Source organism: Vigna angularis, chromosome 3 (genome assembly GCF_016808095.1).
Source record: "Vigna angularis cultivar LongXiaoDou No.4 chromosome 3, ASM1680809v1, whole genome shotgun sequence".
NCBI lineage: Eukaryota > Viridiplantae > Streptophyta > Magnoliopsida > Fabales > Fabaceae > Vigna > Vigna angularis.
This window is the reverse complement of record NC_068972.1, coordinates 3,336,642-3,477,073: the sequence shown is the minus strand read 5'-3', so window position 1 is coordinate 3,477,073 and position 140,432 is coordinate 3,336,642. Positions and strand designations below refer to the sequence as shown.

At 31.8% G+C, this 140,432-nt stretch overlaps 18 protein-coding genes and 1 non-coding gene across 40 annotated transcripts in view; 6 read left to right on the top strand and 13 right to left on the bottom strand.

The window, feature by feature from the left end:
• LOC108322567 (stress enhanced protein 1, chloroplastic) overlaps positions 1-1,437 on the top strand; it is a 2,348-nt gene extending 911 nt beyond the window's left edge. For both annotated transcript variants that reach the window (XM_017554702.2, XM_052874861.1), the window contains exons 3-4: positions 381-556; positions 1,097-1,437. In XM_017554702.2, coding sequence (XP_017410191.1) covers positions 381-556; positions 1,097-1,201 — 281 coding nt within the window. In that variant the 3' untranslated portion in view covers positions 1,202-1,437. The remainder of the gene's footprint in view (positions 1-380; positions 557-1,096) is intronic.
• A 2,113-nt stretch (positions 1,438-3,550) lies between these two features.
• Positions 3,551-5,589, bottom strand: LOC108322571 (uncharacterized). The gene is made up of 5 exons (XM_052874860.1): positions 5,434-5,589; positions 5,284-5,336; positions 5,033-5,082; positions 4,065-4,213; positions 3,551-3,971 (listed from the first exon to the last, which is right to left on the bottom strand). Exons 1-5 carry the CDS (start codon positions 5,445-5,447, stop codon positions 3,773-3,775), a joined length of 465 nt encoding a protein of 154 aa, XP_052730820.1. The 5' UTR covers positions 5,448-5,589; the 3' UTR covers positions 3,551-3,772.
• Positions 5,590-13,112: 7,523 nt separating this feature from the next.
• LOC108322569 (putative receptor-like protein kinase At3g47110) lies at positions 13,113-14,985 on the bottom strand. Its single transcript, XM_017554704.2, has one exon. The coding sequence runs from the start codon at positions 14,421-14,423 to the stop codon at positions 13,221-13,223; it is 1,203 nt and encodes a 400-aa protein (XP_017410193.2). The 5' UTR covers positions 14,424-14,985; the 3' UTR covers positions 13,113-13,220.
• Positions 14,986-23,076: 8,091 nt separating this feature from the next.
• Positions 23,077-23,622, top strand: LOC108322063 (thionin-like protein 2). Its single transcript, XM_017554019.2, has 2 exons — positions 23,077-23,395; positions 23,496-23,622. Exons 1-2 carry the CDS (start codon positions 23,122-23,124, stop codon positions 23,555-23,557), a joined length of 336 nt encoding a protein of 111 aa, XP_017409508.1. The 5' UTR covers positions 23,077-23,121; the 3' UTR covers positions 23,558-23,622.
• Positions 23,623-25,790: 2,168 nt separating this feature from the next.
• On the top strand, positions 25,791-30,957 carry LOC108322040 (cyclase-like protein 2). The gene is made up of 7 exons (XM_017553986.2): positions 25,791-26,280; positions 26,503-26,547; positions 27,153-27,225; positions 28,199-28,296; positions 29,573-29,643; positions 30,499-30,670; positions 30,750-30,957. The coding sequence occupies exons 1-6, from the start codon at positions 25,860-25,862 to the stop codon at positions 30,622-30,624; spliced, it is 834 nt and encodes a 277-aa protein (XP_017409475.1). The 5' UTR covers positions 25,791-25,859; the 3' UTR covers positions 30,625-30,670; positions 30,750-30,957.
• Positions 30,958-32,349: 1,392 nt separating this feature from the next.
• On the top strand, positions 32,350-36,466 carry LOC108322043 (cyclase-like protein 2). 3 transcript variants are annotated; one of them, XM_017553991.2, is made up of 7 exons: positions 32,350-32,813; positions 33,217-33,261; positions 33,386-33,458; positions 33,981-34,078; positions 34,429-34,499; positions 35,516-35,645; positions 36,132-36,466. In XM_017553991.2, exons 1-6 carry the CDS (start codon positions 32,435-32,437, stop codon positions 35,642-35,644), a joined length of 795 nt encoding a protein of 264 aa, XP_017409480.2. In that variant the 5' UTR covers positions 32,350-32,434; the 3' UTR covers position 35,645; positions 36,132-36,466. The 3 variants fall into 3 exon arrangements, with proteins under 3 accessions (XP_017409480.2, XP_017409479.2, XP_017409481.2); XM_017553990.2 differs by having other exon boundaries at positions 36,011-36,466; XM_017553992.2 differs by lacking the exon at positions 33,217-33,261 and having other exon boundaries at positions 36,011-36,466.
• Positions 36,467-48,363: 11,897 nt separating this feature from the next.
• LOC108322039 (cyclin-D3-1) lies at positions 48,364-50,589 on the bottom strand. Its single transcript, XM_017553985.2, has 4 exons — positions 49,792-50,589; positions 49,489-49,690; positions 49,198-49,328; positions 48,364-49,012 (listed from the first exon to the last, which is right to left on the bottom strand). Exons 1-4 carry the CDS (start codon positions 50,359-50,361, stop codon positions 48,725-48,727), a joined length of 1,191 nt encoding a protein of 396 aa, XP_017409474.1. The 5' UTR covers positions 50,362-50,589; the 3' UTR covers positions 48,364-48,724.
• A 3,933-nt stretch (positions 50,590-54,522) lies between these two features.
• Positions 54,523-62,292, bottom strand: LOC108322071 (phosphatidylinositol 3,4,5-trisphosphate 3-phosphatase and protein-tyrosine-phosphatase PTEN2A). The gene is made up of 13 exons (XM_017554036.2): positions 62,087-62,292; positions 61,017-61,557; positions 60,370-60,471; positions 60,231-60,287; positions 57,395-57,460; positions 56,886-57,062; positions 56,691-56,777; positions 56,501-56,565; positions 56,354-56,430; positions 55,797-55,843; positions 55,526-55,656; positions 55,365-55,434; positions 54,523-55,232 (listed from the first exon to the last, which is right to left on the bottom strand). The coding sequence occupies exons 2-13, from the start codon at positions 61,464-61,466 to the stop codon at positions 54,687-54,689; spliced, it is 1,875 nt and encodes a 624-aa protein (XP_017409525.1). The 5' UTR covers positions 61,467-61,557; positions 62,087-62,292; the 3' UTR covers positions 54,523-54,686.
• A 1,776-nt stretch (positions 62,293-64,068) lies between these two features.
• On the bottom strand, positions 64,069-67,913 carry LOC108322037 (multicopper oxidase LPR2). The gene is made up of 3 exons (XM_017553982.2): positions 67,553-67,913; positions 64,519-65,976; positions 64,069-64,324 (listed from the first exon to the last, which is right to left on the bottom strand). Exons 1-3 carry the CDS (start codon positions 67,754-67,756, stop codon positions 64,271-64,273), a joined length of 1,716 nt encoding a protein of 571 aa, XP_017409471.1. The 5' UTR covers positions 67,757-67,913; the 3' UTR covers positions 64,069-64,270.
• A 5,630-nt stretch (positions 67,914-73,543) lies between these two features.
• LOC108322048 (actin-interacting protein 1-2) lies at positions 73,544-80,371 on the top strand. 2 transcript variants are annotated; one of them, XR_008247800.1, is made up of 7 exons: positions 73,544-74,130; positions 75,751-75,912; positions 76,386-76,572; positions 76,913-77,338; positions 78,599-79,006; positions 79,638-80,100; positions 80,175-80,371. XR_008247800.1 is itself a non-coding variant. In XM_017553998.2 (6 exons), the coding sequence occupies exons 1-6, from the start codon at positions 73,739-73,741 to the stop codon at positions 79,893-79,895; spliced, it is 1,833 nt and encodes a 610-aa protein (XP_017409487.2). In that variant the 5' UTR covers positions 73,544-73,738; the 3' UTR covers positions 79,896-80,371. The 2 variants fall into 2 exon arrangements, 1 of the variants encoding a protein (XP_017409487.2); XM_017553998.2 differs by having other exon boundaries at positions 79,638-80,371.
• Positions 80,372-83,386: 3,015 nt separating this feature from the next.
• Positions 83,387-85,816, bottom strand: LOC108322041 (heavy metal-associated isoprenylated plant protein 37). Its single transcript, XM_017553987.2, has 3 exons — positions 85,584-85,816; positions 85,330-85,405; positions 83,387-84,803 (listed from the first exon to the last, which is right to left on the bottom strand). Exons 1-3 carry the CDS (start codon positions 85,620-85,622, stop codon positions 83,704-83,706), a joined length of 1,215 nt encoding a protein of 404 aa, XP_017409476.1. The 5' UTR covers positions 85,623-85,816; the 3' UTR covers positions 83,387-83,703.
• Positions 85,817-94,537: 8,721 nt separating this feature from the next.
• Positions 94,538-98,287, bottom strand: LOC108322056 (heavy metal-associated isoprenylated plant protein 20). Of its 3 annotated transcripts, XM_052874859.1 has the most exons (6): positions 98,214-98,277; positions 97,777-97,956; positions 97,201-97,426; positions 96,119-96,230; positions 95,439-95,514; positions 94,538-95,080 (listed from the first exon to the last, which is right to left on the bottom strand). In XM_052874859.1, exons 4-6 carry the CDS (start codon positions 96,140-96,142, stop codon positions 94,794-94,796), a joined length of 387 nt encoding a protein of 128 aa, XP_052730819.1. In that variant the 5' UTR covers positions 96,143-96,230; positions 97,201-97,426; positions 97,777-97,956; positions 98,214-98,277; the 3' UTR covers positions 94,538-94,793. The 3 variants fall into 3 exon arrangements, with proteins under 3 accessions (XP_052730819.1, XP_017409497.1, XP_017409496.1); XM_017554008.2 differs by lacking the exon at positions 97,777-97,956 and having other exon boundaries at positions 98,214-98,287; XM_017554007.2 differs by lacking the exons at positions 96,119-96,230; positions 97,201-97,426; positions 97,777-97,956; positions 98,214-98,277 and adding an exon at positions 95,619-95,812.
• A 3,464-nt stretch (positions 98,288-101,751) lies between these two features.
• LOC108322080 (uncharacterized) lies at positions 101,752-108,049 on the top strand. Of its 2 annotated transcripts, XM_052874858.1 has the most exons (12): positions 101,763-101,933; positions 102,272-102,402; positions 102,789-102,852; positions 102,930-103,307; positions 103,992-104,195; positions 104,281-104,451; positions 104,611-104,985; positions 105,886-105,965; positions 106,237-106,594; positions 106,945-107,157; positions 107,541-107,616; positions 107,717-108,049. In XM_052874858.1, exons 3-12 carry the CDS (start codon positions 102,817-102,819, stop codon positions 107,725-107,727), a joined length of 1,902 nt encoding a protein of 633 aa, XP_052730818.1. In that variant the 5' UTR covers positions 101,763-101,933; positions 102,272-102,402; positions 102,789-102,816; the 3' UTR covers positions 107,728-108,049. The 2 variants fall into 2 exon arrangements, with proteins under 2 accessions (XP_017409535.1, XP_052730818.1); XM_017554046.2 differs by having other exon boundaries at positions 101,752-101,933; positions 107,541-108,049.
• Positions 108,050-109,178: 1,129 nt separating this feature from the next.
• LOC108322031 (mediator of RNA polymerase II transcription subunit 21) lies at positions 109,179-112,763 on the bottom strand. Of its 2 annotated transcripts, none has more exons than XM_017553977.2 (5): positions 112,493-112,763; positions 111,470-111,718; positions 110,003-110,080; positions 109,835-109,886; positions 109,179-109,506 (listed from the first exon to the last, which is right to left on the bottom strand). In XM_017553977.2, the coding sequence occupies exons 2-5, from the start codon at positions 111,674-111,676 to the stop codon at positions 109,424-109,426; spliced, it is 420 nt and encodes a 139-aa protein (XP_017409466.1). In that variant the 5' UTR covers positions 111,677-111,718; positions 112,493-112,763; the 3' UTR covers positions 109,179-109,423. The 2 variants fall into 2 exon arrangements, with proteins under 2 accessions (XP_017409466.1, XP_017409467.1); XM_017553978.2 differs by having other exon boundaries at positions 111,470-111,712; positions 112,493-112,762.
• Positions 112,764-113,605: 842 nt separating this feature from the next.
• Positions 113,606-113,722, bottom strand: LOC128196048 (U5 spliceosomal RNA). Its single transcript, XR_008248148.1, has one exon. It is a non-coding gene; the product is annotated as a U5 spliceosomal RNA (small nuclear RNA).
• A 5,789-nt stretch (positions 113,723-119,511) lies between these two features.
• Positions 119,512-124,423, bottom strand: LOC108322070 (mediator of RNA polymerase II transcription subunit 21-like). 7 transcript variants are annotated; one of them, XM_052874855.1, is made up of 9 exons: positions 124,402-124,421; positions 123,656-123,727; positions 123,546-123,555; positions 123,257-123,322; positions 123,010-123,124; positions 121,193-121,416; positions 120,274-120,351; positions 120,097-120,148; positions 119,512-119,823 (listed from the first exon to the last, which is right to left on the bottom strand). In XM_052874855.1, the coding sequence occupies exons 2-9, from the start codon at positions 123,664-123,666 to the stop codon at positions 119,741-119,743; spliced, it is 639 nt and encodes a 212-aa protein (XP_052730815.1). In that variant the 5' UTR covers positions 123,667-123,727; positions 124,402-124,421; the 3' UTR covers positions 119,512-119,740. The 7 variants fall into 7 exon arrangements, with proteins under 7 accessions (XP_052730815.1, XP_017409520.2, XP_017409521.2 ...); XM_017554031.2 differs by lacking the exon at positions 124,402-124,421 and adding an exon at positions 123,822-123,892; XM_017554032.2 differs by lacking the exon at positions 124,402-124,421 and adding an exon at positions 123,822-123,892 and having other exon boundaries at positions 121,193-121,410.
• LOC108322069 (probable splicing factor 3A subunit 1) lies at positions 122,894-127,633 on the bottom strand. Of its 8 annotated transcripts, none has more exons than XR_008247798.1 (7): positions 127,554-127,613; positions 127,395-127,437; positions 124,806-127,051; positions 124,402-124,691; positions 123,656-123,727; positions 123,546-123,555; positions 122,894-123,322 (listed from the first exon to the last, which is right to left on the bottom strand). XR_008247798.1 is itself a non-coding variant. In XM_052874854.1 (4 exons), the coding sequence occupies exons 3-4, from the start codon at positions 126,969-126,971 to the stop codon at positions 124,422-124,424; spliced, it is 2,436 nt and encodes an 811-aa protein (XP_052730814.1). In that variant the 5' UTR covers positions 126,972-127,051; positions 127,395-127,437; positions 127,559-127,633; the 3' UTR covers positions 124,223-124,421. The 8 variants fall into 8 exon arrangements, 3 of the variants coding, with proteins under 3 accessions (XP_052730814.1, XP_052730812.1, XP_052730813.1); XR_008247799.1 differs by having other exon boundaries at positions 122,894-123,314; XR_008247796.1 differs by lacking the exon at positions 122,894-123,322 and adding an exon at positions 123,822-124,231 and having other exon boundaries at positions 123,383-123,555.
• Positions 127,634-129,235: 1,602 nt separating this feature from the next.
• On the bottom strand, positions 129,236-131,325 carry LOC108322046 (pentatricopeptide repeat-containing protein At1g71060, mitochondrial). The gene has a single exon (XM_017553995.2). It carries the CDS (start codon positions 131,276-131,278, stop codon positions 129,671-129,673), a length of 1,608 nt encoding a protein of 535 aa, XP_017409484.1. The 5' UTR covers positions 131,279-131,325; the 3' UTR covers positions 129,236-129,670.
• Positions 131,326-131,810: 485 nt separating this feature from the next.
• Positions 131,811-136,864, bottom strand: LOC108322029 (beta-glucuronosyltransferase GlcAT14A). The gene is made up of 4 exons (XM_017553973.2): positions 135,940-136,864; positions 133,039-133,114; positions 132,842-132,957; positions 131,811-132,743 (listed from the first exon to the last, which is right to left on the bottom strand). The coding sequence occupies exons 1-4, from the start codon at positions 136,421-136,423 to the stop codon at positions 132,229-132,231; spliced, it is 1,191 nt and encodes a 396-aa protein (XP_017409462.1). The 5' UTR covers positions 136,424-136,864; the 3' UTR covers positions 131,811-132,228.
• Between the last annotated feature and the right edge of the window lie 3,568 nt (positions 136,865-140,432).

Here is a 140,432-nt window from a genome sequence, read left to right as displayed (position 1 = left end):
TGCAACATTGTTTCACATCTGTAAAGCTTCTTATTTTAGATAGACTGTATGAGTTAAGCCTGTGAACTAGCTTATTTGAAGCAGCTGTAAAAGATGGTAGTGGTACAAATGCTATGTGAAACTGTTGATGCATTCGTTGAGGATTGTTGCCTTTATTTTCCTTTTGGTTTTGCCACTTTCTTATGGTCAGTTCTTAAATTGTCCTAAAACTCTTTTAAAACTGGAAGCTTTTTGGATGTGTAGTTTCCTCCATGTGTTTATGACGCAAATTATGTTATTTTCTTCCTTTAATGGGTTTGGGGAGAGAATGAAACTAAAGTAACGTTGAAATAAAATAAGGTCCCTATTACATGGCTAAGTATTGTTTGACTTGCATCTAGTGATTCGAAAGAATCATGGAAGGAAGCCCACATGCAAAGCAATGCCTGTTTCGATACGATGTGAGCAAAGCACCCAGCAAGGGAACAGTTTGGATGTGTGGCTAGGCCGGCTAGCCATGGTTGGCTTTGCAGTAGCCATCACTGTTGAAATTGCCACTGGGAAGGGACTCCTAGAGGTATGATACAGTATACTCTATGTAGTAACTGGTGGATTATTACTTCAGGCATGACTTGGACCGCTAGCACTTGTCTACATATTTGAGTCATGATCCAATTTATGATTTTCATCAAATGATTAACCCTTTTTATAACCTCCACACCTGTCAAAAGTTTACTTTGATGTTCTTACTGTAATATGCCTAATTTTTATCTCTCTTTTTCTCTAAATTTATTGTATTTATGACATCCAGTAAATTCAGCTGAAGTGTTTGGAAATAAATTAATAATCTAATGTTGACAACAGTTCATGATGTTTTAAAACATTCAAGCTCACAATCATGGTTGTGAGTTCACATACATTTCTGTGAATCTTAAACGAAATAGAATTATTTAATGTTTTGAGCTTCAAAGTGAATGCAACTCACTGAAAACTTACATAAGTTTACAGAGCTCAATGCTTCTTACTCCTCTTTCTACCTCTCCACCCATTCTAAAATAATATTATGACACATCTGTTGCAAAAAGAATAAAAGTATTTTTGTACCTTGATTATGCAGAACTTTGGACTAGCAACGCCCCTTCCTACAGTTGCCCTCGCAGTAACAGCACTTGTGGGTGTCTTGACAGCAGTTTTTATCTTCCAGTCAGCCTCGAAGAATTGATCACATATTTAGACTCGTCGTACTTGTTGTAAATTATGAAGCTCAGAGGTTTCGTTTGTTGGAGATAAAATTTCATCATTCTTTTTCTGTATTATTTGATGAAAAAATTAATTGGCATTGAAGCATGAAAAGTCACAAATGTCAAAGTATGACAATCCACTTAGATGTGTCTATCAGATGAACTTTCTCACCATACATATAGATCAAAGTATAAAAATTCTCTTTCTTCAGGTCCATTTTGCTTGCACAGTTCCATCGGTAAGAACATATCCCCGACTGGCAAAGAGGTTCTTACACGAGTGTGAATGGAGGATTTAGTAGGTCTTCATTCATCTCAGGGATGAAAACAATTCCGTAGAACCTAAAAGTGGGGAAAACAAAGCTGTCAAATACGATATCTGACTTATAAAAGAGGAGTGGGAAAGATAGCAGGGTCTCCTTTAGACTTCCCTGACATTGAATACCAGTGATAATGTGTTCTGTGATGGATCAGGTTTTAATTTGTTGAGTAAAGAAAATAGAAAAGGAGCATTGAATTGATTGGCTATTCAACAATTTTTCGAACAAGGAAGCCTGACATGATCCTGGTCATATTTCCTTTAACAAATATTAACCATAGTTATGCACATTATTAACTCCCACCCACAGATGGCCTTCCTAGTTTTAAACAAACATTATCTAATACCAGAAAAGAAAATACTTTTCTGAACAATTTTTAAAATCCTCACTAGTCAAAGGTGGTGGCGAAAAATGAATTTGAAACGTTAGATGCATTAGTTATCGAGCGATAGTCCCAATCTCAATTTGAAACAGTTTTTCTCTTCTTTTTAGGAAACTTCAATATGTGAGAAGTTTCACTGTTCCTAATCCCAGAAACAAGTCACTCACCACGGTTAATTATTGGAATGTGAATTTAAGTCCCACGTTAGTTACAAATATGCAAGAGAACAACACATAAGAAAAAAAAAACTCACAAATTTATTATTTTATGATTTTAAATTGAATGTGGTACACAGTTCTTTATATGGATTTATTCATTCATTGCCAATTTTTACTTTGAAAATGTTGGTTTCGTCAAAGACTTTGAAAAGTTTGTCATCATTGGTCAAACGGTTTGTTTGTTGTTTAATCTTTAAACATTAACTTAATGTGTCTTTCACACCACAACAAATTATCTAAGTGGGAGAAAAATAGAAGTATTATGGAGATGACAATCTATATGAGAAAGATTCGTCAAAGACGTTGTGGATAGAGGCTACAAATACTGTTGTACTTTTGTTGAATAGGTTGTGAACCAGAGTTTTGAATACAAAAAACTCGATTTAAAAGTAATTTGGGTTCAAACCTTTAAATATTTGAAAATCTTTAGCTGTATTTGTTTCCTTTTTGTTCCACGGGTTAAAAGAAACAAATTTGACAAACAGGCTGAACCCAAAGTTTTCATTCGACATAACATCACTGCCAAAGCTTGCAGAATTTTCCAATCACATAATGCAAAACCCCTTGTAAGTAGAGATGTCAAATTCATGGAAGATAAAAAATGAAAATGGAAAGAAATAATATGGAGACAAGAAATCTCAAGGTTTCTTGATGATGATGATGACATTCCTGTCAGAGGTATAATATTTTTATCTAAGATAAACTGCAATGAGGTTATCTTAAAACATGTAGAATTTAATGAAAGTTGTGAAGGATAACAGTGAAATAAAGCTACGTAGGAAGAGCTTAAAATGATTGAAAAATGATACATGGGAGATGGTGGAAAACCCTCAACACAAACAACCTATAGGATTTAAACGGGTTTATGCAAATGTTTCTATAAACAATATAAGGCACAGTCAAAGGATTTGCTCAAGTGTTTGGGATAGATTCTTTAGAAACATTTTCTCCTGTTACAAACCTTGATACAATCAGAATGTTGTTTCTTTTGCACGCACAAAAATGATGGAATATCTACGTTTAAATGCAAAGTGTAAATGGTTATTTGTAGGAAGAGATATTTGTAAAGCAACCGGAAGGATTTACAGTTAATGAACAAGAAGACAGTGTGTGAACATCGATGCCTCTTATTCTCTGAAGTTTAAACTTCATGAATACTTTCATAGTGGCTAGGCAAGTTGTGTTAATGACATGAGAAACACTTGTGGTTGTTGTTTTTCTTTTGGTTTTCGAGTTTTTTCTTTATGTCCTAGGTAGAAAGATGTTATAGCTCAATCAAGTATAAAAACAAAATATGTAGTTGTTGCTACTACTGCAGTGAATCAGACTTTTTGAATAAAAAATCATGTCAGATTGACATATGAAACAAGAAGATAGTAAACAAATTTTCGTGGATAATCAAGCTGCAACTTCAATTGTCAATGATCCCGTATTTCATGAAAAAATTAAACATTTTAAGATAGAACCTTTTGTCCTAAGAGAATTTCAAAAATAAGAAGTGAAATTACTATACTGCAAAAACAAATAATCAAAGTACTAACAGATAATTCGAGTACTTGATGTTTTACATAAGTAATATGATTATGGAAAGACCTTCCCAAAAAGCAGATAATTATAGCAGCCACACAAGGACTAAATTTCCATAGATTGTAGTCCAGTTGAAGCCTTTGATTTCTTCTTCTTCTTGGATCCATTTTTGTTCACTTTTTTCTTAGGCTGTTCCTCTACAACTGGTTGTGTCTTCTGTAAGTAATGCTGAATGGCGGACAGGGGATCTGCTTGAAAGCTAGGATCCTTAAGAACTGCAGAAACTCGATCTCTTTCCCTCAACCTAATGAGCAAGCACAATGGGTTACAAATACAATTATACATATCAAATGAGAAGTTGGCAATACAATATTGAATGATGATGAGAAACACTCACACCAACGTCTGTCTTGATTTACAATTAAGTTTGGAGTCATTCTCACGACCTGGTTTCTTTGATGCCCTCACTTCAGGAAGGGACTCTAAAAGTGAAGATAGGTTATATGCCTTCAATTTATTTTGCCGTCTTTGTTGTTTGCTCTTTTTCTGATAGAAGACCACAATATTTCATAAAATCAACAACATTAATAAAATCTATAAAAGTACTGGAGCATGTATCTCTCAAAAAACATGATTCAGTTGGTACAACAGCGCAGCAATCATATCTTCAGAACATAAGAGATGAATCATTAGTTCAAGATAGTTCAAAAAAGATATATCATAAGAGATATCACCTTGGAACATAGAAGTGTATAAAGTCTTCTTTTAAACAGAGAAAACATGAAAAATATTATGCTTTTATAAAATTCTATTGATATCAAATATAAACAGTGCCTTGTAAATCAATATTAGACATGTAACCAATGCATTCAGTGCCTTGTAAAACAACATTATCACCACATACTTTCAAAGAGTACAAATGATTTCTAAAAAATGAAACTAAGAAACTCCTGTTACTAATTGTTAGTTATATTAGTTGATATTACTCAGTTGGTTTCCATTACACTCTTAGCAATACATATAGTGCCCTCCTGTTTCATCATTTTTTATTTTAATCAACATTACAAGCAACGTATGGAACTCCTCTCAATGTTATTTGAGTTCTGTGACTTCTTGTCAAATCACATAGGTGTTAACTGCACACCAAACAATATTTTGATATCCTCTGAATATTTCTTTCAGCAAAATTAAAAGAATACTTAATTATGAGTGACAGAGAGAGGAAAGAGTGTCCAGTTATTTGTACAGCACAATACAGTTATTAAGCCATTACATTAAAACCTATAACAAAGCAATTGAAGTCCTTCCACTGTTCAATCAATCCAACTTGAGACCATAATAATAGAGTTGAAATAAAATTCTCACCTTCAAAATAGACTTTTGGGCACTCAAGGAGGCAACAGCATCTTTCACCTCTGCAATAACAAATGGGATTCGATCAGAAAGAGTTGAAACTTAGAACAGAAATTGACACCTAACAACAGCAAAGAAAACAGATACAACAATACCCAGCATTTTATTTAATTTTCTCAATAAACTTATTAAATAGTTTTTGCTGTATTGTTAAAAAAAAAAAAAAGTAGAAAAAGCATTCAGAAATTAATCCGGGAACATACTGGAATAAAATTGAAGCTTCTTCTCGAAGCTGTGGTCGGACTTTGAATCAGACCTGTACATGGGAGAACAGTTATTAGAAACTGAAACTGAAAAAAAGGGGGGGGGGGAGAGAGAACTGGAAGAAAGGGACGAAGAGGAAAGGTACTAACTTTTTCTTGCCCATTGCAAAACAGATAAGACGGTGTAGTTTTGGCGTTTAGGGTCTCTCTCCGGTGAATGATCTCAACTCAACTCTTCCCTAGAGGCCCCAAATGATCTCACCACTGCAAAATGCACTTCAAATAGCAATTACTTCAGCATTACTATCCTATGGAAACCGGGTCGGGTCGAGTCAGATGCTATTCATTACCTGACTAAAAAAAGTTTAATCTGTTACTCGTGTAGGATCTATATTTAAAAAATATGCAAATTTTAAAAACTTCTAGATATTGATAAAAAATATATATAATTTTAAAATAAAATTAAAAATATATAAAATAAAATTTGAACAAAATTTTAATGTTAATTTAATAAAATATAATTAAATTTTAATTTCATTTAATTCAATAAAATATAAATTAAATTTTAATTAAAATAATAAATATTTACCTATAATACTCATATCAATTCAATTTATAATATTAAAATATTTGTTATATGTCACAGTAGGTATTTACATATATCAACCATTTTATGATAAATTTTATTGAGCAATATTAAATATGAACATTTTTGTTATCAATCATTGAGTGTTAAAAAAATTGCATAATCAGCATCAAACCATTTATATAAAGCCAGCATATTTACATATACACCTTATTGGTACTTACACCAATTTGATGAATCCAACTGCACAATTATTACTGAGTGGTGAAATTTCTAGTGCTTAGTTTAACTGTTGTTTAATTGGAGTGTGATTTGGAAATAGGACATAATTTTCTGCATTCTTAGTTTTCTTAGGCTGCATCTAATGAATGACACAAACAAATAAAAAGTAGAGAAAAATGAAATCAGGATTATGTTGTAGTCTTGGTTGGTTAGGATACTCGGCTCTCACCCGAGAGACCCGGGTTCAAGTCCCGGCAATGGAATTTAATTTTTTGCACTCTTTTGACAGTAACTTACTTTTGGCTTTTTATTTACATTCTAGTTTTATATAAAATTTTAAATCATATCTTTTATTGTTTTAGTAATGTTACTTATGATATAAAACATAAGCTATTTCATGAAAATAAAAACAAATTATACTTTATTGTAAAATAGATATTGCTTCTATTTTTTTTAAATGTTAAAATTATCATGATATTATTACAAAGAGATTAAAAATTATAAAGTTAATATTTTTATTAATGTATGTACTTGTTAAGAAACATAACAATATTTAAATTCCTCTATCCTTCTGTTACTGTTACTGTGGGATAAATGTATATTAACATCATATTTATTTTATGAAGTGTTAGTTCACCTCTATGACAAAAAAAAATTATAAAGATCAATAGATAATTAGATGTTTTATGTAAGACAGGCAAATAAATAATAAAAAAGAAATAGGTTATGAATATAACGATTTTCAAATTTAAGAATGAAATTGGGAGTGAATTGTAAGTGGACCAATTTTTTGCTTTCTAAATAATTATACATTACTCTAACAATATTTGTGCCAGTATTTTTAAACACATTAAAATGCATTATTAGTTGAAATATAGTTTAGATTTAATCTCTTAGATCTTGAGTTTTTTTTTCTCCTCTATATATTGAGCATTTATTTCAGAGATCTTTGTTTTGAAAATTTGAGTTTCTTGATTTGAAAAAAAAATTATGTAAAATATTTTTAATTTGTATAAACTGATTGCATAAGAATTTTTACACCATCAAATTTCTACAAATTATCCAATTTTAATGAAATTTTACATTAAGACTTAAAAAATCATATGAATAACTATTCTTTCTGTAATGATTGCACAGATTATACATGTAAAAAAAAAAGTATAAGATAAAATGTATTTCGCTGTGTCTATAATGTGTTATAATTCCCTGCTATAGGGTAAACAACTATAGGTTTAAATAGGGTAATAGTAATATATAGTGTGAATTTAAGAATAATTGTTGTATAAATAAAAATAAATATAATTACTTTTTTTAGATACATTTAGTTAGTTAGTAAATTGTAATTCCGCTCTCCATCTATGTGATAAAGGTAAATTGGTAACTAATTATATATTTTTTAAAATGTTAAATAATAAAAATAGTTACGTAAATTTTGTTTTATAAATTTGACTCAGAAAATTCACTTATAAAATAATTTATTTATTTATATAATTTAAATTTATTTTATATTTATTTATATAATTTAAATTTATTTTACTTTTAGTAAGCATAGTATCGTGGAATGTCATGTTCTATTTTAGTCCATCTTATATTAGACTTGCAAAAAATATAATAGAATTGATTCATTTATATGAAAAATAAGAATTAATCTTTTTGGCTTGTCATCTAACATTTGATCCGATTAGTATAATAAATTATTTGTTTTATAATTTTTTTTTTGTAAAATATTATGACAAAGAATTATAATAACATCATTTTTATTTAACTAAATTAGTAGAAATAATTAAATTTATAAGTTTATTTCGTAAAATAAGTAGTATTTTTAATTTCATAATTTTTACAAGTTTGTTGATAATAAAAATGACTTTGAACTATACTAAGAAATAAACATACATGATAGAGTTATTCTTTTATTAACTAAAAGTGAATGAATAAACTATTTTTTAATAGATTGAAGAAAAAGGTGAATGAACAAGTTACTTAGAAGAAATTAATGCAATAGATTATGCTAGTATTGTTGCATTTTAGGAATTTAAGTTAATAGCAATCATGTGAACCAAATGCAAAATAGTTTATTATTGACTTCTATAGGATACAAGTTATGTGTGATGCGTCAAAGGTTTATCAAATTAAAATACTCAGTTTCTTTCTCACACTTTTTTCTTGCAAGTATGCAAGTTTGCCCGACTTTACATTATCATCTTTGATTTTTAATGACATATCTTTTCATCACTCATATAAATATATAATGTGTAATTAAGCATAGATGATGGTTAAATATAAATTCAATAACAAATGACATTAAAATAAGTTTTAAATGACTATATAAACTTTAAACATAATTCAATTTACAAACTGAATTTTGTCATTTAATTTATATACTCTAAATATACTTGTTTATAAAAATTTGCCATGCCTAATTTAAAATATTGACATATTTGTCTAATCTACTATTATAAATAATAATCTATTAAAATTTAGGGTTTAGTCCTATTTAAAACTTTGATGGTTTTTAGTCCTTCTAGTTTTAAAACTCTTAATATTAGTCCTTAAAATTGGACGGCGTTAACTTTTAGTAGATGTGGCAAACGGCGAGGCCACGTCTTATGTCAGCTTACCTCTTTATTCTTTGCCACGTTGCTTGTGTCGTTCGTCTTCTCTGGCATAGCAGAGCCTCCATCGGACCAGCCGCTCAGTCCAAGGCATCAACGGCGACACCAATCACCACCCGGGACCATTGCCGGTCGCAGCGTCGATTTCTCCCTCCTTGTCGTTTCTCTGCGCGCGAGAGAAGCTCTCTCGTTCCTCCGCCAATAGCCGCCTGAGAGAGCCCAGCCTCCGCGAGCCACAAACTTTAATCTTTAATCTGTACTTCCTTTTCTCTGTTTTCTTCCCTCTTTGTCACACATATATCACGACCTAAAATTCACACATAAGGCAGCTAACAAACCCTTTATCACATCCCCAAACCCCAACTCACTCCTTCATTACAGAGCAAAAATCCAAACCCACTTAAACACCACACCCCATCAACACAGCGCAGGAACAAAATTGGAAAATTTTCACCACAAAACAAAACCCCAATTAAATATTCACCCTAAAATTCAAAAGGGTAAACCAGAAAAAGACAGAGAGAGACATACAGGGGTGTAACGGAACTTCCTCCTAGGAGGCTCATAGGTGGCGACAGCGTCATCGTCGGTGGTTGGGGTCCATCGGCGTAGGAGGAGAAGAGAGGAAGCGTTGGAATTGGCAGGAGCGTGAGCGTTGTTGTTGGTGTTGGTGTTACTGGGTGAGGAAGAGGGAGTGACGTGGACCCACTTCTTCTTCCACTTCCTGACGGGGCCGGTGAAGACGGTGGTGGAACCCTAACGAAAGGAGGCGCGACTCTCTCAGGCGGCGATTGACGGAGGAACCAGAGAGCTTCTCCCGCGTGCGGAGAAACGGTAAGGAGGGAGAAATCAACGCCGCGGCCGGCAATGGTCCCGGGTGGCGATTGGTGTCGTCGGCGACGCCTTGGACTGAGCGGCTGGTCCGATGGAGGCTCTGCTCTGCCGGAGAAGACGAACAACACAAGCAACGTGACAAAGAGTGAAGAGGCAAGCTGGCATAAGACGTGACCTCGCCGTTTGCCACATCTACTAAAATTTAACGCCGTCCAATTTTAAGGACTAATATTAAGAGTTTTAAAATTATGAAAACTAAAAACCATGAAAGTTTCGAGTAAGGACTAAACTCAAAATCGTGTGATACTTAAGGAACGAAAAACATATTTAATCCTAAAATTTATTGATTTGTACACCGAATGAATAGTTTTAGTTCTTAATTAAAAAGAACAGTTATTTTTATATATTTTTGAAAACTTCATTTAAGTCAATGAAATTAATTTTTTTTCTAGCCTCAAAAGCTTAGTGATGGCAATAACATGTTTTCATAGACTAAACTATAAAGATACACTAACTGTATAAACTTAAATAAAAAGAAATAAAAAATTAAACTTAATTATATTGTGTTAGTTTCATACATTAGGTCTATTTAATAAAAAAAAAAATACAAGGACAGTTAAATACTTGACAAAGAATGAAATCAAATATAAATTGAAATCGCTCATTTGGTATAGATAAAAAAATGATTAATATATGGTAAAAAAATTTATAAACACACGACCAGACAGGAATATCTAGCCTAAACAAAATACACCGTAATGAATATACGATGTTAAATATTTAAATTATAATGAATTTTTTTATGAATGGGCATTATAATATATAGTAATGGATGGAGCCAATGGGATAAATACATACTTTACACATCGTAAAAGAAATTTATCCCGTCATAAATTTATAAACTTGATAAATGCGTTGCTACAATAATAATTCCAATTGATAATATAGTGTAATATGTAATATATACAAATTAAAAGCTAATGCGTTAAAAAATATTGATGTCGGTATCATCATTAGAGTTTTCATCCTAATTTTTTCATTATTATTAGCTATAAACTTCTTTAGGAGTCAAATTCGAAATACGTAATCTAAATTGAGATAAATTGAATTTAAATATACTAATTTCAAACAAACATACTTAATATATATATATATATATATATATATATATATATATATATATAATTGGATAATTTAATAAAAGGAATAGCAGTTATTAAAAATTTCACTCAATAGTGGGTATTTAGAGTTATATATTTATGATATAAGCATGAATTATATTTAATTTTATATGGTTTCTTTTAAGTTTTATTTGTAATTTCCTTATTAGCCTAAACCAATCATCAATCAATCAGTATAAAGCATACCTTATAAGGCCTTATGATATGATTATCATCTTTTTTATGCAAAGAAAATAAACAACTCCTACTAACTAGGACATTATTATTGTTTAGTTCAAACTTAAACATCTATAAGTATTGGTTTGAAATCTTATCCTTAACATCATCATCATTCCCTTGTCAATTTCATAACTGTTGCCACCCAACTATTATTTAAATCGTGAAACAAATCAAAAGAAAAACAATAAGTGTTTAACATTCCATAACTGTGACTGAGAAACAAGCTCCTACATGTTGGAGGACATTACAAAATTATTCTCCAGATTTTATTGTAATGAAACCTTGAAATTTTCACAGTTTTTAGGAATATATATATTGCTAGTGAGCAAGGTAGCATTTTTTTTTATTGTGGTGTTAAACAGTGTTTGTTCTCAACAAATTACGTTATTTATTAAAAAAATTATGATACCAGACTAAACTTATATTGGTACTAAAAATATTATACACCTAATAATGCCAAAAAAAAAGTAGAATAAAAGCAAAGAGAAACGCTAGATCCAAACAACACTTATATGCATTAGTTAAAAATATATTAGAGTCATGTAAACAGAACTACATATTTAATTGAAGTCAAAGATACAAATACAATCTCATTTAAAAATATAATCCTAGTCGTGTATGCTAGCTAGTACAATAAATTAATGTACATAAAATGCGTGTTTTAAAAAATGATTTTTTCAGCATGTTTTAGAAAAATATTTTAAAATAATTGAAACACGAGATTTTTCACATGTGTTTTCAAACTTAAATTACTCATAAGCTAATTTTAAAAATTTATTTTCTTATGTAATTTTAGTGAAAATTTTCCCTCACTCACAAATATCCCAAAGACCAAAACTTCTTAAATAACTCTTACTACACATAAACTTAGGTTATCTATATGAACACACTTTTATATAATTAATAAATAAAAAAATTACTCTATAAACAATTTTTTTAAAATAAATTTGTTGTTTTTAATATAAAGAATTTTAAGATGTACTCATATCTTCAAGATGAAAAATGTATTATAATCATAGGAAGAAGATATTCGAGTTTTAAAGAAATTTTTTTTAGAGATTAATGTTTATATAAAATAAAATCCATTTAAATGAAATTATATTTATAACTTTGACATTTTAATAATAAAACTTAAAATAATTTTCTACTCTTAACATAAGTCTAAGACTTCACATATATCAATGATAACATTTTTTTTTATGAGAAACACTGATAAGATTTGCTACTAGAAAATGATGAACAAAACTATATAAGATATTAAACATCATTTTTAATTCAAAAACCTTAAAACATTAAGATTGTGGATCTTCTAGTGGTATATTTTACTTAATATAAAACTTCAAATTCTCGTTAAATTCTTAACAATTAGAATTAAAATTTTATATAAAACATAAAAATAATAATAAATAAATTAAAATACTTAAAAATAATTTATAAAATATTTGTTGGTTAAACTAATTTATAAATTAGTTAAATAATTTAACAGGTGGTTTATTACGCTTTGAAAAACACATTCCTAATCATTTCAAACAGTTTTTTTTTTCTCGGACACAAACATTTTCCTTACACTAATATTAACTATTTAATCCTATAACCAAACTTAAAATATTAAAATTAAAAAATAACTAATAGTCACAAAATAGTTCAAAAATGAAACGAGCATTAATATTTTGTAATTGCACATAATAAATCCAGGTAACTCTATAAGAATAATATAACATATATAATAGCTAAGATGTGAAGAGGTCACAAAGTAGATCTCACTCTCAAGTACGAGTTGATTTGAATCAAATTTCAATTAACCAAAATAAGATTATGCATTAATACATGACTTTTCTTAAAACACGTGTGATAAGAAAGTGAATAAAGGGAGGGAGTGTCATTATTTATAGTTTTGTTTTTGGTTCATTAGATCATATGTATACAAGAAGACTTTTTGAGGGCTAGTCGGTGGAAGGAGCTTCCTTCAACTCCACAACAGATATGGGTCTCTCATGGTGGATGCTGCTGGGCCCATCACAAACTTCATATCTAAACCTTTCAAACTAAATCAATACACAGCACTATATCAGACACATGTGTTCTCATTTGTGTGGGATAGCTGTAATCTAAATTATTTAAAAATTCAAAATGTCAATGTCATCTTTAGCAAGAACAGGGAAAGTATGAACACTATTGCATTTCTACCATCATCTTTTATTCAGTAGTAACCCACTTCAACAATATACCTTTTTAAAAAAACAGGTACAAACCTATCTATTTATATTTAATTTTTAATTTATTTTAACCGACAACAGGTATCGATGTTGGTCTACCACTGTAGGCTCGCTTGCAAACTGAGATTGGTTTCTGCGCGGGCGAGCACAGCTGCGACGAGGTTGGGCACTCCTGCAGACAATTGTCCCCCAGACTTCCGGTAACCTCCGTGCCGGAGGCGACAAGCCCGGGTGGCGGCTTTCCGAAGAGGAAGTTTCCGTCGAGGAAGAGCCTCCTTATGGACTTGATTTGGCCGTACTCCAGAGGGATCGTGCCACGTAAGGCGTTGTACCGAAGCGACAGGAATGACAGTGTGGGAAACGAGGCGAGATTCGCGGGTGCGTAGCCTTGGATTCTGTTAAACCCAAGGTCGAGTGCGACGAGGTTGTTGCGGCTGGTGATTCCCCCACGGTCCGGGTGTGGTCCTGAGATCTGCGCTGCTGTGAAGGTGTTGTTGGCCAAATTTACCTGCTGCAGGGACGGTAGAGAGAAGAACCACGATTCCACGGTACCGGTGAGGGCGTTATCGCTTAGCTCCACCACTTCTAACTGGTTCATCCCTTCAAAGCTCTGTTTTTGGAGAGACCCAGATAGAGAATTGGCTTTGATCGCAAGTTCGAGCAAGTTGGGTGGGAGTTTTGGGATTGAACCCGTTAGATTGTTGAAGCTGAGATCGAGTCTACGGAGTTTGGCGAGGGAGTTCATGGAGTTTTGTAGATACCCAGAAAGAGAATTGTGTGAAAAGTCGAGAGATTGGAGTGATTTGAGGGTAGTTATGGAGGAAGGGATTGGGCCTGAGAAGAAATTGGATCGGAGGGTTAAGGTTTGGAGGTTGGAGAGGGAGGAGATTGAAGAGGGGATTGAGCCGAAGAAGTTGTTGTCTGAGAGGTCAAGTGTGGTGAGTTGTGTGAGTCGAGAGATTAGGGGGGTGAGTGTGCCTGAGTACCCTGCAGGGTCGAGAGTGATTTGGTTGATTGTTTTAGAATCAGGGGTGCAGGTGAGGCCGCAGATGAAGCTGGTGCGGCGAGGGAGTGAGCAGGGGTCGGTGGTGAAGTTCCATGAGGCAAGGCAAGACCAGGGTGCGATGGATGATGGTTTGATGGAGGCCTTGAAGGCTCCGAGGGCTGCAATGTCTGAGGGTGAGGTGAGGGCTTGGACTAGGACGATGGTGTTTGTGTTGTGAAAGAGAAGGAGAGAGATCGAAATGATGGCGAGGTAGAGGATTTGCATATTGGATTGAGTGCGTGGTGTCTGACAAAGAGATGGTTAAGATGTGGTGGTTTGATGTTAATTTTTGAGGAGTTGGTTTGTGTTGTGTTGTGGTGGGGTTGATGTGTGGTTGTGTTTTTGAATGATTGGGGAAATTTAGGAGGGAAGGGCCATGGTTGAGGTACAATGTCTGTTGTTTTCAGTGCTCAAGAAAAGTAAAAGTAGATGCCGCAGATGGACATGAAAGGAGGGAAAGACAGTGAGAGGGGAGAAAGGTGCCATCTTCCAGAACGGGAGGTTTAAGAGGAGATATATATATATATATATATATATATATATATATATATATATATATATATATATATATAAAGAAGAGAAATGGTGCTTTTTTACATCTATTCATAACTCTTTTATAATAATACACTAATAATAACATCTCAATCAATTAATAATGTTATGACAATTAATCAGATAAATAATTTTATAAATACATGGAATATGTGTAAGGGTGTTTTTTTTTTATGATGATAAAAATAATAAAATTTTAGTTGTAAACATAAATATAAATATTTTTTAGAAAAAAAATACTTTCTACTTATTTTGTAAGTAATATTTTTATTGTAAATAATCATTTTAGTTTAAAAGATGGTTAAATTCAATAAAAGCGATCAAATTAACAATAAAATTCTGTTAAATTTAAAAGAAGTCGCTTTCAAGGGTATGATTTGTGAGATGATTATCTTAGTTAAAAAAATATTATTTATTAAAGGATGAAATTAAAAAAAATGTATACATAAAAATATAAAATAATGGTATAAAATAAAATAAAAACACTTGGAATTGAAAAAATATGTGAAAATAAAAAAAAAGTAACTTTCTTTATATAATAACTAAGAGTACACGTACCTTATCCGTCAGGTATAAATTTTTAAATATTTTGTTAGTATAATTTTTTCAAATTCATTAATTTGTGCAACTAAAATGAGATGTTAAAAATTGTATAGCATAGACAGTTTGATTGGTGCATTTTCAAAGGAATCGATCGATCAACTTTCACTAAAAATATTCTAAATTTCGTTGGTCGAGCAATTTTCGCTGGAACTGGTACTTTGTATATTAAAATCACTAACATAAACTAAAAATGATTAACAATATAAAGTGTACTTAAGAGACATTAAGTCGTAATTTGGTCAATTTTAATTAAAAACTCATTTTGTAATGTATAAATACAGAGATAAAATAAAGAGATTGGTGATTACATTTAAGATAATGATACTTTGACAATATTTTAACACCATGTATGTGTCATTCTATGATTGATCTAAAATTACTTCACAATCAATAATAATAATCATAAACACAAATATGGATCAATCACAGAATGACACATAGATGATGTTAAAATATTGTCAAAAACATGTTGTCAAAATATGATTATCCTTACATTTATTAGACATTTAACTTCATTGTAATAACTGATCAGTATAATCAACTAATTTGAACACTGTCTTTGACAAGTACCGGATTTGAAGAGTAAAAGGTGTGAAGAAATAACTCTTAACCCACTATCCGAAACAAAAATATTTAAAATAATAAATAATTAATGAAATTATTAAAAAAATACAAAATTTTGGAATTATAAAATTATAAGTACAAAACAATGTACATTAAATTTTTTAAATTAATAAAAGTAACTAAATTATTTGTAAGTTACGTAAACATTATCAAATAAAATATAAATAAATTTTAATAAATATTTTAACTTAAATTTAAAAGTACAGCAAACAATAAAGTATTACTAAATAAAATATAAATAATTTTTAGTAAAATTTTTAATCTAAATTTTAAAATATAACAAACTGCAAAATATTACCAAATAATATATAAGTAATATTTAGTAAAAGAGTTAATCCAAATTTAAAATATAACACCATGTATGTGTCATTTTATGATTGACCTAAAATTACTTCACAATCAATAATAATAATCATAAACACTAATATAGATCAGTCACAGAATAACATGATGTTAAAATGTTGTCAAAAAAAATATTGCCAAAAGTATGATTATCCTTACATTTATTAGACATTTAACTTCATTGTAATAACCGATCAGTATAATCAACTAATTTGAACATTATCTTTGACAAGTACCGGATTTGAAGAGTAAAAGATGTGAAGAAATAACTCTTGACCCACTGTCCGAAACAAAAATATTTTAGAATAATAAATAATTAATAAAATTATTAAAAAAAAATACAAAATTTTGGAATTATAAAATTATAACCACAAAACAATGTACATTAAATTTTTTAAATTAATAAAAGTAACTAAATTATTTGTAAGTTACGTAAATATTATCAAATAAAATATAAATAAATTTTAATAAATATTTTAACTTAATTTTAAAAGTACAGCAAACAATAAAGTATTACTAAATAAAATATAAATAATTTCTAGTAAAATTTTTAATCTAAATTTTAAAATATAACAAACTGCAAAATATTACCAAATAATATATAAGTAATATTTAGTAAAAATGTTAATCCAAATTTAAAATATAACACCATTGATCTAAAATTACTTCATAATCAATAATAATAATCATAAACACTAATATGGATCAATCACAGAATGACACATAGATGATGTTAAAATGTTGTGAAAAGAATGTTGTCAAAGTATGATTATCCTTACATTTATTAGACATTTAACTTCATTGTAATAACCGATCAGTATAATCAACTAATTTGAACATTGTCTTTGACAAGTACCGGATTTGAAGAGTAAAAGGTGTGAAGAAATAACTCTTGACCCACTGTCCAAAACAAAAATATTTTAAAATAATAAATAATTAATGAAATTATTAAAAAAAATACAAAATTTTGGAATTATAAAATTATAAGCACAAAACAATGTACATTAAATTTTTTAAATTAATAAAAGTAGCTAAATTATTTGTAAGTTACGTAAATATTATCAAATAAAATATAAATAAATTTTAATAAATATTTTAACTTAAATTTAAAAGTACAGCAAACAATAAAGTATTACTAAATAAAATATAAATAATTTTTAGTAAAATTTGTAATCTAAATTTTAAAATATAACAAACTGCAAAATATTACCAAATAATATATAAGTAATATTTAGTAAAAAAAGTTAATCCAAATTTAAAATATAAAAATCAATTGAATAAATTGATAAAAAAGAATAAAATTAAAACTAATGACAGTTGTATACATTGTCTAATAACTATATTATTAAAAATGAAATAGAAAAAAGTAAAAATATACACTAAAAATATGTATCTTCTTGTAGGTATAGAAATATATTTTTTATAATAATACAGAGAATAACATCTAAATCAATTAATAATGTTTTAATAATTAATAAGATAAATCATTTTCAACAAATTATGCAATTAATATTGATTATCAATGTATCCTTGCATTTTTAGTAACTTTTAATATACTTAAGATAGGCAGTTTTTTTTATAAAAATAACCTTAACATTTATTAACAGTTAACTCATTACTAATAATATATATAAGAAAACTATACTAAATAAAAAAAAAATATTTTTTTGTTGATCTCACGTAATATACAATCATCCCAGTTAAAAACAATATACAAAGGATGTAAAACAGTATATGATAATGTTTTAAAATTTCACCAAAAAAAAATTGTATATATCAAATCATATACACATATTCTAAAAATTCATATATTCTCCCATAGACACATCTAATTCATTCATAAAATATGTAGAAAAATCAAGTAAAAACCCTTAATTCATTTATTACATTTCATGTTAGAAGTTTGTTACATTATTATCACATATAATTAACTGTATTTTTTTTTAAAGACAACATGTTGAATTATAACAAAACACATTTTACATTACCTCGTTTATTAAAGTGACTCACAAAATACAATATATTTATATAGCACGAATACATCGACATGTCCTTTATTAAAGTGACTCATAAAATACAATAAATTTACATAATACGAATACATTCACATGTGTAATAAAGTAAATTCCAATGAATTATTAAGCATACATGACATATTCACACACTTAAAACTAAATTACATAGACTCTTTTTTACTCTCAGGATCTCATATTTTTCTTTGTGACTTTAATATTAGTAGATTTAAAATATGTCTTCCAAAATATCAAATTCAATATATAACATAAATATTTAATACAATATTTTCTTATTCGCCTATAACACATTGTGTTGCAACTAATTAACATCATATATTTATCTTTATATACATTTTGATTCAATTTAAATATCAAATTTCAATTTATTATTTCACCACATTAGAATTCTGTTCAAATATAATATATTGATAAAATATAAAAAAATAACAAAAAATAAACATTTTTAGCATTTTAGAGATATTTTAAAAACATATTTTTTAAAGTTTATAAAACATTTTGTTTGATCACCGTTATGTTTGCTTAGTGAATTAAATACATGTCTAAATTTATTTATTACAGTTTCTCTCACTCAACCAAAGGTTATGCTCATCCAGAAAGCAAAATAATCATTTAACTAATAAATATTTCACTTCTTCACTTAATGAATTTGGCCTAAAAAATTGTCAATATTCTCAAATAAAACACAATCACTACGCAAAATTTTTTGATCACGTTCGTCCATAGTCCAAATCTTATATCCTAATCATAATATAGTATCAAAATTATAACTAGCTTTATTAATCTTTATAACTTAATCAATTTTAAACTTTCAACTTCACTTATAAAATATTTTTATCAACAATCTAAACACATAATGACGTATTTTGTACTAACAAATATTTATCTTTATATATAAACTTCACACAAAAATATTTAATTTTAGACATGCATCATTTTTCATAAAAGTACCTAAGAAGATAAAAGAAAAAGAAAAATTAAAAAAACATCTTATAGACTAAATAAAAGTATTTTACTTTTCACCATGTGAACTAAAATTTATGATATGATGAATAATTATTTGAAAATATAAAAAAAAAGACAGAAAATACTATTTTGGAAAGATGACGATTTTATAGTATAAAGTTTGAATAATTTTTTGTTTATTTATAAGCTTTTTAACTTAAGTAATAAAATATTCATACTTGTCTTTTCTTAAACCATTTTTTCATATTAAACAAATTAATCTCATTCTCAAAAATATATTAATAATATTTAAATAAATGAACTATGCTTTTATAAATAATTAATCAAATTATTATCAACTGATTATTATGTAGTTAATATTAATTGTGTTTATATATTATATCAATATTTTTTGTAGAATGGGACCATTAAAGTTTAGTAAATTTACAAATCATATAAAAACAGCAAAGCTCGTGTTCTCATTACCGTTTACAAATCGCATACAAACACATAGAAGGACTCAAATAAAAGTAATTTATAAAATGAAGGTCTATTTCATTGAATCTAACGCGTGTATGAAATGTGTGCTCAGTTCCTGCCAATAGAACTAAAAGTAGTTTTTTTTTTTCAATAGACAATTCATAATGTCGGGTGCTCTAGGTGTTTAAAATTGAATAGCCTGAAAAATTAACAGAGATTCAATAAAAAAAGTGAAAACTAATCAAACCCATATGTTCTTCTATTTTCTCTATATTTACTTTTTTTTTCTAAACTAAACAATTTGATTCAGATTTCAAATTGAAATCAAGAACCGAATCTAATAGAACAAAACATTTCATTATATTTGAGTATAATAATGTTATATGATTAGAGTTAAGCGACACACATTTACGAGTGTTTGAAATTTGTTTTATGGTTTGTTTGTGTTTTGATAATATTTATACTTACTAAAACAAAATAACAAAATTGTATTAATATTATTTAATGTAAGACTATATAAGTTGTGTATAACAAAAGAAAAATAATATTAGATGAAATATTTGGTTTGGATTTGATTTTGTGGATGTAAGAGAGTTATAATATGAGCAATTAAGTGATATAAGTTTTCATATTTAAAATTATTTTAAACCAATTTATTGAGAAAATAAATATTCATTAATTTGATCATTCAAAAGGGTGTAAGCTTTTTTAAATAATACAATATATAGGTTTGATATTTATTATAGCATTGAATGACATTAGGGTAACGATAAGCGTCCTATGTTATAAATGAAATAATGTTGAAAGGTGTCAGAGTGATATTGAGTGTCCAATTATGCAAATGGTTTGCAGTTGAGTGACACTAGAGTATTGTTGAACGTCATCCTTGTATTGTAAGTCTGAAGCATTTTAACTATAGGACGCCGAGCGTCACCTTTTTGCAAGTAGTATGGTGTTGGACACCATCTCTAAGCGCGAATGTGTATGTTTGTTATTTTTTTTATGTGGTTTGACACAAATTTGGAATAGAACTGATGTATATTTTTTGTATTGTTTATTAACATATGTGGTGTTGATTATGGTTGTGGATACATGTGGTATTGTTATTCAGAGAATTTCAAAGAGAAATCTTGTATGGTGGTGATGTGTAGAGTATGCATTAACTCAGAAGAGTTCATAAAGTAGACATTATGATATATTAATAATCATTCAACTCGTGTAAAGAGGAAGTATAAGGGAGAGAATGACAAGAGATTTTAATCACTAGACTTTAGTCTTAAACACGAAGGAGACTAACCTTACGAGTAATAGAATGATAACTCACATAACATAAATACTATACAAATGCATGTCTACAGTGAAATCCTATGTCAAATACATGTAGCAGGATGATTGTGTTTAATATTATATATTTATATGAGTTGTTGTATCTCATTGATATTTATCTTATATTTGATATAATTTTATTGTTTTGGAATAACTATTTTGCACATTAAGTTACCCTTTTCTTTTTTGTGTTTATTGTATGTTTATTTGTTTCTTTTACGATGATCACTTTATTTATATGGACACATGAAAGGTAAATATAGATGCATCTATAGTAAAAGAAGGTAATGTCAGATAATGTTTTTTTTATCATATAGTAGTGATTCTTAATTTTTTTAGATTTATTTTATTATTATTATTATTTAATTTTAATAATGTATTAATGCTATATATTTATTTTATTTTATCAATTTTATAATGTCTTTTCAGTTATAACAAGCTAAAATTTGGATATGTTACAACAATTATATATAACTTTTTGCTTTTTATTATTTATACCCATGAAATTATTGTTATGTTAAAGAAAAAGATAAATTGGAAATTTCATAATTATTTTATTCAAAACAATAAGTTTATTATCGTTATGGGTGTAAAAAAGGAACAATAAAGTGTACACAAAATCCAAGAGAGCAATACATTATTTTAACGTAGTATTTAATGTAGAGTTTAATATATTGTATTTAATATAATATTTAACAGGTCCTGTTAACGAGTGTTATAATGACACTGATTAAAAATAATTAATAAATATTAAAATTAACAAATTATAGTTAATTTAATAAAAAAATTATATTAAAAATAGTTTAATATCTGAAATTATTAATTATAAAGATATAATTAAAAGGTTATTATAAAATTATTATTAACTTTAAAATAAATTATTTTTATCTTTAATTTTTTATATTATTCTATTATATTAATCAGGGACATTGAATTTTCCTTTTTAATATATATATGCATTATTGCAAATTAGATCAATTTGTGTTATGACTTCAAGGAGATGCAATATAGTTAAAACGTACATATTCACTCTTAACGCCTGTTGTTGCGTTACATATTAAATACATGTTTGAATGCATTAAAAATCGGTTACTATTTATATTATATTTACCACCTATGCCTTCTTCTTAGGCATATTTTATTATTTATATTCTATTATGTTTTGGGTATAGGTCAAACAACTTCTACAAATATTTTTATAATTTTTTTTTCAAAAATGCTCAGGTAATCATATATCTAATCCTATGTCTTAGTTCAAATCGATAATAAATAGTTGGTTCGGAGATCAGAACAATAGTCTTAAATATATAATAAATAAATACGATCACCTATCTCTTACCTTTGATCTTTATTTATAATTTTTGAAGTCAGTTTAAGATTAACATAACTTTAACCATAGTCCAAACCTCAACCCATTACATTAATTAATACTTACATTTAAACTTGCTTTTCAATGTCTCTTTGGTAAAAATGTTATTGAGGTCAGTCGTCCGACTTCTGCTCATTACAGGTTGGACGGGTCTTAAGTTTATTTTAGTTTCGTCTTGAATATCTACTAAGTTGGACCGTCCATCCATTTCTTGCTATATAAGGTTGTTCGACCATACTGTACATATTTTATTAAACCAAAATTGAATCATTATAATACTTTTTTATTATTTTACATATTATAAAAGATAAATAATTTGCTAGATAATATATAACTTAGAAATTATAAAAAATAAATGAAACTTGAGAAGAGTGAAAAAGAAAAATATTTGGAACGAAATAAAATGGGTTTATACATATTAATAATATGATATATTGAAAAGTAAACTATTTACATAAAAGTCGGCTTTAAATACTGTATATTATCTTAATACATAATTAAGTTTGACTGAAGTATTAATACAACAGAATATAATTACCATCACTTTGTGTCTATAAAAAGACGTTTTGTAATATTGTTTGGAATGTAAGAAGAAGACTTTCAACATTTATATAAAAGTGATATAGGTTGTTTAGACTTAGGGAATAAAATGAGAAAGAATGAGATGAAAAATAGGAAAATTGTGCTTATGATTACGATGATGGTTATGGTGGAATTAACAAAAGCAAGTCAGAGTCCTCCATCTAAGGCTGGTATAATCGACTGTGCTACTAAATGTGAACTAGAATGTGCACCATTGCTATTACCTCCTTCTAATGGTGTTGCTTATCTAGTATGTGTTTTTACATGTCGTGCCAAATGTCTCGGAAGTCCCCCCAGTGCTGTTGATAATTGCATCATAGCTTGTGGCTATGTCGATATTGGTAATTATTATGTTGTTACCATGATTCTGTCCTTTTTAAGGTTTTTTACAACATTTTTTATATTTAAATTAATTGTGTTTTTGTTGTCTTTATATATCAGATGTTCGAGATCTTACGAACAATGCGGTGGATTCCTGTGCCAAAGAATGTTTGAACAAGTAGTGTTTTATTGTAAATTATTAAGAAAAGTGATAATCGTAAACTATATTGCAATAAATAAATCATAAATTATGAATAATCTTTGCCCATTTGTTTTTCGTAAATCTTTTGTCTGATTATTTTTTTTCTCGTGTTTCTTTCATACAACGGTGATACTGACAAAAACTCGGGTGAGCAACGGCGAAATATAACAAATATTTCAGAAATAAATATAATGTATTTGGCAACCTATTTCTTGAAACAGAATTAATTATGATTATTTAATAGAAAAATTACCCTTGTATGAATCATGTTTAGAAACTTTTTTTTTAATTAGAGCATAAATAAATTCATTTTTATGCATAATATTAAAATGGTATATGATGATTGCAAGTGTACACTGTAAGAGTTGTTTTAGTATAATTTTGCATAAGAAATTAAAAAATAATAATTTAAGATATGTTGGGTTTTCGATTTAATCTAATTAAACATGTCCTATATATGTGATCTGTCCGAGTTAGTTTTAGATTTTTATGGAGGACGGTGTTGTGTTTAAATTAGATTGGTGAAAAATAATATTTTGGAAGGGGTGAGAAAAGTAAAAGCAAATTGGGTTGGTCTTTGATTTTTTTGAGCATGAGAATAGTTAACAATAAAATTAAAATATATAGAGAAGGGTTGTGTATAGGAAAACAGGGTGTGAAATAAGAATCTAAAACTTTTTTGTTGCGTTCCATCACTTAAACCATAGTCTTTTGTTGATATAGAAGATTCTAATCGAATAGTCAGTGCTTTGAATAGAAAATTCAACGCCAGTTTTATTGTTTTCTAAGTTATAAATCCTTTTGGCACATCAAAGTCAAATCACATGTTCCCCAGGCAACCATGAAATGATAAAGTATCAGTTTAAAGTCAGTTTATGACATGATCAACTAACAATATGTCAAAATGGTTTAATTTTAAATACTAAATAATTGTAATGTACAAATAAAAAAATCGTAACAGGTTAATCATAATTATTAACATTGTCAACATATTGAAAGTGAAATTTAATGATAATACGGTAGATAGACTTGTGAATTTGTTTTTCTTCAAGCAGTTTGATTTTAATTCATACTAGGTAAAACTAGAAAAATTTACAAGAACAAAAAGTCTTTTATTGAAAAAGTTTATTAAGGTTAAAATATTCATAAAAATTTGATAAATCATGCCAACTCATGAAATTTTTTTAGAAAAAATATTTATTTTGAATAAAAAATATATAATTAAATGAAAAAATATAATTATTTTTAATTTATCAAAAGATTATAAATAAACATTTTAATGAAATTAACATAAATTCGATAATTTTTTTAATAAACTTATATAAAAAATTATGTATAAAACTTTGAAATCATATTAAATATATATATATTTCTTTATTAGCTAAGCATATTTTTAAAATATTTAAAATAGTTATTTAATTTTATGAAGAATTCATCTAAAATTAAAATTAAATGAGATATTTTCTATTTGAAAGTTTAAGATAATAAATTTACTAAAAATAAGTTTATGGATTTTTTATTATATATTTTTTTAATGTATGACTTAAATTTTTACTTAAATTATACCAATTTTTTAATAATTCATATATATAATAAATATATATTTAATAATTATAAAAAAAATTATCGCAAATTTTATTAAAAAAAATTATATAATATTTTCATATTTTTTATTAGATTTCATGTTTTTTATGTAAAACTTTATCAACATATTGTTTTATTAAATGATATAATTTTTTTTCTGGTAAATTGATAAAATTAATAAATAAATTATAATTAATAACTATATTAAATTATATGTTATAGATTTTATTTAATAACATAATAAATATAATATAATAAAATTACACCATATTAAATTATTTAATAAAATATATAATTATATATATATATATAAATGAAATTATTTTTAAAATTAATTAAAATTTTATAATAGAGTTAAATTCACCAAAAACTTACTTTAATCACTAAAAAAAAGGTTTTAAGAGAATGATTTTTTTTTAATCTCACTTAAGAAAACCTCCTAAGAAAGAGATTTTAAGAAAACCTAAGACTGAATTAGGACTGACAGATGAAAAGAACAGTAATGATTTTCACCAATAGATTACCATTCACTACTTTCTTTTTTCTTGTAGTCAAAATCAAGAAAGAAAATAAAATGATTTTGTTGTTGTCATGAAAAAATAAAATAAAATAGTTTTGTCAAAAATGGGGACTATAATGGAAGAAATACAGGCACCGATTGCAAGATGATTCATTAGTTCAATTCAACACACTGAACCATGAACTCTCTATCACTCTTTGCCTTCCTCTGCGTAATTTCGGCGCACTCCATCACCATCTCTGCGAACTTCGCTGCGTATCCTCCCATCCCCGGCGTGAACGCCAAAGAAGGGTGCCCCCTCCGAGGCGGGGGCGGCGACGCTCTGACTCCTCTGCGGCGAGAAGTGTATGACAATGGGAAAATCTTCGACATCAGCCACAGGTACGCGCCTGAGTTGCCGGTTTGGGAATCGTCGGAGGGGCTCGGGCAAGACTTTCTGTGGCTTACAACTAGCATTAAGAATGGGTCGCGCGCTAACAACTCCGAATTCAAGCTCGGTGCTCACACCGGCACTCATGTGGACGCGCCCGGTCACTTTTACGACAATTACTATGACGCCGGCTTTGATGTTGACTCGCTCGACCTAAAACTTCTCAACGGTAGCGTATCGATCCTCTCTCTCCATGGAACTTTTATCATTTTTCAATTTCTTTAACTCAATTTCATATTCACAAAATTTAATAATTTTTTGCTTCATGTTATTGTATCGTTAATTTGCTGTTGTTCTCCTTTGGTTGGTTTCGTTTTTTAAATACTGTGTTTGTTGATTACCTATAAGTTTTAGACGCGGACAACTGATACAGTGCTTGTTCTGTTAATAGGTCTTGCACTTTTGGTTGATACTCCACGGGATAAAAACATAACGGGTAAATGTTACTAATGATTCATTTTGTTTTTTCTGCCTTTTGTTCTGTTTTTTTTTTTTTTGTTTTATTGAACTCCTGCATCCTGCGTTCTGTGTATTGAATGGGTGGGATATTCTTTTTTTCTTATTAACTCGCAATTTGTTGTACACACGAAATCTTGTTTTTATAAACTTTTTCATAAACATCTGTGGGCGCCAAATATAAACTAGTAAAACAACAAACATTGAAATTTTTTCATGCTGAAATAAACTTATGCACCTTAGTTCCTGGAGAAGCTAGATGAAAAAGCTTTTATAAATTTTACACGCATAAGTTTTTTGCTCAGTTCATTCATCTTCTTTTTTTATTCTTATAAATATTTGTGAAGAAGTCTATTCAAACAAAGTCTTAACGCCAGACCTTCCTACACAGTAAATTTGTTGGAAAGTTGTACTTTTCTTAGCCTTGCTATTCTAAAGCCTGAAGTCGGGTTAGCCTGAAGTCATACTGTTTTTTGAGTTTTTATTTATTTATTTATTTTGAATACCTGTTATGAAATGCAAGCTTGTTCTTGTCATCAATTGTGACGTTTAATTGAAGCATTACAAAATTTCTCCTTTTTCTAGCTGAGGTTATGAAGTCCTTGAATATCCCTAAAGGTGTGCGTCGTGTGCTTTTCAGAACTTCAAATACCGACAGGTGAGTTCTACATGTTTCATGACTACTGCGAGAGGATTTTCTTTTTGTTAATTTAATGAAGTTTCTTCAGACTTGCTTTTTAAAGTGTTTCTCTGACGCGGCTTCATAGCTGTCGCATATACATGAAATACCGTGCTTTGTGCGTCGTTTTTTTATAGATTATTGCAATATTTATGTTGGAAATTACCTCTGTGATTTTAACTTGCAATGTTATGGAAAACGAGTTCTAATTTAATCCTGAAGTTACATTGTCGCTGATAGTTTTGAAAATGGAGGGAACAACAATTTTATTTTACAAGTTGCACTGCAATCATTTACGACTTCAGTCTTTTGGTACCTTTTTCATGTTCAAATTCAATTTTGGGTTGCTCCTTTATCGTCATTGTTGGATGGCCCTGGATCTAATATGTTAACCTGTACACAGGTATTTCCTTAATTGTAGTTTCCTTCAATTTATGTGTATGGTCTGTTATGAATAGGGTATTAGTATTTAGAGAATGGAGAGGAAGTGGCCGGTAGCTGGAAGTAATAAGAATGGTTAATTACCTATGATGCATAATGATTTATTGACCTAATGGGAATTTGAAAAACTGTAAAGTGAAAACGGATTTCATGGCTATTTATGTTAAAAGAATATTTGTAAGTTACTATGAACTGTAAATAAGAATTACGAAAGAACACCATTTTAACAGCTTTTGTATGGTTTTTATGGAGGACTATGGAGGAAATGCAAGGCATGAGAAGGTTTTTAATAATATGATTATAATAAAAAGGTTTATAGTGCCTGCCTTCCCCTTCCCTATACCCAAACACATTTAAGTTTTTTTTTTGTTTATTTGATCATGTATCTTAATCTTATTGATTAATAAATAATGTAATTTTAGCCTGCAATTTTAACATTTTGCTTAAACTATATACTGATTTGTAGCTCTTAATTAGAAACTACATGAGTTAATCACTGCTGAATTGTTAGGCGACTCATGTTTAAGAAAGAATTTGATACAAGCTATGTGGGATTCAAGGAGGATGGTGCAAAATGGCTAATACAGAACACTGACATCAAACTTGTAGGTGAGATATTGATGACTTCTTAAGATTTAGGCTACTTATTTCCTGCCTAAAGCATTTCCTCTGACTCTTGCTCCACTCATGACTGGTCCCAAGTCTGCATTTTTATTTTCCTCTTATAAATCAATATTCTAATTGCTTCTAATAAAGTGGAGTCATTTAGTTATATAGGTTTCCTTGTCACATTTTTTTAACTTACTTTTTGTTCTAGTCATTTCATTTGTCTGGACTATATCTTACTTTTTGTCAACTCAGATAACGTCCTTTTTAAGCATACATTTTATCTTTTTACTGTCTTTACGAGTGCATGGTAGTTATTAGTATTTATTTGCAATTTAGGAATGAATCAAGATGAGTTGATGTCACTCTATTCCATTCTTTGTGGTTATGAATTAATAAATAGCTGAAGACGCCCAAGGTTCAAAGTGCATGTGATTATTTTGTATTTGTCATCACTCACTTCTTTAAATTTCACATGTGAACTTTTTATTCGATCAGGTTTTTTCATGAGACCAATCTATTATAAATTCATTGCGCTTAATTGGTTAGTTCAGCTGTCAGTGTACTTGTATTCCTCATATCAAGCTAGTGACAGAAAACATTCTTTGTTGTGGTATCATCACTTTGTCCATAACTTGGCCAACAAAGAGCCCTTTTTTTCATAGAGAAGTTATTTCTTTCTGATCTATTCAACTTGTGAATTACCTTGAACTGTATTATTCATTGAGGTTACATTATGTACATAACCGGTTTTTGTCCTACTGAACTAAATATTGGATCTGGTTGGTTTGAGAAAACATTTTCTGTTTTCATTTTTAGAAGACGCCACCTTATTTTTCACTGTATTCATATTTACAAAAGTTATATCAAAACCACTGAAAACAACTTATTTTATTTATATTTTCTGTTTTCGTATTCCTATACAGACTGACCAGTAAAAAAAAATAAAAATCACGGTTAAATTTGATAATGGCAGCACATCTTTTCTTCATTATCTTGCTCTCTCTCTCTCTCTCTCTCTCTCTCTCTCTATATATATATATATATATATATATATATATATATATATATATATCTCCCTGCCCTTATTTCAGGATATAAAAATTGCAAATTGGCATGCACTTTTGAAATCCATTACATATTTTTGAATTCAATGGGAATATCTTGGATAAGGGAACAACTTCAGTGTTTGTTCCAATTTATAGTAGTTATATGCCTTTTTTTTTTCTTGTGAAAGTTGTTACTGCACAATTCAATTCCCTTTTTATGCAAATGGCAGGAATTGATTACTTATCTGCTGCTGCTTATGATCACTCGGTTCAATCTCATCTTGCTTTTCTGGAAAGCAGGGTAAGAAATTCTCCGCCTTATGGTTGAAATTTATGCGCTTATTACTCCTTATTAATAACAAGCTACTTATTCTCCTCACTATCGTGTTGAAAAACTAGAAAACTACAAATAAGATCTAGACTCTAAATATGTTGATTAGTGCCTGACATTGGGATCATTTTCCTCGTTAAATTTTTGTACTTGTTTTGGTAACGGTGTGTTGGATTGGATGTCTAAACTCTGATTTTGATACTCTTGGTGTCAGTGAATCTCACTTAGATTTAGTTTTTTCCAGCAAGTTTATGGCAATATTAATTTATCTGCATCATTTGATGACTTATTCAGGGAAAATAACTATTTCTATTGGATTGCTTCTTTAATTGTATTTCTCAAATTAGTGTACCTTTTATTTCTAACTAGATTTTTCGATTCTGTATAAACTTTAAGAATCACTTGATCACTATCACTACTGCTAAATTCTTCTACTCATTATTCTTAGTATAAATTTAAAGCTGGTCGGGTTTATCACTCTAGCGGAGAACTTTTAGTTTCCACTGCTTAATCTGTCCTTTCTGTTAATCCATAATGGTTACTTTAGCTGATTCATCTTTACATAATGTTCCAGCTTTACGTTATCCAATTTTATGGTGCATTAGCATTCATATCTTTGAGGCTCTTACCTCTAGATAAAAATCTTTAGTTTATTTGGAAAGATATTTGTAGCTTAATATGTGGAAGATGCAGTTGTGTAAACAAAAGAAATTGTTAGGATGTGTCTTGACTTCCTTCTTTGAAAGAAAAGTTAAAAATTGTGTGATTTGTGACTTGGATTAGAGCAAGCATAAGCAATACACTGACAAATTTCAAATGCATCAGGAGATCATTCTCGTGGAAGGCCTGAAACTTGATGATGTCCCAGCAGGAGTATATTCACTCAGTTGCTTGCCTCTTAGATTGGTTCACTCTGAGGCATCACCAATACGATGCATTCTGATCACATGATGGGGTTCATGCAAGTTTGTGGTCAAACCTGGTTTTCAATTGCACGGTATTATTATATTACGAGAATGTGCCATATTTTCCATATTGTTTCTGTGCATTATCCTTATCCTTATTGTTTTGTCAAGATGCTGATGCTGAAGGGTGAAGCTGACGCAACCTAGCCCGAATACACTTAGGTCCACAAAAAGCAGTTCGATGATAGTAGTACGTTGAATTGTCTAGTTTTTACTACGTCAATTATTGTGATTAAACTTGGGTTGCGGACTGTAATAATAAACTTATGTTTTTAATATTTACCTAGGTTCCTTAAAATAAACTTATGCGTTTCACAAACTCCATTCTCGATCTATTTTGCTTCTCTTAAACAATTTTCAAATTACACTATTATCAAGCAAACGTTTTTTTCTTGTTCTCTCAAAAACAGTTTTTCTTGACCATTTTTAGAAACTAAAATAAAACAAATCAAACATGTTTTTTATTCTTTTTCTTTTCATTTCTTTGTAATGTAAAACTTCTCTTTTTCTAAAAATGTTGTGGTTAAACATCATTAAAAATCTTTAAAATGGAAAAATTAACTCAAGAAGAATGTTAACAAGTGATCCTAATGGTTAAGGAATTATATCAAAACTTTTTTTTTAAGTTTACGTTGATTAGAAATAAAATTAATTTAAAATATATATATTAATGTTACAAGCTAATCTGATAAAAAATATTTATATTTAAAATTAACATAAAAACTATCAAAACTATAAATTAAATCTATATGTTAAATTCAATTTATTTAAAGCATCAACCAATTTTAAATTTATAAAAAAAATGTAGACTTCATGTATTTAATATAAATTATTATATTTAAATCTCAAATTATTAAAATTTAATATACATTAATTGTGTAATTCTCTTTAATTCCTTTAAGAATTTTTAACTTTTTATTGACACGAATTATTTTTATCACACTAATTGGAGTATATATTACATTATCATTTAATCATTGATTCTAAAATTATAACTTTTGTAATTATTATTTTAAAATTTTTCGTTACACTTTACACCAAACATATATAAAAAATAAAGTAATTTATTTTTATGGTGAAATATCTTTAAATTATATGCATCTCTTACTTTTTTTCGTCTCTAAACTTTAACGTATATAAATATGAGAGGTTTTTGGTTGAGGATTTTTTTTTATTATTGAAATTGAGAGAAAATATTTCTCACGTTTGATTTACCTTTAAAATACAATATTTAGAAAATACGATTTGGATGAAATGATTTTTAGCCAAATTTTCTACAGAAGTATTTGCTCAAAAATAAGCAAGAAACTATCTTTCCTGAAAAAATGAAAAAAATTACTATAAAATTATTACTTTATTAAATTATAATCCTTTAATGTGGTAATTGACTAAACATGTATTTTCAGGAGTATATATTACCAAGTAAACAAAATTTAGTCATGCAATTATAATTATTAGGATTCATAATTCCGAGATATCATGATTTTAACGAGTATAAAGTATTTTTTCCCTCTACAAAACTTCCTCTATAAGTTTCTCTCCCAAAGTAAAAAGAAAAAAAAATGAAATATTCTTATTACACTGTTTTTTAATAATAAATTATACATACAGTAAAGGAAAAATAATTCTTTTTGTGCAATAATAACTAATTTAAAAATAATATTTAAACGATTTTCCATCTATCAATAAAATACAAGCTCTTCCCTCTGAAAGTAAAATCTGTGGAAGAAAAAAAATCTCATAGAAGTTAAAGAGGATAGGACATGAACTGATACTGTTGGCGTGACTGTATCTTTATGGCCACATTGAGAACAAATCTGACGATGAAGTGTGTAGCCTTGCTCTCAGTGGTTGCGTGCGCCTTCACGGTGGCGATTTGGGCGGCGAACGGTGATGACATCTTGGTCCCACCGCGCCGGGAAGTTTACGGCAATGGCCGAATATTCGATATCAGTCACCAGTACCACCCCGAGATGCCGGAATTTGAATCGAAGGACGGCATAGGGCAGTTCCTGTGGCTTCCGAAGAGCATGAAGAACGGCTCCATCGCTAACAACTCCGAAATGAAGCTCCCAACCCACACCGGCACGCACGTCGACGCTCCCGGTCATGTCTTCGACCACTACTTCGACGCTGGCTTCGACGTCGACACGCTCGACTTGGACATCCTCAACGGTCACTTTTCTTTTATCATTCTTTCTTTTTCGTATTCTTTTGTTTGATCACATATAATCAAAGAAGTGTCACGTTATCATGACTGGATTGGTTGTGGAGTCTAAGAGTGAAATGGAATGGATTCAAATATAATAGAATGAGATGAATAAGAATGGATTGGAATAAAACTTGTTATCATTCTACTCTTTGGATATCCTATAACGAAGGAAATATTTTATTACACTCTTTTCCTTAACCCAGCACTTTAGACCAAATACTCTTTTTAAGGACAAAATTGTGAGGTTTCTGGTTCCAAATGGACAATACCTGAAATGTGTAGATCCTAATTGTGCAATAGACTTAAGTTTAGAATACATGTAATATTCTTACCATCATTTTGTCTAAATGCATTGTTTGTGTGCAGGACCTGCTCTATTAGTAGATGTTCCACGAGATAGTAATATAACTGGTATTCATTTTTTTTTCTTCATGTGGCGTATGAGGATTGGACGACATTGGCAAATTTATGGTTTTAGAATTATTTTTGCTCCTGTAATGCTATTATCCAATGGAAATGTGTTGTCCTTTTTCAGCTGAAGTTATGAAGTCGTTACATATTCCAAGAGGTGTAATACGCGTTCTCTTCCGAACTTTAAATACAGACAGGTAACGTCTAAAGACTAAGCAAGTATTACAATGATTTGTTAACACTTGGCTATTCAAAAGTGCTGCTATGGTGGTACTTAAAGATTATTGGATTTGAGGAAACAACTTTGAAATATAACTAGTGGTGTTCTTGGAGTTATGTTATGTGTTTACCTCAAATATGTTTTCGAAGTCTGTGTAACTTTAAATTTTCGTTTGAGGGAACTTATTATTTTATATACTTCCTCAGTATAATAATAGTTTTTTTTAATGCTTTGACAACAATTTGTTATCTTTTTTTTTTAATTTCTGTATGAGGGAGACTTGAGTGCAGCTATTTATATTTTTATTTGTTGTACTTGTGTCAATGACTATATTCTCCATGATTAAAAAAGTAGAGGTGGATAATAAACAAAAGAAATATTTAACTATGATTTACATGTTTGCATAAGATTTGTCCAAGCTATGTTATCTTTTTCACAATTTTTGAATTTCATTGCTCATTTGAAATCAAATGTTGAACTAAGCATTTTGAATTATTAGGCGGCTTATGTTTCAGAAGGAATTTGACCCAAGCTATGTAGGATTCGCAGTGGATGGAGCAAAATGGCTTGTGGAGAACACTGATATCAAACTTGTAGGTAGGTATATGGGCGGTTTTACTTTTTTAATATTTTGCTGCAATTTCCCATGGTCATTTTTCCTGTCATTTGTCTCAGGCCTAATAGCTGGGTCTAGTTTTGTACATGTTATGTTTGTAATCGATAAGTACGACGAAGTATTCTTACTTTCCTTTGTTTGTCTTTTCTTGTCATCTCTGAAAAATCCAAACCCACTTCTGGATTGCTAACTGTGATTCACTGTTTTTTTTTTCATTGCATGTTTTTAGCTAAGCATATCTCCCCCAACCTTTCTTTCTTGTTCAACTCTTCCGCATTTTTTCCCTACTCAATTATGTTGCCTGACATTTATTTTCTGTGGTGTAATGCAGGAATTGATTACCTATCTGTTGCTTCTTATGATTACTTGATTCCATCTCACCTTGTTTTTTTAAAAGATCGGGTAAGAAAAATTTCCTTTTGTGGCGAGAGTTTGTGTTTATTATGTTTCAACATTGTTTACTAATTATACCCTGCCCTTTTTGAATGAGAGTGAATCTTATCTTGGGGATTATAGGGTCAAAGTACCACTAAGTATTTTTCTATCTCTGTATTTGTTTGTTGTGGCTGAAGTGGAATCTTTGACTTTTATTACTTGTGATTAACTATGAACATCATTTAGTCTTTCTACCCCTATTAGTATATCATAATACCAGTTAATCTTTCTCTCTATGTTATAGCTATAATGTGCACTTGTCAAATTGTTAACTGGCAAGTATTTGGCTTTGAAATCTGACCTCTTAAAGATTGTTGGAAGTTTGAGTCATCAGTGTTGATATTCTCTTTGCTGTAATTTTATCAATACGTATAATAAAAATTTCAAAGATAGTGCCACATGGAAATTTATCAGGGCTTTGTTTCATTCTAAAACTAATAATTACCTTACTGTAATTTTACTGCAAAACTAATGATTTATTTGGATGACTTTCTAGACTCTTTCCAGGTAATGTTTTAGTTAGTTTAAAACTTATCAGGCTTATTTGCATTCTGACTCTAATATTTGGATATACCAGTATAGGTTCCTGGAAAAGGACATCCTAATAAGTATAGTTTTACATAGTACATGTCGATGAGGGCTCTAAACAGTTACTTAAGTCGTCTTTAATTTTGAAGCATTTTATAGCAGCTAACTCATAGTATCTTTAGTATTTTATCGATGTAACATCTTAGCTTGTTCAATGTCTCCATCCGTGTCAGTCCCAATTTGAAATTTGATTTGAAGTACGCCCATGTTAAAATATTTTACTATTTAGTTTGAAAGATAGTTGCCAACAAGTCAGTAAAAATGTATTTTGACATGGGACTGGTAGTTGTGTCTTCAGATTCCTCTGTAGGAACCAGATTGTATATGTTTCATTTGTTGCTTTCATATGAAATAGAATCAATGTTAACAGGTCCTAACAACTGAATATGCTTCAGGAAGTCATTCTCGTTGAGGGCTTGAAGCTTGATGATGTTCCTGCAGGATTTTATTCAGTCCATTGCTTACCTCTTAGGTTGTCTGGTGCCGAGGGATCACCAATTCGGTGCATTCTGATTAAGAATTAAGGTACGTGTGAGAGAATGGGATGTACAAACTTTGGTTTGCATCTTTATTTCATTAGGGGAGAGGGGTTTGAAAAGGGCATCTAATAACTATTGCTTGCTCTCTGGGTTTTGATTGAATTCTCACAACAATGATATATAGATAACTTCATAATACAAACACCAATTTGACACTTTTTATTTCTCTTAATCCTTTTCTTCTTATCACCTCATTCACTTATTAAATTTACATTTCTTTCTCTTATATTTTTTTTCTTTCTAGGTGTCAAATAGTGTTTGGGTGTTCTATTATATATTTTTTTTCTTGTACACAAAAAATTGAATATTCAGAGAATAAATAGCAAATAGAGCATGTTGAAATTGCTGCAGGAAACAGTGTTGTCTCAAGTGCAGGGGGAGGTGCAAATCATCATGGGTTTATCATGTGAAATGTGAGACGGATGCAACAATCTTAGCGTTATGTTGAATTTGGTGTTCTTTTGTCTGTTAGGCTGGAACTGATAAATTCACAGTGGTGCGGTTATGGAGCAAGATAGTAATGTCCGTGTTGTACATCGAGTTTTGTGGCTTAGGTTCACAGTTACTAGATACACGCATAAGACGTTATATTTAGATAATAGCATTATGCTTAAAATGGTTTTCTCTTGTCCCGTATGTTGGAACAGAATAAATTGGCACAGTGGTGTGCATCTTTATACAGCAAGATGGTATCAATAATATTTTTGAACTCTAGGGACTAATGTATACATTTGTAACCATGGACAAGTACTGCAATTTGACAGATCTTTTTGAAAAAGAAAAGAAAAGATCATTTAGGCAGAGCAATACTTGGTCTCAGATTGTTATTGGCAATGGCTGTTTGTGGCTCAAATTCAAGTAAAGGCTACTGTATGTTGATGATGAACTCATATATTTGGCTAGAGCAGGGTATCCACTCGATTGAAAGCATGTTGCTGGAATTGGTCCATAGCCAGATTATGTTCACCGTGATACTTATTGTTGCAGGATTCAACTACCATGGCTACCTATGCGTAATTCATATCAATTAATTCCCACCCCCATCATCTCTCAGATGTTTCTGTTAGAGTTAATGTTATTTCGGACAAACGATGTTTTTTTCCTTGGGTATTCCTTCCTACACCCTATCAAATTTCTTCCCACACCCTGTCACTTCTGGAAAACAATCACTCCTCCCTGTCATACGGAAAAAAAAATTCCGATAGCTTTTCGATGGGGTGAGGCAGAAATTTGATAGGGTGTAGGAAGCAATACCCTTTTTTTCTTTTATGATTTGGGTTTGATCTACTGTTGTACATCTAGTGTTTTTCCTTTTTTTGAAGCTGATCACTCCGCGATAGTGAGATGAAACATTGAGCCCAATGATTCTAAAAAACTGTTTTTATTTCTCTACAGAAGATTCTGCAATTATGGCCTCCTATGAATTTACAGGAGATTTTGTATAGATTGATGTGGAGAGTAGCAACATAACCAAGATCTCTCAAGATTTGAACAAATGGATGTTAAAAGTAATAGATGAAAAGAAAAGAAAAAATAGATTGAATTCTAAGTTCTGACAAAGCCTTAGTCAAATAGAGGAAGGATCACTTGATGTTAGTAATTCATTCTAGCTGTGATTCAGGATGCTGTGCCTACTGTTCAGGATTAGCTTGTGTTTTCCTATCTCACTGCAGTCACCTTAGGTGTCATCATTTCTCAATCTTGAAAACTTGACATTCCATGTGGGAAGCTAGAATTGAACAAAAAATTCTGTCACACTTCAGCTTATACAGAAAAGGTTGACGTTATATCATCAACAATTCTCAAGTTACAAAATCAGAAATTAAGCATAAGGTGCAAATTAACAACTCGAAATATAAAAGAAAGCGGACCTAACTCTTGATATTATCATCTTCATATGATTTTCACATTCATCATGGTCAAGTTGTCTATGTAAAAATCTTTGATGTCAAATAAACTATGTATAAACAATCTAATCATTATCAGGTGAAAGATCCTGGTTATACTCTAAAGTAATCTACCATATTACAGCAATGTTTTACTTGATATCTTTAAGTTTTCACAGCAGCAAAAGTTACCATATTCACAGTGAAGTGCAAATTAGAGGAACGAAGAAGTCAGTCTGGAGAGCAAAACAGGAACAGCAGAACAAGCGAATATAAAAGGTTGATCATGAACTTGAATTCCAGAGTAAAGAATCTATTCCCTGTAACAAAGGATTCCTTCTCATGCGTTTGGGACGAGACACTGAAGAACAGAAGTTGACAAAATTCTATCATATAAAATGGATAACTAGTAAAATAAAGTGCATGTTCTTTCAGTTTCCAGGTTTAGTTCTTCTATGATTTTCAGCTTTTAAATGATTTACGAAACTAACTAATGAATTTTTTTTTCTAAACTTCAGAAATTTCAGGTTTAGTTTCTAATAATTTCCGGCAGCGCAATGTTGAGAAGATAAATTAATGACCTTTTGCACTTATCAACAAATTAAGGTTCACTATAGTCACTCTATTAATTTCCTAGACCAAAGCTTTTTATACATAGGCTTGGTGGGGTACATCACAAAGTAAACCCACTGACATTGGACTTGACTCCTAACAAGCACACTTATTGTTTGAATAGTTGGTACAGAGCACCATATTTTTGAAAGTTGATTAACCGAATATCACGGCAAAGATTTTTTTAAATTTTTTTATCAGCAACTATGACTATCTTCCGATTTAAACATTTTTAAAGAAAAACAAAATAATTTAGTTTAGGGAATATGAATGAAGTGCTTATGCTAACCTTAATTTGTCGGTAAGAGCAAAAGGTAACTAGTTTATTAAATGGGTTGATCTTCTATTCAGGGAATCAATAGCCAACAAAATATGTTGAAATTACTACAAGGAAATAGTGTTGTCTGTCATGTTTATGTATGTGCAAAGCATGAGGGATTCAGTCTTAGAATTGCATTGAATTTGGTTCTCTTTTGTCTGCCAGGCATGGAACTGATAAATTGACAACTATGAAGATGGGTATGATACGGTACAGAGAGGAGGATAAATATGCAGATTTTTACCATTGACAAAAGTTAGGTTAAGTCTTGCTTTTGAGAGAATACATTATTGGTTTAATACCTATTTTGGTCCCTCTTTTTGTAGGGTCTGTTCAAAGTTGTCCTCCTTTTTAAAAGTTTACTAACATCCTACTTTTCACAAAAACAGTTTAAGTGGATCCTTTTTGCTTACGACGTTAAAAAACTAACGACAAAGTTGCTCTGCTGGCCAAAATTAAATGACATGTCCAATTAGTCCAATTAGTTGGCAAATTCAGCTAATAAGAGACTGCCACGTGGCAGTCCCCTTTCCACTCAAACCCTAATTCCCTTTTCCCCTCTGCTCTACTACGCTGCGCCCTATCACCCTCCCTTCCGCACTCAACAAACAAACAGTTTAGAAATACAGTGCAGGGAGGGGCGACAAATCCCTCCTGCGGCTCCCCACCCTGTTGTTGCCCAAAAGCAGATTGAAGACTGCTTCAACTGCAAGAGACATTGATTTGGATTTTGAGTGATCACATTGGGGTGAAGCAGGACCTTGATGATAGCTTTGGATCTCTTAAACAATCAATTTTGTCTAAATTCCATGGAATCTCACTTGATGTTGCAGGAACTCAGTTACAATCTCCAACTGGAATCCAAATGCGTTCAAATATGAACCAGCAGCTGGGGGGCTATTCCTCGGGCCTTTCCACCTCAAACATGGTTGGATCAAGATCTTTCAGGGTTGATCCATCTATTGAAGGAGCCTCGGTGGCTTTGAATCCAAGAGTTGCTGCTTTTGCTAAGCGTAGCCATAGCTTTACTTTCACTAACTGGGGCTCACCTGATGGAAAACTTGATTGGACCATAAATGGAGATGAGCTGAATAAGCAATGAATCCTTTGGCTTTCAGGATGAATAAGCAATTCAATTTAACACGTCAACCAAAACTGTACAACTTATCAGTTTTTTTCCAGCTGGACAGCTGTGCCGTTAGTCTTTTTAACGCCGTAACCAAAAAGGACTAACGTGCATCGTTTTTGCGAGAAGTAGGATGTTAATGAACTTTTGTGAAAAAAAGGAAGACAACTTTGAACAGATCCTACAAAAAGAGGGACCAAAATAGGTATTAAACCTACATTATTTTGTAAAATAGAAGATGACACTATACAATTGAAATTTGTAAGTATGGGTATTTCATGGTAATCATGTACTAATAAAATTATGACTCAAATGATATTGCTAATAGATTTAAGTTTATCTCAACAAAATTATTTTATAAACTTAAATCTTTCAATCTTTCTTCCTAGATTTCAATTTTTTTTCATGTGAATCATCCCATATTTGTTTCTTCCATTAAAAGTTAGATCCTTCATTTTCATCTTAAACTCGTATCAAGATAAACTATGGACTCTCTCTTTTCAATCTCTCACTGAGACACTTCACTCTAATGTCAATTTATAAAACATAAGATGATACACACACTATAATTGAACTTTGTAATTGTGTGTATTTCATTAATATATATCATAGTCCTTAAGTAGCCAAATAATAGTAATCCTAATGTTTTTAAAGCATAAAATCATTAATAATAACATAATCAAATCATAATAACAAATTCAATCATTGCAACAATAATTAAAAAACACGGTAATCATGTATTAAATAAATTATGACTCAAATAAAATTACTAATAAATCCTTTATATTTAAGTTTATCCAATAGATATAACCATGGAGGATATAAGTGTTTGTTACTATTTTAACCCCTATGAATTCAATTTTTTTAATCCAATTGTATTCCAATGACATGAAATGTGTTCCTTATAATGAGGTATCTTAGTAGATAAATAAATAAATAAAAAGTTATATATCTGTAAGATACACTTATAACGAAGAACTTAAATTCAATTGAGTTATTTTGAAAAAGAAAAGAACTTTGTATATAAATCATTTGCAGACAGATCGTATTTTGATTACTTAGAATAAAGAAAATAACTCCATGTCTTGGTTTCAGTTGGTTGTTGATAAAGACGGGCTTGGATCTCAATTCTATTTGACAGCATGAGCTGCTGTAACCGCATGATTGAAAAAAATGTTGTAATTGGTGCATGGCCAAATTATGATCACTATGATACTTATTTTGTTGAAGGATTCCACTACCACGGCTACCAATGTGTAATTCAAATCAATCAATTCGCACTCTATAAATCCCTCAATCACTGTCTTATCTTTTTTGAGAGCAGCACAGTCATAAATATATATATATATATATATATATATATATATAAATATATATATATATATATATATATATATATATATATATAAAGTCTTGCAATTAAGTTTGATTCTTCCAGTATGGTAGCAAACAAAATGAAAAAAAAAACTGTCAGGGAAAGATGTGTCACTCAATACGGCTCCTTTTGTTATCCACATAGAAAGATGTAACACTCACTATAACTCCTTTTGTTATCTGCATAGAAAGATGTAGTACTCGATATAACTCCTTTGTTATCTGCATTTACTATTACACTTTGTCTATTTCGTATCTTGCTCAATATTTAATCTAAATGGAGAAATTTAAAAAAAACAGTTAGATTGCATGTTTATCAAGTTTTTATTTTGAAGTGGGGGATTAAGTGGGGTGTGAGATAAAATGATTATGTTTTTAAGTGATTTGCTTTATAAACAGAAGTTTCTATTAGAGTTAATAATCTTGGACAGCAAAAGTGACTTTTTTCTTTTTTTGAAGTGATCTTGATCTACTGTGTACAGAAAGTTTTCACAGGTATTTAGGATCATTATTGTATCTTCATATCTGGCATGCATTTTCAACCTATTACAGATTCTCTTTTGGGGGATGATTATATTTCCTTGAATCTTTGTCGCTGAAAAAAACTGCGCTTATGTGATAAAACATTGAGGCCAATGATTCTCAAAACATGTTTAACTGTTTTGTTCATTCACTCATTACGTGTGCAGCCTTTCTTGCACGTTTTGACATCAAAAGAATATGATTTTGTTTCCAGAGATTTCTACAGTTTCTTTCTTTTTTAAAGTTTTATGTGGTGCACTATTATGGATGATTTAGTAGTCCATCTGTTCTGTTTAAATAAATTATTAAATATGAATGAAATTTCTAACAACCAATCCCATAATCTTTTGGAATGAATTTCCTCGGGTTGTGTTGTGGTACATGAACTAGAGAACTTGTGGACAATGTAAAGGCTCATATTTACAGTTGAATTTACTGCTGCAACTCTGGGCTGCTATGAATTTGTTGGAGATTCTTCTAAAATTATTATGGAATGTTGGAACAGAAATGCATTTGACCAAGGAAGGTGTTTGATGGTTTGAATGGATGTAAAGATTAATAGATAGCAAGGACAAGAAAAAACAGATGGAATTTTAAGTTGTAACAAAGCATAAGTCAATATGAAAAATGATCACTCTATATACGTAATTCGTTTCTGGCAGCGATTCAGGACTATTCTACCTACTACTCTGAAATAGCTTGTCCGTTCCTAACTTGCTGCAGTCACTTTTTGTGTCATCATTCCCTTGAAATCTTGACATGCCAAGATGGAAGAAAAAATAGAACACAAATGAAATTTTGAGTTCACCTATTTTCACCCAATTGTTTCACAGCTGGGATTTGTGATTTCTGCTGACATACATGATGCACAACAGCTAAAAATGTACCATGAAAAGAGTCACGGGTTCTATCTTTCTGTGATGCATTGAGCCATGTGGGTCGAGTAACACGACCTGCAGGCGATAGTATATGAAGTGACAACCTCCAAGCAAATGCCTCATAACTTACTGGACCATATCTTAACTCATCCACATTCTCCTATTCTCTTCTCATCATACAAATATCTGGTTTTAAATGTTACACAGATCAAAAATGCCTGTCTGGTTAAGTTTCTACTGTATACCAGTTTTACTGTTTGGTTTGCATCTAGAGTCTTTCGAATATAAAAAAGAAAACTACTCATAGGATTTTCTACTTCGATGTAGATGATGAATCTACGTTTGACTTTCTACCACGTTACACAAATCATACACTAATATAATGTGATTGTCCCCCGTTGTAACATGTAATATTCAAACACAATAAGAAAACTTTTACTATCAGCAGACACAGAAGAAGTTTTGTTACTAAGTTCTTGGTCTCCTTATACAATAACAAAAGCAGAAGTCTTGTATTTAAAGAGGGGGTGTTTTCCTATATCAAACAAACAGGTTGTACTTAAATCAATGATTAGATTTCCAAAAAAATGAGACGCATTACATTTTAGACATACAAAACAAGCCTAATTGCTTGATCTGTCCAAAGTGCTGTTGCATATATTTTTTCTCATATTTAAGAAAAAAAAAAAGAATAGAAACAATCCTCTCTGTTGGAAATAGTTTGCTGCGTGACAATTACTACGGTAGGATTTGACTTTTCATAATCTACGTACACAACCCATGCTGCATGTTTTGTCTTGTGTATTTGTTGGCGTCCTCTACTTGTCGCTTTATACCTACAGTGTTTTGTACCAGGAACAAACACTTAAGGTGATGATTACCCCATATAAGGCCATATTTAGGGTGTTCATCATTTATCACCATTCAGTTGTCAAGTAGCATATGTTCACTGTTAGATAGTGTTTAAAGCTTTGAAAACTTAACTTGTGATAGTGCTAGGGTCACTCTTGCCTGTCACAAGATACCCAAATCTTTGTCTGATGAGGCAGACATGCTTGCAGAATGGCAGCCAAGTTTCACAGATTTGGGACACAAGCCATGCTGGGGTTCATAGCTGGCCCCTAAAACATCAAAAACTTCTCTTGTCCTTTTCTTCTGACTTTGTAAAGGAACCTAAGAGAGAGACCTTGAAGGGATTCATATCCTCATTGCTTAACAATAAATTTTGCTTTGTTAGAAGAGAGGGAAAGAGATTTAACCTTGTTTCTTTGCATTGGACCACCTAAACGCTTCACTGTTTCAGCCTTTTTGTTTTGGCATTCAATGCTACTTGTCTACTTCTCCTTTATAAACGTTTTCTTTTCCATATAAGACATCGCATCAATTTGGTGGGGTACCCCCTTAAGGCGCCAAGAAGATTATTTTCGGCCTCCTGCTATGAGGTTGTAAAGCAGTAACCTCAAAGCCTTTCCTCAATTTATTGATCTTCTGAAGTTGGTTACTGTAAGTAGGTAATCAAACCAAACACTCATAAAAGAACTTGAACTCAGTTCATTTAATATTTTGGACTCAGTAAAATCCCTTATTTATTAGCCTATTCCAGCTCATCAACGCATGTTTATCTATTTCCTGAAGGGATTGGCATCCTCAAATTGTTGCTCTTCCTCAGACCAATCCTGGATGCAAACTTATAAGATTGCAAAAATGCTATCAAAATAAAGAGAAAGAAAAAAAGAACTCGGGAAGCTTGTAATTTTCAGTACTGCAGAAAAGCCAAAGATTTTCCCCTCTTAATATGTTTCAAAGGCTAAGAAAGCTTAATCTAAAACGTTTGGAGTTTGGACCACAATGTTCTGATCTGCATATGGAATTCATTTTAATATAAGAAATAGCGATGTACATAAGGTTTGTACAAATTTATATATGTGTGGCATAATGAATTTTACTCGTACAAGTTCAGGATAACATGGCCAAATCTAATTATGTTTCTAGTGTTGGCATTTTTGTCTCTGCCTGGGGTGATGGTGGCCAGTTAGAATAGGATCGTTTCCTAGCACATTGGATGCCGATAGCTGGTAGCAAACATTAACTGTAACAATTAAAAAAGGAACGTTGTGATAATAATTTGGTTCACGCATTAGGTGTGGAAATGCTAGTTGACAGAGGTTTGGGGGCTACATTTCTGATTCCTTGGGGGCCATTCACAACAGTGATGCATCACCTGCTTCGAATCCATTGGTATTTGGGACCATATGAATCTTGGATAGTTCCTTCAGAGTTTCAGAAGCAAACATCAACACCTTCGTTTAGAGTGTAGTTGGCTGTTAATTTGTCTGTGCCAACTTTACACCAAGTTGAAAAGATTACGGTGTCAAACTCAAGGAATCAGAATTCTTTTCTGCTTTTCAGATCTAACAAAACACCATCTTTGACCTCTCTCCATTAACTAACAGCTCAAACCTTACCATAAAAACTTCATTTTTAGGGTAAATCACCAATTAGGCTATTCCTTGAATACTATAATTAAAGGGAAAGGACAGCTTACAGTGTACCATGTAAATTTTGTCCTTATTACTATTTTGTGTCAAATTTGTCTTTTAAGTCTTTAAGTAAATTCGTATAAATCTTACTCTAGTAAAAAATAACTATAAAGTATTTATCCAAAACTCGTATTTTGGTCATAATTTTGTTCTCATAGTTTCTTTCTCATCCTTATCCTGAAGCTGAAACCTGGAAACTTGTGATGAATTGTTTACTATTTTACAAGGCAATTGCAATAACTTTCAGAATTGTGTGCAGAAAATTATACTGTCAACAATAAAGTTGGTGGAAATTTCCATCGAGAGGCAGGTAAACACATGAATTTCAAAACTTCAAATCTTCGAGGAATATACTTCTTTAAATTGTTGACTTAATTCTTTTGGTTGATTTAGCACATAACAGACAAACTAATAGCAAAATGATGTGACATATTACCTTATTATGGAGTGGATTACTTCTCCCTACCCTAATTGTCTTTGTTGTGGAACAGTCAAACTCTTTCCTGTTTCATATGCTTTGGTGAAAAAAAAAACCAGTTTTGAAATCATTTTTTCAGTGAAAAACCTAAAATACAGTAATTCATGATGATGCACAATTGTGCACAATTGTAATCATTTTGTGGTATCATGCATGGCATGTGTTAGAATGCTATCCATCAACTATAAATTGTACATGAGCATTAGTTTTCTGTTGCAGAAATGTCAGCAGTATATCCCTGCTCCTAATTTTTCTGCACATTGGAAATAAATTTTTCAGTGGACATGGTGAAACTGTAAAATAAAGTATTATATTCATTAAGTAGCACTAACAATTAATCGCCATTAATTGCTCTAATGATATTTTTCTAATGATATTTTCGTTTTGCTTTGCTTCTAACAAATAGCAGCTGCCATAATTAATGGGAGTGGAGAAATTATTAAAGGTTAGAGTTTAATAATTTGTAGCATTCTGGGATGGTTTACAGAAAGAATGGTGACCTGTTTCAACTTTCCAGAAGTAGATACGGCTGTATGTAGCTATGAATTGGCTATTTTATCAAAGATTGAAGAGTATGTTTTATTGTGCAGCCTAAGCAGTGTGTTTCTGTGTACTCTAGGAAAAATGTTTGTGGGGTCCACATGCATATATGGCCCTCTTTTATTGTTCTTTTAGACTTTACAGCTGTAAGCATGAAAAGACCAGAGGAAAATTACATAGAGGAGTTTTAGCCAAAATCTGTATTCAATTGAATTTATTAAGCAATGACAAACACAGATGAGACTAGGTCAAAAGAGAAAGTTCAAAATCACGAAGCTATCATATTATTCTACAATTATTGGGGTGGGGGCAGACGTTACTGATCTCATAACCTTTGGTTCTTCCTTAGAACTAAGGCTGTTTCCTTTTGGAAAAACATTTCCCCCTCTTGAATTTTTCTCCCTCTGTCTCATGAAGTCATGATCACTACCATCTAGTACTATCTTTAAACTGCTAAACTTAAAGTAGAGAAAAATATTAACAGAAGCAGAGACAATCTTCCTACAAAATCAGATTTTGTCCCCCATAATAAAATCTCCCACCTTTATGAATTGGATCATAACTTACAATTAATGGGTGTTTTGTCAAAGCCACCAAGAAACCAAAACCATTATATCTGTACTTCTTTTCTTGTTTACCACTCACACTCCATTTCATGGAGACAAACAAATATGGCTCTCTATGCCTTTAAACTACTCTAAGAAAAACTGTTCTAAAATACTAAACCATTCCATCATCTTCACATACCAAGCGTTATTACATACACCAACTTTATAGAAATAATTTGTGTTATACACGTGAAAAAAGCACAATGAACTTTATTTTTTGTTTTCACACGAGAACAAAGACAAAAATAAAAAATAAACAATTGCAAAGAGAACAACCTAAAGGTGAAGCATGCACTATAGTGAATCCACTAGAATGATCATTATGAATCTTTGCATTCATAAAAGAAAAAGGGGTAGGAGGAAAAACAGAAAAGAAAAAAAAAATCTCCACGCAACTTAGAGAAAGGGAAGGTCTACGGAATGTTATCCACATGGGGTATGTCACCTTTCTTGTTTCTGTAAAAAGGGTGTGTGCACTTAATCATAGTTAGTCTAATCCAACTAACGACTAACAAAGCAAAGGTTTGCATAAGTGTTGAAAAGTTAATCCTGTGTATCCCACTACTTTGAATTAGTTGTAAAAGTGTTTCCCCATATTATTAGCTATGTTCTTCTCTTGTCATTAGTGCTATAATCGACATGATTAATCTATTCTCTCTTACTATTGACTGCATAATGCATAAGTTGTTGTGCAATTACATCAGATAGTGTGACAACTAATAACCATAGCTAAAAATAACAAAACTAATTCCAAGTGAGTTTTGTAACTTTATATATATATATATATATATATATATATATATAATGTGCATGCAGACTTTGTTTTCAAATTATACATCACTGAGATCATCAAGATATTCTATCTATTTACATGGATCACATCAGAATGAAATCGACATAAGTTGTGTATCAATGAGCATATATATTATTCGACAAAAAAGAGAAAGCGAGCTTGGATACGATAATAAGCAATCGGTGAAAAGTTGTAATATTATAATTAGAGTTAGAACGAGACATTTTGAAGTGGTGATCACGTTTGAGAATTTGAATTTAATTGATTAAAGTAAAGCAACGCTACAATCTAAATTATATTGCTGGATTGGCAGAGATGCACAGGAGCTGACCACAGACGATAAGTCATGTAAACCAAAATAAATTAAGATAGCATGTTCGGCCTTACATGCCTCTAAGATTGTGCAGAAGGAAGAGAATGCAATAAATATTGTTGCAGAGTGACAACTCCTTTGAAGTTTCCAACGTACGAAATGCTTATTTAATGCTATCTTACTGTAATAACCCACTGAATAAAGACATGCAAAGGCAACAAAATACATGTATAATTAAGTAGGGACATATGAGACCAAGGGCCCTTATCGAAGTGCTTGTAGGTTTAGCTACTAGGCCTGATGAACAATGAACAGTAGTAGCAGTAGAAGAAGTTTTTGAGTAAGTAGGGGTTAGGTTATAGTAGATTATTAGGGCGAGTTGAATATAATAAGACCAAGGGTTTGGCCCTTGTTACGAGGTCAAAAGACTGAATCCCCCAATCAAGAAACCCGCCCCCTCCCCTATGACCAAAAACCCCACTGGCCGACAAACTACTTCTCCCTTCACATGCAAACAAACCCTCTTCTTAATCTGCCCAAAAACCCTTCTCATTTTGTTCTGTCTCACTGGTTTTTTCCTTACAAAACTACTTAATGAGAAAAGATATAACATATGGTAAAAAACTTAGGGTGGACCATTCTGAATCTTATCCATCCTTCTATAGTGTAATGTAACCATTCAATTCAAGCACACAGGGAAGTGAATAAGAGCATATACACATGAACAAAATTGTTCCCAATTTATTATAGAAAATATGATATAAATATGTCCAAATTTGGTATGGTCTATATGAGACCCATTGAACTAAAAAAAAGTGCTTGAAATATATATTATAGAGAGCCGATGATAGTCACCATCCTTCATTGCCAACTTTGTCCTCCTCTTCTTCCCTCTGAGACCACTTCTTCCTCTTCGCTAGATGTAGACAAATGTGGGACATTGTTGGAAATGAAGAGGTACATAGAGGGGAAGGCACTATAGTTTAGCAACATCAATGGAAAGATTAATTACCACAGTAAATAAATATAAGACATTCTTTTATTTTGGTTTTGGAAGAAAGAGAGAAAAAGGGGTATCAAGGAGATGTGCCAACAATTCCGACAATGACCCGATTAAGTGGTGACAATTTCATTTGTTGTCCTTGGGTTCTGCTCTTCTTGAACAGAGGCTCTGGTGATGAATATAGTGATGACCCCACTGCCCACGAATCGTTGGAACCATCAGAGCCAAATGCAGCATCAATTACGCCACTTGGGCTGTCTGGAATTTCCTCATACTTGCGTTTGTAAATGTTGTTGTTATGACCATAACTATTGCCATTTGAGCGTTGGAGAATAGCATTATAACACTCATCTACTTTCTCCTGTTAAAATGCACAGTAACTAGGATCAAATAACGTGCTTATTATGTGCATTAATGACACTGTCGGCTTTTATTTACTCTTAATCTAACATGCTCATGCAAATCGTGTTCTTAATCGTAATCATGGACTAGGAGCAATGTTGATAAACAAACATTATCACTTGACATCCTTATCTAGGCACTAACCTTGTTAATTTTGAGAACACTCAGAAGCTGATTTTTGTATTCCATCCCACCACTGTGTTCAATCTGGTCTATAACATGCAGCATTGTTGCAGTGGCCATAACAGAAGGAAGGCACCCAACAAATCTCGCATCTACACATAAGAAAACACACACATACTAGATGATGAGAAAATCAACACAATAACATCTTCATTCGTTCTTTGTACTGATGGAAAAGTTAAAAGTCTTAAGTCAACTCAATAATGGTATCTGAAATAGTGAGGGCTATAGTCATTATTCTTAAATGCTTACCCAAAAGCACAGACAGAAGAAGATGCTCGCAGCGCCTGAGAAACTCCCAGTGAAGATGAGTTTTCAATCCAAGCCTTCTTATGATGTGATCTAGAAACGAGAGTGGGGTCACGGGATGCATCTTCCATTTGAGGGTGGACAGCACCAGCAGCTCCATTCTCTGAATAGTCTTTGCCTCAAACACATACTTAGTGTCCTGCACCTGAAAACATAACATCATAAACAAACACTTGATGAGACATCAACCTAAGACGAACGATTAAAAAAACACTCAGATGAAACAAAGTTTTGCGATGAACCCACTTGAAGGTCTAAGAGAAGAGGCACTTGAGTTTCTTCAACTTTTGCTGCCAAAGAGATGCAAGTGACAGCCACGAGCTGGATCATCCAAGGCTTCTCCCTTTGAAAATGGAAGCTTAGAAGGAACCTATCCAGGTAAGTAACGGCCAGTGTTGCAGTGAGAGCAGAAAATCCATAGTGAGCATTGACTTTGAGCATCCATTCCACAGCCTCACGACGAGGCTGAGAGAAAGAAGGGTCCAAACGCACATTATTGTTAGTACTGTCACAAGCATCATTATTGTTATTAGCATCAATGTTATAGCCGTAAAGTTGTTGATGCTGAAGCTTCTCTTTGGAAAAGAGAGAGTTCAGTTCCTGGTCTTCCCAGAAGAAGTCTTGCTCCAACAAGAGCAGAGGGAAAAGAGAAGGTCCGTTGCATGCATCGTTGTTTGTTGTGACATCACTCTCTTCATCTTCTTCTTCCTCCTCCTCTTCATCTTCCCACTTTGCTTCATCACAGTAAAGGGCATCAAGGAGAGATGAGACATTCTCGTTATGTTGTAGTTGGTGATTGTGTTGCTGGATTGCCATCTTCTTCAGTGAAGAAGAGGGTGTGTACTCCTTTGTTCATTATAAAAAGAAAACACTCATTCTCACACCCATCACTCCCTTTTTCGATTTCTCACTCTCTCTTTTCTCAGTGAGTGAAGATGTGAGAGTAGATGAAGGCAGAGAAAGAACAAAAGTGGTAGGCTGTGGAGAAAGGTGAAAGGGAGAGATTGATTCTTCTTCAACTCAGTGGGTTTCACGCTTGTCTTTTATACACACATTTCTTCAAAAAATCAATCAAAATAGCAATATTAATACATTATTATGCTTTTGGTTTTCTTCTTTAGTTGGCGGGCAGAATTGCATAAATCTAACGGCACACACACCGAGCTGGACCCATCACACCAACTTCTTATACTGCCAAATTAAATTTTCGCACATTTTTATTCACAAACTTTTCCCTCTCATTCAATTTCCTCATGCAACACTAATCCACTTGTTAATCAATGCATGATAACAATCTCATTATTGTCATCATCCATTACTTTTTTCTTAGTTAGCAATGATTTTACTTATTATCAAGATGCTTCCTTAGTGTCTGCATAATCTTTTATGCCAGTCAACCAACTAAACTAACATTTTTCTAATTAATTAGGCAATTTTTTATGTTCCTAAACTATGGATTATAGATATAAAACACACATTAAAGTGTCTAAATGAATAACGTAAATCAAATATTGTAAATGAGTAGAGTTTTGGTAAATTAGGTGTATGATAGAGTTTACAAGTTATTGTCCCCTTGGCATTTATAAGCTTGTATAAGCAGTTAACTCTACTAAACCTATCTATCACCTCATTAAGCCTAATTTTATTTACAATAAGTACTGTCTTCGTTAACTTGTTATCAAAATTTTATTTCGAAAGTTTTATTCTAAACATTCTGAAATGTATCTAAAAGAAACCCTCAGGGAAAGTAAAATTCTCAATTTGAAAATTTAAGAGACTGCAAGAAGTAAAAGCCTCACATCTAACAGATGCAACACGGGCCTTGTTGACCAGCCCATTCCCTACTCTAGTGTGTATTTAAATAATTAAGTAATATTAATAAGATAGGGGTTAACTCTCATGAGTAATGAATTTACCAAATTTTTACTCTTTTATATATTATTAAATTTTTTCATACATAAATTTTAACCTATTTTAGTTCTCATATTTTCACAAATATATATACAATACAAAAAAGGCTTATGATTTAATACAAAAAGGCTCATGATTTAATACAAAAAAGGCTTATGATTTTAACCTAGTTCTTATATATGATTTTCATATATAAGAAGCCCAATATTTAATACAAAAAAGGCTTATGATTTATCGTCGGTTAACTGCTTCTTCCTGCACCTCCCCTTCTTCTTACTACATGATAAAATGACAGTTTTATCCTCGCTAAGAAAAATGGAGGTAAAAGGAGAAAAAGAAAGAGAGGGAGAGAAAGGAGAATAAGAAAAATGGGAGAGAAAGGAGAAGCGCAGGATGAGGAAGGAAGGAGAAAATACCTTCTATAACACCTATATTGAAAGAGTTTTTTTTTTTAAATATATTCTAAAATATATATATCAGAATATACTTTCTAAATGCATTTCGAAATCGTTCTATAACGTGTTCATAGATTCGAAAATACTTTTTCAATTGTACCATCTAAAAAAATCATGTGCAGGAATAATTTTTACCTTTATATTTTAATTTTAATGAGGAATATACGACCGTGCATAAAGAAAAGAAAAAGAAAGAAAAAACAAAGAAAAGATGAAGAAAGAAACAGCGTTGTAATTTTGGTCATTCAAAAGTTTCGGGTCCATTAATCCGAACCCAAGTGATATAGTTTTAGTCTGTAATTTAAACACTGATTAGCCTTTTTCAAATATTAATATATTTTCATGATGAATGTCGATACCATTTGATATATTTCACACTTAGGTTACTTTTTTATCTAAGACATTTCCATAAATCTTTCGTTCTGTAATGCAGCTAATTTAGATTTACTTAATGATAACTTTGTATAAAATTTCCATTTTATTTTGGTGTGTGAGTGACGGTGTTTAATCATGATAACAAATTAGGTAATAGTTTGGGGATTTTTACATGGATTATTTTGTGGAGTTTTTTTTATCGCTAACGATGTAGACGATATAATATAAAAAGTATACACACTATATCTGTCTTAACTACGTATGATACTTTTTGTATCTAATATTGTAATCACGATTGATAAATATAGTACTTTCAACCACCTCTAATTAAAATAAAATTTTATATAACTTATATATAAACAATACATTCCTATACTATAAACTTAATTAAGAAAAAAAAACTAAATAAAATCAGTTTAATTGTCCCACCCTCTGTTCTGCACAATCTTCACTAGCATGAATCAAAATCTATAATATAGAACAACTTTTAGTACAAAGTAATTTAAAATTAAAATCATCATAAATATTTATAAATATAAAATTAGGTTTCAGATATTTCTTTCGTACAAAAAATATTGGAACTGAAGAAGCAATTTGTGTATGAAGTCAACAAAGATGGGTTTACTGCCATGCACCTGGCCTCTGCCAATGGCCATGTTCAGGTCGTGCTTGAGCTTCTCAAAGTTGACCATCAACTGTGTCAAATTCAGGGGAGTTATTCGGATACAAACCTAACAGGGATTCTAGAAATGATGTGCGTAATATACTGGTAACCGTAGCTGCACTTATGATAACAGCAACCTATCAGGCTGTGCTTAGCCCCCCTGGAGGAGTGTGGCAGGAAGACACGGAGCAATACAGTGCTGGAAAATCTATCGTGGCTACAAAATCAAAAGGAACATTTTTGTTGTTTATTCTGGGCAACAGCATTGGATATTGTACCTCTTTTCATATGATCATTTGGCTAACGTCTGGCTTCCCTTTGCGATATCCTTTGCTATGGTTGCTATTTTTCATGTCATTCAACTACAGTGCATCCATGCTTAGCCTTATTCCAAGCGGTGACATGATTTCCTATTGGGTAGCATTGCTATTGATAATGTCTGGCTGGTTCGCATCATTAGTTAATGATCTGCTGAGGAGACTGCATTTCCGAGGAGAAAAATAACCAAATCTTGCTATTTCCATGCTCCTTTTGCTTCACTTTTGTAGTTGGATTAATTTCATATATTCAAGACTTAGATTGCATAATTCAAGTTCTAATGTTATTGACTTGTTGAATTTGGGACTCCCCAATCGTAGGAGTAGGTACAATGGATTCGTTACAAAGGCTTTGATACCATTGTTATGAAAAGGTTAATCCGTCCATACAAGATCCAGAATTTATTATAACATATTCTCTAATCTTCATTATTGCGCCAACACTACGATAATATATGGCTTTCTTTTTCCCTGGAATTTTCTTCAGTTACAAATTTTAATTTTACTTTTTGTCGTCTAATTTATTTAAAAAATGTTAAAAAGTTTGTCTGACAATGCTGCAACCTTTCCAATCTCATGTTATCACGATAATAAATTAAACCCTAAAAAAAATAAACTTTTATTACTTTTTATTTTTAGCCGAAGTAATTTCTCACAGCAATGCGTACTTTTGTTATAAATAACGTTATCAATTTAATTTATTTAATATATTTTCAAATAATTAGATGGTACGAATCAAAAGATAAATCTTTGGAACTTACAGTTTGGTTTTGAAAAAAGAAATAATCACAATTAAAAAAGTGAATAATTATTCACATATACCTTAATTTTGTCCACACTTAATATACATTTATTTTTTTTTAACTCATAAAATAATTATATTGATTACCTTTTATGAACACATTGTTAGGTCATCACAGGCATAGATAGTTATCTATTGACAAATAAAAACGTATAATTATCGCATGTATAATTTATGTTTATATCAATTGGAAGTATTACAAAATCAACCGTGAAAAGGGTTGCTTATATCAGCTTTATTTTGCCCATACTAAAGATAAATTATAAATGCACACCCCATTTAGGGAAGAATAGATTCACGGAAAAAAGAAAAAAAGGAGAATCTGACAGATATAATACTGAGGTAGAAGTCAAATGCAAGAGTAAGATATATGTTTGCAAGTATTCTAAATTAAATTGGACTCTGTATCCAATGCAGACTGTATCACTCGGGGGAGGGGCCAACTCGTACAAATAACACTGAATAATCTTATTTGTAACTTGTGCATTAAGTCAGTGAAGCATCCAGACTTATCATTACAACAAACAAACAAACAAATGGATGACCAAAATATTGCTGTGGAAGTTGCAAGCAATTTTATGTACAAAAATCGAAGTATAAAGACACATTGAGGTAGTTCAATCACTTTCGTAGTCTTCGTCATCTCCAAAGGTAAAAACAGAAGTATCTGCAGCCATGGCCTTAAACTCACTTTCTGCACTGGGCACCTCGATACTGGACACTGTTTTACTGTCAACATTACTTCTTGGCTCACTAGCGTGATGAATTGACGTGGAGGAGCTCTTGTTTCCCAAAGAAACTTGTTCTGTTGCATGCGATAAGTTTGCAATTTCATTTGAAATTCTGTCGGAGTCGGAGCCTCTGGTGTCATTTTTAACAGTTTCAACTGCTTCAGAAGGTGCGTTTTTTTGCTTGGTTGTTGAAGAAGCAGATTGTTCTGCCTCGCCATCTGAAAATACGTCATCTTTATCATTATGACTCTCTGATTCTTTGACTGCATTCTGTGAAGGGGTGCTCCTTTCCACTGGCACAGGACCAGTAGGACTGTTACTTGAACTCTCATCTGATTTCGTTGAAGTAGTTTTAGGTTGCAAAGTTACTACATTGGCATTATGGTCCAAGAGCACAACCTCAACCATAAATCCTGGAGAAGGCAATTTTCTCTGCCAGAAGTTCATATCAATTAAAAATAGAGTTGATGAGAAGATCCAATTGTGAATGATAGACATGGAAATGCTGAACTCAACAGAAGCCAGATAAATTTTTTTACTAATACCAATAACCACAAAACTTACCTTGTCAAAGCCATCAAGATCACCAGTGTTCAATACTTTTCTATTTTCGGTCATAGTTGTGTTCAACCAACTAAAAGAGTGAAAAGAGCAAGAAATTTCAATCCAACATTAAGACCAACGCCGAAGAGAAGTGATCAATAACAATGAAAATTAATTAATACCAGTAAAAATCTCCTTGGCGATCATGAAAATGAATTTTGAAGTCCCCAGACAACTCTGTAAGACCGGGCTCTCCTGGCAAAGCAAATACCATCACTCCCTTCTTTGGTGCACTGAACCAAAAATCTTCTGGCTGCAAATTGTGAAATCTCTAGTCACGCAGAAATCCATCATACTTGGGGAGGGGATGGGAGGGCAACAAAAACATAACTTTGGAACAACAATTCAATCAAATATTTGAAACACTGATGTCATATTACTAATGAAACGCACCATAAGATCCTTGGTTCGCGGATGCTTTTTGGTTGAGAACAACACACCTACACATCAGAAATGGGTTAGAGTAGACATCAAACAGGGAAGTCTGTCAGACACTAAGATCTTACATTACAAACCTTCAGAGGGATCAGCTGCAGTAAAATTCTTGACAAAAACAAAGCAGGTCATAATGTCATGCAAATATATATCTAGTTATCACTACTCATAACTAGTAAAGCAAACAATTCCTCCGCATTGTAGAAAGAAAGAACATGCATAAACAGGTGGACTTTCTCCGTGATATTATATCAGTCAGGACTCTTTCCTAGAAACAAAAACTTAGCTCTTGTCATCGGATGAAAATCCTAACGAGGATATGCCTTCTCAGTTCATACTAAAAGATCTGTGCGCATAACATCGAGCTAAACATTATATATAAAACACACCATAATAGAAAGAAGGACAAATTGAATGACCAGTACAAAAGATGACTTTATAAATCTAAAAATAGAATGGTCAAGGACTACATGTATACTTTAAGGGAAATTTTAGTACAAGATTGTCAAGCATACCACTATGATCTGAGACGGTTACAGAGGGCCTAATCCAGTAAGGGCATCTGTGAAGCCGGAATCCCCTAAGCATGCACCTGTACATATGATGTCAGTATGAATATTAAGACAAGTAAATGCTACAGTCACATGTTGGCCAGTAAATACCTGCGGGCAGGAGGGTTTTCGCCATTGAAGTAAGTTAAGACTCGTTCAAAATATTTGACATACCTCTACAGAATACAGTAAAACCATAAGAAATTACTGCATAACTAACAAAGAAAACATTAAAACTCTAGTAATAACTCCAGAATCTCCAAATTTTGACCTAATTCACCCATTGCAGAGCAGAACTTACAATCTGACTCGGTAGAACAAGTCCCTTTCCATCAACACATCTTTTTTGATTATAGTAATCCATCGACTCCTCAGCCGTTGGGAAGAACTGCAGTATATTTTAGTCATCAAATCTAAACAAAAAAGCACAAGAAAGAAAGTGCAAATATCAAGCACATTCATCATATTTTCAAGAAAATGCCAAGAAATTCTTTACCTTTAAGAATAATAGAAGACTAGAAATCATCAACCCTGTCCTAGCCATTCCAGCCTTGCAGTGGACAACCACAACATTCTCAATGTCTTGTTTCAACCATGAGTAAGCACTTTGACAGAAGGATATAATTAGTTGAATTGGCGGGCAATTGTGGTCATCAAAAGGGAAGCTCGCCACCTAAAAGAAGAAATTTCAAATTTCAGATGCAAGAATACAAGAAGCTGTTCAAATAAGGTCCATGAAAAATATAATGTGGCCAGAAAAAAAACTTGGAGTAATCTAGGTTGTCTAGCATCATGATCAAGAAGTACGAGCAGATGGGATGTGAATGAATTGTTAATTGAAGAAAAGATAACCTCAACGCTACTATCCAAAATTGAAGGTTAAAATTAAAGTGGTATGTCGATTTTATGATCAAAAGTTTATGGTGTATAAATAAAAATTACAACCCTTAAGCAAGTCTATCACAATTGTCTCAATAAAGACTTGAATGAAAATTTAGAAATCACCTTCCCCTCAAACAATGATGCATCGTACAACCGCTCAGAACAAAGATTATAAACCTTGTATTTATCCTGCACACAGAAAAAAAGTCAAATGCAAAACTAAACAAGAAAATGATAAGCAAGGAAAAAGGCTCGTTAAGTTTCAAACTGTGAGGCCTTTTGATAAAAGAGACACCATACAATTGAAACTTGGCAAGCTATAAAATATGAAACAGACAGAATAAGAAAATATAAGAGGCATGTGCTAATATGTAATAATAAAGACTATTTTATGATACTTGAAACAGATAAGGAATAAACATTTGACAGAAAATTGCTCAGGAGAGTCTCTCAGTACAAGCCTATCTTATAGAGAGAGGGAGAGAGAAATTTTATACAAAAGGTTTCCCATAATTAGAGAAAGAATATTACAAGATCTGCAAGACAATCAGACATTATCTGGATTATATTCAGCTAGTAAAAGGAAACAACTAAAACCAAACCAATAGAATATTCTAGCACAATTTCAACCTATATCTCAAAATCTAAACAATAAAATATTAATGTAATATAGACATTCACCCTCAAGCCAATGCATACAAGTTGTATAGTTGTATCTATATATTCGGCTTGCTACGAATGTATTCCATGGTCCAGGTAGAGCTTTACTGAGGATGTCTGACAGTTAATCGTTACAACCGACAAATGTTGTAGTGAAATAGATTTAATAAGTCACAAAACAACTATTTGAGGATCCAGAACCACTGGATTCATGTCAGTTGAACCTGTTGTGGAAACCGTGGTAGACAAAGGAGTTTTAGACGACATCCACACGAAAGCCCCAAGAAAAACTCAACAACAACAGTAAGCCACAAAAGTGAGGTTTTAGGACGAAAACAACCTAGATGCTCAGAAAGCCACCATAGACGAGATGCTCAGAAATCAAACTGGGTCAAAATGAGGCCAAAAAACACCACTGAATGGGATTCTAATAAAGATGAATGAAGGGATTTTCAGAATTAGGATCAACAAACAAACCTGGACTACTGGCTGAATGGCACAACAAATAAGGTTGTGTTGAATTTTATGATGCAACTTGACATGTGCTATGATACCAACTTGTAAGTTTAGGGAAAGAATATTCCAAGAGGTTTAACCTAATTGCCCTAATTATGTACAACTAATACAACAACAATAACCATAAACACCTTATCCCACAAGGCAGGATTGGCTACATCGATCATACAAGACCATTTGCCTTGATTAAAGGCCAAATCTTTTTAGATATTATTCATGAGATTGAGAGATACCTCTCCTTTTTGCTCTCCTTATTTAAAAACGATGCAATCCTCTCACCCAAGAGACACTTCTAGAGGACTCATGTGTACAGCTAATAAAACAAAAGAATAACAATGATAAAATATTCCAACACAATTTCAGCCTATATCTAATAAACCTTAATAATCTTATCACAAATTCAACGATGCAATCTTATGGTATTATCAACAACAATAACTAAAGTAGGGAAATTAAAATAGCTAAAACTGTATAAGATAAGTTCAGCAGCTTAATATCACCTTTTATTGTAGAAATGTGAGCACAATAAAGGGCCTGGGAAATCCAAATCATATCCAAGAGCAAACAAGTTCCCTCTACATATCCTAAGCTATCAGAGAATATGATAGGAACCCAGCACTGAAGCGTAAAAACAGGATATTCTATAGAAATTTAGATTTCCTCTGGAATAGCAGTAATAGAGGAGAAATAAAAGGAGACAAAACACGTATTCCATGATATTTTTTTTTCTCCATGTTTGGCAGCAAAAAGAACAGAAGAGAAGGTGTGGGATCCACCTTCAAACTTTTCTCTCCAGTATGAGAAGACCACACATAAATCAATGTAAGCTCATTAGAGTTCCAATCAAATCCCTCAAATTCTCCTATCTGACCATGTCTCTTTCAACTTGAGAGTATTTTTGTCCTTCAAACAAAAATATTTCGTTCTTTATTTTCACCTTCTATCCAACTAAAATAGTGGAGACTTCTTTCTCTTCATTTTCTTATAATTTTCTTTCCCAACAATTTTTTCTCCCTGACCAAACCAGCATTAATGTAGGCATGAAAAGAAGTCAACAGAAGTAGAAAAAGAACAGAAATGTAAAAGACGCAACTAATATTTCCCTGGGCAAAGCCCCTACAGACATCTTTGCACTCGCCTTACAACTTACTTAACAGAAGTATATTCATCCGCAGCTCTTTTCTCGAACTAACCTACCAAAAATAATCCTTCTCAAACCAGCACACCTTCTGTATGCAACTCAGACAAACTCTGTTTCCGCCCTACCACCACAGCCACTTTCGTGTGCCTTCTTGTGGATAACTTACAACCTTTGACCCCGAGACAAGTGGTCAACCATCTGTCCTCTAGGTTATATTCCAATTACTAACAAAATAAGCCCAGCAAGATTTAACTCTTCTAAAGTGAAAGAGTGCACTGCAGACAATAAAATGCAGTTATAACCACTGGTATACAGTACACAGTATAATAAAATGTGTGTACATCTTAACAAACTACAGACAAATTAAAATCTCTCAACTATTGAGCCCAAACCACCTTACTCTACAGGAGCTAAATCCATGCCTAACTAGAGGGGCGGGGTGATTGTATGTTCATAGGCAGCATTCACTTCCAATAAACCAAATTAAACTCAGAATAAAATACAAATAATTTATGGAATAGACATAAATGAAACAAAAACAACATTCCGTACACTACAACATTGATTTGTATTATACATAAACTACAGCAAAGGCATAAATATAACACTGAGTAACTTCATGCAGCAGAGTGTGTTTACTACCTTATGGTGAGTTTCAAAAAACTTAATCACTTCTTCCATATGATTTCTGTAAAATCCCTGCATTACAATTTTAGATAGTCAGAATGGTGGTGTTAAAGATCAAGACAGTTCTAAAAAAACATACAGAATTTTAACTCACTTCAACATATCCGAAAAACCCAGAGCTCATGTCACCAGCAGGGAATCCCATTGCAATGATGTTCTCAGTGATATATGTCATATCTAAATCAAAACCTCCTTCCTGAAAATTAAAGGTAAAGAGTATAAAAAGGGACATGGGTATGCAACAACCCGGTTCTTTGAGAAGGGAACATACAATTCAGAATGAAGCAAAGAAATACAAAAGTTCAAACTCAATGCACTCACCAGTCACAACAACAGTTAAATAATAAAATTCTACTAACGGTTTTCTCAACCAACTAATATGTTCTCCGTACAGAACACTAAACTATATAACATATTTATAACTGGGAATAAGCAAATGTCTGCAAAATTCAGGGCCTTATAAACTCAACACCAGCTACGATATCTAACTTAAAAAAGAAAAAAAATAAATTGGCTGGACCGCTTTTGATTCTGTATTACATATAGCTGTTAAGTTGCAAAAGTTATCCATAAATAGGCTCCCAAAGATAAGCGGCAACCAATTATTAAGGGATTGAAGCAATGTTCCCAATTGCAGAAACGAAACAATATTTTCTTTTTTAAAATGAGTAAGACTTTGTGAAAATCAGCTCTACAAATAATAAACACAAAGTATATTAGTAGTTTGAACACGAACATCACCTGATATCTGCGTTTATTCTGGGAAACGACATGGCGTGCCTTAACCTGCACAGCTTTCACGGCATTCTTAGAAGTGTCAACCAGGCCTTTCGTAATGCTTCCAAACAAATTAGATTGTGCAGCAGTTTCATTGGAAATGTCATCTGATACAGGAGACTTTGGAGACAGCCTCAATCCCAGATTACTAGTGAAACGTGCAAAAGTTGATTTCTCAACATTTCCACCTGATGTGTCATCTTGGGAGCGAGAAAATGACTGAGAAATTTTCAAGCTTTTGGCCCAAGACGATATGCCTGGTGGGGATGGCATAGAAGGTGTCTCATGTGCTGAATTATCTTGCTCAGAAACTGAAGCAGCAGAAGCTTGCCCATCACGCTCTTTAGCAGGAGAAGAAGTGGGTGGATCTTTGATAGGATGTGAATTAGACACATTAACAGGCACTGAATCCATTTGATTACTAAAATAGCAACAGCAATTTATGTAAAAATTGGAAGTTCTATCATTAGATGGCCCCGGCCCAACAGTATCTTACTGGTCGAAGCTGCACAGGACAAAAAATTCAAATAATGTTTATTCTTGATATGTTGCCTATTCATTTAATCATTCTTTTGTACTCAACAATAAGATCGATCATAACAGCATGCTACTGGGTGGAAGAGAGAAAATGTATACATAAACAAGTAATGGCTAAAATCAAATCCACACACATTTGGCATAACAGTTTTCTGGAACTTTACTTGCACAGGGAAACTTCCTAAAAAGCTATCCCGGAAACCTTAGGAAACACTTCCAACACTTCTCAGAGATTCAGTCAGGTCCCTAACTAAAATCTAGCTAAAAGCATTTCAGGATAATGATATTCGTCAATTGAACCTCGTGATTTTCAATTTCCAACTAAAGTGAACCATATGAAGATGGAATACAACGTAAAAAAACTGAACAATTAAGCGTGGATTGGAATTCGGAAAAGGAGTCGCGTCACATGCTTAAGAAACGTAAAATCATTGGAGACAAAGAAAGAAACGGCTAAAACAAGTAATTTCAGATCTGGGAAGAAGAGTTTGTGTTACCGGAAGCGGAATCGAAGGGAAGTGCAGAGCAGCGAAGGAGTTTATTAGGGTTTCAAGAAAGAAGAAAGAGAAGGGAACGGGTAGTTGAATTTAGGAAGGTGATGCTGATACCGATTGACATGCACGAATGAATGATGATCACTGTAATGTCAAAGACTTTTTAATCAAACGGTTGCTGAGAGTCCAGGGGTATTCTGGGTTTACCATGATATATTATACGATTTCAGGGACATTTATTTATAATTTTCACTCTTTAACTATAAAGGTGTTTGCATAAAAATGGTTAAAATTGTGTTTTATTTTTAATTTTTTTCTCTTCCTTAAAATTTAATAAGTAATTAAATTTTTATTCAAATGGCTATCATGATTTTCACCTGAAATTTATTAAAACAAGTTAGAAGTATTCGTACTGACAAATCATAAGGTGTGTATTGCATTTATTTCGAATAGGTGATGATATATCCTTCTTAATTTTGAAATAAACATTTAGTTTTTTTTTAATATTTTTACTTGTCACTTTTAAATTTTTAACACACAATATTTGTTACTTTTATATTTTTAGTGAGTGGGAGTCTCTTCTCTCAATTTATTTCAAAATATTATATTAACTATTTACATAAAACTAAATAAATTGCAGCATAAATAAAATTTCTTAAAAAACATAATAAAAATAAGTGTCTATTTAACAGAATGTATAAAACATAAAAAATATTTTATTCAAAAACAGTATTATTATTTATTTAAAATTACAAGAATGTAAGTTTCATTTAATATAATATTTAAAAATTGTATTTTTTTTAACTTTTATCAATTATATTTAAAAACTCATAAAAATTATAAATAAGTTTCACAAACTCATATAAATTGTTTATCAAACTTCTAAATATAATAGAGTGTTAGTTGATTTTTTTTATACGATTTTATTGCCATTATTTTTATTAATTATTAAAATTATAAAATCATAAATAAAAATTATTGAATCAAAAAGAGATTTACAAAATTCATAATTAAAACACCAGTGTGCCAAAGAAGCGTGTTCGAAAATATGTTATTAAAATATTTCTAATATAGTATAATAAGTCAAAATAGACTTTCTAGAATTTATCTAAATCATTTATGATAGATTAAAATCAAATCTTGGAAGGAATTTTTTTCAAAGAATCTTGGTATTCCAAAAATATAAAAAAGTGAGAATAAATAAAGGAAATTTTTTTCTATATATTTTATTTTTAATTATATCTGTGCTAACTGAAAATTGCAAAAAAAAAATAAAGGAAATTGTTTTCAACCATTAATATAATTTTAATTTTTGGATCATTAAAACATAGAAGCCCAAAAGAGATAGACTAAGCTTGTGTTGTGGGCCACTCCTTTCTTTGTCGGTAGCCTTATTGTAGGGAGTTTCTTCCTGCCGCCTTTTTTTCTTCCTGTACCTCCATAAAACCTATAATCAGCCCAAATTTATTGGATCATTAAACCTTGGTGAATGGGTGTAAAAAGAAACACCTTTACAATGTTTCGTCATTTTTTCTCTTCTTCACCCATGGATTTTTTACCTAAACAATTTTTTTATACATAAAATATTAATTTAAACCAATTAAAGCAATAACAATGGTTAATACCAATTTTTTTTTCCTTATTGCCTAAAACAAATCATTTTGCAATACCAAAAATCACAATTTTATCTCTTTAAGTAAACTGTTTTTCATGCAAAGTTAAAATTTTAAAAATAATAATAATAATCGTTCTAGATAAAGAAAAAATAGTGTTAACTTTTACAGCCAAGTTACTTTCGCATCAGTTTAAAGTACATATATTCGAACTAATGTCTGTCATATTGACTTCATAAACTGATTGCTATGATAATTAATCTTAAAGTTAAATAATTTACTTTAACCCATAATAAATAAATACATATTAGAATATATTAAAATAAGAAATGTTCAATCTACCAAGGTAGAGACTTGTTTAATTCAAAAACCTGAACAAAACCAGATGAACATGTATTTAAAATACACAACTTTTGATATTTCCAAGCATTTAAAGGTGGTCTAATATAAATTCTAGAAAATACATTTTGTTTAAAATAAGTTTAAACTTTTAGCCACTGCACTTGAGTGTGTGTCACCAAAATCACACCAAATATATGTAAATCTAAAGATACGAGGTTGTCGAGAGAGATGATCAGTTGACGAGCTTCAAGGGTCTCATCATAGCATTGTCTTCATGATCCAATACCTGCATCAATGCACCATTATTAGTGACTATGCCTGTAGTAACCGTGAAAAAAAAAAATGTATTTTTAACAATTTTTTTTAACAACTTTTATATAATTGGTCCGTTTTAAAATAGTTACACGTGACACTTATAAAAAAAATTGTTAAAATATCATGATACTGAACAAAATAAATGGTGAGTGAGTGCGTGCTTACATGGCAATGGTAGACGTAGCCAGGTTCTGCGGTTGCATCAAAGGAATAGGATGCGTTGGTGTGTAGGTAAGAAAACCTCACTGCAATCTTCGTTACATGCCCAGGTATCATCTTGAACACATTCTTCCACCCTTTCTCGTGATCTCCCACCACTACTTTCTTCCCACGTGCGTGCTTCTTCAGGTTGCACTTCACTGCGTCGTTCTTTTTTTTCATGCATTCCTTCAACTCTTCAAGCTCCACCAGCGCCGTCTGATCAAACACCTTCAACAAACCCAAATGAATGTGCAGCGGGTGATTATCCTCCGTCAAGTTTATCACATACCACACCTCTGTGGAACCCACCCTCGGGGTTTCCGTTACCGGTGCATCGAACGGTTTTGCATTTAGATACAGGTGGGTTGGCTCATCGATTTTGCTCGCGTACTCGTACATGGCAACGTACCGTGTGTGCGTCACACTGGATAAATCCACGACGGGGTATTCCACCAATCGTCGAGGAAGCCGTGACGTGTCAACTTCTTGATCGGGTAGAATGATAAACTTCATGACCTTGCCGTTAGCCTGGTTAACGGGGTCACCAGAAGGGTAAGGATAGTTTGCATCGTTAGCTAAGATAGCGACGTTAGTCTTAGATTGAGAGAAGTCAACGACGATGTCTGTGATCTCAGATGGCCCCACCAGAGTCTCGTTTGTCGTCACGGGTTTTTCTATGTAGGCCGAATCCGACGCCACGTGCGTGAATCTCAAGCCGTTGGAGAAGAAAAATCTGAAGAACCTGGCGTTGCTGGCGTTGATTATGCGGAATCGGTACTTACGACGTCGTACTGTGAGGCGCGGCCACGCTTTGCCGTTGACAATGATGGCGTCGCCGAAATACTCTGGCTGCCACTGAGGGTGTATATCGGGGTTGTTACCGATGGAACTCATATAGATGGAACCGTCGGTGCGGAAGCTACGATCGAAGACGACCAACGGTCGATCGAATTCGTCACCCGTGGGTAACCCCAACGGCTCCTCCACGACGGGATCGCGGATGATGTAACTGCCAAGTAAGCCAGCCAGAAGGTTGACTCGGGTCAACCCCATGGCATGGTCGTGGTACCATAGATTCCCCGGGTGCTGATTATTTGGATAGTGATAAGTTTTCCTGCTCCACGTAGGTCCCCTTTCGTTGAACTTAGAAGTGAACCATGCATTCGCGCTTCCGTCGCTCTCGGGCGCGTGGATGCCACCGTGGAGGTGGACCACTGTGGGGATGCCACGTGTGGTGTTGGTAATCGCTGTAGGGATTGTTGGGTCCCACGGAAGTATGTGTTTTGAAGGGAGGTGATTTTGCCACCTCACGTGCGTATCAACCCCGTGAAGGGCTTCGATAGTTGGACCGGGAACCGTTGCTGTGTGCTTGGTTTTTCCAAAAGCATACACTGTTGTTGGAGGAAGATCCCTGTGAAATTTCTGAAAAAAGAGAATAGTAAACATTACATTAGTCAAAACAAAGAAGTGGTTACAATATTAATGTTATGAATGATCCAAGTCTAGAACACTGACATGACACCAATTGTCTTGACAAACTGCAACAGTGAAGTTAAGAATGTTGTCTAAAAAAAAATTGTCAAAAAAACAATTTCCTTAAGAATGAGAGAATGGTGTGAACGGGAAGACATTGTTGGTAGTGGATACTGAGCTATCAATGTCATGGCCAGAGTGGATGGCACTTTCAAAGCTTTGGGAACCAATTCTTTGCGGAATTATATATTGACTAATCTTCAGAGTCTCACGTCCATTGATGTGAATTAAATAATGCCCATTAGAAAATGGCACTCGCATAATGATATTTTACTTTTCCTTAATAAAAAAAGGTTTGAAGGAGATGGCACCCAAATCCAAAGGAATATTAATGAACCTAAAAGTATAGTTCTTAAGGCTGAGAATTGTGTGGTAAAGAAGACAGTACTACTGGCAGTGGATGTCGAATTATCAATGTCAAGGCCAGAGTGGATGGCACTTAAAAGGTTCTATTGAAGAAAAAAAGGGACCATTGAAATGCTAGAGCAGAGCATCCTTTACAAAGTGGTCTTTCATATGGAGATAGTTTGAGTCATTTTACCGACTAAAAAAGGTATACATTTATTTGCAGCATTGAGTTGGGAAAGGCACAAAGAAAAAAAAGAAAACCCGGAAACAAGAAAATAAACGACAATTTTGTGAACAGATTGTGTTACTTTCAATGAGTGCATGCGTTGACAGTTCTGATTGGAAATTGTGGGGAAGAGAAAAATTTGCCTATCGTGTGTAGACTTTTGAACATATCCATTTATGAAAAACAGGGAGCCATCTAAAAACAAATAATCTTGGATCTGCAACACCAAGATCAATCATTCAAATTTTTGTAGAAATCCAAGAAAATTTCAATTTTCATAAAGAAGTTGGAGTAAGACCTGATTGTGCAAAAAAGAAATCGAAGGTAGAGATGATTAAGTTGACAGAAAACAAGGAAGAGAATGACCAATACTTATTTTATGAACAAATAATGAATAACTAATGCTAGCATGATTGTAAATTTGAAGCTAGACCGTAGACTTGGACTGTTTAAAACAGATTTCAGACAATCTTAATTTAGATTATACTATCACTGTATCATTACTTAGGAAAATCCAATCTCCGAAAAAAGAATACAAAATACCACACATTGATTAAACAAAAAGCAAAAAAATTGTAAATTTTGAATAAATTGACAATGAAATAAATTATTGGTTTGAATAAATCAACTATTAATAAGTTAATCTGACAACAGTTCTATGATAGCAAAACTTGCGAACCACACCAAGTGAGGAAAACATTATTCACTGTAGCAAGGGTTTGAAATTTTGAAAGTTTAATCTTAAAAAACTATTTGTGAATTGGAAGGACATGATGGTCTGAGTCTAGAAATCATCGAAACCGGTGAACAAAGAATAACAAAGGTAAAGAAATTTAGATTCAGAGTTCAATGGTTGGTTAACTGAAAAGGGAAAAAGAAAAGCACACATACCCATTTCTTCTTGAACATCCCAATCTTGAGAGGTTTGGATTTTGGGACACCATTCAAAACACGATAACTATGGATTCTGGGCATATCTGGAAGCTCATCCACAAACATCTCCAACTTGGAGACATTAACCAAATGATCTGAAGCTGATGAACATCCTAGAAGAACAACAACAGTGAGTAACTTGAAGAGCAATGTTCTGTCCATGACTGTTTCAGAAATGGACAGATATTGAGCAAGAAAGGGAGGGGGAGAAAGGTTCTATTTATATGGCCAAAATGGGTAGATATTTAATGTCTGATGGTGGAGATTTTGTATTGTGCAACATTGTGAGTGCCGGAGCCACGTGCGAACCTGGAGAGAAAAATGAAAGCAACACTTTTGTTTGGGAATTATATTGAAAAAAAAAAATCCGAGGGTCATTGTAAGCACAACTGAGATATGAGTTTTTTTTTTTCTTATTCTCAACGATGCATATTCTTACCCTCCCTCTTGTCACACTTCACCATTTTACACCTTTTCTTATATCAAAAATTAATTACACTAGTCATGTTTAATTTTTCGTGAATTCTTTTTTATGGCATGTTGCATTAAGTATTTTCTATACATATAAATAACTAACAAACACATGTCTTTAAAAAAAATCGCTGAAATAGTCTTATTATCTTCAAAATTGCATTACTTCGAAAAGTGGGGAGCGGGGCGGGGTATGGAAATAACACTTAGTTCAAATGTGAAAATACAGCTATACGTTTATGCAATATCTTTATCGTTTTAAATTTCTTTTGTTTTTTTTTTTTAACTTTCCAGCCTAATTAGTACGTTGACCTAATTAATGCACTTTAATTAAGCAATGAAAAATGCATTTATTAACCTAATAAGTGGATAGTGACTGGAAGACCAAATAAAATAAATGCACTATAATTTTTCAGTTTAAAATAAACACGAGTGGCTAAAGTATATATGAAAAACAACTTGTTTTTATTAAGGAGAGTGTTTTATTAATAACTTTTAATTTACAATCTTTTTACAAAATCTATTGGATGATTATTCATTTTAAATATTTTTTAAAATTATATTCGAACAAATTAATAAAATAATGACACGTAATTTATTATTAAAAAATTGTTAATTTACATAGTCTTTTTATTAAAGAGATAATAATATTTTAAAAAAATAAAACTCTTTTATAAAAAAATTATTTATATTTAAATATTTTATTATTAAAATAATTAAATATTATTTATGTTAAATATTATCAATTTTAGAATATAAACTTTTAAGTCTTAATCAATTATAACTCTATAAAAATCAATAAAACGTATTTTTATAACTATTAACCATATTTTTTTAATATTTAATAACATTATTCTTTTGATAATTATTAAAATAATCTTGTAATCGTGTACGATATTTTTAATTATTAAGACAAAGGCATCTGTCATCCAAAGATATTTAGCATTTTTAGTGCAAGGTTTTATTTTAATATTTTATACTACCCATTGTGTCGCATATAAGGTATAAAATCTCACTTAAATTTTTCCAAAATTATAGATCTCATTATGCAGTATTAAAGTCTTTTTTTTTCTCACAATTTAATTTTCATTACATTTTTATTTATGTGAAGGTATAACTTTTTTGTTAGTGAGAGGTCATGCAAAAGAAAAAATCTTATATGTAAAATTTCAAGTGAAGATCTTTCACTGAAAATACTTAAAGAAAAACTATAGTTTTATTTTAAAAGCGATATTTTTTACGAAAGAAAAGTATACTAAAGAGTTATTAAAGATTAATTCTCAATATAATTTAAATTATTACACGATAAAGTTTATAGATGAGAAATTTATTTATTACATTAGTTAATATATCTAATTTATTACCTTATAAAGTTTATTAACAAGACATTTATTTATTTTTCGTAATAAGTGAAGTATTTATTGACCTATTAATAAAATAAAACATAAATACTTATTAATTAATATTTATCTGTTAAAAGTTAACTGAAGTGTAGGTCACAAGTTTAAAATTTAATATTATGAGATGTTTATATTAAAAAATACTGATACACAAAATTTAAGATTTTAAACTTTAAATAAATCATTCTGTCCCATGATGAAAAGTTGTTTAAGATTCATGTTAGTTGGTGGTATTTTTGGCCTAATACCAAACAAATTATTACGGCTTTGTTTGTTTAGTTATAAAATTTGTAGTATGAGACATTAAATCAATAAATGTCACTAGATTTTTTTGTTATAAGGTTGTGTATTATGAAAAAAATTATTGAAATACTATTTTATTTATACTGTTGACAACAAATAAGTTATATTGCATTTTGATAACAATAAAAACTCAAGTAAGTAAAAATACATTGATATTAAGTTTCTAATTGTTAAAGAAATAGTACAAGTTTACATAATACCTAGGAACAAATTTCATAATGATAAATTGTCTTATTAAGACTCTTCTTTTATAAGCATATTGATCATGTGAGTAATTTATACTCTGAAAAATCTCTAGTTTAGTGAGAATTAATCATTTTTGTGTTTTACGTTTGATTACGTTTGATTTTGTGTATGTATATATTGTTTTTTAGATATATTTTATTTAATAAATATATGATTTACTATTTAGCAATTATATTATGTAGATTAAAATTATTGTATTAATCTCATTGAGATTGAGTAATGATTAGTTAAAAATATAAGTGTACAAATCACTTTCACTTAATTTTTCTATTATACATTTCATGAAAAATGTATGTGATTTGATTATATTAACATTAGTTATCATTATCAAGTTTGGTTACAATGCAATAAATAATATTTAAATTCTATATGCAAATATAATCAATAGACATGACCTTTTGAATATGCTCACTTTATATAATAACAATTTTGAATTTATAAAATTAACGTATTTATATAAAAATGATATATATATATATAACAAAATATCATTATATTTTATTAATTAATTTATCAAAGTGACATAATTAATTAATCATGGTTAATAATATATATGTTACAAGATATTTGTTATCTAGAGATCATAAATAATATTTTAACTTTTGAAGAGACCAAATAAAAATATTAAAACGTAATAAAAATAACCAAGAGAAATTACATGTTAATCATGTAAGCATGTACATAGATGAAATTAAAAAAAATTAAAATTTAAAAGAGAATATAAATGAAAAATCACATATCAGTCTACACTGTTTCAGTGTGTAATCCAAACACATTTCCATTTTTTGTTTACATAAATTAATTATTCATCTATTTGTGAAAGAATTTATGGTCATTAATTATTAATATGTGTTTTTGTTCATAATCTATATGATCAAATATTAGCAAAAAACCATGTCGTAGCATATTTGCATTTTAATTGTAATATCTAATTTAAATAAGTTATAATTTAATATTTATTTTATTTTATATTTTAGAAAACAAAATAAAACAGTATTAAGCTTTATGGCAATACTATTACTTTATATAATTTTTTTTAAAACAGAGTAAAGAATGACATGTTTAAATAAAATCGAAGAAAACCAACAATTAAATAGTATGTGCAGTGGACAAAACTAGCAGTTTGGGTTAACTTTAAAAAACGCGCACTCTAATTAACGGAGTTCTCTTATAGTTATTACTTAAATAATTTAATTTTATAGGTATTTGTAGAATAAACTTAAAATTATAGTATTAAACACATCAGGAAAAGTCTTCGAAAACCATCTTTTAAACTATAGGACAGTATTTTGTTTGTATTATCAATATTTAATAATTTAAAATTCATAATATTTTTCCTTTTTTTAATGATAAAGATGGCTCGAAAATTCATTTAATGTGTTACCAAATTATTTATTGAGGATTAAAAATAGTTTTATGAATAAATTTAAATGTATTTAAAAAAATAAAAATCTATAAACAAGTTAGAAACGTTGACTTTTTTATTTCATTAAAAATTATATTTCTGTAACATTTTATTCTCTCTAAACTTAAACTCTTCCTAAAGTATTGTATTCTATCATTACCAGTGAATAATAACTGGAAGAGCAGATAAAACTTATACATTGAACTTGACGCGCTTAGAACAAGTTTAGCTCACGTGTTTGAACAAACATTTATAGTATAAAAAATATCTATTAAATCTGTGTATAAATATAACCTAAAAAAATATTAACAAAAACAACCTTTTTATCACTTAACTTTAACAAAAACAACAAAATGTTTGAATAAAAACATGTTGTGATACAATAATATGTATTCTAAAAAAACACAATTTATTAATTTTTTATTTATTTAAGTAAGATAATCTCTACCCATCGCATGACTGTTTCTCATCTTTATAGGACTTTTAACTCAAATTTAATTAAATGGAAGTTGAATTCTATCACAAAATTTGACTGTAACGGTTTAGAGTATGATTTTGTTTATACAAAAAAATATTATGATACTACTTTTAATACAAAACATGTAGCGTTTGCGATTATTTTTTTTAACTTTAATTTATACTTAGATTTCGGATATTACATTTAAAAGGAGAGACAAGTAATTTGATTAAAGATAATATATTAACTTTTGATATATAAATTTGTTCATAGATGTGAAATTTTTTGGGTATGAAATTTTCTTAGCACAGCCCACAATTTTGAAATATTTGAAGCTTAAAGTGTCTAACGAACCACTAAATTGACATTAGTATTAGCATATAATTGAATATATTGATTTTGTTCCAAAAAAATGTTATTGTTTAGTGCATTATATTGTGTTGTTCAGTAGCAAGTGGAAGGTTGCGGGAATGGTAGCTGAGGAAAAGTGGCATAACTCATTAAAGCCATTTTGGCATTCTCTCCAACTTCACTCTCTGGCCACATGCTTTAAAGGGTATACCTATCTTTTCCAATCACTGCACCCTAGAAAAGCAACAAAATCATGTTCATTCTACCAAGGTCGAAAATGTCATAAAAGTCTAAGAGATTGAACTAAAAGACAAATAGAAAGAAAAAACGAATTCAAGGGAATCATGCATCTTGAAGACACCAGAAAGGAGAGAAGTAGAGACAAAAACGTTGTAATCTGCTCCACAAACATTATTGCTTCTTTAGGCTTCTTTGATTTCAGAAATTCAAGTATAAAATTTAGAGAATTGATTTACCGAGATAATCTGCTAGAGAATGAGGTTCGAGTTAAACTTTAGATGTGTGCTCATGAAAAAAAAAAACAGTTTTCTTTATCTATGTATGCATGAAAAGATGAATTTAAGCTAGTAAAAATGAATTGAGTTATAATTTTTCATAATTTTTATGATTACATTTTTAGAACTAATTTATTATAACTATTTTATTTTGCTTCAAATGTCAATTAACAATATTAGACAGGAAGAAAAAAAAATATATTTTCATTAATTTAGTATTAGAATTTTTCATTTTATTTCTTTGTAAACAAAATAAATTATAGTTGAATGTAAAATAGTATTATTATTTTTTAAATTAATGTAATTTCATAGAATGTTTTTAACAAAATAATTCCAAATTTAGCAATTTTTTTTACTGTATATACAAGAAAATTTAACATTGAAAAGGAAACGAGAATTAAAGTAATTTTACCTTTAAATTTTGAATAAACTAATGAACCAACTAAGTTGGCAATTTCAACACCAATATGTATGATATGGAATTTTCAGCTTAAAGAAATTGAAGACACATAGTTTAGTTCTTAGAAGTATAGATTGATGGGATTAGAGCATGTATAATATATGTTTTCACTTGGATTGGTGTTTTAATATTAATTATCAGGTCTAATATCGTAGACTCCTGACCGATTAAATAAAGATTACAAAATAATAAATTACTGATTGAACTAATCATTCATTGGTTAAAACGATACAGGGTAAATAATTAAGATAGAAGAATATATATTTTGAAACTAATTTTGAATATTTAATATATAGATTACACAAGTTATATCTTATCTCATATAATATTATTAATTTTACGAATTGAAATTAGATTTACGGAGAAATGGAAGTGTTTGACAGAAAAAGTGAAAATGTGAATGGCGATGAGAGAGCGAGCTTGTTCAAAACAGGGTCCTCCATTTTCGGACACAAACACACACTCTCCATCGCACTCTATAACTCGAAACCTTAACCACCCAAAAAGAATGGGCACAGAGCAATTCCGATTCAACAATGGCGACACTCTTGGAGACCTACGCGTGCGCACCCTCCACCGAGCGCGGTCGCGGCATCCTCATCTCCGGCGACTCCAAATCCAACAACATTCTGTACTGCACCGGTCGATCCGTAATCATCCGCAACCTCGAGAACCCGCTCCAGGTTTCCGTATACAGTGAGCATGCCTACCCTGTCACGGTGGCGCGTTACTCCCCCAACGGCGAGTGGATCGCCTCCGCCGACGTCTCCGGCACCGTCCGCATCTGGGGGACGCATAACGACTACGTTCTGAAGAACGAGTTCCGGGTCCTCTCGGGTCGGATCGACGACCTCCAGTGGTCCTTCGACGGAATGAGGATCGTTGCTTGTGGGGACGGCAAGGGCAAGTCCTTCGTTCGCGCCTTTATGTAACTGTCTTTTCATTTCCTCCTTTTCCATTTACTTTTTTAATTTAATTGCACTTTTCTTTAGTTTACGTCAATTTTGATTTCTTTTTTAATTAGCATGAATCTTCCATGGCACTGAGGAATCAAATTTTAATATCTAGATATTTTGTTTTGTGGAGCCTAGATCTTAACATCATCTGTTTGTCACAACTTTTTTTAAGAAACATATGAAAAATGTTTTTTTAAACATGCTTAAACATTTTCTGAAAAATGTCTATTTGGACAAGGTTGTTCAGTTTTAGGTAATTATCAATGTTTCTAATAGTTGATGGCAATTAAACTCGACTCTATTGTTACACATTTTTGGGTAGTGCATCTCTTTTGTTTTATTTTTTTGTATTTTCATCATAGTTTCATCAATAGGCTTGGAATATCAATGTAAAAGTTTTAAAATATTTATGCTTTTAATAATTATATATCGTGAGTATAAAATTATTATTCATATATTTGTCATATTTGTTAACAGTATTATCATTATTCTCTTAATTTAGTTGTTTAGTCTGAATTAGTAAGCAATATGTCTGATATTGTTCAAATAAATACATACAAAAGTAGACAAAATTCGGACTTGAAAGAGACTCCCGTAAAACTTACAATCTTATAGGAATAATTGAGGTATATGATTGAGTGTATTTTTTTTATCAGCAATCATATGTTTGAGTGTATTTTTTTTTATCAGCAATTATATTGTTGAGTGTCATGTCAAGAATTAAATTAAAAATGTGAATGCTTTGGTTAGATACTACATGAAAAAAGTGAAAATTAACAAAATTAAATGAAAAAAAAAATAGGACTACTTAGAAAAATAAAGTGATTTTATTTATTATTATTATAATAGAAAAAATCGTTGATTGTAGATCAGCCATAATCTATTATATTCTAGACTTTCCAATAAATCTTTTAAAAGTTTACAACATAAATAAATACTATAAACATAGTAATTGTATAGCGAACATAGCCTTTAACCAGAACCGTATTTCAACTCCCACACTCTTTCGAAGTTTTTCTTTCTCCTCACCTCAAATTTCGACGGATGCAAGCAGAATCAAAGTAACAGAGGGCCACATATTTTCTGAGCACACTTTACAATGCAAGTTCTGTCATGTGACCGTGCCAGCTGAGTTTTCCGAACTAATATTGTGTAGTTTTCATGGGATGACACCAAGCATATCGTGTAACAATTTCTTTTGATGAGATACTTCAAAAGAACTAGTAATTGATAATGTGTAATTACATTATCAACTACAACTTGACATTGACTCTCATCTACCTTGTCATGGTTAGAGTTTCGTGCCATTCCAAGTATTTAAGTTTTATTTCTAATGATCCTGTATGATTTGAATGATTGTAGCTACGCAAATTTTAACCTGATATTATTTTATTTTGTTTGAGTTTCTCTGTAACGTTTTTTTCTCTGTTAGGGCTCTCAATTCATAATGTTTGAATTTTGGGCTACATGTTCTCAGAATTATATTAGAAGAAGAATTGGCCAAATGCATGCATGTGAAAAAGTGCTTCCTGTTTTTGAACATCTAATTGCCTGACCCCTTTTTTCATTTTTAAAATATTTTGGATTTTAAGGTGGGATTCAGGTTCTACTGTTGGTGATTTTGATGGTCATTCGCGACGGGTTTTAAGCTGTGCATTTAAACCAACAAGGCCATTCCGCATTGTCACATGTGGAGAAGATTTTTTGGCGAATTTTTATGATGGTCCACCGTTCAAGTTCAATATGTCCATCAGGTAAGTTTATGGCCTGGGGTAGCATATTTGTCACTGTGGTTTAATAGTGATAAATGCCTCTTCAATTTAACTTGGGGAGCTTCTTTTTCATTTTTGTTTTTCAGTTTTTTTAGTGGGCAGTGTATATTAATTTCCTACGAAGGGACTCTGTAAGAGTTGGCATCTCTCTTCTGTAGGTAAAGATTCACGTAAAAATTAATATGTGTCTTTTACCAGGTAATTGGGATATGAAGGAACTTTATAAATAGAAAATGATCAAGATTCAAGAGTTTTCGGATGGTGTGGTTAAATATAACTTCGTTATAGCTTTATATAGTGTATGGTCAGGAGTACCATATCACGGCATTGTCATTTATTAATTCTTTACTTTTGAAAATAGGGTGAAGTCGTTTTAGCATAATAGAAATGTTTTGGGTTGAGTAGGTTTCCATTTCTTTATTCAGGTTGTCATAGAAGACATTCTGTATCTGCAGGGACCATTCGAATTTTGTCAACTGTGTGAGATTTTCTCCAGATGGGAGCAAATTTATTACTGTTAGCTCGGATAGGAAGGGCATTATATATGATGGAAAGACAGGGAACAAGCTTGGGGAGTTGTCCTCGGAGGATGGTCACAAGGGCAGCATATATGCAGTTAGTTGGAGTCCTGACAGCAAACAGGTATAGTGTATGTTTGTTATTGCGTTTGACAATCACAAATGCGAAATCATTCCCACGCTTCGTAATCTATGTAGTTTCTGCATTCAATCCACTTCAACGTGGTTTGGAACGTAGGTCTAAACATGCTAATAAGAAAACATGCTGATAAAAAAAATGCTAATAAGAAAATATGGAAATAGATGGTAGCAGAAGATATTTAGTTTTTTAAAGTATAATAACTTACGAGCAAATACCGATCTAATTGTGTAAAGAATAAAACCCGATTTGATTGTGTTATGCTTTTTCGATGTTCAGCGCAGTTATGTTTACATGCTACTCTAAACTACGTAATGAATGGCAGGTTCTTACTGTGTCCGCTGATAAATCAGCCAAAATATGGGATATTGTTGAGGATGGTGGCAGTGGAACCCTTCATAAGACTTTGTCATGTACTGAATCTGGCGAGGTGGAGGACATGCTTGTTGGTTGTCTTTGGCAGAATGATTTTCTGCTTACTATATCTCTTGGTGGCACGATCAATTTATATTCTGCCAAGGATTTAGATAAAAGCCCGTTGTCAATATCTGGTCACATGAAAAATGTCACCATTTTGACTCTTCTCAAAAGAAGTGAAAAGATGCTTTTGACCAGCAGCTACGATGGAGTGATCATTAGATGGATTCCAGGCAAGGGATATGATGGCAAGTTTGACAATAAACAATTCGGATTAATCAAATTGTTGGTAGCTGGGGAAGATGGAGTTATTGCTTCTGGATTTGACAACAAGGTAACTGATTGACATGTGACATCATTCCTTTATGGTTTACATTTATATAGACATCTTTGGTCCATCTATTTCGTCATTGCAAAAACTGAAGCTCCACGTTTGATGTATACGATGATTATGGAATTGTTTCTAGATAAATATAGTATAATATTTCTGATTGATAGTAGGCTAGTCACCACACCATGAAATCAGTTTTTCTTATGTTTATCCTAAAAGTGCATGCAAAATCAACAATGTCGATTTAGTATTAGAGATTGAACTTATGTCTGCGATGAATCCAGATGTAGGCCTCTGACTTTTGCAACTCTATTAACGGTATTTACTGTTTAACAAATATTTTGTTGGTGAAGATTTGTGAAGCAATGTAGCTAAATAGTGCCTTTCATTGTAAGTTCCGCATGAATTATCTTGAGTCTTCAATCATCATTGACAATTCATAATTTTTGTTTCCATATTGGAACAGAGTACATAAAAAGAATAAAGTTCAGCTTTTTATTAAAAAAAGATAGCAGTTAATAGTCCATTTCGTTTCTGGGTGGGCATTTTATAACATAGACAGACATGTATAGAAAAATGAGTGATCATCTTTTTCCGAGCTAGGCTTGCAACATATGAAATGTCTCTCACGTTGCTTGACTTTACTTTCTTGGTCATTTTCAACTACTGTTTGGACCTTATATTCACAATCCACACATCTTTGAGTTGAATTCTTAATCTATGCTTGGTTATTAGTTGAATTATTCAGTCTACAAGGCACCCTTTTGCATCGTTGATATTCATTATAAAATCTTTCTACCACACAATCTATTTATTCATGTAGGGAAATTTTGATCCAATATCAAATTACAGATGCACTTTAACCTATTATCACTTTTAAGCAGTTGTTTTGTTAAAATTTACAGTACCTGTGAATTACATATACCAGTGTGTTTAATTTTGGTCTAATCCAAAAATAAAATTCGAGTCTAGATTTTATTTATTCGAGGTTGTATTTACAATAACTTCAATCTATGGATTTTGATACTCATTCAAAAGAATGTCAAGACACACAAGTAATGAAAAGTAGTCAAGATCTTAAAACAGTTCTGGGACTGCAATAAACTGTAAGATCTAAAAGCAAAATATTAGTATTTCTGATTTTGATAGTATTTTAATGCTAACTGTAAAATTGAACTCCTTACCATTATTCCTCTTTCACTCAAAAATAGTTGAAGCAAATTTGTTTATTCTTGCTTTTAAACTTGTCTGTGTTAAATGTAGGTATACAGAGTTCCTCTTGAAGGGGATAATTTGGGTCCTGCTGAAATTCTTGATGTTGGAAGTCAGCCTAAGGATTTGAGCCTTGCACTTGGTCACCCTGAGCTTGCCATCGTTGCAATTGAATCTGGAGTTGTCTTACTAAACGGTTCAAAAGTTCTTTCCACTGTAAAGCTGGACTTTATTGTGACCGCGGCTGCTCTTTCACCTGATGGCAGTGAAGCAATTGTGGGAGGGCAAGACGGTAAATTGCGCATCTATTCAGTCTCAGGGGATACAATTACTGAACAGACTGTACTCGAGAAGCACCGAGGCGCCATCACCGTAATCAAATACTCTCCAGACGTTACCATGTTTGCATCAGCTGATTTGAATCGTGAAGCTGTTGTATGGGACCGTGCTTCCAAAGAGGTAACATTAGACTTTGGTTCATCCCATATACTATCTTTTCCTCTTTGAAATAGGTGACTCTCTATCTTCTTGATTGTAGTAGCATTCTTGCTTTACCCATCATGATGAGTGCATCTGAATTTCATGTATGTTTTTCTTTTAAACTTGATTCCGTAATGAGTAGCACTAATGAAACATTTAAGTGGCCGTAATCAAATCCATGGCTTTCCTACTACTGGTTATAACCATATTTCCCATGTTGGGCTAGGAAAGAAGACATTCATTAAATGAACGTGGTAATGTACATGTTCTGAAAATTGGGATGATTACAAGAAAATTTAGTAACCTTAACGTTTAACCATTAACGTAGTACCCCGGATATATCCACACACAATTAATGATGTAAAACGGGACCGTAATAGAAAAAATGTGATACAGCATAGGTTTTGATGACCGTGCCTCGTCACTGACAAAAACACAACAAACATCGAATTACCAACGCAGTTTCCAACACAGACGTGGCTCATTTCTTGAAGTTCGTATGCTTCATATATGATAACTACTGTAATAGTTACTGAAATGCCTAGTTGTTTTGACCAATGAAATTCTTCCTTTCATGAGCTGGCATTTGACTGCAAATTTTATCTTTCAGGTGAAGCTTAATAACATGTTGTTTAACACTGCACGTATTAACAATCTAGCTTGGTCACCTGATAGCACGCTGGTAGCTACTGGTTCACTTGACACATGTGTCATTATATATGAAGTTGGAAAACCAGCATCAAGCCGCAGAACCATAAAGGGTGCTCATATAGGTGGAGTATACGGATTAACTTTCATTGACCAGGATAGAGTGGTCAGTTCGGGGGAGGATGGTTGTGTTCGTCTCTGGAATTTGATTTCTGAGTAAACAATGCATTAGAATATTCAGTTTCATGTAAGAAATTGATAGTTGTCATGTGTTGTATTGATGATCTTCAGTTTTATGCAACGGTTATGTAGTGGTAAAAAAAATTTAAGATTGCAGTAGTGTTGTGGTGTGCACAATTGATAGATGTCTCTGAAGACTTAACAGCCGGATATCTTATCCAAGCTGATATTTGTTATCTGCAGAGGTGGGAAACTCCTGGTTATTTCCAAATAAATTGACCATAAATTGTGTTCTTGTCTAAGCAAAATATCAATGCAGGTAATGGAATAGCACTTCCACCTATCAAAGCAATTTAATCCTGTCCCTCTAGGCATTTGATGAAAGCAATCAGGTACAGTTTTTATTTAGGAAGCATTGTAGCCATCCAATTACTTTTTCCTGTATGATTCGAATTAAGAACATGTAAGCACTTTTTTTCTCGACTATGTAATGTTAAGCTCATATCTCACTCGAGTGGCCAGGCCTTCATTAACATTTAATTTCTACAATAATAACAAGCATCAAATGTTCTTTTCAAGGTTTTTTTTTAGTTACATATTTGATCTCTTTAATTTGGACTATAACTGATTTTAATTCCATAATTTTTTAAGTTAATTAATTCCAATTTTTTGGAAATAAAAGACTGTTAATTTCTTGTAATTAAGATCTTCAAATTCAGTTTTTTATTCATTTTTTCCATAAATTGATCCAACATTATATTGTTTTGACCTTTTTTATTTATTCAACAAACCTAAAAAATAGATTTTACACCAAAACCTCTTTTTTTTTTCTCTTTTCAAATTATAATCTCACCTCCTAAAAGTCCCTTAAATTTTTATTAAATTTACAATAAATATTTAACCTTTAACATATGCAATTCATTTATATCTCAAAATCGTCTTAAATAAAAGAAAGTTTGATTTATATGTGTGACATCCTCGCATTCTCATTTTGTATTCAGATATTTAAAATTTTCATTTTATTTCACTCTGACGTTATATTGCGTTAAACTCATATTTCAATAAATTATTAATATATAATATTATACAAATATTTGAAATATAAATTTTTAAACTAATATAATATTATTTGAATGATAAATTCAAAAAACAAAATCAGAACATTAAAGTTTGATGTAATAAAATAATAACAAAATAGTTAAATGTCAAATAGAAATTTAAATAAACTTAATTTTATTAAAAATATTTAATAAAAATATTTATATAAAAATTAATTGTGGTAAGATGGAAGAAATTGTTTGATTTAAAAAAAAAAGTGAAAAAAATTGTTTTAAAGAGGTGTAATCTCAGTTCATGTATGTTTTTAAGTATTTATTTTTTCTAATATATTTCAAAAATAAAATTTTGCTATATATCATATTACCATAACAATTTAATGTAAGTATGATGGTCTTAATTTGATTTAATTTTTATAATTTTATAAAATTAAAAATATTAAAAAAGTCACAAATTCACATCTCACGTTTTTTTAACGTTGTTAATACAATATTATTTAATACAATATTAAAAAAATAACTTGATTGTATCAAATTTCTTAAAACAGAAACTAAATTGAAACATAAGAGACATATTTAAGATTTTCTTACCTAAAAATTTAATCTAAAATAACTCAAATTATGAAATACCATGTTACATATATTTAATGTTATTAGTATAGTATTAAGAAGAAAAACATAATTATTAATGATTTTAAAAAATCAAAACTCAAATAAGACAAATCAAATCAAAACGTATTTGATATTTTCCAAAAAAAAATACAAAGTCCAACAAAGTATTTTAACCTAAATATAACTATCAGAAAACAAGTATTCAATATTTCATCGAGAAAGGGGTAAAATTGTAGTTAAACTAATATCCTGAGTTGGAGAAATCATAAGAATGAAATTGGCAAAGCCACACAAGTATCAGAAATAAGAAATCAATTTTATGTGCTGCGATTTATAAAGTTAATAATGCTTTACTTCTAGTCTTGATAAAGTATATTATTTGACAAAAATCAATGATGAAAGTGATTAATTATATTCATTTTTTTAAAAATAGTATCAATGTACTAAATTAGCATTCATTATGTATTACTTTTAAAATTCTTCTTTTACTATCTATTGATATAAAACAGAGATATTGATAACATTCAATAAAAGTAAATAAAATTTTAAAAGTATGTAAAAGTTATAAAATATTTTATAAAAATATGAACTGTCTCTTCTAAAATGTAACTTATATCAAAATATAAGTGTATTATTTTAGAAAGCAAATAGCGAAACAACCAGAATAGATTATAATGCACTGATTTCATACTCATTCCTTTCACTGTACCAATTTAGTGACATATTTTGGATAAGGATTAGAGATACATGCATAGCATTCCTGAGATATTTAGCTAGTGAAATTGACTGTTGAATACTGTGAATTAATTTATCTGAGTTGGTTGTTTTTAAAAGGCTTCTTTAGAATAATCCACTTCCCGATATACTACTATACTACACTATACTATAGTATCCATTCCACTTTATAATTTATACCTGTTGTTTAATTTGCTGGCAACCACCTTTGTAGACATTCTATTCATTATTTAATGTTCAAGGTCATGGTCATGGTCCTTGTCTTGGCAGTAGCGTTTTGCTTACAACACAACATGGCCCCTCCTGCTCCTTGTCCCTTCCTTTATAACAAACCAACCATCAACCAACTTCCACTTCTTTTTTCCAACCTAAATCTACTCATAATAACACCATAATCACATTTAAACTTCCACACTCATGACTAATCAGATAACTTTATAATATCATCATCTAAAATTTGCAGAGAAAACAATGTCAAATGCTATCATCACTCCTTCAAGAATGTATCAAGTTCAAACCTTGCAGTTCCAACTTCCAATTCCAACAGTCTCTGCTGAAACCTTTTCAAGTTTCTTTTTTCTAACCAGAAAAAGGTTACAACGTTAGTTGGGTTTAAAAATGTGTCTGGATAAGCCCCTTAACACAGTGCCATGTGCTTTGTTTGAGATAATTAATATACAAGTTATATATATATATATATATATATATATATATATAGATATACCTGGGTGGAGGTATGTCAGCATCATATGTTTGTATAATTAGCAATGTTGTAAACATAATTATATTACAAACTCCCAAGTTGTAACGTGGTCCTGCCTGTTAGAGCACTGCATGATCCCACACGTGACACGCGCGTGCGTATCTACCTAACGTGCATATTACTATTACTCACAGCGATGCACACATTGTCAACCCAACTGTTCACACACACGGTGTCATCATGTCATGTCTCAGTGCACAGAAAACAGTGACTCGTGTCACCTTGTCTAATTTCAAGCATACTCTCCGATATCCAATTCAATCCAATATAATAAAATAAAATCTTAACCCATCCACCATGTCCCGACAAAGCCAATCTCCAAAGTTAAGTTTGCATATTTACACTGTGTTGATGAAGAAGATCAGATGCATATAATAATAAACTCCATTGCCTGAAAAAGTTAGGACTTTTAACATAAAACATGTTCATCTAATTCACAAGACAGGACAAGCAGCGATACAATATTCTCTTAAAAAATAACAAGGCAAACATCATCTTAACCAGTACACTGATACACTGATATGATTCACTCACACATTCATTCATTCATCCATCCCCAACACATTCATATGCCCCACCACATTGCAGTCAAACACTATTCTAGCTTGGTAAATGGGACTATAAGGTCAAACCCACCACCTATTTTGCTTTTCTTTTCACTTTTTGGGCTCTACTATCTATCATTACATTATTGAACAACTGCTGCTGGTGTTGTCATCACTGAACATGTGAGTCGCAGAGTGATCATCACCCCCAGGGTAACTAGGCAACCCATAGGAATAGGCGTATTGTGCAGGGCTGTAGCTATTGCTATGGTTGTAGTAATAGCCAGTGTTGGGGGGAATCAAGGGAGACCTGTGATACATCATCTGGGGCTGTTGTTGCATGGCTTGTCTAGCCTGCATGTTCATGTTCATGTTCATCATCAATGGCGATGGGGATGGATGGTTGTTGAACCCATTCATGTTCATTAGCAGAGAAGATGGGTATTGCCCAGCACCAATACCTCCATTTGAAAAACCTGCAGAGGACCCTGGAATCATGTTATTGGACTGAACAGGAAAACCTCCCATACCACTAGAATTATTGGCTCCTAGAACAGTGGCACTGGTGACATTGCCACCGTTACCGTTAAAACCAGCCATGTTCATCATGGCCCCAATGTCATTGGCCCTTTTCGCTTCACCAAGATTGAGGCCGAGGCCTTCACCACCCACATGACCACCGTTCAATTTTAAGGCTGCCATTGTTTTCTGATCAAGCCCCACATTCGGACTCTCCTTCATTCCCATATTCGGATTCGGGCCTCCTTTCTTGCCACCACCACCACCACCACCACCATTGCCACCACCATTGTTCATCTTACCATTGATGGCACCTGCTCCCATGCCCCCCATACTTTTCCTCACATTTGCATTAGCTGTTTGCTGCTTGAGCATCTGCAGATGATGGGCTTTCTCCCTTAGAAACCGCATTTCTTCATCTTCGTCCTCATCATCGTCTTCGTATTCAGAGTAGTATTCATCCTCTTCAGAACTAAAAGCAGGAAACTTTTGCTGGTTTTTAAAGGCATCAAGCCCCTTGGGAAGGCCTTGCTTCTGTCCTTTGTTCTTGTCATCCTTCGCGTTGTTGTTCTTCTGCTTTTGGTTCTGGTTTGATTTCTGAGACCAGAGCTCGGCATATTTACCAGCTCTCACCAGCTTCTTGATCAAGGTTGCAGAATCCACACTACCTGAAACCGTTACTTTCTGCTGTTCTGCATCTATTTGAACTTGGTAAACACCTGCAGACCAACAAATAACCAGAATCTCAATAAACTGTAAGAACAATAGATAAACCTGAAAATCTACCCTACTTGAAAGACAACGAAAAGGGGACATTCTTCTAAACAATTTACCAAATCCTTAACATGATCCAAACTGTACATAAACGAAGGTCAAACTACCACAGGTTTCCAACATCATAATTGAAAGCCCAACTTCCCATAGATAGTTTCAAAACAAAATATCCATAGTATGTCTACATAAAGGAGTAAGTCAGTACTTAATAAGCTTAACAGTTACTTATTTTGTTTTCATTTAACTATCATAGCTTGTGAAAAGAAACTTTAATGCTACTACTCTTCTTAATTTAGGTATGATTCTTTCCACCAACTAAAAACTTTCACAACTTTTCATATTCCGTACACTATGTAGTGAAGAAAAACAAAACAAGGAAAGCTAGAGATAATATAGACAAGAATGAGCATAGTGAATGAACAGTAAGAGCAAGAAAGGATGTAGAAAACTAGAGAAGTGAAAAGGGAAGACCTTCAATTCTCTGAAGGAGTTTCTTCACTTTGTGCTTACACCCATCACAGTGAATGTTAACTTTGAGAACACAAGTCTGTAGATGAAAATGAGACGAAACAAAGCAACCAAGTAAAGAAAACAGAAAGATTCCTCAGGAAAAGACTAACAAACAACTTTGCCGTGTTCATAGAAAATGAAATTTAAAAAAAAAAAAACAGAAAAGATGTCTTAAAAGAAAGACAGAAAGCATGTGTTGGATAAGGGAGAAAGACCTGGATTTTAAGGAGCTTAAAGTCTTCTTCTTTAGTCATTTCTTCAGTGCTGTTTGGAACGAAACACACTCCCTCTTTTCTCTCTCCCTCTGTTTGCAACCAAAAAATAAGCTCCTTAAGCAAACGGTAAAAGGGGTTGCATGTGAGTTTCTACATCTTATAGATTCTACTGTCTCTCTTATACTGGCTAGTAGTAAAAGTAACCACTCTTCTATCTCCCTCTCAACCAGTTTTCCCAAGCAAACAAAACAAAGCCACATGGACTTCCAACATAACTTTAAAATAACATTTCAATTTTATGTATCATGTTAAGTTGTATTTTAAAATGTAGAAACTTTAGACAATTCAACACATTATTTAGCAGAATATAATAATATAATATTTAAAATCAAATTTAAAAAATAAGAGTTGAAGCAAAATGACAAATGCCAAGAAAAGAATTCAAAAGGAAAAGGAAGAATGAAGAGAGAGAGAGGAGGTCTTTCTACTTAAATTAATAAAATTAATAAATTAAATTATAAAATTTTCAATTTTGATTCTAAAAACAATTTCTCACAACTAAATTAATTAATTAATTAGTTATATTAAAATGAATATTCTTTAATATATAGCAATCATATCAAATTAATTTGAACATATGTGTACTTTCAAAATTCTTAAATCAAAATTTAAATTTGAACATATTGACTTTTTTATTGTCTAATCAACCTAATGAAAATAAAATATTCATATAAAAGATTCAAAATATAAAAATAAAAATCAGTTTTTATCATCAATAAATTTCATCCCAATTGAATGTGTTAATAAAATATTTAACAAATATTTGTATTAATTATATATAAAAGTAAATTACAATTTAGTATAAAAATACATATTGAGAATCATTTATTAAATAAAAATCCTTGATTAAAAATAATTAAAATATATTTTTATCAAGGACAATTTATTAAAAAATACTATTTCATTCTCAAAATTGAAACACTTTTTTAATAGATTAATTAACCAAATTCTTTTTATGTTTATTTGAAAAAAAAAGGAAAATAAAATCTGAAATTGGAGTTGTCATATATCCCTGAAGTCCAACTAATGATGAAGTAAAATAAAATATGAGAATTGAGATAGAGGTAAAAGAAGAATGTAGATTGAAAAAATATAAAAAAAGGTTAGAGAGATAGAGAGGAGAGAGAATGATGGATTGTTCTGAGTGATGTGATTGGACATGGTGACGGAAAACAATAAAAGAACAACAGCGACTTCACATTCATACGCTCTTCCCTTCCCATTCCAATAATAAACATTTTGAAAATTTTATCCATAAATATATCATAACCAATAAAAAAAATTAAAATTTTAATATTTTTGTAAAACAGAGCCAAACATGACTAGGTGCATAACTGTCTTGTTAAGAGCTTATTGTACCAAAGTAACTTTCTTAGTTGGATAACTACTGTTTTGTTTGTTTGTACCAAGTTCTACTGTCACTACATTCATTGGAACAAGCAAAATACTTTATTAAAAGAAAAGGCATGCTGGTTCTCATTTAAACTTAGTTTTACTACGGCACACGTTTTAATACAAAACTTAAACTCTAAGATGATTTTAAATACAAGAAAATATCTGTAAATTGCCATTGTACTGAACTGCCTTCAAATATAAGATTTGCTTTAACGTCTTTCATGCGTACATCTTGTTAAGAGAAATTTCTTGAAAAAGTTTATAAACAATACGTATGTGGAATGAAAGAGTCGTATGGTTGAAGAACACTTCATATATTGACAAAATGTTCTGAAAAACAGGTACTTTCCAGTGCCATAATAAACTCATTATTAAAGGGAACTAGAATGTTTTTTTAATAATGTTTCTATCTCACTGTCACTTATCCAATTTTCATTTTTGGAAAAGTTAATTTATTCTCACAACAAGGAAGTGCAGGAGGGAATGCATGGTAGTAAATTGGTGGGGTACAGAAAATGAGTTCTTATTAAAGATTAGGTTATGGAAAACGATGATGACTACACTTGTTCTTCCACCATGTTACTCACAATACAATGAAGAGTTTCACCGTACCTAGGTGACAGTTGACGATCCCTGGTTTGCGACCATTGTCTGAGGCTATTTTTTCGCCATCCGAATGCAAATATTGTCACCACTTGTTTGTCACTCATATTCTACAATCATTCCCTGCTATGCATGGATCAATGGTTTTCTATTCATTGCAGCAACAAATGAAATTCCATGTCACATTGTATAGGTCATATCCTCCTATTAATTTAATTTCAGATTTAAACATGTAATTAAGTTTAAAAAAGTTAATTAATTTTGATGAAAAGTCAACTTTGGAATCCATGGTTATGAAGGTGCATAAAAGATATTATGGGCAATAAAAAATTGCACAGTTGTTAAAGTGGAACTACATGATGTGAATGATACATGCAATCTGGTAAAAAAGAATATGAATGACTTGACCTAAGACTGAATTTTGTCACGTGAGAATGGAACCACCCCTTTGTCTCTTCATCATTTGTTTGATCAACTTCTCTATAAGGAATGATGCCATGTACACAAAGGTCAATGGAAGGTCTCAAGATATTTTTGGAGCAACATTGAATCAAAGAAAAAAAAAAGTTTCGGAAATTCCCATCTTCGTCACAGGGACAAAACACCTGTATCATAAAACATTTAAATCTCAAAATCTACTTACAGTATAAATATTTTTATTTAAATATTGCACCAAGAATTAATTTTATTGAAATTAAAGATTAATCTTACTACAAAGAACAGAAATGATGTACAGATGGAGCAGCTAAGTCCAAGTGCACATATTCTCAGGTGACACCAACATTGAAACAAGTGGTTATTGTTAGTATTACTGTACACAGTGTAATTTTTTGGAGCCACAAGAAATTGACTTGCAGATTTTGTGGTTTTAATTATGATTAGCGTTGTAGCATATCTCCTCCAATGGCACTAACAGTTGGGTCAGGGTGATGCAATAGAGGAGACAAGTACTTTAAGACGACAAAAGAGAGAATCTTAGTGGGAAAAGCCTGAAACAGTCTCCACCCTAGCTTACTCGTATTTAAGATCCTAATATTCCATACGTATGCGTCATTGACACTGTGATCCAATTCTCCAAACAGTTTTTTTATTTTTCACATCAAAGTTTTTAAATGCGCACAGCTAAAGTTAATTTACATAGGTCACAGAATCAGTCCTTCTTTAAATAACATTAAATTGAAAAACGAAAAAGAAAAACAAGAACATCGGGTGTGGTGATGAAAAGGTTTCCCAAGGCAGTAGACGAGGTATACGAGGGAGGAAAGAGAATGTTGGGTTGCAAAATTTGAAAAGGTGAGAATTGGTAGAGAGTAGGGTAGGGGTTAAGTGGTGGTATAACTAAGGTGAAAGGTGAAGGAGGGAAAAGCAAAGAAGAAATTGAGTTTTGAACCTTTTGTGGATCCAAATTGTAAGCATAGTTCATGGTTTAAAAGCTATTTATGGTAGGGAGAGGGGAATTTTGAAGTGAAATGAATGAGTTTATTTTTTGGTATTTTGATAGGCTATGATATAGGTCTACCACTGTGAGAGGCATTGGCAGAGGGAGAGAGAAAGTGCACGCAATCACACAAAGGCTGTGAAAAAGTTGGGGGAGTAGAAAAGAGAAGAGAAGAGAAGAAGAGGGTGGGGTTCAGTCACCACTGTAACCTCTTGTTAGGTCATCATTACTTCCTACTCCCAAACACCTGCATCTTCTCCAACACATCAACCTTTTTCCCCTGCTTTTATGTCTTTGCTTCTTAGTTTAAAATTGTCATTACAATTCCAACAGACCATGTTTTGTTACATTATCAAAGGTAACTCTTTTTTGCAGATTAAACAGAACAGCTTTACCATGTTAATTTTTGTGTAATGAATATTATTACACGAGTCGTCTGATGTGGTGGGTTTGTACAGGCTGAGATGAGGTGGGATTTGTATTGTATTGTATCGGATCTGATATGGTTGGTATTTCATATCCAAAAGTCATAAATGGCAACAGTGAGCATGGGGTCCCCCCCTAGTAGCTTTGAATGGGACGTGTCCCATTCTTTTCCTGCAACCCTCTTTTACCATTTTCTTCTCATTTCATGCCAAAAGATATCCACAATTTCACACTGCTAATTTCACTATCATTAGATCTAAACAACAACCTACTTAATCTTCCATCACACGTTTCTCTTATCATGTTTACCTTATTCTCGTAATTTCTTTTTGTATTTCTATATTCAACCACATAAAGTAAGTAACTCATAGCAGAATGTTACAAGACCTTGTGATGATGATTCGTGAAAAAAGAGAACCTTACTACAGTGATAAAGTCCTCGTTTGAATCCATCATTTCGTCAAAGTCCAAGGCTAACTTTTTTTAAAGTACAGTTAAATAGTTTAAATGGGTTGAGGTCAAATTATCTGAAAGAAAATGGCAAAAGTGGTTACAGCAAAAGCATATATTGGCATATTGCACTTTAGCGAAAGTATTTGAGAGTAGAGGAAAATGGTGTGCAAGAAGAAAGAGAAAGAATAAGCCCAAACTCTAACTCCAACGCAAATTTTTGACCCATCAGGCTCTAACTCCAACACAGTTTTATTTTTGCTCTCCCAACAATTACTCCAAACATTAAAATGCTTCACTAACAGACAAAAAGTGAAAGGCAACCCGTGGGTAAGAAATGACCTAAAAATAGTAACTGTAAATTTGTTGGAATCAACTCCACAGAAACTTCAAACCAGTGTTTCTTCATTACTTCAATTTTTGTTATCGTAGACTGCTGCACTACTTTGTCCTTGTTCCACCCAAACAAGCATGTTCCCACTCTACACTCGAACAAGGAACAGTTATCACTATTATAACCACATAGCATGCCTCTCTAATAACACTGCAACACAATACATTCTGAAAACCTACTCTGCCACTCAAACTGCCTTCAAGATATCGACCCAATATAGAACTTCATTGTTAGTTATATCTTCCTCCAACACTGCAATGCATCTTTCACGTAAACGTGCAACTACCATGCTAAAGTCACACCCATCATCTATGTATAATATTGTTAGCTACATTTGAAAAGTAAAAATATGCTCCTCTTGTAAACACTCCATCAATTATGGTATATTCATACCCTATAATAACATTCTTTACGTGTTCTAAATACATTATTTGAAAATTTTGGCTTAATTATTCTTTTAGTGTCCGTAGCTGCACTGATTTTTTGGATTAGCTATTACACTTAACAACTCTAGAGTGAATAAAGATAAAATTGATAAATGTTCTATACTAGTAATATCATATAAATAAATTCAAGATTTATAAATGAAAAGATGACATTGTTATAGAATATAATAATAATTAAACTCAAAAGATGCTACTCATTCCAAAAGCCCAGTGGATGAAAAGTGTGGAGGAAAGTTTGAAGAAAGGAGAATGAGAGGTAGATCCAGAAATTATTAAGATGATAAAAGTTAAAGTCTAGAGTATGTTGGATGAAAAAAAAAAAAGGTATTTATTCTTTACGCACCCCCACAATTTCTTCACCCACCTCCAAATTTTCAAAATAATCAATTTACTCTTTGTAAAAGTGACTTCTCAATTATCTAGAAACTTTTTGGAACAGACTTTCTAAAATTTTTGAAATATCCTTTCCAGAATAGGATTTCCATGATAGATTTTCTGGAATAAGACTTTCATAACATTTTCAAAATGCTTGAAATAAATTTCAAAATAAGTTTTGGAACGAGTTTTCCAAATCAAGCTTTGTAAAATGAATTTTTTTCACAAAGTCTTCTCTCTCTTCTATCTTTCTCTGTAACAGCATTTTTTTTCTCTCTTCTTCTTCCTCTCCAACGACAACAATCATAAAAGTGGTGACAGCAAAGCTGATGTAGTAAAAAAAAGGGTTCTTTTAATCTTCTTAAATTGGATTGGATGTATTTAGTAATTATGGGGTGCAGGAAGAAAAGGAACGAGAAAGTCCATTAGGACTTGTACTAAAAATTAAGTGGGCTTTCTCTTGGCCATTTAAGAGACAACCTAATATTAAACGTGGATAATTCTTCCAATCAAAATTTCATCATTATGTTATCATACACTCCTTTTACTAATCTCAACATCTTTTAGTAGCATTATTTTATTTTATTTCGTTATCACATATAACAATAGAAAAAGCAGAAAATTCAAGAAATTATAATTCAGCTCAATCATCGAACTTAAGACGCTCATTTGCAATATCAATCAAGAAAGAACAAGAATGCTTTGGTTATGGTTGCTGTTCCCCCAAGTGGAAGGTTCCTTTGCCAAATAATAGCCCTCTACTCTTTTTTCAACTATAGGTTTTATGGAAATGGAATATAAACATGGACCCCTTCTCTTTTTGTCCCCTAATCAAAACAAAAAAAAAAGAAAAAAATAACCTAACTTGATAGAGATAGAGCAGTTAATTATTGTATTCATATTTGTTCCTTCATTGTTCCATCTCTATCTCCACATTGGCTGGTAAGAAAGTGCAATCACTCATTATGCATTTGCATTCAATGCAAAACCAAAAAATCTTCTCTACTTGTGGTAACAAAAACCTTTTTGCTTTTATGCTTTTTCAAGAATTTTCTGAGACAAAAAGATAAGTAAGTTTCCTTTGTATCTTATTCCTTGAAGTAAAAGCTACCTTCTTCAAGTGATTTCATACCAAGTAGAAGCCTTGAGTTCATATTATTCATGATTGTGTGAAAAACAAAAACGTAAAGGTTCTAGCTTCTCCATCCCATTGGTATTGGTCTGAAACAATTTCTGATGTAACAAAAACATCTAATTAGCATGAATTATTGATAACCAAATATCCCAATCACATTCACCTTTCAATATATATATATATATACCTATGGAAACCAAATGTATGGTATACATTGTTGGCATAACCATTGTTGATTTTTCACAAATTTAAACATGAGAAATTGATTGAGTGAATTCTATTATGATAAAAGTAATTCTTTATGCTACTGTTACCACATCATAATCCTTTTCCCAAAATTAAAGGGAAAGCAAGATACTTTTGTGTCCACAGTTTGACAAACATTACAACAGTTTCTTTTTTTCTGTTATTCTATTTGAAGGCAAATATATTATTCTATTTCTTTAACAACCATTTTGAGATGTTATAACAAGTAAATTAATCGGATAAAAAGTTAACATGGGTCCTCATTCCGTAATTCTGGGGTTAACCATTTTTCTTGCATTATTTTGATGGATTAGACCTTGCTCTCATCTTTCAACCACCTAAAATAGTGAGATGCAAGTGACACTCTATCTCAAGAACAACTTGTCATTCATTAATGGCATTTGAAAATATATTAAATATGCATAATAGACAAATAAAATATATTTCCAAAGAAAAAGTTAATTTTAGACGTCATGAAATTTAACACACACAAAAATAACTTATTTAGAGTACAGAAATTTACCTTTTACTATTAATTAAATTTAGTATAATGGTTCGTTTTGTAATTAAATTATAATTTTAAGAATACTATGGCTCTATAGCAGTTTACTTTACAAATGAGATAAACTTACTTGAATTAGTTTATTAAGTTAATGAACAATAAAAATATATGAGGTGAGCTCAACAAGGAAAACGAGTTGAACCAAATGCCTTAAGTTTATACAAGTCAATAAAAAAATTGTTCAGACGAGTTTAAGTAAAAGTTTAAATTTAATTTCTAAATGAAAAATAAAATAAATTCGAGTTTAACCTCTTTAACTCGTTATAATTTAATGGACAAAAGAACTAATCTATAATTAATTTTACTTATATTATTGAGTTTACCTTTTGCTAATATTTTTCATAGATTTGTTAAAAACAATACCTTATTTCATATTGTATTTCCTCTTTGAATTAATTCAACTCTCAATAAAAAATCTACAAATAGAAAATACAAACATATTTACATAAAAAAAATGGCATTAAAAGGACTAAACAAAAGTATTTCATACAAATAGTGGTATTCATGTAATATTTTTCTTAAGATGTGTCTGTGCAAGTGTGTAGCAAATAAAAAAACGATGAATAACTGTTTTAAGAAATATTTTATAAAATTGTTTTCATATAAACAATGGTGCTTATATAGTTTTTAACTTTACTTCTACGTGTGTATGCATGTATGTAGGAAATAAAAATAATTTTCTTACAAAAAAGATTACCATTTGAAAGACTGTAAGAAAGTGTTTTCATATAAAAAGACAGTATCTATGTAATTTTAATTTAAGTAGTTAACATCTAATCCAAATATTTATGAATAATTTAGATCATCTGCACTCTTAAATTACAATTTGAAAAACTCGATGAAAAGTGTCTTATTGCTAAAGTAAATTTGTACAACATTTTTCTAATTTATAATAATCTTAATTTTGCGTATACAAAAATTATCATGTAAACAAAATGGTTATATGTTTTTAATTTTGTAAAGCAAGTTTTGATTGTCGCCTTATGTTGAGCTATATTTTATCTTTCGTTATCATAAAACAGTAATTAATTACTTATACTGAAACACAGGTAACTCAGTCATTTTAGATAATTCATAATTAAATTGTGATATATTTTATTTATGTATTTATTAATAGGAATGGAAATAATATTTAAAAATTTGGAGGAATAAAACTAAAATTTATACATAATATAGGGATTAAAAACAGTAATTTTATGAAAATGAAAAGGCTATTTGGATTAAAATAAAAATTCACTAATTTTATATAATTAAAATATATTTAAGCCTACATAAAATTATAAAAACTATTTTCGAACGTCCAATAAAAACGAAAAGTGATAAAGTAATTTGTGAAAACTTATTTTATATAAATTAAAGACAATTAGGTAAGTATGTGAGTAGGAAGTTTTTGTAGTGGATGTAACATTGTTTAAGATATAATATAGGTAAGAAATATAAGATCAGTGATTAAAATTTAAACACAAGTACAGAGCTATGAATGCAGAATTTCCATGTATTCCTCCAAGTTCTATACGAACTTATAAGCAGAACCAAAATTGTAGCCATTAAAGAAACACAACACAGCTAAGAAGAACCTAAAAATAGTCTCCAAGAAACTATATATATATATATATGCAGAGATGAAGCAGTGAAGCATAGGAACTTGCAAGGTAGCTCTGATCTTGTACTGAAAATAGTTTACATGATTAAACATGCATTAGGGTTGTCATCACTGAAGAGAGATGTGAGTTTCTCATCGTTTGGGTTGGGGAATGCTTGTTCAGTGTTTTTCACGTACCCAGATGGTGCCTTCTTGTCATATGCTTGTGCCACGTAGGGATATGCAACCAAGTTGTACTGAATATAAGGCCAAAACTCAGCTATTTTTCCTGTTCCTTGTACTTTCTTTAGGACCTTGTTTCTATCCACGTAACCTGTTACTGTTACCTTACTTTGCTTTCTATTCACCTCTACCTCTTTCACACCTGGATTCATGCTTTTCAAATTAGTTCAACCTCATTATTTTCTCCACTTACCAACACCATTTGAATAAACCAAATTAATTAGCAAACTACCAAAAACCTTTTTATGATACAGGACAAAATTTAGATATGTACTACTGTTCTTTCTTTCATCTCGATATTTTACATGATAAAGATTTGCAGTAAATATTAGTATTGTTTATCAGATAAAACTGTGATAAACTTAAAAAAGTAATCTATGAGATTTGCAGTGTATATGCTGATTTACCACGACAGAAGGTGAAAATAGTAAGAATAGTAAGGTATTGCTTGAAAAATTTAAAACTGAGAGTGATTGATTATAAAGAAGAAAGATACCAACCTGACATGTTGGAAACAGAATTGCGAACTCTTCTTTCACAGCCATCACAGTCCATTTTCACTTTGATTTCAACTGTCTGCAAGACAAAAGGGTTGAAAAGGAAAATAAAATCAGAATTTGCTTGAGACTACAACCACCATGAAACACATACACAAACATGGTTTAGGAGGTCATGAAAACCTGCATTGGTTTGCGTTTCTTTTTTGGGGTGGAAACTGAGAAGTAGTCAGAAAGGAAATCAAGAGCACCCATTTTCTTGGTTCTTTTTTAGCACAAAAAATGAATGGAGAACTAAAACAGAAGTTTGAACAGGACAGAGAGAGAGAGAAAGAGAGATGAAGTGAAAGCAAATTAAAGAGTGAGGGAGGGAAGAGGCTTTATTTATAACAATATTTTGGGATACCAAATTGTGCATTTAAAAGGGTCTCTCCTTAATATATGCATTACTTGTGGTAAAGTTGAATGTATAAAATAAAGTTAGATAAGGACATTTGTCTGTAATTATGTTTTGTCTTCATAAATATGTGACCAAATAGCCACTTGACTTGATGGTGAATAGACAAAATTATTGAATGCAGACAGTAAGTTATTTGATAATGACAGGGCTAAAATATTTATCATGAAGCCGCACTCTAGCTGCTATCTTTTGCTCAAACAAACACATTTTTTCAACTTTTAACCTTCTTTTCAATGTTCTGCACCATCTTGTACTGGCTAGCTTTTTCACAACGATTTGACTTCAGGCTGCATGACTCCCCTGAAACTTCATTTAAAACTCCTTTCTTTGAGCCACTGATTCACACAAAGAAGCCAACATTTTCAACAAAAATATGTTTATTTTATCAAAAATATCTTTCAATAGACAATAAGGAACCAGTTTGTACTTTTAAATGTGGACATTATCAGAAGACAGCTAATAGTAAAATTATTAGTAAGATATCAAAACTGAAAAATAGTTGAGCATCTTCTCCACTCAAACAAGTATAACTAAAGAAAACAACTTAATCACTAATTTCATTACAGTCATAGAAAACATCTCCATTAATGCGATGGATCTTTTGTCCTTTATTTTTGGTGGAAATGATGGTGATGGATCGTTTAATTTGAATGTCAATGTTTCTGTCTTAACAGTGGAGAACTGTGGAAAATCTATCATATCTATATATAAAACAGTTACATGGACATGGCCAATTTTGAAGTGTCAATGTTGTTATCTAAACAGTGGCAACCCATTACAAATTCATGCTTATCTCCCTCTCTCTCACTCTTTCTCTATCTCTCTCTGTATACTTTTTAACAAACAAATTGTTTGAAAGATCTATACATGTATATATAACAGATAGTAACTTTCATAAATTAAGCTTTCTACCACAACTTGGTTGTGTTGCATTTTGCATGCATGAATGAGATGCAAAGTGAGTATAAGTTTTCTAGCTCAAGCTAGCTGAGCAACAGAGTTTGTTGATTTTACACTCAACGCGCATAGTGAGTTGTAATCATGCCAACAGCTTCCAGAATAATAGAAAACCCTGAAAATTAAACTGTGTGAAACTAATTTGATTTTTTGGTGTTTTTCTGGAATGTTGAATCTTCCACATGACAGCAAATAAAGAAAATAAATAGAAGTTGGGGTTTGCATCAGAAGAAGCCAAAGGGCTTTCAAATCAAAGAGTTGAAGTGTACATGCATGGTGTTATTTACTTGTTAACCTACTACACCTGTGACTCTTGTAAAATTTAATTGGATGGGTCCATTTTCATACATTATTCAAACGTATACATCCACAGATCAAAGGAAGTGAGAGAAAAAGAGAATGGAATGATAGAATTTGCATGTCCATGTATTCATTTTGCTCTGAGTCTCCTGGGGCCTCCATTATTGTCCATGGTCACCATCCTTATCCGTACATGTTTCTCTTGTCTAGGATCAACCATTGCTACTTCCTCTCCTAAGCTCTAGACTTTTCCTTCAAATCAATCAACCATAACCTACATCAAAATTGTACAGTTATTTCTCCACTATTTCAATTTCATACTTAAAACCTCCATTTATGTACAATTTACTGTCTATTAAGCTCCTTCCTTCTTGTTTTTTTTACTATAATAGTACAATTTTATGATATACCTCGATCCCGTGCATTTGTTGCTATTTTAAGCTTTTTAGAACAGTTTAGTCATTTATAAAGTAAGAAAAGCTAAATTATTCTAAGAGAAACGAACCAAAGCGAACTTAACCGAACTGAACAAAGACAAACCAAACCGAACTGAACCGAACCGAACCAAGTCTAGCTGAGTCAAACTGAACCTAGCCGAGCCAAATCTAGCCGAGTCGAGCATACCTGAGCCAAGCCTAGCCGAACCGAGCCAAGTTGAATCGAGTTGAACAGAATCGAGCCAAACTAAACTGAATCGAGCCGAACCAAGTCAAATCGAACCGAAACAAACCAAACCAAGCCGATTTGCACCGAATTGAACCAAGCCCACCCGAGCCAGTCGAACCGAATAGAATCGAACAAAGCCTAGTCGAGTCGAGCCAAACCGATTCGGTTATGTTCTTTTAGGGTAATTTAGCTTCTCTTGCTTGATAGATGACTAAAATAGCTTCAAATGCATATGAACTTCTATTTGCTCATACAAACACAAGTATGATTAAGGTACACCGTTATGACTTGATCAGTAGAAAATCTTATAAAAGACTAAACTTCACATGCAAAACAAAAAGGATTAGCATGCAGGGAAGAAGCAACATATCCAAAAAGATGAGCAGAAAATCAACCTACTCTATTTGAGGAACTGATCGGTTAGACTTGAAGATCTCACCGTCATCTCACTATGGCGGTTTCTGATCTTCAAACACATAAACCAAGACCAATAACTTTTAGAAAGAAATTAAATAATTCTAGAAATGGTACTCATTTATCTCTTTTCCAATTCTTAAATTTCGGTTTACATGTGATATATAATTAAACATTGACTTTTGCTTTATGTTACATAGAAGAGATATCCAAAATCACATACTAATTTTTCTTTCAATTTGATTTCGTTGATTTATTTTGTTAATTTTGTCGTATTTTTATTATTGGTATTATGGATATTAAAATATTAATAGTACGTAAAACGATAATATATATATATATATATATATATATATATAATTAATAAAAAAAATAATGTAATAATAATTTTTAAATTAGATCGTCTAAAAATTATTATCTTATTTTAATTTTCTATATTTCTCTTTGGCTAAATATTATCCTCTCTTTTTCTTACCTATGCATTTGTTGTTCTTTTTTATCGTCAAACATAATACAAAAGTCGTGCTTTCACGCTGTACATGATCAAATATATTACATTTAAATCTTGATTTTAAATGAAAGGATTTATAAGGTTATACACTTTTTCATATATTAAGTATTTAGTATTTTATCACTTTGAATATTTTTTTAAGCATCAACATTTAAATTAATTTTAAATCTTAAATTTTACCATAATATTTTCATAAAAAAATTTACAGAGGTTTTTTTGTTCATAATTCTTAAAAAAATAAGTTTGCTTATAAATTAAAATTAGTTTATACATGAGTTAATTGGTAAAAGGCATTTGTTTTTTTTTTTAAATATGGTTTTAAAATTATTTATAAATCATTGTTAAAATATTAATAACTTTTTATTCCTATGTTGAAAGAGAAATTTTCTCCCCTAATTATATAATTTTTTTAGGGAGGTTTCTCAAACCCCTAAGGCATATAGGTAGCAAAAGTTAAGCAAATATCAGGTTTGTTGGCAATTGCTTCCTGCACCCAGTCAATTGCTTCTTGCACCCCAACAAATTTCAAAAATTACCATTTTACTTTTGTAAAAATGATTTTATGGATTATTAATTTCAGAGCATATTGTAAAAGTGAATTTAAATTTTAATTTTTTAGAATAAAAATAAATTTTCGTTTTGGAAAATTACTTCTAAATTGTACAAATCGGATAAAGGGTAAAAACGGAACTTTATTCATATAGGGATTCAAGGGAAATGTTTGGTGGTGCGGAAAGAAACTACCCATCCGATGTATTCTAAGGCCCACGAGTAAATAATCTACCTATCTAGGGCCCGGCCCAGTGCAGGAGCATTGTCATCATATTAATACGAATAAGACCTATGTAAGTATATTATTAATTTAAATAAGCATAGTCATAATTTTTAGTTATTATAGTTACGTACATATTTATACTATAAATTATTTTAATAGATTATTAGTTTGAATATTCAAATATAATATTTTCTTGAATGAGATGATAATTGATAATTTGTTAATCACTGTCATGTTTATTTTAAAATTAACTTGAGTAAAAGAATATTTTAATCTTGAAAAAATCACATTACTATTCCCCTGATATATTTAGCATTTGCATCAGTTGGGTTGATATAAAACTAAATAGTCATTATACTATTTTTCAATATTTTTATTAAATTATTTCCTAACATATAAAAAAATACTAAATTATTCTTATAACTTAACCATTAATGTCATACTACTTTCACACTTTTATTCTATAACTATTGTTTTCTTTACCATGGTTATTCTAAAGTATTAGAAACCAATCTTTAAATTTTATAATTTGATGATAACATAATATCATTACTAATTTCATATTAAATTTACTTTTAAAATTATATTTAATGATAAAATTATCTTTATTAAAAAAATTTACTGAACATCAAATATAAACATCAATTATGTTGTAATCAGTTAATTTATTATGAACGCTTTAGTAACTCTTTAATAATATTTTTTGCCTTTTATTTTATTACAGTTTTCTTTTAATAACAATGAGAAGAATAAATATTTAAATAAGAAAATTACTTATAGAAATAAAATATTTTTTTACTATTAAATAAAAACACATTAACATTTATAATTTTTATTTGAAATAATTTAAAAAAATATTTTCATTATTTCTTTCTTCAACAAATTTTTATTATCACATTATTTAGTAACTACTTTTTTTCTTTGTTTTTTTTATTTTTTTGTTTGATTCTGATTCTAATTAGTTTTAAACCCATGTTTAGATGCATGTTTGTATTGATTTGTGTGTATATTAAATAAAAATAAGAGATTGAGAGAAAAAATAATAAATATTGTTAAATTTATAATTAAGTTTTGAATAAAATTAACCTTAAAAATAATTTTTAGTTTAGAAAGTTAATTTGTTTATAAAAATATAAACAGTAAAATTTGTAAAAATAGTATAAAAGATAAAATAAGTAAAAGATAAAATCTGAATAAATTCTTTAAAAGTATAAATGATGTGGATGTACATGTCAAGTTTACTCCTTAAAAATATAAATTAGTGTATAAATAGACTTATGTAATATGGATTGTTACACTTGTATAATCAATGCATTGACAAAATCATCAATATGTATTATTAAATTCGTCTAATTAATATATGAGCACATTTGTTTAATGTGTATTGTTAGAATTGTTTAATTAGTATATGGACAAACTTATAATGTATATTATAAAACTAACGTAATCATGAAATAACCAGAGTCGTCTAATGAGCATTAATACATTAATCTAATATGTGTATGAACAAACATGTATAATGTATATTGTTAGATTGATGTAATCAATGCATGAACAAAATCGTCTATTATGTGTTGCAAGAACCACTAATCAATGTATGGACATACTCAAGTAACATATATTATTAAACTCATGTAATCAATGTATGAAATGATTCATATAATATTTGTTAATATAACTCATATAATATGTATTGTTAGATCTGTGTAATGTTTTTTTGTTTGATGTGTATTATTAGATTCATCTAAATGGTAAATGAACAAACTCATATAATTTATGTGTTGAAAGACTTGTCTAATGTATATTGCTAGAGTCGTCTAATAAATATATAAATGATTCCTTTAATGTGTATTGTTAAACTATTTAATTAATACATTGACAGTTTCATCTAATATTTTTTTTTCTCATCTAATTAATATATTAATAAACTTGTATAATAATTTTTGTTATTCTTATCTAAGTCTAATAAATGAAATGAGTTTTCTAGATTTTTTTGTTATACTTGTCTTTATGCATATATAACAGTGAAATAAATATAAATTAAAAATTAAAAAAAATAAAAAAATAGAGAAAAGGTAAAATAAATTTCATATATAATAAAATAAATACAACTAAAAAAGAAATAAAAAATATTAAATGATTAAAAAGTTAACTTTTAAAACAAATCAACAAAATAAAATAAATAATAAGATGTATATTCTTTCTTATATTATAATAAACTTACATACATACTGGCTTTGTGTTAAAAAAATAAAAAATAAAACGAGGTTAATGACTTCAACCACCATCATCAAGAGGGAACCTCAAAGCGGTGGCATCTGAAGAAAACGGCACCATCGCTGGTGGCTTGGCTTTCTTCCCATCCTGCGTTGCCGGAGGACACGCAGAGCCGGTACCTCTTAGTCTTTTGTTAGGGTAAGTTTGTTCTTCTCCTTAATCTTTTTTTCTTCCAAATTCAATTTTATGCGATTATTTGGTGAATTTTCCTCTCAATTTCCAATGTTTCTGTTCAATTTATGCATTCCACGCTCTTCTTATTTCCTTCCTTCAACTACTTCTTTTTATCAGTTCATTTGCTATTAATTTCTACATTTTGTGTGTGTTATTTCTATCACTGTGTCTTTCCCTCCGTTGAAGAACCTTTCAAATAAAAAGATTGTGCTGTCTCTCATCTCACAATCACACACAAGACAAACATATGTGCGTACTAAAACAAAGGCAAAAACGAAACTCACAGAGTTACTCACTCACAGGACGAAACACCACCGCACAGCACCGCTGCAGCAGTGACAACCACCACTCGAGATCGAGGCGCGCGACGCCACAGACCACTCGACGCGAGGGAGAGCGGCGGTTCCGACAGCAGCTGCGCCACCACGAACAGGTACGAGCGTTTATCTCTTGATTTTTCCATGATTTCGTTGATTTTGTTTTGTGATTGTAGTGACTGTTTTGGGGTTCTACTGATTTTCCACGAACATGTATCTCAAATAATGTATTGAAAAACTGCACTAAAAGTCAGCTTGCATCCTGCATTAAAGTCAGTTTGCTTCCTGCATTAAAGTCAGCTTGCTTCCAGTACAAAAAAAAAAATCATAACTGGCGGGCCAGCCCGCCCTGCTGCCGGACAGGTTCTGTGTTTCAGCCCGTTTTCACGTTGCCTGGTCTGGCCTGTTTTCGATCGGTTGGGCTAAAACGGACGGTGCTGGCCTGTCTTGTCACCCTTAGCTTTTTTCTGGCTTTGTTAATTTTATTTTTATTATTATGCAGGCATTGGTACAGTGTAGGAAGCTTGGAAATGTTTTCAGGTGTGAAATTCATTCCCCGGGACCAGGTGAATACTGTAGTTGTATCTTAGTGTGAGTGTTATTGCTGTTGTTCCTATTTCCTGTGTCTGATTGTGTGTATTAGGTGGATGATGAGGACTTGGATTCTTCCTCGAAAGAAAGGCAAAAATCAGATAAGAGAAAGGGAAGGAATAAGAAGAAAGGGAGGAGCTCTAGGGACAGTTCTGATGATGACGGGCTAGTTAAAATCAAGAAAGGATCTAGGAAGAAGAAGTGGTATTCGTCTGATGAAGATTCTTCCCTTTACTCAAGTGAAAGTGAGAGTGATAAAGATGAAAAGAAGAGAAGGAGTAAATCAAAAAAGAAAAGGGACGATTCTCCTAGTAAGATGGAAATTGCGAGAAAAGAAATGGGACTGGATTGGATGCTCAGGGCTCAAAGTAAGAAGCCTGCAGTTGCGGAAACAGAGGAGAATTTATCAGAGGAGGTTCCTGTTGATGAGGTATGTCTCGGTTAAATATCTTTCCCTCATGTCTGTTAACATATGTAGCTCTCCTGTTAGGTTCTATATTTATATTCTTTTTGCTGTCCTCAATGGAGGACAGAGTATTTTATGTTGACTAGTTTTTTCTTGCTTTTGTTTGAATTTTCTCATTAACTGATATATGTTGGTGTGTTTTCTGCTATTGCTTACAAAATATGAAAGAATAAATGAGAAGGGAAGGATAAAATAACTAGAAATAAGACCAAAGAATAAATCAAAGCGAAGAGAAACTTCTTTTCCCCTTATATTGCTATCACTCATCATATTACGAGATAAAATAAAAGGCAAATGGGAAAAAAGATAAGATATTTTCCAAAACTAAAAAGAATGTATTAGGCAGTGATATGGTGAGGTAATGCCTCCTGAAGATAAAATGGTTTGATTATTTGGCCTTCTTCTGCAGAAGTAATTTATATTAATTTGTTTATTTCATTATTGATATATTGATTTTGTTTGAGATAAAAGTGCTGGATTGGGGAACAATGTTTTAATATCTCTGTTGAAATTCCGATAGTTGAACTGCCTGTCCATTTGTTGTGGTTTGTATTAAACATTGTCATACAGTTTGCAGCTTGTCTTCATCTTTCATTCTCAGCCAATGTATGGTGATAAAAGGGCATATTTGTTTGCTTTCCTTTTCAGCCAAAGAAAGTAAATCCTAAGGAACTGAATCCATATTTGAAGGATAGTGGAAGTGGTTACCCAGAAGAAAAAGATGGAGCTAAAGTTGGTGCTGACCAACTTCTATCTTCTTCCCTTGTTGGGGATGGAGGGGCAAGTTGGAGACTCAAAGCCTTAAAGCGTTCACAAGAACAAGCAGCACGAGAAGGACGAAACTTTAATGAGGTTATTTTGCCTTTTTGTTCCTATTTAAAATGGCATCTTTGTCATGCTGTAAAAAATTGATGTTTACTTATATTGATATGTGCAGGTTGTGCAAGAAAGGTGGGGTTCTTTGGGTGAGTTGACCGCATCTGTTGCATCTAATGCAGCTGCTCCTGCTCGAGCACATCTACGTGCTATAAAAAATAGACAAAAAGGAATAACAGAAGAAAACTCTCCAGATTCTGACAAGCATGGTGGAAGGGCTCCTAATAAAAGGGTAACTTTGATGAGAAATAAATAACTGTTTTACGTTTCTTTCTTGTTCCTTCAACTTGTTTTATGTCCAATAAATATTATGGTGTTAATCACATTTTTCTGAAATTTTGAAATATAATCTGTTGCACTTTACTTAAATCCGCTAATGAAATGCTAGCAGGACTACTTAAAGGATGTTTCTGTTCACCACCATGAAATGAGAAAACCTAAAGTTGAAGATTCTCTGTCTTGGGGAAAGCGAAAGAGCCACCAACGCATGGTAGCTGAGGGTGCTGGGATAATCTCTGCCGCAGTATCTAGTCTAAATAAGTTTTCTAATGATGGAAGCTTTATGCAAAATTTCGGTAGCAAGATGAGTAATAATTCTGATGGCTCTGTTTTTGAAAGTGTTGAATTGGAAGAAGTTCCGTTAGAAGCAAACACTCCTGTGGAAAGAAGTGCTGAAGTCAAGAATGAGATGAGTGCAAATCAGTTGGCAGCCAAGGCTATGCAACTTCGTTTGAAGGGAAAGCATGAAGAAGCTGAAAAACTGATGGTAAAGCATAAAATAATAGGATATGGTGTCTTTTCTGGATTGGTTGCATTGTGTTTTTCCCACCCTTGACCATTTTATTATGTGCCTGTTCAGTGTTGAATTCGACCATAGTACTATTAATTTATTCCTTATTACGAGATTAGATAAAGTAGAAATGGCCAGAACAAACTGTTTTTTTTCAGATGATGGTTTCAATGTTTGTGATTATGGCCCTTATTCTAGAATTAGGACAAACTTTTCTCTTTTCTCGGTGCCTTGAAAAGTCTATCTTGAATTATAACTTCCTTCATGGTTTCTCTGATCTCTGCTATGTTATCAAGTTTTCTTTCCATCAGTATTTGCTTCTTGTTATTAAAATGCTTCTGTCAATCTTGCTTTTGTCACTTGTCCTGAAATTGGACATTTTTTCTGAACTTCTTCTCTTTCATGTTTTCTATGGTTTTCTTCTTGGAAGTGGAATTTGTTAGATGGTACTAAACTGTCGAGGAGTTGAAAAACTTCTACTGTACATAATGCATTATCTATCGTTGCCTTTTGCTTTGGGAGGAGGTGACATTAGCCTAGTTAATTGGCTTGATGATAATAGTTGATTCTAATGTAATTGATTCTGAAATTCTTGAGATGTTGACTCTTAATGTTAAGTTGTAATGATCAATGCATAGTTAAAATCCCTTGATTTATAGGGATTAAATATAGAAATTACAGCTTGAAAATCCTTCCCTACTAATTACTATTTACCCAGCTGTCAATATACAAGTAAACAGATAGATTTTATTTAGGTAAAAATAAGGAAACAGACAATATTCGACATATTGTATTTATCTTTCATTTATAGAAACATATCCTTCTAGTTTGTTGATTATTTTTCATTGTCTTTTTTTTTTCTTGTTTGGTGGGCAGCAAGAAGTAAAAGTTATTAACACAAAACAGGAAAATCAAGATCATTCAATTAGATCAAGAACAGATGGCAGTTCTAGCAGGTATTTGGCTGTCTGTGTATTTGTTTGTGTTCTCGTCCATTATCCCACTCGCAGTTTTTTCATTTCTAATGTGAAAACATTATGCCCAAGATAAAATTTCTCATGTTACAGAAAAAAACTGAACTTCTCTTGTTATTTATTTTTAGTTTGCCTTTCTTTATTCTTTTTATGTCTGTAATCATGTTTGACGTGTTACACTATTATTAATGGAGCTTTATTTATCCTTGTAATATTTATTATGCTTTTAATGGCTATGTTTTACTTTTTTAAGGTATGCTATGCAAAAGATACCCGCTGCTGGACAGAAGAAAGGAGAAGATGATGCTGATATGCATCTTGCTCGCAAGATAATGCAGAACAAGAAGTTTAGCATTTCCACTCAGGCTGATGATGAATATGATTTTGAGGATGGCCCAAGCAGAAAGAGTAGAAAGAAGCAAGCAGGCGATGATGGCAAGATCCAAAAAAAGACTAATCGGTTCTTGACTCAGCAAGAACGCTGCCTCTTTTGTTTAGAAAATCCAAATCGACCTATGCATCTTGTTGTTTCAATCGCAAATTTCACATATCTTATGTTGCCACAGTGGCAGCCCGTGGTTCCTGGTCATTGCTGCATTTTACCAATTCAGGTGACTTCAATTTCTGCTACTGTCGGTTTTTTAAGAGTTGAAACCAGTGAAGTTTTTTGTTTATTTAGCACAATCCCTGCAATATGAGTGATATATAGGTCCAGGAGAATATTCAAATGGATGATAGTGATGGGAATTTAAGTGTATTTGATACTGCTTTCTTGAACTTGGGATAGTAGTTTGGTAGATTAGTATTATTGCATGAATTTGGAGTAACATTAAGTTGTATTAATTTGACTTGAATTGAAAGTGCTGTACAGATTTTTGAGCCGCCTGGTCTTGTGCCATAAGAACTTGGTTATTTTTTATTTTCATGGAATTTTAACCTTGCTACTCCTTTTATCTGGCAGCATGAATCAGCTACAAGAACTGTGGACGATAATGTGTGGACAGAAATTCGAAACTTTAAGAAGTGCCTAATTATGATGTTCGCTAAGCAAGAAAAGGAGGTAGTGTTTCTTGAGACAGTGATGGGATTGGCCCAGCAACGAAGGCATTGTATGGTTGAGTGCATTCCTTTACCCCAAGATATTGCCAAAGAGGCTCCTTTGTACTTTAAAAAGGTGAGTTGCCAAACATTATTTTCTGTGTAGTCCTGATTACTGTCTCTCTTCAAAATCGATGTTTTTCATTTATGCATCCGGGAAATCAACTACCAATCCTTTAGGCTGCACATAATTCCGTAATGGTGTGTGTTCAAAGCCAGCATCAAATTAATCTTCTAGTGTTTCTTTCTTGGTTCTTGTGCTATCGAACTGAATTATTATAGCAGTCTATATTTGATTCTAACAGTGACACACTAGTGGTGTAGCTAGGGTAGCTATGATGTACGGATACGTGTTGTCTTGTTTCTATCCATTATTATTAACTACATTTAATATTTGTTTTTAGTTTTCTATTACCAGCATTTTAAAAATTTAAACTCTTTAAATTGGGTTCACCATAGGCGATTGATGAAGCTGAAGATGAGTGGAGCCAGCACAATGCCAAGAAACTTATCGATACAAGTCAAAAGGGATTGCGTAATTCAATTCCCAAGCACTTTCCATATTTCCACGTTGAATTTGGTCTAAACAAGGGTTTTGTCCATGTTATTGATGATGAAAAACAATTTAATGGCAGCCTCGGGTTGAATGTGTTAAGAGGCATGCTGCAATTGGCAGAAGAGGACATGTATAGACGACGACGCTACGAGGCCATGGAGGTACAAAAGCAATTAGTTGCAAGCTTTTCCAAAGAGTGGGATCATTTTGACTGGACAAAACAGCTTCATGAAACTTCCTAACAAACATTTTACAGCTTCATGAAGCTTCATGTCACTTTGATTTAAGGATTTAGTTAATCCACATTGTAATCTGCCCTGGCATACAATATCTTAGTGATAGAAATGAATTTGATGGTGCTGTGTACTCATTTCTTTTCAAAAAAGGTAAAAAGAATGTGAATTATTGTTTATTCGTTGTTCATGTACTGTACATTATTTTTGTCAAATTTACAATTTTAGCTTGTGAAAATTAAACATTTTGTATTGTAGATCCCCACCAGTATAAGGAACTCAAGATGGTGCAATTATTTTAGAAGAATTATAGGTTTATTCATATGAACTTTGCAATGATTTTACAGATTTATTTAAATTAATGTTATTATTTCTAATCAAAGATGCCACGGAACTGTGTAACAAGAAAATAACAAAATACCATAAAAGTTATCGACCGAATAATTTTCTTTTAATTTCTCACAAATTAGTGATTACATTATGAGGTAAACATCCATTTTGTAGTCCCTTGCTAGTCATAAATGGTTTACGAGGAGAATGACATTGATTAATTACTTAGCATGAAAGTCTATTCCGTCTTAAGTTACGGTATAATGTTATATGAAATCCATAAGTATTAAATTTTAATATAGCAATCCCTTCACTAATTGGCAAGTCAAATTATTTCACATTGATAGCAAGATGGAAATTTATTCTAGTACAAATACTTCGTTTGGATCCCTTTATGTGGTAAAATATTTCCCTCATAAATGTCTCACTAATTTAATAATATTTTTTTATTAAATAAGTTAATTTGAGAAATGGAATGGACTCGCAACTTACAGAAAATAAAAATCCAAACAAACAAATGTCGCACGAAATATAAGAGGGTTCTTACAACTACAAAACTTATATTTAAAACAGAAGGAAACTGAATCTGCAATCATAACTCACCAACTTTTGATCCCGTTTTCAATTTTAAATCTTTAGTCTAAAAGCAATGGATAATAAGCATAGCATCGTTTAATATTTTTTAACCAAGATTAAGTAAACTAATATTTTTTACTCAGTTTTCAATACAACATTAATTATTATATTTCTATTTTGTTGATAAGGAAACTACAGAAATATTTAATTTACAACATAAAAAATAAATTTATTAACAGAATGAGATTATATTAATAAAAATGATTTAAGAAGTAACAGTTATTATTATTGTCAATATTTAAGAAAAACATTAAACTGTAATCATTAAGGAAAAAAAAATGTGTCACTATAAGATGCCTACTTTTCAGAGAATGACACGAAAAAAGATGGTAAAAAAAATACTTAGTATCAATAAGGCTTTCATTTCTCCATGGACAGTAGGAATATATTTACAGTAACAACTATGGATTTCAAAAACATCAAGCGTCATACAAAAGTTGCAACAATAAAAAAAAGAATAAACTGTTTCAGTTAACCAAGACTTCATGGAGAAAAGGAAAACCTTGCTGCTGCAGTCCCTGCTTTGTGTCAAGTTGAGATACTTGTGGCCAAATTCATCACTCTGATCTAGTCAGGAACGCAAATAGCTAATTGTCATCTGGTTTCTTCAAGTTCAAACAATTATCTGATGCTTGCCTAAACAGTTCTTGAACTTGATTCAATTCCTTCTCTGACATCAAGAACACAAAGTGTTAGTTAGACTCATACCTTCTCTAGACATCCTAAAGTCCAAAGCACATTACAGCTGAATTTTCAGTCAGAATTATAAGTGAATGTACATTACAGATGGATACCAGCCTTCACCGAACTACTACAGCTGTATAGCCCATAAAATGCTTAATATTGCTTGAAGAAACTACTTTTGCATGTATGATTTTTCTTTTGGAGATTCTAAAACTCAGTTTGGCTATCTAACATGAATTTACAGTTTCATTTGTTATACAGAGAAATCAAGAAATAAAGCTCAGAGTTCAGAAATAAAGAGAGAATTGGACAACCTGCAGCTTCCAACTGCTTTTGAAGTTCTTGGCCTATTGCATCATTTTCAGCCTGGAAGGCAAAAAGCAGAAACAATGTAAAAGCATAAACACTGTTTGTTACAATTAGATTACTTGTTATTAAGTTCACCAGTCAATCACATAAAAAGTGAGGTGTGAGATACACACTTGTAGTTCTGTTATCCTCTTAAGCTGTGCTTCTTCACCTGACTCGGATATCGGAAGAGCCGCAACTAATGCATCAAACTACAGAAAAACCCATATATTTCATGGATAAATTATGAGTGATGAAATAATGAAGACAAAAGGCTCAATAAATAATGAAGTTCAGCATCACAAAATAAGAAAGATATAAGCCTGAGTCCAATTGGTTAAATTGGTTCTATGTATACATCCAATGTTGGTTTACAATTTCCAAGCAAGCATTGTGCATGTTATCCTCAAACAAACACAATTGGAATACTGGATACACATCTGTTTTTATCCAAAGGTAACTTGAACATTTTTCTTTGAGAAATAATACCATATGCACCCATGCCAGTCTTAGAATATGTTTATTTAGTAGGATCTGTATAATATATTTCAGAAAAAATACTCAAAAAGTTAAGATATGTTGGGGACCTTCTTCTTTTGTTAATGGAAATTATAAAGGATAGATTCAATGCACTGGAACAAGAAATTTCAACAATTAAATCAAGAATGAAAGAAAAAGCCCCAAAAACTAAGAACGTGAAGTGTAACACGGTGTACCAATATCCATGTACATCTCTACCAAAGATATCCCCTAGAAAAACCATTTGCAGGCACTACGAAGAAGCTAAGGGAACTATTTTATGATCTCAAATAAAAACCCGAGGCATCATTTGAAAAAAGAAAAATCTGACATCTTTCCAACCATGTACACCACACAATCCCAAATTGAGAACGACAAAGCCTTTTAACATCTCTATCACACTCTAAACCTCTAAAATTAACACAGGAACTTTTGAAGCCCCTCTGGAAAAACCAAATGTTCACCAAAAACACCAAACAATTTATTCCAAAAGAAGGGAAACTGCAAGAGAAGTTCAAAACTCAATTGGCATGGCACACAATAGTCAGCAGAAAATGCAGTTAGAGGTCTTTAAATTTGAATTAAATAACTGGCAGTAATCCAGTTTAGAACATCAGTTCAAACAAAGGATTTAGACTTTGTAGGAGCAACTGATTTCTAAACCCACTAATAAAAAACAAATGAACCATTTTCGGGACTTTGGAAATAATGATAAAACAGAAGCAAGATTTGCAAGAAAATGAACCTGATGTGTCAAGAGACCAAACCCTCGGGTCAGGGCTTTTAAGACAGCTAAATAAAAAATGGCGAAAAGGGACTGTAATGCAGAGAATTCCCATTATAATGAATTTCTTAAAAACGATAAAGAATAAAACTGAATTACCCGAGACCTATGAAAAATTATATAATATAGAACCATGGAGAAAGCAGAACAGCAAAAAGCAAAGAGAGAACAGAACAGCAGAGTGAGTGCCAGTCGAAGGCCCGATGACTGACTGGAGTTTACTCCCGATTTTGACAATATTAACAACTAAGTATGATATACTAACCTCCCTTTCACTATTGACTAAGATGCTATGTACCTGCTTGGCAGCCTTCACTAAAGTAGAACTCATCAACTTTGGCTGCTCTGAAAAATTTGTCCCCTCTTCTGTAGGATGTGCTGGTGGTTCAGGATAATTTGGCGACAGTCGATTAGGAGGGGCATCCCTTTGCAATGTCCCAATGGTATTGAAAGCTAAATGTGCAATCAGATTAACTTGTTCTTGTAATTGGGAGATTATATCCATTGCAACTTTGTGGAGGAACTTTTGATTTATATGTACCTGCACCTTCAGAAACAAAGTTTATATGCAAAAACTTTATGTAAACACGTCAGGGTCTAGGTAGCACAAAAAAAGTGATATTAGAACTGCCAATAAATGATGTATATGAATAGCTTCAAAATTTACACCATGAATTACTGGTAGCATCAGCAAAACACACAAAAGGTAATGAAATCACGACACATTCTTAATTTCAAGTTTAACAGGTATTCGAAAATGAATCACATAGTGTTTTTCTAGGATTTAGGCTAAAAATGGTTATTTTGAAGGAAAATAAATGAACCTATTATAGATTATATGCACTGGGGGATAGAGACTGAAATTTGCACTGAATCTATTATAGCAGTAGTTGGTTCTAAATTCAACTTTTATGTGTTTCGTCTCATTCACATGGACTATAGCAGTGTGTTCATGGCTTAGCGGCAGTACAAAAAGGGTAAAAACTGCTAAAAGCAAACAAAAACTAACAAACCTGCAATCTCTCTCATCTCATCTCATCTTTAAGCAATTTTTAATTTTAAGAGCCACAAGATCAACAACAGAAACAAACCAAAGCAAAGCAAGCGGCGCAATAATCCCTTTCTCAATTTTGTTTTTCTTTTTATTCTCTCTCAAAAGAGAGAAACCAAAAACTAATAACAAACCAAACCTAGATTGTAGTTTAAATGTTCGCTCTTAACTAGATTTGCGTCCTCTTCGCCATTGATAAAATTTGAAGCGGAAAAACTAGGGCAAATCAAAGGAGGAACAAAAATTCAAGCCAAAATCCAAAAAATGAACCTGCTGTGGTACTCTGATTGACTCTGCCCTCTGCTCTGGTCTGAGAAGATAGGGTGGAATCGCCGTCCGGTCTGAGAAGATTGCTCTCTTCTTGCTTTGCTGTTTGGACAAAAATCTAAAGGCAAGGTTGGCGGACTGGCTCACTTATCAGAGTAACTTCACTTTCTTCTACAATTGGCCACATCTTATTTTCTGTTATAGATTTAATACAGGTTAATAATTCGTGTAGGAAATTTCAAATGGGTTTAATATTTTTTTGTTTTTATTTTTAAGAATTTCATATAACAAGGTTCTTTTTTGATAGTTTTGTATTGATACTGTTGAAAGAAGTGTCATAAGTCATATTGTAATCTTTTTATTTTTCTATTTTTTTATCAAATTAAAATAAAATTTAATTTTTGGATAAATATTATACAAGTAATTTTATTAAAATATATTTTATAAAATTTAAAAAAAAAATTAAGTTTTTTTATATCTATATTTTATATTAAATCTTATTTATCTTTCAAAAAACTTTAAATTTATCTATTTAAAATTATTATATAATTGTTTAAAAATATTTTCAAATTTTACATTTAAATTTTATAAAATTATTATTTTTTAACCAATTCAAATATTTGTATAAAAATCATTAAATTTTACACATTTTAAAAATATACATTTATTTAAAAGATTTGAAGAAATTGATAAATTTATTTTATTTTATAAAATGTAATTGATAAATAATTTAATGTATTTGTTACTAGAAATTAATTTTGATTTTTTGTTATAAAAAAATTATTTTTATTAATTATTTTAAAAAATTTAATATAAAATAGAAATATAAATAAACTTTATCTTTGTTAAAAATATTTAATAAAAATATAAATTTTAATAAAAGTATTGATAGAACATTTTGTATAAAAGTTAAATTTTACCAAGTGGCATAATAAAAAACCTAATTATATAAAAAAAATTAAGAAACCTTTTCTTTGTAGATGGATTGTTTATCTGTTTAATTTATAAAATTCATCTTTTTAGTTACTTGTACAAGCACTTCTATTCTTAACTCATAAAGGTAGAATTAATCCACAAGACAAAAATAACTAAATTTAAATTTGACTGAAATTGCAGAGCTTTCCAAAAGGAAAGCCCTTTCAAAAATTGGCGTATGCCGCTTCAAGTGACAAGCACACGGTATTCTTTAGTAAAAGGCGAAAGAATAGTTCGCTTTGTGCTTATCACACGGCTCCGTGAATAATACTGAGTGACCATCTTTCATTTTATAGGTTAAGCAGCCCACTTTTTCTTTTAAACCAATCGATGTGGGACTTTGGAAAAACATAAAAACTCTTCTTACTTCTGCTATCTGAATAAAGATTACTCATGTTCAAAATCAGGTTTCGTAAGAAAAATCAAATCATTTGTGTTTAAATGTGGGAGACAGATTCACGGCTTCCCATTTGACAAGAGAAACTACTGTTATATAACTGAAACTGAATGAAAGAGAAAGTTGAACAACCAAATTGGCAAAAGCCTATGAACATATATGAATACTCACAAACCCACCTTATGTATCAGAGTCCAAAACTTCTTAAGTTGGCCCAATTCTATCTGAACAAAAGTTAGTTCAGATACAATCACACTCAAAGTCCATTTTTAAAGTCTGCGAGAGCTAATTGAAATACAACCGACCTACTTTAGGAAACGATGACCATACACTCGGTTTCTAGCTTGATGAAGTAACCAGATCAAAATATGATATCCTGATCTGAAGCAGATATAAATAAACTGAGTTACAACTTAGCCAGTGCTGGAAATAAAGAGGAACATACACAGCTTAATAAGCCTTTACACACAACATGATAATGAGCTATCACATGAAAGAGTTCTAGGAATGGAACATAGATTCAGTGACAACGTGGTGGACAGTGTTCAAAAACAAATTATTAAACATGAAAGGAAATTACTGTAGCTCATGGAAACTTCTCCTGCAGCCAAAATAATGGTTGCAGGACCAATGTAGCTCAGTCTCACACCATTACAGAGGAACAGTTATCAAATTCATTCATAAAAATGCACATACCTTAAACAAGTGATTCACATGTAAATCTTTTATTTGAACCCTATCAGATAGTTATCTGTCATTATAGTTATAATTTGTTCTTAGTCTTTAGAAAGACAGAAGGAAATAAGGAGGGAATTTTCTTTTCTTAAAAAACTTAGAGCAATTTCATCTTTAGTTCTTCTAAACTTGAGGTTCTCCTTTAAGCTTACCATCACAATCACACAATAAAAAAATGGTGTCTTGTAACTGTACAAATAACTTTGTTTAAATGGTTGTCGATCATCATGTTGCAGAGAGTTCTATGATATGAAATTTAGGATTAGCTAGCCCCTCCATCATTCTGTCCATAGATTTGCATTGAAACAAAATTATAACATACCATTCAAGTTAAAACTATTGAACATTCTTTTCAATAGTTTTATATTGTAGTCTTTTCATTTATTTCAAAATAGAATTGCTATTTTTTTTAATCGAGTGACTGAATTTTAAAAATAACTAATTCAGATTACAATTTTTTTATTTATTTTGAGATTTTATAAGTTTTTCGAATCACTCAATCCTACGAAGCTCATTTTAATAGTTATATATAATAATATTAATTATAAAATGAAATTCGAAACATATCAAAAGTTGCAGTTAAGGGTGTCAACGTATTCGATTATACGGAATTTGGACAAATTTATTATGCACTTCAAGAAGAACAAAAACTCGAATTAGGTAAGATTTCAGTTTTTTTTTTTTACTTTTTGTGACACTTTTAGACTGTATTTTTTAAAATAAGACTATATTCTTGTAAATAAAACTAAACAAAAAACAAATTATAACTACGACTTAAATACTAAAATCAAAACATAAAAAAAAGTTAAACTAACACCAAAAATTATAATAACTTTGTTTAAATTGGATTTGAAGTTCAACTTGTATAACTTATAACTAAACTTACATTATTGTTTCACATTAAATTAAGTTAACTTTAATCCAATTATTGAGAAAAATTAACTTAATTTATTTAAGTCGTCAAATTATTCAACCACATAAATATTTCTACCCACGACACTAAAACTTTGCAACTTAAAGAACTTGTTTTAAATATTAATTTTAACCGATACCAACTAATTATTTATTTTGTGTTCCTCGAAAATTAAAAATTATAACTTTCTAACTCTCAAAATTATATAATGCTAATACTAATTAACTATATACAGTAAAATATTAAATCATCATAACATGCGAAAATATATGAATGTTGTAATACGTTATTAATTTTTTATATATGATGTGATGGATATGAAACACTAAAAAATATTTTAGTAGATAAAGTTAGATGATCATTATTATATTTATGAAGACAAATGTGCTATAAATTTAAATTTATATAGTAAAATTTATGTTAGGATAAAAATAAAATTGTTATTTAAAATAAATAAAAAGTTAAAATTGGAAAATGAAACTAAAATTAAAATTTTTTGAAGGAAAAAATTTCAATTATATTATTATTATTTTATTGTTTTATTTATATTATATACATATAATAAAGAAATAAAAATTGATTAAAGAAAATAATTGATTCTTATATATATATATATATATATATATATATATATATATATATATATATATATAAGGAAATAGATAATATTCGAATATTGTATTTATCTTTCATTTACAGAAACATATCCTTCTAGTATGTTGATTATTTTGATTTCCTTGTTTTTTTTTTCCTTGTGTGGTGGGCAGCAAGAAGTAAAAGTTATAAACACAAAACAGGAAAATCAAGATCATTCAATTAGATAAAGAACAGATGACCGAAACTTTAATGAGGTTATTTTGCCTTCCTTTTCAGATGTTGCTCTTTCCTATGTAAAAAGACATCTTTGTCATCCTGTAAAAATTGCCATTTACTTATATTGATATGCAGGTTGTGCAAGAAAGGTGGGGTTCTCCGAGTGGGTTGACTGCATCTAATGCAGCTGTTCCTGCTCGAGCACATCTACGTGCAATAAAAATAGACAAAAAGGTATAACTGAAGTAAATTTGCCAGATTCTGATAGGCACGGTCGAAGGGCTCCTACAAGGGTAACTTTGATGACAGAAAATAACTGTTTTACGTTTCTTTCTTGTTTTATGTCCAAAAAATATTTTGGTGTTAATCACATTTTTCTGTAATTCTGAAATATATTCTGTTAATGAAATGCTAGCAGGACTACTTAAAGGATGTTTCTGTTTGCCACCATGAAATGAGAAAACCTAAAGTTCAAGATTCTGTCTTGGGAAAGCGAAAGAGCCACCAACACATGGTAGCTGAGGGTGCTGGGATAATCTCTGCCGCAGTGTCTGGCCTAAATAAGTTTTCCAATGATGGAAGCTTTATGCAAGATTTCGTTAGCAAGATGAGTAATAATTTTGATGGCCCTCTTTTGGAAAGAAGTGCTGAAGTAAAGAATGAGATGAGTGCAAATCAGTTGGCAGCTAAGGCTATGCAACGTCTTTTGAAGGGAAAGCATGAAGAAGCTGAAAAACTGATGGTAAAGCATAAAATAATACGATGGTGTCTTTTCTAGATTGGTTGCATCTTATAGTTTTTGCAGTTTAAACCAGCACATTGTATTTTTCCACCCTCGACCATATTACATATTATGTGCCTGTTCAGTGTTGAATTTGACAATAGTGCTATTAATCTATTCCTTATTACCAGATTAGAAAAAGAAGAAAAAGCCAGAACAAACTGTTTTCTTCGGGTTTCAATGTTTGCGATTATGGTCCTTATTCCAGAACTAGGACAGACTTTTCTCTGCTCCCAGTGCCTTCAAAATAACTGCCTTCATGGTTGCTCTGATGTCTCCTATGTTACCAAGTTTTCTTTCCATCAGTATTTGCTATAATGTTACCAAGTTTTCTTTCCATCAGTATTTGCTATAGACTTGTCAATTTGACCCTCCTAACATGGTTTGGCCCTAACCCACGTGGACTGGGGCTAAAAAAATCCACAGGGTCAAAAAGCCCCTCGTAGAAAAAGCTCACGGGGCCAAAATATTTTCAAAAGCCCTGTGGGTCAGGGCCAACCCATGGGCTTTTTTTTTAGAAAAAATGTTCATTTTAAATACAAACAAAATATAATTAACTCCTAATTTGTTACAAAAATAGTTACTATAGAAAATAAATTGAAATGTTTATAAGAGGAAATAGTTCTAAAATCAAGGAGCAAAAGCAAAATGACAATATTTATTAAGTTCGATTCTCTAAGTATATAATTAAAGGATCATTTTATAAATTTGAAATTTAAATATTTAATTTTACTTTTTTTTTAAGTTATAAGTAAGAAATTAACTTTTTATCTAAAATTATCCTAATTGAAATTTAAGAGAAGATTTTCTCTAATTGAAGCTCTTAATTTTTAAAAAAATAGGCTTCTTTATTTTCTTAGAAAGTTATTGAAAAAGAAATTAAATATAAATGATTTTCTTTTTCATTTTATACTCAACAAATCATGTTCATAACAAAAATAATTAATAAAAAGAAAAAACTCATAAACCTTGTGCAGACTGAAGTTGTATTCGCCCATAGAATTTAATCTCGTCGTACTACTCACTCAAAATATTTACATTTTAAATGTCATAAACATAAACATACATTTATGTTATGTGTTCTAATTGAAAGTTAAAAATAAATTATTTAATGTGTTAGTTAAAATATTGAAACAGTATAACATTTGTCATTCTTTAGTACTTTAGGTCTATTTAAAATTTTCATTTTTTTATAAATTTTTAAGAAATTAACTTTTTTTTATAATATATCTTATGGTGATTTTGAGAAAAGATTATCAGAGAGAAAAAAACAAAATAAAACATAAGTTTAATTTACACATAAAATATTTTAATACTATTTTTGATAAAAAAAAATTAGATAATAAATTTTTGAATTATTTTTAGTTTTAAATAATTAAAAGCAGATTGAGTGATATTTTAGAAATCGAGGAAACAAAACAGTGATTCTTTTTATGAACTGTAAAAGCAGTGCAAATATTAAATCAAATTAATATGTTATTATCTCTCTTTGTTTAATATTACTAATTATATATAATTTTCTAATAATTGGTGTCTGCAACATAAGACATAATTTTATTAAAATTGACAACAAAATAAAGCATTTTTATAATATTTCAGTAAAATAAATTTGTAATACTATTTAGTTGTATAAAATTAAGTGTGTGATTTGCAATTATTTTTAATTATTTAAAAAAGTGGTTATTTTGAATATTAAATATTCTATTATACTATAATTAATTAGTTTTATTTAATAATTTGAAATAAGAAATCAATTACATGAATATAAAATTTAGTACTTTTAATAGCTACTATTAAAAATGTTAAAGTTTAGTTTCCAAAAAAAATTTAGTGAGCTAAACCCACCTTAACCCTGACCCTAACCCCCTTGAAAGGGGGCTTTGGGGGTTGGAGCTTTTTTTTTGCCCCCATTTAAGGGGCTTCTTAAGAGGGGGCTTTTTCAAGAGTGGGTTAGGACTAGCCCCGGGGTCATGAGTCAAATTGACACCTCTAATTTGCTACATGTTATTAAAATTCTTGTAAATATTGCTTCTTACTTGCCCTGAAATTGGATATTTTTTCTGAACTTCTCGTTCATGTTTTGTATGGTTTTCTTCTTGGAAGTGGAATTTGTTAGATGGTACGAAACTGGCGAGGAGTTGAAAAACTTCTACTTTTGTATGAGTACATAGTGCATTATCTTTCTTTGCGTTTTGCTTTGGGAGGAGGTGACATTAGCCTTGTTAATTGGCTCCATAATAATAGTTTATTTTAATGTAATTGATTCTGAAATTCTTGAGATGTTGACTCTCAATGTTAAGTTGTAATGATCAATGCATAGTCAAAATCCCTTGATTTATAGGGATTAAATATTGTAATTACAGCATGAAAATCCTTTCCTAGTAATTGCTATTTACACAGCTGTGATATAGAAGTAAACAAATGGATTTTATTTAGGTAAATATAAGGAAACAGATAATGTTCGACATATTGTATTTATCGTTCATTTACAGAAACATATCCTTCTAGTTTGTTGATTATTTTGACATTTCCTTCGCTTGGTTCCCTTGTGGTAAAATATTTCCTTAGTAAATGTCTCACTAATTTAATAACTTAAAGAATTGGAATGGACTCACTCTGATCTAGTAATGAAATAGCTTAATTGTCATCTGGTTTCTTCAAGTTCAAACAATTATTTGATGCTTGCCTAAACAGCTCTTGAACCAGATTCAATTCTTTCTCTGACACCAAGAACACACAAAGTGTTAGATAGACTCATACATTCTCAAGGAATCCTAAGTCCAAAGCACATTACATCAGCATTTTCGTTTGGAACAATACGTGATTGCAGATTACAGATGCATTACATATGCATGCAATCCTTCACCGAACTACTTATGTATATATGAAAATTGTGCCGCAGGGTACCTTTTTCTGGGAATCAAAATTAAAACTCATTTTGGCTATTTAACAGGAATTTACAAATCAGAACTAAAGCTGATGGTATTACATACCTGCAGCTTCCAACTGCTTTTGAAGTTCTTGTCCTATTGCATCATTTTCAGTCTGGAAGGAAAAATGCAGAAACAATGTAAAAGCATAAACATGGTTTGTAACAATTAGATTACTTGTTATTAAGTTCACCACTCAGTCACATAAAAAGAATACTCAAGGAGGTGTGAGTTACACACTTGTAGTTCTGTTATCCTCTTAAGCTGTTCTTCTTCACCTGACTCGGATATTGGAAGAACTGCAACCAATGAATCAAACTACAGAAAAACACATATATGTCAACCGTCCAATTATGAGTGATCAAATAATGTGACTGAAGGCTCAATAAATAATGAAGTTCAGTATCATATAATAAAAAAATATCTAATCCCAAGTCCAATTGTGCATGTTATCCTCTGAAACAAACACACAATTGGAATACTGGATACCATACCTGGTATCTCTAACAATCCATCTGCTTTTATTCAAAGGTAACGAGAGAATTTTTCTTCGAGAAACAATACCATATGCACCCATGCCAATCTTAGAATATATTAAAGAAAAAATACTTCAGAAAATTAAGATATGTCGGAAACCTTTTTCTTTAGTTAATGGAACTTATTAAGGATATATTTAATGCACGAGGACAAGAAATTTCAACAATTAAATCAAGAATGAAAGGCAATTCAGAGACCAAACCAAACCCTCTGGTCAGGAATTTTAAGACAGAACTAAATACAAAAAGGTAAAAGGGACTGTAATTCAGAGAATTCCCATGATAACGAATTTCTTAAAAACGATGAAGAATAAAACTGAATTGCAGGAGCACTAAAGAAAATAATACAATATAGATGATAAAAATAACTCATAAGAAGTCTTAAAGTTGTAAGACCCAACTCACAACTAAAAATAGTTCCTCTGTTCTGTATAAAATTTGAAGGAAAGACAGAGTGACCAGAACAGCAGAAGAACAGCAAAAGCAAAGAGAGAAAGTAACAGTAGAACGAGCGCCAATGGCAGTGAGTTTTGCGATGCCAACAATTGTGAAGCTATGACAACATTAACAACTAAGCATGATATACTAACTTTCCTTTCACTATTGACTAAGATGCTACATACCTGCTTTGCAGCCTTCACTAAAGTAGAACTCATCAGCTTTGGCTGCTCTGAAAAATTTGTCCCCTCCTCCTCAGTAGGATGTGCTGGTGGTTCAGGATAATTTGGTGACAGTCGATTAGGAGGGGCATCCCTTTGCAACGCACCAATGGTATTGAAAGTTAAATGTGCAATCAAATTAACCTGTTCTTGTAATTGGGAGATTACGTGCTGATATGTACCTGCACCTTAAGATTTGCAAAAACTTTATGTAAACTGGTCAAGGTCTAGGTAGCACAAAAAAATGTTAAAAAAAAACTAGAAATGACGTATAAGAAAAATTCAAAATCAAAATACACCATGAATTATTGTTAACATCAGGAAAACGCACACAAAAGGTAATGAAATCACGGTGATATTCTTAATTTAAAGTTTAACAGGTATTACAAAGAGACTAATTCAGTGTCCGAACATGGTAAGACTAAAAAAAAAGTATCAAACTGGGATGGGATCGAGTTCATATGAGGAAAAGAACAAGTGCGAATGTGTTATAAGAAAATACTTGAGAGAAACAAAGCAGCAAACTGAATCACACCAGACTAGCAAATAGGTTGATGACAAATAAATGGAGCCAGAGTAACCCAAAAATAAGGGACAAACAAACCCTAGTGACATTCGGACATTTTGGGTGTTGCAAACTCAGACATAGAATCACGAGTTTAACAGGCTAGTCGCGAGTTTGAAGAACAATGATTATTCCCCAGAACGGGTTTGAACACTGTTGTCCAAAATATAGTTTCGGATTGGTTTGATGAAATGAAGTGATGGGATTAATAATAAACGCGATTCAAGATGAAATTAGAAAAAGAAACCCCCACACAAGCATGAGTAACCTAAGAAGAGAAAATCACCTCGTTGTTATTGGTAACTTCACTTTCTTCTACAACTGCTTACATCATATACTTTTCTTTGTATGTATTTTCGTCTTAATCCCACACCGATTTTCTTTTTTAATTCACCTTTTTCTGCTTCTTCCAAATTATTTATCTAGTTATAGATTTAGAATTTTATTTTTCAAGGTAGATAAATTAGTCATTTGCATAGTTATTTCTACATTAAAAATAAGTTTTCAAAATTCATTTTTTTATTATTGAGCAAATTTAACTCAATTTATTTAAGTAATCAAATTATTCAAACAAACTCCAAAAATTATATAATACTAATATTAATTAACTATATAGAGTAAAATATTAAATCACCATTCCATGCAAAATATATGAATTTTTTATACGGTATTAATTTTTGTCAATTAAAAACATTAAATTTTGTAAAATAAACTTAAGAGACAAAAAAAAAAGTAATAGAAAATGAAAAAATTTCAAAAAACTACAATTCCCAAATTTTATAAAAGCAATTTCTAAATATACCAAACATGTCAATTTTTCTGAGTTAGCAAAAACAAGTTTGTAACAATTTACAAACATTTTGCAAGAATACAACATAAATTAAATCAAACTGTCATTATCAGATCAAACCATCTGAAAAACAACGAGACCCGAAAAACAACGAGACCTCATTAATAGTTAAATACTCTCAACCCAACTGGAGGCATTCAAATCTCATTTATAGCATAAAATTACCCCTCGCAAAACCAAAACCGTTAGTGAGAACAACAGTTTGTTCTAATGCTGCAGACTGTATTACTTCATTACATAAAGATTGGTATAATCGATTCTAAATTTTTTTTCTTTGTTGAGAATGTTTGGACAACTAATCTGACATCTCTTATCTTAAGGGGCTGTATTTTTTCAAGAAGGCAACTATCTAAAATTAATGCTTACCAACTATATCAACAATGTTCATCTCATTTACGGCAAACGGATGGAGATGGAACTTTACTCGGCCCCTAAGTATCAACACTGACGTATTCCTTAGAGTAGTTGGGATCTGGTAAGGCTACAGAAAGGGGATATCAGAAGGTTATTGTAAGAGACAACAATTCTCACAGTTTAAATAGAAACAGAAGTCAAATTCAATATCTTTATCCATCAATGCCGTTTCCCGGGAGCTTGTTGCAAGCAAGCTTACCAGTCTCCAACTTGTGAGTCTGTCGAGAGTCACACATAGGGGCTCCGATGAGGGGATACTAACAATCTCACAAAAAAAAACATAAAATTCAGGCCAATGGAGGAGGATGGAGGTAAAAAGAGGGAAGAAACAAATGCACAATTAAATAAAAGCTCCACCAAATAAACAATGGCAGAATAAGGATGACCAGATAATCTTAATCATTCAGTGGCAACTTAAACATAGAGTTTCCTAACATATCCCAAAAAAGATGAACACGAGAATCGGTGCCTTCTTTAAAATACCAAACCTGGTCCATTCTGCAATAAATTGGCAGACAGAAACTGCCATCAGCACAAAACTTACAAGATAAAAAGTGAAAGATCACAACAGCACAGAAAAGATTGATGACCATTCTACCTGCGCATCATCTCATTCAAAAATACATCAGGCTAAGCTGCACAGCCCTTCCCACAACTCCAAGTAGAATTTCTGTTGTGACAAAACAACCAAATCAAAAAACAACCATCCCAACCACTGCCATAAATAATCTAGGTTAAGGACATAAACAACAAAATAAAACAACCTCTTGACTAGAACCCAAACAAGATACCCCAGCTAAAGGTACATAAGCTCTCAGCAACCAATGCCTTTCTAACCAACTGTCCAACAGTGTCCTTGTACGAGAAAATATCCAATATATGGCAAAAACCTAAACACTAGGAAGAAGACAAAATGAAAAGAAAAAGAAAACACTAAATCATCACTTCACGGTGATTATTGCAATACTGAAAATGAAACAACAAACAAAAAGTCAATATGTAAATAATCCCTCCCTGACAGCAAAGAAACTTCCCAATTAAAACAAAAATACTAAACTGAAATACAGAAGAAAGCAATAATCAGTGATGCAAATAATTTGGATAGAGCATATTAGATTAAAGGAACTCCACTACTTCCCATTCCCTCAAGAGAGAAGCGCCAATGTGCCAAAATCTGTATTCCAGAATTAATATCAGTCTTCGAGAAAGCAGTAAATACTTCAAGATGTCTCAAAATACAATAAATCTAATGTATTCAACATATAATTCATGAAATTAAGTCATGTAGTCTATCAATACTATAAGAGTCCATATGCCTTACAATAAGGCAAAGATTACAACAACCTTCTTCATCCGCGACAATCTCATCTCTTTCTACCACCACGCTCTCTTAAGGTGAGAGTAAGTGTTTCACCTCCACCAAGATTGTAATGGGCAAGTGACATGTTATCCTTGAGAAAGCCTGGTTTTCCGCTCAATTTCTGCTTATTAGCAGGAAGCTGAATCTCCCCGGCAATTTTTTCCTTCAAACTACCAACGGTTTCAGACAAAGATTGCACTGTAATTTCCAGAACTTGTCCCTTGAGATTTCCTTCATCAACATTAGGAACAGATACCAAGATACGAACAGGTCCCTACAGTCAATAAAACAGACTGCCAGTTAGTATACATAAAATAGCACTAACGCTACACATAATGCTATATAAACATTTGACAAAATAATAATTGTTAACTGGGTCGATCCATACAGGATGTTGAGCCAGAAATTGATCTTCAGGGATCAGAGCAGAATCGTCAAGCTTCTGCCTCTTAGGTTCCGGTTCTTCTGGGAGTGGGGGAGGAGCCTCCTCTGGTGGTGGCGGTGGTGGCACTCCTTGTGGCAAAGGTGGTGGATGCATCATAGGCATAACTGATGGTGGAACAGGAAGAGGAACATAAGGTCGGGGAACTGGAACAGGAGTAAATTGGGATCCTGGTGGTGGAGGTATTTGAAATCCTTGGTTATTCAGATGCATTGATGGAGGCATTGGGGGAGGTTGACCAGCCATAATTGACTGCTGTCCAGAAGTCATCTGCATTGGAGGAGGAGGAGCTGGCCGAACAGATGGCATCATCGAAATGACAGGTGGCCTGGGTGGAGGAATTGGAAGTGCACCACTGTGAGGAACAGAATACTGGACAGGACCACGAGGAAGATTTAAAGCCAATCCAGGTGATGGCGGAAGTGGACGAACCGAAGGCATACCAGGTCTTGGAGGAGGTGCAGCAGGACCAAGAAAATTCTTGGCTTCATTATTAGATGTATCATTTTGGTCCTCATTTCCAATATTCTGTGACATGGCTTGGTTTGCAGTACGCCCAATACTACCTGTGTGACCATCCCATATAACCTGCTTAGGTTGCTCGTCATTTATCTTCTCAATCTCTGCCTTGACAGCATTGGAGACCTCCTCTTCGGTGGTACCAAATATATCAGGACGGGTCCGGGCAAGTCCAACTATGTTTCTTGAAATTTCATCATCCGCAGCCAAAGTTGTCTCTCGAATTTTGGCAAACATCCTTTCTTTTTGTTCTTTGTACTTGGGATCGATGAGAGAAATTCGCATATGTTCTGACATTTCGCTAATAGGAATTAGCTCACCGGTGATAGGAGAAACAACGAACTTGGCTGAATCTCTTTCTGCGGGAATCCTCTCCTCGGGTCTCTTCCAGTTTTTAACAATTCTCATTGGTGGTTCAGGGTCTTCAGTAACTCTGACTTCATTTTGCTTCCCGTCATCTGGGTCTTCCAAACTAGCAGCTCTCATGCCCTCTTCAACAAGCTGAGCCTCTTCCTCGTCCATTTCCATTTCAACCTCCTTTTCAGGCTCAACAGTATCATCTTCCGTGGCTGACACCTTGCTTCTCCTAATAACCACCTCAATTGTCATTGGAGGAGGTAATTCTTCATCCTCCTCATCAACAAAATCTATTGATTCAACCACCACAAAATCATGCCAATCAATCATAGCCATTTGTATTCTTTCCTGTTCTATCTCATCCTCGGCCTTTTGTCTAGCTTGCTCTTGTGAACGCTCCCATTCCAGCCTATTCACACACCTTTCAAGGACAGTAGTCATATCAGACACACTCTTCTTCAGCTTCTCTGTCAATCCCTTTGGAGGCATCAAAACCTTCGAATATGCATCCGCAAGGGAAGTAAAAAACGTAAACATGCTGTGGGTCGGCTTCAAAAAGTGGAACTGGGGATTATTGACTTCCCTACTTGTCAACCCTGTCAAAAAAGATTTCCCATTTCGAGCCACAAATTGTGCTGTAAGCTTTATAATATCCAGCTCTTCACCTGTAATTCCTTCAGGAAGCCGAACAGTATACTGTTCTGCTTCTGGGGGTTCAAGTACTTTCCTAATAGGTTTAAACTGGGCAGAAACATCGAGCTTTTCTACTGCTGCTATGCCATTACTATCAGGGACAGGGGCAGTTGGAGCTGACTCAGGAATAGCCGAGTCAGCAGGCTGGGAAGGAGTTTGCTGCCCTGATGATTGATTCTGAGCCCGAAAATCAGCCAACCGATGTTGATAATATGCATGATAGGGATCTGATGAGTTAAGGAAATTGAACTTGACATTGCCCGTGTTATTTGCAATAATCCTCTTTTCAAATTCTGGACCATTTTTAGCCACAAACTGGGACGTTTTATCAACAATGGTCCTAATATCTGGAGGAGGGTGTATAATTCCAATGGTTCTTGTGTGGGTTGCAACTGTTGCTGGCACTGGGACAGAAGCTGAATTTGATTTGTTCTGCTCCTCATTGGAAGTCCTCTCCTCAGACACTTGAGACTCAGGAAGAGGACCTAGATTTCCATCAGCAGGAGGTGCAGGGAGAGGCAATATAGGTAATGAACCTAACATGTTGCAAAACCCTAAAACCCTTCAAAATTCAGGTATTCATAAAAGTGAAACAAAAGAAACACCAAACCAGCTTCTTGCTCCTGCAAATAAAACAAAACTAAAAAAATGTAAAAAACCACACTAAGTAAACCTAACGAACTCGAGAAATGGGCAAAGAAAAACACGCAAACCATGCTTTACATCGAGAGTTAACTGAAAAAACATTACAGAGTATTCAACATAATAATACAAACCATAACAAAAGAACATATTCTTGACGATGATGATAAAAATAAATAAATAAACGATGCAGATTGCGCTACTGCACAGATGCCATTGAAAAAAAAATAAGGGTTAATTTTCATAGTAGGTTTTAAAAATTGGAGTTCTGCGGTCCAAATCGAGAAGTTGCGAGCAAAACAAGGACAGAAATCTCTTGCTTACCAAATTTTTCCTTCCGCAAGAACCAAAGGAAACTAAATCGAATCTGGCAAAGGAAAAAAACAGCGAGGGAAGAAGAATATGAAGTTAGTAAAGAGAGTATGGGTGGGAAAGAAAGGAAGGAAAGAAATGAAGCAGCAGAACACAAATTGAGGAGAAAACCTTACTGGAGCAAAAGGGTGGGTGGAGATCTTTCTCCTCAGACGAAACTATTCCCTCAATGCGCAGACTGTGGGCTCTTTAGTATCAAGCGCGTCAAGAAACGGTTTCTTTTGTGGGCTCGTTGTGGGCTGGGCTGCACATGGCCCAAACATTCTAACTGCACTTGGCCCAAATACAAATATTAAAATTACTAACCCCAAACACACACCTCCGTCCAGATAATGTGCATTTGTATTACATTAAAATAATATAATTTTGAAAAAATATATAAATCTAAAAGAACAATTTAAAAATATAGAGAGATTGACAATGAAGTTTTACAAGATTGTAATGAAATTTTTAAACAATCAGAAGCAACATGATAATTTAAATATATTGGGCTAATTTAATTTGGTTGACTATAAATTGGTGAAAAATGTATTTGTTTTAGGTACCGAGTTTCTAAAATAAATAAATAAATAAGTAAAGGTTGATAATACTTTATTGAAGCAAATGGTGGAGAGCCTTATATATGTTATGACTATAAGACTAAATGCACGTTTGGTTAGTTTGACAGTTCACTTTTGTGAAGCATCCTAAACACACTCATTTCTTGCAAGCCTATTATGGTATATTTGCAGAGAACACAGAATCAAAAAATTTCGACAAAGATTGATGAAATGAAAAGTTATTTATTTATACTGACAGTAACTATGCAAATGATCTTAAAGATATATAAAGAGTGCATTTGGGTATGCTTTAAAAAAAAATAAAAGATAATGCGATTTATGAGACATTAAACAAATAATCAGTGGCAAACAATGTTCATAATAGTTACATTATGAGCTTGACTGATAAGAATTTTAAAGCATTTTAGATTATGTTAGAAAAAACTAGTATATTTTGTTAGAAGTAGACTTTAAATCTAATTCAACTCCACAAAATCAGATTGTAAAGTGAGATTTACATCCACTTATAAATTATGAATTGATCTTATCTCTGGCTGATGTGGAACTTTCAACATATTTTTTGATAATATTTTTACAATTAAATTATTTAAAACTCAATTTTACATTAAAGAAGTAAACACTGAGGTTTCATTTTTTGAGAGACTTACGAGCCAACAATAGTATTGAGTTGAATTATTACAACATAGAAAAACATTTAATAGGCATGGACAAAAAAGTAGAAAGTTTCCGAAATTTACAAAATATTGTGGGCATAAAGAGAGAGATTATTGATAAAGTTAAAGTGTTAAGATTAAAGACTTTTTGTTTATTAGTTTCGTTATTTTAAATGTGTTGTTCACTATCACATGTGTTCTTAATACGTTACGTGCCATTGTTGTCTATCAATTAGTTTACTAACTCTAAAGGCCTATAAATTTGACTCGTTTTTGGTTTCAATAACACAAAAATTGCCTTTTAATTTAATAACTATACCGTAATTTTATGGTTTTGTTTGAATGAATATTTTGTAATTTTATGGTTTTTGAATGAATTTTGTCACCAATATTTTTCTTGATCTTTGACGATATTAACAACTAAATGTCAAAATTTGTAAACTTATATATATGCACACAAAAAGAGTTTGTAGGTGGTTGCAGAAGAAATTAAACTCGATTATAATTTTGAAAAAATTAAGAAAGAATGATGCAGATGAATCTATTTATTAATGATATAAAAAACAATATCCCTAGGAAGTCAACAATGCCCAAAACTAGCCAACTAGTTTTGTATAAATAAAGGATAAATACTAAAATTCATATTTGCAGCGCCTCCTTCATATTGTATGTTACAGAAATTAGAAAGCTAAAGTTGTTTCTGCCTACAAGACCTCCTGATAAAAATTCCTTTAATCAAATGTTACAGGTGGTTCTGTAGATCATAGGTATCCCATATGAATTGCCCTTGGGAATCAAGGGAAACCTGAAATTTTCAGACTGTGTGATGCACAAATTCCTTCTCAAGAACCCCATTCATATATAAATGTCTCCAAATGATATGAAAAGAATCTTCTCACACACTGTCGTACAAGAACATCATATCCATCTCCTGTGAACAAACGTTTACCAAGACAGGCAGACAAATTTCTCAAGATCACATGAAAATTCCTGATATATTATGTGTGCCTTTTTGTCAAGCAACCAATGGAGACTTCCTGAGTTTATCAATTTTCAAAGCAAAATGCATGGCAATATGCTCCATCCTCGCATCAACTAGAGCTTCCTTCAAGGTGCTGAACATTTTGGCCGGAGGCCGGATACCCATATCTAACATTTCTTGAAAGTACTTACACGCTTCATTCAACTTACTTTCATGACACAAGGAACAGATCAACGTGGAGAACATGTGCATTCCAGGAAGAATTCCCTTCTCTTTCATCTCATCCCAAAATGCCATCGCCATATCCAATCTCTCTTCATTACAAAACATCCTCACCATGATCTCATACGTGCTCACACTCGGCTCACACCCAAACTCGCCACTCATTCTGTGAAAAACCGAGCAAGCCTCTTCAATCCTACGACCCTTTATAAGATGATGAAGTATAATATCAAAAGTTCGAGAATTTGGACCAATCCCACACTTTTTCATCTCTCCAACCATCCTATACGCATCATCCATACGCAAAGACCAGCAATAAGCCCCAACAACCGCATTGTAGGTGGGAGCCTCAGGTGCAAAGCCACTAGCCTTAGATGCCTCAAAAAACTCAAGAGCTTGGTTCAATCTCTTATCCGAACCCAAACCATTAATCAAAGTACAATACACATGGGGACTAGGCCTCAGACCCTTAGCTTTCATCTCATGGTACAACCCAATGGTTTCATCAAATTTCTTAGCCTTGCAATACGCATTGATGATTATCCCATACGCAACAACATCAATCTGAAACCCTTTATCCTCCATTTCCCTACACAACTCATTGAGTTTGATCAAGTTCTGCAGATGACTCCACCCTTCTAGCAAAATGGTGTAGGACTTGATATCGGGGTCCAACCCTAAGTGCCGCATTTTATCAAACATCTCATGTGCCTTCTCAACACCCTTGGATTTACACAACACGTCGATCAACTTATTGAAATCCGATACATGCGGCTTCAAACCGTAACGCTCCATCTTCTCAAATGTCTCGGTTGCTTCCTTGACCTTCCGTGCTCGCACGTATCGCCGAGCAACGAGGGCAAAAGTGTCAGAAGTCAGCAACTTTCGTTGCTTCATGTCGTCGACCAAAGTCCAAATCAATTTGAACTGCCTGATCTTACCCAGTGCTTCGATCAATGCGTGAAAGGTCTCTGTGGTGTGTTTGAACTCGCCTTGCTTCTCGGCCCAACGGAAAAACGAAAGCGCCAGGGTACCGGCATTACTGAGTTTGTTCAAGACCTCGAGGACGAGATCCGGCGAGGGATTCACCACAACAGCAGCGAGAGAGGCAGCGACGGTGGAGTCCCGAGAGTTGGATAAGATTCTGCAGATTGCTTCGGCGTTGGATGTGGACCTAGGTTGGGCCGTGTGGAAGGCCAATGTGGTGTGTTTTGGAGACCCGTAGGAAAATTGGATTGTGGGTTTGGGGTAATGGTGGTGAAAATTTGAACTTGACGAAGGATTAAGGGATATTGAAGAAGATTCCGAGAGGGGAAGGAGGAGATTGGAGATGAGAAACCTTTTGGATGATCGAAAAAGCGCCATGGAACCCAACACTGATTGGGATGTGGCACGTTTTATGCTACCCAGCATGAACATCTATGCCACTGTAAATTACGTTCGTTTTTTCTTTAGTATATTCGGAACATCAAATCGATTTTTACTTTCTACTAAATAAAACTATATTAATAAATAATTTCTATCCATTTTAACTCTTCTTCAACTCTGCTAAACAACTTTATTTTTACCCTGGTGTGTTTTCTTTATCACGGAAGACACAAAGAACATTAAAATTTAAGTCCAACTATAGGAAGGATCAATCTTACTTTTTATCCAAAAACTTAATTAATGATTTAACGAATCTTTTCTCTTTATATAATATTTTCCTTTTTTATTTTTATCCAATTTTGAAACCTTTTTTATTTTTATCCAATTTTGAAACTTAGATTCACATTTAAATTCCCAACAAATATATTATCAAATATATTATGACATGGTTGATAGATAATGTTATTTTGTAGAACGTGGTTAAGGTTTCAATCTCAATCCCGTGTTTATAAGAAAATTTGTGAAGAAAGATGAGACTTTCCTTAAATGGTTAGATAGATTTCAGTATTTTGAGAAAGTAGTCTTTGAGTTCTAAGAAAGAGATATTCCTGATATATTAAAAAAAATAGAAGTACAATAATGGGGGAATGGAAAATGACAATATCTAAAAAGAATGAACTTTTCTGCTCTGATCGTCCAGAATCTCTATGATAATGAGGAGACATACTGCAGGAGGGAATATCCTCCCACTGATGTAAGGTATTGGAGGATCCACCACAAATATTAAGCCTCCAAAGCCAAAGAGCTTAAACATATATTCCCTTCCCACTACAACTCTGATGTGTTGCTATCAAAACTCACTAATAAACAATGCTATGCCTCCAATATTGACATTACACTTGGGTGACCAAAGAATGTGTTTTCTGCAAATGGCAATTTCTACTGTGAATGGTGGTGCTTAGACAGCACAGCTTCCTAAATGCTTCTATTCTCTTGTCTATTCACCGACATTGATTGGTCTGTGAGTTCCAGCCATCAAGAAGGTTAGAAACGGACCCTTGAAGCTTCTTAGCCTGAGGACCTGGTTTTACAATATTGACATCACCCCATTGGGAGCACGGATCCGCCCACCAGCTCCTCCGCCCAGTGCACCACACTCCTGGAGTAGCTCGATGGCTACCACGATGGAGAATCTTCTCATCAATCATGTCCAACACAGGATTATTAAATTGAAACTGTCTTGCAAAAGCAGCTCCACTTTCTACCATCTGATTGTAAGCGGAAGCATTAAGGAAGAGTGGTTCCATCTTTGGAGGATCGTCCCAGACTATATATCGTAAGTTCCCATTTACTGTTGTGTTCTTGAACTCTGGCGCATTGCAAATGACTGAGTGAAAGTAGCCTTCTTGAGATAACTTCACATTTGTAAAGTACATCAGTAGGGTTCGAGGTAAATTGTCCCAACCAAAAATGCAGAACTCCAGAAAGGGCCTGCTCAAGATTACCCATGGCGAACCTGCATGCCAAGAAAAGCATTCAACATATATAGGGGGGAACGAAAACCCTGTAAGACATGTATTGTGCTGCACAGAAGGCATGAGATAAAAGATTTGCCTGTGAAAATTTTGAATGCGTTTGGAGTTGCCCTCTTTTCTGTAGCTTGAAAAATTTGACTCTTTCTTGCTAAATATAACCCCGGGTCAACTACAATAGGCTGGAATCTATCGCTCCTGCAAAACCAAATAAATTATATAAGGTCAACTGAATAAGTGAGAAAAAGTAGCAGCTAGAATTAGCATTAGTTTCCATACTCTTTCCATCCAAGGTCACCAGTGTGCTCAATGAAATTCAGGTCTCTCCTAACGGAAGAGAAAACGTGGGAAAGATCTGATAAAAGATAACGGATGTGGGTCAGTAACTTTGTGAAGTAGGGAAAGAAGGCATACATCATTCTAAGCTGAGAGTATGAACAAAAAACTGAGAACTCTGTTGACCTTAAAACAAGAAAAATTATTCAGTGAGCAAATTTTAGAATACTAAGTATTTCTTCACTCAATAACAGTATAATGAATGTAGATGTTCTTGTACAGCAACTAAAATAATATATAGAGAGCCCATAAAGACTTCCAGCCCTACCAGTAACAGAGGAATCCCAATGTTCATTTTAATCAACAAGGCCATGAACTGATGCAGAATACATTGTTGCTACTTGCTAATCTAGAGGCCAATGATAATCTACAGTCAAACTCAGTTTTAGGATCAGACAGCCTCGTTGACTCTACAGGATTATGAGGGTTCACTTGTAAAACATGAAATGCCTTGGGAGATTCTATGATAAACAATGTGTCTGTCATCGAATGCCTCACGATCTCACATACTCGGGCATCAAAAGCCCATCTCTGTGGCTACCAACATAAAAACTTGTTTTTTCATCATACCCCCTTATATTATAAAATCAATTTTTACTGTCACTTTCTTTGTTCTTTCTTAACTGCTTCACTAGCACAAGTGTCACTGGTGATATCTCTAAAGATCTTTCATGCAGCCCTCAAATGATTAAGATCTTTCATGCAGCCCTCAAATGATTAAGATCTTATAACTTATAAATATGTTGCAAGCACCTATTTGAGACATGACAATACACGTGTCGTTTTAGTTACTTCTAATTATGCTTACTTGCTATAGCATGCGCACATCAGAGTGAAACATACCCAATTTTCGTTGTTTAATCAAAAGCATAATGGAAAGTGATGAAAGTCTGAAACTAAAATCTAGATAACTGTCCATTCCCCTTAAAACACTTTAGAGCCAGTTTACTTTGAGGAAACGTTTTCTGTTTTCACTTTTAATTACAAAACTGTAACTCTGTTTCCAATCTATTTCTTATTTTAAAAGATTCGTACAGGAAATGGTGAACAAAACCTCTTTTTTTTTTCTGTATACTGTACAGATCTTTGAAAACAGGAAACAAATTGAAAACAAGGTGATAATTTTGAAAAGTGATAAACAAAATAAAAACAGAAGACCATCCTTAGTGTCTAAGAATTAGTTTGCTATTTGTGGCAACTTTTTTTGCTTGACTATTTGACATCTGAACTATGCCAAATCATATCCTCTGCATAGCAGTCAGACTAGCTGTTAATTCAGCATTCGAAACTATATTCCACCTTGATATTCCACTTCGTAAGGATGCTTAAAATTTTCCTCCAACTAGAAGCCCATGCTCCAGTCCTATTAGATCTGTATAACAAGATCAGTATTTCAATTTATCAATTCATGAGTAAATAACAAGTCACATGCAATCAGAACAATCGACTTGATCCGTTATCAGATTTTGCAATAGTGAGCACTTTAAGATATTCAACCATCTAAGGCATGAAAACAATCTCCAGCTGACCAATCTCTTCCGTTTGGAAATTAGTGCAAAATCTTGGCATGAGTCCAAAATGCATTCACAAACTGGTTCAAATCAACAAGGATAAACAAATGAAGTGACTTCAAATTCCTAAGACCTAAACTCATTTACTAGCAACTGAATTCTTCTCACCCCAGTGATCCCTCTTTTCAACTGAATACCCTTTTCTCCCATTTGCAGCTCCCTCACCATTTATGTCTTGGCTTCATCTCCTGCTGTTACCACAAATTCCTTATGCATGGAAAACTAATAAGATGGAAAAGCTGTCTTTTTAGTTTATTATCTAAACATTCAAAACTATATAGCCTAAAAAATGGGAGGCTCTAGGTAAAATTTAGATTTCATTTGAAAATAAAAAGTAGAATCCAAAATGACACTTGGACAGGCCTCTGTTTAATCAATCTGTAGTAACCAATCTGATGCGAAGATAATTTCAGCATTCTCTTAAAAGAATAAACCTTAATCTTCAGTATTACTTACAAGAACAAAAAATCAATACAGAAAGAAATCTCAAAGCAAGAACTCGCAGAAAGTATTATTTAGCCACATGAAAGCAATATTATGCTAACATCAAAGCAATTGCTCAAACAGAACTTATAAAACTTCAAAACAAGGCATTAAAATTAAGACACCAAAAGAAATTTAAAAAAAAAATTACGAATATTTATACTCAAATATATAAATTCAAGCTGATCATATCAGAGATTCAACGATAAGACACCATCTACACCTAATCTGGGATAAGCGAAATTAAGGTCAAGCTCGTCGATTTGAAAATTAATTCTACAGAGAACAAGCTTGTAATTAATAATGTATCACAAGTTTCCTAACGGAATATTTGGGAGTTGAGTTGTCGAGGATAATAATTAAAATGCAATAAAATAAACTGTCAGATTAACATACAGTTAATGTCTTAATCTTTTTGCTAACTTTTTTATTTCCCTTTCCTTTCCCTCTGAAATTCCAGCCTCACGCATCTACTAAAAACAAGGGAAACTTGAGAACAAAGGGTGAACTAAAGGAACAGAAAGTGAGTTTTTGGACCACTGAAATTGCACAAACTTTCCTTAAGTACCAAGCAACTAGTTCTTAATACTGGATCACTCAAAATAAAATTCATAATACTGAATTACCAACTAATCGACCCACCAAACCCGTTTATTTAATTCCTTTTAAAAGACAATTTGATTTGAATACTCCTCCAAATTTCCAACCATACAACAGCAATCTAGGTACTGACTCGTCAAAACACAGTCACAAATCAAAGAAGCAAACAGAAAATATCAAACAGGCATACCATCCTGTGTGATGAGAGGATAATCCCGTGCACTCAAAGTGATGAACCAATTCCATCCACTATCCAATTTGAGCATAATGGCTGCAGCCCGGAGAGTGATGGCCACATTGGAGGACCCCAAGTAGGTGACATAATCAGCCTTTCCAACCACATCAACGTTCCCGAAAGCACGAATGGCCGGCACCGCCCTCGTGGCGGCAACCAGGGCTTTTCTCTCCTCGTCCCTGGCATCCTTCCCAAGATGGAGGAGGTACCTATTCCTAGGATGGTAAACTGCCAACAACAAACGCAAGATCCGGTCCTTGTCTTGGTGTCCACCAGAGATAAAGTATGCAAAAGCTGGAGGGTAGTGAGAGCCATGCTGAACAAGGGAAGGGAAAGCCTTAGGAGAACTAAAAGCAGAGAAAGAGGACATCAACAGAACCATGAGAGATAGCAATGCTGCACTGAATAGAGTGAAAAGCCATTTCCTGTCAACTCCCATAGCCACTACTGTGTTCTCTAACTTGGTGCTGGGGCATATGAAGATGTGGCTTGAAAGAAGGGATTTTGAGAACTGGGTCTGGCTTTCTAGACTCTTCTCGGTAAAGGGTGGCTAAAGATCTTGGCTTTTCCTGGTTTGGTGATGATGGGCATGGAAACTGTTAAACTAACATGCATATAAGAAAAGGAAATGGTGATGGTGGACAGATGGAAAACCCGGATCAGAAAGTTCCAAATTTTTTGCAGGTTTTAGCTATTTCAGTGCTCGATTTCAAATCCCAACCATGTAGAGAAGAGCGAGTGTTATAGAAGAGAGAGGGCTTGGAAGTTAGATTGGTTGTTAGGTGCTTGGAAAGAAATGGAGATCACGGATTTGCTCTTTCCTTTCTCTTTTCTCTATTCAATGATGATGATCCTAAGATTCAATTTCCTGTTTATTTAATTTTCAAGTAATCATCACAATGCGTAAATTATTATATATAAATATATAAATGAAAAAAAGAAAGACAAAATGTGGACAAATTCTACAATTTTTTTGGTTAAAGGGTGATATTGGTGATTCGGTTATACTGTGGCAAATACTTGACTGTTTCTCTAACGTAAGCACGCCTGTCAGTTTTTTCTTTTTTTAATTCAAACATCAGTTTAGTCATAATATCTCGGGATGAATTTATATTTATTGTCAATTAACATTGATTTTAAAGTAATTACCATAAAAGATTTAACTATTAATGATAATTTTTTTCTAATTTATTAAGGAATTTGTATTGTCACAAAAAAATTTGACATGTTTTTTAAAATAATTATGAAATAAATTAATAAAATTATTATACATAATTACTATAATTATATAATACATATTTTTTGATATTACAATGAAATTTATATTACTAATATAATTATCCCATCTAATATAAATACTAAAGTGTACGATCCAATAAGATTCATAAAAAAATTTTATTATAGAATAATCTAAACTAACGTCTACTTGATCATATATATATATATATATATATATATATATATATATATATATATATATATATATATATATATATATAATTTTGGTAATTTGGTATTATGTAGAGTTATGAAAATAGGTCATCATTTCTAACTTTTCATAAATTGATTATTTAGTGAGTCAATCAACATAATCTAAACTATTATGTATTGATAGATTAATCTAAACTAATGTCTGGTTGGACAATATACACATAATCTTGGTATTTTGGTACTGTGTAGAGTTGTCAAAATAGGTTATCCGTCCTAACTTTTCACGAATTGACTATTTAGTGAGTCAATCAAACCCAACTCATTTATTAGCGAACCTAAAAAATTCAAATTGGATCTAACCTATTATGTATTGATGGATTAATTGAGTTAACTCACTCAATTACAATTTATTTTTCTTCAATCCAAACAAAAATTACAAGATTTGTCTAATTGAAATTTAAATAAAGTTAAATCCAAATATATTTAAAGATAGAAAGAGTATTTAAGATTTTTGTTTTTATGATATAATTTAATATTTATAATTTATTGGTGGATTGATGAGTCAGGTTTTGAATGGTCGGATTCATTTTTGATCTATGTCCAAATTTGCATATATTTTTAATTCAATCTCACTCAAACCCATAATAAGCAAAGTTGGTCAACAAGATTTTGATAACTATATTGTTATTATTTATCATTTTCTTATTATTAACTATATTGATATTAAATACAAATAGTATTTTCAAATATGTTTAGTATTTTCAAATAATATTTCATTTTATAATTACTTATACTCTATTCATAAACATTTATACTAATTTTATTCATTTCTCTTTCTGATTTACCAATGTCGCTGTTTAAAATCGAATTAACTATTAATAAATATTTTTATTCCTATATATTTAAAATTTGTATGATAAATTAATTAAATTTATTGTATTAATTACAATAAATTAATTAAATTTATTGTATTAATTACAATAAATTATATATATATATATATATATATATAATACATAAAATGTTATATACAATAATTTATAATAACTATTAGAAAGACAATAAAACAATATGTCGGGATCGGTAAGAGTATTACCTGTTGCATATTATTTTGACGTGAAGATTATATCTCATTGAGATTAATACTAACAAATTATTTTATACTTATAAATACCCATTAATATTTTTTAAAAATTTTAAATATGATTATTTAAAAGGTTCATTTTGAAGTATAAATCTAAATTAAATTTTATCTTAATGTAAAATGTAAATAAAATTATTTTATAAAATATTAGTAAAAATAAATTTAATCTTTATAAAATTCAAAATTTGAATAGTATTGATAATTATGAATTTAAATAAACTTAATTTTATTACAAATTATTTTAATTTCATAAATTTAAATAAAAACATAGAACAAATTTAGAAAAAAAAAATCAATTACTGTGGTATCAATCAATAGATTCTAAAATAATATTCGAAGAATTATCTTTATATGGTTGATGCACGTTTATTATCTTATATATGTTTTATTGTTTATTCCACTTAAAAAAATAATATTAAGTGATAAAGTCGATAAATATTTTTATAGTTTTGTTTGCAATGTGTAAAAACTATTGTCTTGTGAATCATGAAAACGTTCCTTCTTGCATTCTTTCTTCCATAGTAAAACGTAAACGAAGAAAATAGTATGAATGCATAATATTTAGTGGGACAATGATACGTTAATACATATTTTTTAACAATAATTTAATAGACACACATGTCACTTTTTCATTTGATTTAAAATATGTTAGCACAATAACAAATAAATAATAAATTAATAAAAAAATAATAGATGTATCAAAATGTTGGAAAAAAAATCTGTGTCAAATATTTTTTTTTCTATTTATTGTCTAAACTTAAACTAAAAGTCGTGGATTCTCTACTGTGATGGTGCGCTTGAAAAGACTTGAGTATGATATTTCTATGTAACAAATTATGTTTGGAAATATAACATAAAATAGATAGAACACTACAAAAATAATATTTTATAGGAGGGGTTTATTACCGGAGGTTTCAGAAACCTCTGAAATTCTCGATGGTTTATTTTAAAAACCTCTGGAAATTTTCGCGGTTCATTTAAAACCGCAAATAAATTATTTTTTTTATTCAAAAACTTTTCAAGTGAAAATATGTTTTCATTTTTCCTCTTTACACCGCGCTAATATTTTTTCATTTTCCCTCTTTACACCGCTTGCTCGTCTTCTCCAAAATAAACCTTTAACGCTTCATCTTCTTTTCTTTTATGACCCTCTAACCAACAGAGAAGCCAGCCATCGCACATCTCCTCCTGGAATCACTGCCGGCGAGCATGGTGTCCGGCAACGGCACTGGTGCAGCCAGCTCCACTCCTATTTCCTTCGCTCGTGAAAAGTCAGGGCCTTTCTTCATCTCCATCCACGACCGGTCTTGTCTTCATTCTCCAAAATTTCTTATTCTTGTTTAGTTTAGTAATATTTTTAAAAATAACAGTGACGGTCTTGCTACAGAGTGGGGAAGCAATGAAAGTTGTGAGCAAAGCAAAGAGTGAATCTGAACATGTAGAGAGAACGAGCTAGGGTTTGGTTTCACGTTTCTTCTTCCTCTTTTTGTAGGAGCACTTGCTCGCGCACAATAATAGAGACGATTCACACTTTCACATTAGTGAAGCAGCCGTGGAAGAAACCGATCGGTTGCTTCTTGATAAAACTATGTGCGTTGGATCTTGGTTAGGAGTTATGGTAGGAAGCTAAAGAAGGAGAAGGTCTTAGTGAGAATTTGAATTGGCTGCTGTGGAAATAATGTAAATAGGAAGTTGACTACAATGAATAAATTGCTCATGGAGGAGAACGATAGGTTGCAGAAACAAGTGTCTCAACTGGTGTATGAAAATGGTTATTTTCGTCAACACACTCAAAGTGTAAGATTTATTTTTTGTTGGGGGGCTTTATAAGTAATGATGCCCAATGTAAAAGACTCCAGGGCTTGATTTTCTC

Excerpts from the sequence above, each read along its gene's own strand:
- LOC108322571 (XM_052874860.1), bottom strand. Across the intron at positions 5,083-5,283 it reads GAAGCTTCAATTTTATTCCA|AGGTGAAAGATGCTGTTGCC; the intron begins GTATGTTCCCGG and ends TTGTTATTGCAG. Across the intron at positions 4,214-5,032 it reads CCCAAAAGTCTATTTTGAAG|AAAAAGAGCAAACAACAAAG; the intron begins GTGAGAATTTTA and ends GTCTTCTATCAG.
- LOC108322569 (XM_017554704.2), bottom strand. The coding sequence starts at position 14,423 with ATGCAAATCCTCTACCTCGCCATCATTTCGATCTCTCTCCTTCTCTTT.
- LOC108322063 (XM_017554019.2), top strand. The coding sequence starts at position 23,122 with ATGAGAAAGAATGAGATGAAAAATAGGAAAATTGTGCTTATGATTACG. Across the intron at positions 23,396-23,495 it reads TTGTGGCTATGTCGATATTG|ATGTTCGAGATCTTACGAAC; the intron begins GTAATTATTATG and ends TTTATATATCAG.
- LOC108322040 (XM_017553986.2), top strand. The coding sequence starts at position 25,860 with ATGAACTCTCTATCACTCTTTGCCTTCCTCTGCGTAATTTCGGCGCAC. Across the intron at positions 26,281-26,502 it reads CGACCTAAAACTTCTCAACG|GTCTTGCACTTTTGGTTGAT; the intron begins GTAGCGTATCGA and ends TTCTGTTAATAG. Across the intron at positions 28,297-29,572 it reads CACTGACATCAAACTTGTAG|GAATTGATTACTTATCTGCT; the intron begins GTGAGATATTGA and ends TGCAAATGGCAG.
- LOC108322043 (XM_017553991.2), top strand. The coding sequence starts at position 32,435 with ATGGCCACATTGAGAACAAATCTGACGATGAAGTGTGTAGCCTTGCTC. Across the intron at positions 33,262-33,385 it reads ACGAGATAGTAATATAACTG|CTGAAGTTATGAAGTCGTTA; the intron begins GTATTCATTTTT and ends GTCCTTTTTCAG. Across the intron at positions 34,500-35,515 it reads TTGTTTTTTTAAAAGATCGG|GAAGTCATTCTCGTTGAGGG; the intron begins GTAAGAAAAATT and ends AATATGCTTCAG.
- LOC108322039 (XM_017553985.2), bottom strand. The coding sequence starts at position 50,361 with ATGGCAATCCAGCAACACAATCACCAACTACAACATAACGAGAATGTC. Across the intron at positions 49,691-49,791 it reads CTCTTCTCTTAGACCTTCAA|GTGCAGGACACTAAGTATGT; the intron begins GTGGGTTCATCG and ends TTATGTTTTCAG. Across the intron at positions 49,013-49,197 it reads GTGTTCTCAAAATTAACAAG|GAGAAAGTAGATGAGTGTTA; the intron begins GTTAGTGCCTAG and ends GCATTTTAACAG.
- LOC108322071 (XM_017554036.2), bottom strand. The coding sequence starts at position 61,466 with ATGGATTCAGTGCCTGTTAATGTGTCTAATTCACATCCTATCAAAGAT. Across the intron at positions 56,431-56,500 it reads GAAAACCCTCCTGCCCGCAG|GTGCATGCTTAGGGGATTCC; the intron begins GTATTTACTGGC and ends TCATATGTACAG. Across the intron at positions 55,657-55,796 it reads CGCGAACCAAGGATCTTATG|CCAGAAGATTTTTGGTTCAG; the intron begins GTGCGTTTCATT and ends CACAATTTGCAG.
- LOC108322037 (XM_017553982.2), bottom strand. The coding sequence starts at position 67,756 with ATGGACAGAACATTGCTCTTCAAGTTACTCACTGTTGTTGTTCTTCTA. Across the intron at positions 65,977-67,552 it reads GGATGTTCAAGAAGAAATGG|AAATTTCACAGGGATCTTCC; the intron begins GTATGTGTGCTT and ends CTCTTTTTTCAG. Across the intron at positions 64,325-64,518 it reads GCTACGTCTACCATTGCCAT|GTATTGGATCATGAAGACAA; the intron begins GTAAGCACGCAC and ends GCATTGATGCAG.
- LOC108322048 (XM_017553998.2), top strand. The coding sequence starts at position 73,739 with ATGGCGACACTCTTGGAGACCTACGCGTGCGCACCCTCCACCGAGCGC. Across the intron at positions 76,573-76,912 it reads GGAGTCCTGACAGCAAACAG|GTTCTTACTGTGTCCGCTGA; the intron begins GTATAGTGTATG and ends AATGAATGGCAG. Across the intron at positions 79,007-79,637 it reads GGGACCGTGCTTCCAAAGAG|GTGAAGCTTAATAACATGTT; the intron begins GTAACATTAGAC and ends TTTATCTTTCAG.
- LOC108322041 (XM_017553987.2), bottom strand. The coding sequence starts at position 85,622 with ATGACTAAAGAAGAAGACTTTAAGCTCCTTAAAATCCAG. Across the intron at positions 85,406-85,583 it reads TTAAGCTCCTTAAAATCCAG|ACTTGTGTTCTCAAAGTTAA; the intron begins GTCTTTCTCCCT and ends TTTCATCTACAG. Across the intron at positions 84,804-85,329 it reads ACTCCTTCAGAGAATTGAAG|GTGTTTACCAAGTTCAAATA; the intron begins GTCTTCCCTTTT and ends GTTGGTCTGCAG.
- LOC108322056 (XM_017554007.2), bottom strand. The coding sequence starts at position 95,690 with ATGGGTGCTCTTGATTTCCTTTCTGACTACTTCTCAGTTTCCACCCCA. Across the intron at positions 95,515-95,618 it reads AGAAACGCAAACCAATGCAG|ACAGTTGAAATCAAAGTGAA; the intron begins GTTTTCATGACC and ends TTTGTCTTGCAG. Across the intron at positions 95,081-95,438 it reads TTCTGTTTCCAACATGTCAG|GTGTGAAAGAGGTAGAGGTG; the intron begins GTTGGTATCTTT and ends GCATGAATCCAG.
- LOC108322080 (XM_017554046.2), top strand. The coding sequence starts at position 102,817 with ATGTTTTCAGGTGTGAAATTCATTCCCCGGGACCAG. Across the intron at positions 106,595-106,944 it reads GCTGCATTTTACCAATTCAG|CATGAATCAGCTACAAGAAC; the intron begins GTGACTTCAATT and ends TTTATCTGGCAG. Across the intron at positions 107,158-107,540 it reads CTCCTTTGTACTTTAAAAAG|GCGATTGATGAAGCTGAAGA; the intron begins GTGAGTTGCCAA and ends GGTTCACCATAG.
- LOC108322031 (XM_017553977.2), bottom strand. The coding sequence starts at position 111,676 with ATGGATATAATCTCCCAATTACAAGAACAAGTTAATCTGATTGCACAT. Across the intron at positions 110,081-111,469 it reads TAGTGAAGGCTGCCAAGCAG|TTTGATGCATTAGTTGCGGC; the intron begins GTACATAGCATC and ends GTTTTTCTGTAG. Across the intron at positions 109,887-110,002 it reads AGAGGATAACAGAACTACAA|GCTGAAAATGATGCAATAGG; the intron begins GTGTGTATCTCA and ends TTTGCCTTCCAG.
- LOC108322070 (XM_052874855.1), bottom strand. Across the intron at positions 123,125-123,256 it reads GACTCACAAGTTGGAGACTG|CCTTACCAGATCCCAACTAC; the intron begins GTAAGCTTGCTT and ends CCCTTTCTGTAG. Across the intron at positions 120,352-121,192 it reads TAGTGAAGGCTGCAAAGCAG|TTTGATTCATTGGTTGCAGT; the intron begins GTATGTAGCATC and ends GTTTTTCTGTAG.
- LOC108322069 (XM_052874854.1), bottom strand. The coding sequence starts at position 126,971 with ATGTTAGGTTCATTACCTATATTGCCTCTCCCTGCACCTCCTGCTGAT. Across the intron at positions 124,692-124,805 it reads AATTTCTGGCTCAACATCCT|GGACCTGTTCGTATCTTGGT; the intron begins GTATGGATCGAC and ends TATTGACTGTAG.
- LOC108322046 (XM_017553995.2), bottom strand. The coding sequence starts at position 131,278 with ATGTTCATGCTGGGTAGCATAAAACGTGCCACATCCCAATCAGTGTTG.
- LOC108322029 (XM_017553973.2), bottom strand. The coding sequence starts at position 136,423 with ATGGGAGTTGACAGGAAATGGCTTTTCACTCTATTCAGTGCAGCATTG. Across the intron at positions 133,115-135,939 it reads TCCTCTCATCACACAGGATG|ATCTTTCCCACGTTTTCTCT; the intron begins GTATGCCTGTTT and ends ATCTTTTATCAG. Across the intron at positions 132,958-133,038 it reads GGTGACCTTGGATGGAAAGA|GAGCGATAGATTCCAGCCTA; the intron begins GTATGGAAACTA and ends TTGGTTTTGCAG.